The 144,179-nt window shown below is 36.4% G+C and overlaps 1 long non-coding RNA gene across 3 annotated transcripts, besides 2 other annotated features; it reads right to left on the reverse strand.

Moving 5' to 3' along the window:
• Nucleotides 1–34,030: 34,030 nt before the first annotated feature.
• On the reverse strand, nucleotides 34,031–85,290 carry LOC105370767 (uncharacterized). Of its 3 annotated transcripts, none has more exons than XR_932108.3 (2): nucleotides 85,016–85,290; nucleotides 34,031–38,240 (listed from the first exon to the last, which is right to left on the reverse strand). It is a non-coding gene; the product is annotated as an uncharacterized LOC105370767 (long non-coding RNA). The 3 variants fall into 3 exon arrangements; XR_932109.2 differs by lacking the exon at nucleotides 85,016–85,290 and adding an exon at nucleotides 83,323–83,623; XR_932106.1 differs by lacking the exon at nucleotides 85,016–85,290 and adding an exon at nucleotides 50,910–50,976.
• Nucleotides 94,308–94,477: an enhancer, noted in NCBI's record as "experimental_39355 CRE fragment used in MPRA reporter constructs". NCBI's record gives its function as "activates a minimal promoter by MPRAs in K562 erythroleukemia cells, with activity observed for the non-introgressed 15:36662818 variant allele {active_cell/tissue: K562}" and the evidence as "EXISTENCE:reporter gene assay evidence [ECO:0000049][PMID:34662402]".
• Nucleotides 141,402–141,599: a silencer, noted in NCBI's record as "fragment chr15:36709827-36710024 (GRCh37/hg19 assembly coordinates)". NCBI's record gives its function as "represses an EF-1alpha promoter that drives an FKBP-Casp9 reporter gene in an ReSE screen in HepG2 liver carcinoma cells {active_cell/tissue: HepG2}" and the evidence as "EXISTENCE:reporter gene assay evidence [ECO:0000049][PMID:32094911]".

Genomic DNA, 144,179 nt, shown 5'->3' on the forward strand with positions numbered 1-144,179 from the left:
TGGGTGGAGTAGTCTGTAGATGTCTATTATGTCCAATTAGCTAAGTGTCAAATTTAAGACCAGAATTTCTTAGTTTTCTGCCTCAATGATCTAACACTGTCAGTGGGGTGTTGAAGTCCTCCCCTATTATTGTGTGGCTTTCTAAGTCTTTTCTTAGGTCTATAACTACTTGTTTTATGAATCTGGGTGCTCCAATGTTGGGTGCATATATATTTAGGATAATTATGTCTTCTTGTTGAATTGAGCCTTTTATCATTATTATCCTTTTTTACTGTGAGTTTAAAGTCTGTTTTATCTGATATAAGGATAGTGACCCCTGCTCTTTTTTCTTGTCTGTTTGTGTGATATATCTTTCTTCAACACTTTGATTTGAATCTGTGTGTGTTTTTATGTGTGAGATGGGTCTTTTGAAGACAGCAGATGGATGGATCTTGTGTTTTTATCCAACTTGCCACTCTGTGCCTTTTAAGTAGGGTATGTAAGTCATTCACATTCAAGGCTAATATTGATATATGAGGTTTTGATCCTATTGTGAAGTTGTTAGCTCATTTCTTTGTAGTTTTTAATTGTGTGGTTGTTTTATTGGGTCGGTGGGCTATATAATTAAGTGTGTTTTTGTGGTAGCAGATATTCTTTCAATTTCATGTATAGAACTCCTTTAAGGATCTCTTCTAAGGTTGGTCTAGTAACAGATTCTCTTAGAACATGCTTGTCTGGTAAATATTTCTCCTTCACTTATGAGGTTAGTTTTGCAGGATATAAAATAATAAGTTAGAATTTCTTTTCTCTAAAACTGCCAAAAACAGGCCCCCAATCTCTCCTGGCATATAAGGTTTCTGCTGTGAAGTCCACTGTTAGCTTGATGGGGTTCCCTTTGTATGTAATCTAACTTTTTCTCTGGCTGCCTTTAAGATTTTTTCCACAGTATTGCCCTTGGATAGTCTGGTGACTATGTGCCTTGGTGAGGTTCATTTTGTAAAGTATCTCACATGTGTGCTCTAGATTTTTTTGATCTGAATGTCTACCTCTCTAGCAAGATTTAGAAAATTTTCCTGAATTATTTCCTCAAATATGTTTTACAGGTTTTTCATTTTTGTCCTTCTTTCTCAGGAATGCCAATAATTTATAGGTTTGGTCACTTTATATAATCCCATATTTCTCAAAGACTTTGTTCATTTTTTTAATATTCTCCTTATTTTTGTCTGACTGGGTTAGTTTGAAAGACTCATCATAAAGCTCTGAAATTATTTATTCTGTTTGGTCCAGGCTATTGATAAAGCTTTCAATTGTATTTTGAAACTCCTTAAGCAAATTTTTTCAATTCCAGAGGATTTTGTTGATTTCTTTTTAAGATGTTTATCTCTTCCTTCATTTCATGGATTGTCTTGAATTTCATGGAGCTCCCTTGCAATCCATGCTTTGAATTATTTATGTCATTTCTGAGTTTCCATTTTGGTTAGGGACCATTGCTGGAGAGCTAGTGTGATCCTTTGGTGGTGTCACCACATTCAGATTTTTCATGGTGCCAGAATTCTTGCATTGGTTCCTTCTTCTCTTGAGATGCAGACACTTCTTTTCTTTTAATTATTTTCATGCAATTAGAATTTTTGTCTCTTTCTTTCCCTACTACGTATATATTCTCATATATGTAATATATATATGTTATGTGTAATATGTATATATGTAATATATATGACAGTTATATCACATATATCATATATATATCAATCACATATATATCATATAATACATATCATATATAATATCATATATATCATATATATGATCTATATCATATATATCATATATATGATCTATATCATATATATCATATATATGATCTATATCATATATATCATATCATATATATCATATATATCATATATATCATATATATGATCTAGATCATATATAGATCTATATATGATCTAGATCATATATATATGAGATCTATATCATACATATATATTCTTTCCCATGTTCCCCACCACCTCCACCCAGGTAGTGTGACTGTAGAAAATGTGGATAGGGTGTTTTGGCTTTCTTTCTATAGCCCTATGCACTTCTGTTGGCAGGCTTTATATTGGGCCATGCAGTTTGACCTACAAGACAGTAGATGGCACTTACAGGTAAGAGTTGAATGCAGCCAACATGGCTGGGTATATATTTTATCTTTGTTTACGGGAGAAGCTATCAGTTGCCTCAGGCAATGGGCTGATTCATGGAGTGCACAGTGGTATGAGCCCCCTGCTCCCTCTGTGGGAAGAGGGTCACTATGGGAGGGGCTTTATGAGGCAGGTCTGCCTACAGGATCCCCTGATGGCAAGCACAAGCACCAGCACCTAGGAAGAACATGGCAAATGGCCTAGTGCTCAGAAATGTGCCCAAGTGTGGAGCTGGAAAACCTCCTTGGCCCACATTCTCTGAACAGAGATGAGAGGTGGCCTAAACTCTCAATCCAAAATAGTGGGTACTCGGAATGCCTGGAGATGTGCCTGGCCATGGAATGGAGAGGGACTTGCTGCACCATGATCTATGTCCAGCAAAGGTAGGGCAGTTCTGGCTGTTGATCCAAATAAATGAGTCCTCTGAATGCCTGGAGATCTGCCTGAGCATGAAGCAGAAAGGGCCTCCCCATATCTGGATCTCTGAACAGAAAGAATGGGGCAGGTCAGGCTGCTGATCCAAGTGAATAGGTGCTCCAAATACTTGGAGATCTTCCTGAGCGTGAAGCAGAGAGGTCCCTCCTACACCAAGATCTCTGCACAAGAAGGGTGGGGTGACTTAAGTGAGCTGGTTTTCTGAATGCTTAGAGATTTGCCGGGGCATGGAGCCAAGAGGGCATTGCTGTACCACAATCTATATCCAAGAAGAGTGGGGCAGTTCGGGCTGCTGAACCAAATAAGCGGTGCTCCAAATGTCTGGACATCTGCCTGGAGCCCCCCTGCACCAGGATCTCTGCACAGGAAGGATGGGGCAGCTCAGGCTACTGATCCAGCCAAGCTGTTGCTCCAAGTACCTGGAGATCTGCCTGGGTATGGAATGGAGAGGGCCCCTCTGCACCAAGATCTCTGCACAAGAAGTTTGGGGTGACTCAGGCTGCTGATGCATGCAAGCAAGTGCTCTAAATGTCTGGAGATCTGCCTTGGCATGAAACAAAGAGGGTCCTGCTGCATCACGTTTTATGTCTAGGAAGGGTGGGGTGGTTCAGGCTGTTGACAGGTGAATGGGTGCTCCAGATGCCTGGATTTCTGCCTGGGGGTGGAACAGAGAGGGACCCACTTCACCACAATCTATGTCCATCAAGGGTGGGGCAGCTCAGGTTCCCAGTCCAGGCAAGTGGGTGCTCCAAATGCCTGAATTACTACTTGGGGATGGAGCAGAGAAGGCCCCACTGCACCATAGCCTCAGAGAAGTAGGGTGGGACACCCAAGAATAGTATATGCAGACTGATTCCAGGTCACCAAGCTGCCCCTGTCTGCAAGTCTCACTGCTCAGGGGTTATAGATGTTTAACTTGTTGAATTGTTTAAGTTCATCATAGATTCTGGATATCAGACCTTCTTTCATTGGATTCATAGCTTGCAAATATTTTCTCTTATTCTGTAGGTTGTCTGTTTACTCTGTTGATAGTTTTGTTTGCTGTGCAGGAGCTCTTTGGTTTAATTAGGTCCCAGTTGTCAATTTTTGTTTCTGTTGCAATTGCTCTTGAGGACCTTACATTCTCTGTGAAAGTCAATGTCTGAAAAGTCCATATTTTCTAGGTTTCTTTCTAGGGTTCTTATATTAATAGTTTGAGGTCTTACCTTTAAATATTTAATTCATCTTGAGTTAATTTTTGTGTGTGGTAATGGTAGAGTCCAGTTTCATTCTTCTACATATGGCTAGCCAGTTATCCTAGCACCGTGTATTAAATAGAGTATCCTTTCTCTACTGCTTATTTTTGCCAACTTTGTCAAAAATCAGATGGTTGTAGTTGTGTGGCTTTAGGAAATGTATCATTGAATGGATTTACTTCCCTGTTTGCTATTGGCTTGAAAGAGTCCCAGGATATTCATTTCTGGATAGTTTTACACCATAAAGAAACAAAATAGAGTATCTTAATTTCAAGTTGACCCAAGAGAGAAAGAAAATATGAACTCCAAGGAATTGCCATTTAGGCATTTATGACCAGATCAATGTAAATTTTACATGACCACCTGTTTTTCTCTTTACGTCAGCATCTTGAAAGTGGCAAAGTTTTGCTGCTCAATGAACACCTTGGAAATATGTGCCTTAAATTAACCAGAAAACTCATATGAATGAGAGAGTTGGGACAGCATCTCCTCCGAACCTCTTTGTCAACGTTTTTTTTATTTTTGTAGCGGTAAATACTCTGTTTTCTGTGATTTCCCACAAACTGGCTACCCTCTTCCTTTCCTAAATTTTATATTTGACACCTCCATTGACAAAGGACTGCCTCTTTTCTTCTGTCAGATAAGCTACAAACTTGCCATTTTATTTTTTATTTATTTGAGACAGGGTCTCACTCTGTTGCCCAGGTTGAAGTGCAGTGGCACGATAGCCTGCCACAGCCTCAAACTCCCGGACTCAATAAATCCTCCCACCTCAGCCTCCCTAGTAGCTAGGACTACAGGTGTGCATCACCAAGCCCAGCTATTTTTTTTTTTTGTATTTTTTGTAGAGTCAGGGTTTCACCATGATGCCAAGGCTGGTCTTGAACTCTTGGACTCAAGCAATCCATCTACCTCAGTCTCCTAAAGTGATAGGATTACAGGCATGAGCCACCACACCTGACTGAACTTGCCCTTTTAAATCCCAATTCCTAAGGCTTTCTTGCTCCAGTTCACAAGACCTAATTACCTCCACCTATTTACTAAGTGTTTTCCCTCAAATCAGTCCAGAAAAAATGGAATTCATGAGAACGTTCTTGGACTTTATGCCATTTTGGTATGAATCCCAGTAAGATGGTACTTTGAAAATATGGGATATCTACTTATTATCAACTACTATTATATTTTCTTTATACACTCAGTGACCCACTGCAGGCATGTTTTTAAATGTCCTCATGATTATTTTTAATTCCAAAAAGAATTCAACTTGTCTGGTGTGCTTAGAAAAGTGCCTTGCTTTCCTCCAAAAACTTTACCAGTGAGGTTCATTGATGTTAGCATTATGCACCTAGAAAAGATATAGCTAGAAGGAAGTAGCTTTTAAATAAAAAAGAATTCTTTTCTCTTTTTTTTTAATTTTATTGAGACGGAGTCTTGCTCTGTCACCCAGGCTGGAGTGCAGTGGTGTGATCTTGGCTCACTGCAGCCTCAGCCTCCCGGGTTCAAGCGATTCTCCTACCTCAGGCTCCTGAGTAGCCGGGAGTACAGATGTGTGCTACCATGCCTGGCTAATTCTTTGTATTTTTAGTAGAGATGGGGTTTCACGGTCTTAGCCAAGATGGTATCAATCTCCTGACCTTGTGATCCGCCCCCTCGGCCTTCCAAAGTGCTGGGATTGCAGGTGTGAACCACTGTGCCCAGCCCCTTTTTTTCTTTTTAAAAATTATGATAGGCATTTTCAGGAGCATGACTTTAAATATTAACTTAGCCCTTCTTTCTGAATTAGTTAATACTGCAAGGAAAAAGAATTGGCCTCTCATGGGGGGAAAAAGTTTGAATTCAGTGAGAATAGAGCAGGGATTTTTTGAAACAGTAACTCTAGTTCTAGTAGAATTTTATTACAAGAATTTGAACACTTGAGAGATTAAGACTAGATACCCCTATCCACAAAGAGGAGCTGCCAATTTTCTGGCCAAGTTGAGCAATTAGTTATGTTTTGAATTTAACCAATTTAAAAAAATAATAATTCTAGCTTCAAACTCCTACCTTCTCCTCAATAGTGGATTACTTTCGTTAGAGACATCTGGTTAATTAATTCAGTTTTGCACTTCATTTTGCCTGTGTGGACAGAGGTTGAATGCCATGTCTGATTCAATCCCAGAGGCAAGGAAGCATTGGGAGGACATCATCTACATCAGTCTCTTAGAACGAAATTATAGTCCAGAGAATGAATACAGAATGTTCGAACTTGCAAATTCAAACAATTTTTGATTATTTAGGAAAATAAAGGTAAAGCCTGGCATGGATTACCTTAAGCCATAGACATTTGACAGAGAATCACATTAGGCACCAAATCAACTGTTATGAAAATTTCCATTTAAAAGGAGAATTGTGTTGAATATATTTGTGCATCAGCTCTGACATTTCTGTATATGATTTTAACATCTTGAAGCCCAGATGAAAGTATTATCATTGCTGAGAAATAGAAATATAATCAGCAAACATAAGATCTTTTTATTATTCTTAGTAGTAGAAAAATAGATCCAAACATTTCAAAGTGTTGGCAAGACTGTAAATCAACATGTGAAAGCAATAACTACAAATTCCTCTCTTCTTGCCTTTGCTCAGCCGAGATGTAAATTCAAATCATAAAATAGTAAAATAGTTAAAGAAATATTAACAAAGTTGAAAGGCAAAGGACTGAGTCAAGGAATAAACTAGATAATATATTTCTGAAAAAAAAATAGAAATTCTTCAAGAAGTTTTTAGGAAAAACCATAATATACAAGAAGAAAAACATACCAAAGTCTTTAAATAGCCATTTTTTTTACAACAACCTATCCTATAATTTTCCCTTAAATTCATTAAAGGACAGAAAGCCCTTGAAAACCTTTAGTAATTCTATAAATGTAGGATTAAGTCATAAAGCAGTGGAATTCCTTTTCAAGGCTAGCCACTTATACCAACAAAAACCACAAAAGAGAGTGTAGTTTTTGTTTCTTCTTCAACGACCTTGCTGTATTTGGGTTACAATGTATAGACAGCCATAAAGATATTTTGGGATGTGGATATTAGAATGGAGAGTTGGCTTACCTGAGGCTAAATCACTCTTTGAAACAACAGCCCAAGTAATATTCAAATTTCCAACTTAGAAAATGAAAATTATAAATTGCCATAGATCTTTAGTGTGGAAACTGCTACAGAACTAGCTAGTAAAGAAAAAGGCACATACCACTCAACAATAAAGTTAATCTCACCTCAAACCAGCCAAGTTACATTAAATAAATGCCTTCTAGACTGCACATTTAGCTGGAGACTATGAACATCAAGTTATTTTCCAGCATAAAACTTGAACAGTGTATCCTAACACCCCACCACATCTCCGCATTACTATAAAAAATATCAAAGAGATTATACACAGTCTGTTGGTTGGCAAGACCTGGCAAATTCTCTCCACTTTTAAGTATATGCAAACAAACAAAATACATGGATAATACATTTTACAAAAACCTGTAACATAAAGGAAAAATTGGTCTAATGAGGTGGAGGGACTCAAACCTAAAAAAGTGATTTTAAAATAAAACACATAAGAAAAACTAATAATACATTTATTTCAGAATGCATCTACTTTGTGTTCTTAAGAAGATAATACAATCAAGATAAAGTGAAAGAGAGCTTTATTAAAAGAAAAATGTCATGAGAACCAGCCACATTAGGAAAGAACATGGTGCCATTTCCGTTTTTCTTTTCATCTATCACTCACTTTAAAAAAATAAATAAAAAGATGAAAACAATAATCTCCATTATTATGAAACCAGGAGACAGTCACAACCCTAGGCTTCAAGTTATAAAAAAAATAGCTGCCAAGCACATTGAATTTAGGATGAAATTGGAGAAGAACCGTGAGAAAACACACAAAAGTCTACAGTTCTCTTACAAGATGCAGTTTCTTAAAGGTTCTAGATGCTAAGCGCAGAACACCTGACCAGCCGTCCTTTAGTTAGAACAGTTAGTCTGATGTTGTGGACAATATGTAAGTTGGTCATAATGATGATTTTTCACACTATAGAGCATGAAGTGGGGTCAAGGGGAAAAGGCCTTCAGATGAGCCATGTTTGGAGGAAGCCGGTGGAGAGAATGTCAGGGTGAAGGAGCAATCGACTTGGAGGCAGCTGATGAAAACTAAAGAAATATATGCTAATTTTTGATATGAAGCACACTTATAAATCACATAGGTTCATTATGAATCACATTTACCTTCTTCTTACTCCAAAGAGGAGTAGAAACATGTCATATAGCACAGGGGTGATGCACAAGTTATTTAAACAGTAGAGTTTATGTATCAACCAATCAGAACAAACACTGGCCAATAAGAAGGAAAGGAAATACAGGAGATAAACATATTGGAAAGTGAGGGCAAAAGTATTCTTATATGCCAATGGTATGAATCCATACTTAGAAACCCCAAGAGAATCAACTGAAAAAACAAGTAGAGCATTACAGTAATTCAGCAAGGTGGTATATACAAAAATCAAAAGCTTACCCATATGCAAATAAGTTCGAAGAGATAAGAAAATTTGATATTTTAAGAAGTAACAAAACCAAAGTAGGTATATCAAGAAATATGTAGATTTACTTAAAGAATAATTTAAAATATTAAGGAACCTAATAAGAGAATATGTTAATAGAGACCATAGTTTATTATTTCCTCAAACTTGAGATTCCAGTCATTCTAAAACATATCATTATTTTCAAATTCACTATTAAAAAACTGCTGCCAATTAAAATATTACATAATCCTTTCTAATCATTGATTGCGATGTGTATCCCAATTTAAGAGATAATAAAATGAAAAATGTTCATCTTATAATTGAAATACTGTATATAAGAAATAGCTAATACCTAGAAATATCCTGGCAACATTATTGAATTTCAAGAGTAAACACAAAATTCTTTCAGGAACTAGGCAATAAAAAAAATTACAAAGAAATTAGATCAGCCTTAGCTTTTCTTAGAATGTTGAGTGCCAGAAGACACTAGACTCATCTTTGGATTTCTGAATAGAAAAGGATGAGATCCAAGAATTCTGTGGTCTGCCAAGACTTTTTTATGTACAAAGGCAATTAAAAAATATTCTCAGATAGAAGGCTCAGAAAATATATTACTATGTTCTAGAAAAATTTACTCAATAATCATGCATCTGATAGTCATGCAGTGAATTAAAGGAGAAACACAAATTATAGTATAAAGCACTGAAGTGATTATTAATTTTATAAAATCAGAATTAGATTTATAAATACATTAGGCTAAATTAAACATAAATTATAGTGAAATATTTCATATATAATATTAGAAATATTAATTTAAAAATAAGACCATAATAATCTTAACCTCTTCCGAGTATATATATCAGCCCCATAGAGAAGAGTTGGAGAGGCAGAAAGAACAAGTCACATTCACTATTTTATGTTAGTAAAATTGTCTAATTCACTTTTTTCACATTCTTTAAAATTAGTTTTTATGCCTAAGATTATAAAGTAGAAAATCTGACCCACAATGTCATCTCATAATATATATCTGTTAATATTTAAAATATTTTAAAATAAATGAATAAAATATTACCTGCTTAAGGTTTAAATTTTTCGATAGTACAGACAGGTATAAAATGCAAAGTAAAGCTAATTTAATGTTCTAGGCCTTCTTTCCATTGGTAACAATTGCTAAACAGTTTCTCATATACAGAAATGTCAGAGCTGATGCACCTGCTAAACAGGTGCTCAGTGGGGGTGTTTTTGAGCCAGGATGAGCCAGGAAAAGGACTTTCACAAGGTAATGTCATCACTTAAGGCAAGGACCGGCCATTTACACTTCTTTTGTGGTGGAATGTCATCAGTTAAGGTGGGGCAGGGCCTTTTCACTTCTTTTGTGATTCTTCAGTTACTTCAGGCCATCTGAGCCTTATATGTGCAAGTCACAGGGGATGCAATGGCTTGGCTTGGGCTCAGAGGCCTGACATTCCTGCCTTCTCATATTAATAAGAAAAATAAAACAAAATAGTGTTGAAGTGTTGGGGCGGCGAAAATTTTTGGGGGGTGGTATGGAGAGAGAATGGGCGATGTTTCTCAGGGCTGCTTCAAGCAGGATTAGGGGTGGCGTGGGAACCTAGAGTGGGAGAGATTAAGCTGAAGGGAGATCTTGTGGTAAGGGGTGATATTGTGGGGTTGTTAGAAGAAACATTTGTCGCATAGAATGATTGGTGATGGCCTGGATACGGTTTTGTATGAATTGAAAAACTAAATGGAATAACAGAAGGAGAAAAACAGGTATAAAAGGTCTAAGAATTGGGATGACTCAGGATATCTGATTAGAGAGTGCCTAAGGAGATTCAGCATAGTCCTGCCAGCAAAGATTATTTATTTACTTCAAGAGTTAAGAGTGGCAGTTTGGGGATAGCATGAGGAGATATCAGCTGTGATGGCTTGGAAAAACAGTGTAAACCGGCAGTGTAAACAAGAGCAGGGCATGTATGAGTAGTTGAGAACGGTGAATAGGAGTATGACTAGACAGAAGATAGTAGGGATGACAAGTTTTTTTGGGGCACAGTCTAAGTTGGTCTGGTGTCTGGAATGAGACTGGGGCCTAATAAAAAGGAGCGTCTATACAGGAGCTCAAATGGGCTGTACTCTGTAGCATTCCGAGGACAGGCCTGAATTCTGAGAAGGGAAAGTGGTAAAAGTATTGTCCAGTCCTTTTTAAGTTGGTGGCTGAGCTTGGTGAGATGTGTTTTTAAAAGACCTTTAGTCCATTCTACTTTTCTTGAAGACGGAGGACTGTAAGGGATATAAAGGTTTCACTGAATACTAAGAGCCTGAAAAACTGCTTGGCTGATTTGACTAATAAAGGCTCGTCTGTTATCAGACTGTATTGAGGTGGGAAGGCTAAACTGAAGAATTATGTCTGACAGAACGGAAGAAATGACTGCAGTGGCCTTCTCAGACCCTGTAGGAAAGGCCTTTACTTATTCAGTGAAAGTGTCTATTTAGACTAAGAGGTATTTTAGTTATCTGACTTGGGGCATGTTGAGTAAAGCTAATTTGCCAGTCCTGGGTGGGGGCAAATCCTCGAGCTTGATGTGTAGGGAAGGGAGGGGGCCTGAATAATCCCTGAGGAGCAGTAGAATAGCAGATGGAACACTGAGAATTTATTTCCTTGAGGATAGATTTCCACAATGGAAAGGAAATGAGAGGTTCTAAGAGGCGGGCTAGTGGCTTGTGCTATAGCATAGCCTGCCTTTGCTGGTGTGTGGCGATTAGGCCTGGTGGAACTGCCATCAATAAATCAAGTGTGATCAGGGTGAGGAACAGGAAAGAAGGAAATATGGGGAAATGGGGTGAATGTCAGGTGGACCAGAGAGATACAGTCATGGGGGTCAGGTGTGGTATCAGGAATAATGTAGGAGGCCGGATTGAAGTCCGTGCCAGGAACAATGGTAATTGTGGGAGACTTAACAAAGAGTGAGTACAGCTGAAGGAACCGGGGAGCAGAAAGTATATGCGTCAGGTATAAGGAAGAAAATAGATTTCAGAAGTTATGAGAAATGTAGAGAGTGAGTTGAGCATAGTTTGTGATTTTTAGGGACTCTAAAATATTAGGGCGGCAGCAGCCGCTGCACGGAGACATGAGGGCTAGGCTAAAACAGTAAGGTCAAGTTGTTTGCACAGAAAGGCTATAGGGTGCGGTCCTGGCTCTTGTGTAAGAATTCTGACTGCACTAACCATGCCTAGGAAGGAAAGGAGTTGTTGTTTTGTAAGGGATTGAGGTTTGGGAGATTAATCGGACACGATCAGCAGGGAAAGCACGTATGTTTTTATGAGAATTATGCCGAGATAGGTAACAGATGAGGAAGAAATTTGGGCTTGATTGAAGTAATGGGGGCTGTCTGTGAAGCTTTGCGGCAGTACAGCCTAGGTAATTTGCTGAGCTTGATGGGTGTCAGGGTCAGTCCAAGTGAAAGCGAAGAGAGGCTGGGATTAAGGGTGCAAAGGAATAGTAAAGAAAGCACGTTTGAGATCCAGAACAGAATAATGGATTGTGGAGGGAGGTATTGAGGATAGGAGAGTATATGGGTTTGGCACCATGGGGTGGATAGGCAAAACAATTTGGTTGATGAGGTGCAGATCCTGAACTAACTTGTAAGGCTTGTCTGGTTTTAGGACAGGTAAAATGGAGGAACTGTAGGGAGAGTTTATAGGCTTTAAAAGGACATGCTGTAGCAGGCGAGTGATAACAGGCTTTAATCTTTTTAAAGCGTGCTGCGGGATGGGATATTGGCATTGAGTGGGGTAAGGGTGATTAGGTTTTAATGAGATGGTAAGGGGTGCATGATCGGTCGCCAAGGAGGGAGTAGAGGTATCTTATACTTGTGGGTTAAGGTAGGGGGATACAAGAGGAGGATGCAAAGGAGGCTTTGGATTGGGAAGAAGGGCAGCAATGAGATATAGCTGTAGTCCAGGAATAGTCAGGAAAGCAGATAGTTTAGTTAAAGTGTCTCAGCCTAATAAGGGAACTGGGCAGGTGGGGATAACTAAAAAGGAGTGCTTAAAAGAGTATTGTCTAAGTTGGCACCAGAGTTGGGGAGTTTTAAGAGGTTTAGAAACCTGGCCGTCAATACCCACAACAGTTATGGAGGCAAGGGAAACAGGCCTTTGGAAAGAAGGTAATGTGGAGTGGGTAGCCTCCGTATTGATTAAGAAGGGGACGGGCTTACCTTCCACTGTGAGAGTTACCCGAAGCTCGGCGTCCGTGATGGTCTAGGGGGCTTCCGAGGCGATCGGGCAGTGTCAGTCTTCAGCCTCTAAGCCGAGAAGATCTGGGAAGGAGTCAATCAGAGAGCCTTGGGCCAGAGTTCCAGGGGCTCTGGGAGTGGCTGCCAGGTGAGTTGAACAGTTCAATTTTCAGTGGGGTCCCGCACAGATGGGACGCGGCTTAGGAGGAATCCTGGGCTGCGGGCATTCCTTGGCCTGGTGGTCAGATTTCCGGCACGTGTAGCAAGCTCCTGGGGGAGGAGTTTCTGGAGGAACACCTGGCTGCTGCGGTTCAGGTGTTTGGAAGTTCTTGTGTGCTGGAGATGTGGCTGGGGTTTGTCTCACAGTGGAGGCAAGGAATTGCAACTTTTTTCTGTTATTGTACACCTTGAAGGTGAGGTTAATTAAGTCCTGTTGTGGGGTTTGAGGGCCAGATTCCAATTTTTGGAGTTTTATTTAATGTCAGGAGCAGATTGGGTAATAGAATGTATATTGAGAATAAGACGGCCTTTTGACCTTTTAGGGTCTAGGGCTGTAAAGTGTCTCAGGGCTGCTGCCAAACGAGCCATGAACTGGGCTGGGTTTTTATATTTGATGAAAAAGAGCCTAAACGCTTCTGACTTGGGATAAAGAAAAAGGAGCATTAACCTTGACTATGCCTTTGGCTCCAGCCACCTTTTTAAGAGTAAATTGCTGGGCAGGTGAGGGAGGGCTAGTCACGGAACGAAATTGTAAGCTGGAGCAGGTGTGAGGAGGGGAGGTGATAAAAAGATTATAGGGTGGAGGAGCAGAGGCTGAGGAAGAATTGGGACCTAGCTTGGCCTGGCTAGGAGCAGCCTGGGGAGGAAGGGAGAGGTCAGATGGGTCTGTAGAAAAGGAAGATTAGAAAGACTCAGCGACGCTTGGGGTTGGTACTGAGGGGACAGGCGGTAGGGAAAGAAGGAAGATTTGGGACAAGTTGCACTGGGCACAGAGACTAGGAAGGGACTGATGTGTAAAAGAATGCCTGGACGTCAGGCACCTCAGACCATTTGCCTATTTTACGACAAGAATTATTTAGATTTTGCAGGATGGAAAAATTCAAAGTGCCATTTTTCTGGCTATTTGGAACTACTGTCAAGTTTCTATTGGGGTCAAGCGGCATTGCAGAAGAAAATAAGGCATTTAGGTTTTAGGTCAGGTGTGAGTTGAAGAGGTTTTAAGTTTTTGAGAACACAGGCCAAGGGAGTAGAAGGAAGAATGGAGGGTGGAAGGTTGCCCATAGTGAAGAAAGCAAGCCTAGAGAAAAGAGAGAGTAGAGAAATGGAGGGAAGGGGTTTGGGGGTTCTTACCTTCCAGAAAAGTGGGAAAAGGGGTTGGGGCACAGAGATAAGAGGTTGTGGTGCGGAAATAAGGGATTGGGGCACAGAGATATAAGAGGTCGGGGCGTGGAAATAAGGGATTGGAGCACAGAGATATGAGGTTGGGCGTGGCAATAAGGGATTGGGGTGCAGAGATATAAGAGGTTGGGGCACAGAAATAAGGGACTGGGGCACAGAGATAAGAGGTCGGGGTGTGGAAATAAGGGATTGGGGCACAGAGATAAGAGGTCGGGGTGCGGAAATAAGGGATTGGGGCACAGAGATAAGAGGTTGGGGCATGGAAATAAGGGATTGGGGGTTCTTGCCCCGTAGAAAAGCGGCACTTGCTGCTAAGGGTGAAGTAGAAGGGGTTGAGGGGTACTTGCTCCTCTCCCAGAAAAGCAGAGAAGGGGTAGAGACAAGGAGAGAAGGGGTTGGGGTACTTGCCCTTTCCCCGGAAAAGCAGAGAAGGGGTAGAGACAAGGAGAGAAGGGATTGGGGTACTTGCCCTTGCCCCAGAAAAGCAGAGAAAGGGTAGAGACAAGGAGAGAAGGGGTTGGGGTACTTGCCCCTTCCCCAGAAAAGCGGGACTTGCCGCTAAGGGTGAAGGACGAAGGCAGGCGTCCCTGCGTGGTCTGACACCCTTGAAACGTGGGTGAATAATCAGAGAGGGATTATTCACAGCTGGAGGATCTTAATACAGCTTCCCTTACATTTTCCTTTTCTGTCGGGAGGGGAGGTGGGGGGTCTTTGTCTCATTTATTTTAGCTCCTGGCCGCAGTTCCACTGTGTCTCTTTTGGTGGAGGAGGAAGATAAACTCCTATGAAATTATAAGTATTTTACCTTAATGCTTCATTTCTTCCTGATCAAGAAGAATCAATGGGAAATCCTAAATATTGCCTTCCTTTGCTAAGATTTTTGCTGATATGTAATAGTTTCTATGTGTGACTATCCACTCACTTCTCAGAACCCTTTCTCAAAGTCAGGACATTATCAGTGAGATTTCTCTGGATTTTAAACATTTATCTTGTTTTCCTAGTACTAAAGAGGAAAATGGACAGTGGTTTAGAAATAAACTGAACCCCACCAAATCTTTTTTTTCCTTAGTCCCCATGTTTTGAAGATTATGACAAGATATAGTGTCCCTTTCCTTATTTGATTGCTACCAGTTCTTTTTTTTTTTTTCTCCTCTTTCTTACAAATTGTTTTGGTTATTTTATTTGGAACCACAGAGGCAAATTTAGACTTGATGCCACTCAATCTATTCAGATTGTATTCAGAGTCATTTTATTACTTTTTTATTGATTGATAGCTCGTTTAGGAGAGTGTTAAAGATATGGCTTCTGGGACCAGGACATTCATGTTTAGATGTAAGCAGGGCAACTTGCTAGCTGTGTGACCTGTAAAAGTGACTTATCCTTTCTGTGCCATCTGAATAATAGAATAATAACAGGGATTAACTTACAGGGTTGTGAGGATACATTAAGTAATATTTACAAAGCAATTGAAAAATTTCCTGGCACTTGGTCAGCTATGTGTTTGTTAAATAAATAAAATTAAAGAGCTTGCTTCAAGTTATTTTTTATTGTGACGCTTAAAGCTAACTACCAATAGAATTATCTGAATATATAGCTCCCCATCACTGGAACATTTACAAATTGACGTGGATAGACACAAAGAAAACTTTAATAAATTAGAACCGTCAGAATATATATATATATATATATATATATATAGGTCATAACCACTTATTTAAACAGAAAATATTTAACATTTAGATATTTAAAAGCACATCCCAATATAACAAATCAAAGAGGATAAAATAATTTACAGATGATTATTAAATAATCAAAATGGTCATATACTAAAACTTGTAATGTGGACAAACGCAATATAAATTTTAGCCTTGAAGACTCTCATTTATGCTGCTGGTGGCCTACCCAAAAACCCCTTCTTTCTTTCTAAGAGAACCCCAAATTTGTCCATCAATGTAGCCCTTCATGACTGAGATGAAGGTCACCCCGTTGCCAGCTGTGGGCATAGATCCTGACAGACTAATTGAATTAGTTATAACATTCCTTGCAAAATGCTGTTGAAATAGGGATGCTTCCATGACTTGTGCTGGTCTGATCAGATGAAAGAAAAGGATCTGGAAGAGAAGCTTTCTGTCTTCCTCTGAAAATGAACAAGAAAGTATGTAACCTGGCTACCACATGGCCACCTTGTGACCATGATGTTAACCTGTCTGAAATGGGACCTGATGTTAAGGAAGACAGAGAAGAGAGATGAAAAGTAACAGAGTCCTTAATAAAATCTTCAAGTACTGATCCATAGCACCTACCCTACCTCTAGACTTACAGGGATACGAGATTAATATATATTTTTATTGTTAGACTCCTTGGAGTCAACATTTATACCACCTGTAGTCAAAAAGAACGTAACTGGTAGAATTTCAAAAAAATGAATAAATTTAAAATACAACTAAAAATTAAATAACAATGAGAATAAAACAAACCACAAGTAAAGATAATAAAACTGAAAGCAGAAGTGCATGAATTAGAAAGCAAACACTGAACCACAAAATGAACTAAGAAATTGTAGAGGTAGTTTCTTTCAAGCCTAATTATTAAATTAAGAAATTCAAAAAGGGTTCATCACCAAAAGATACAACAGAATTTAAGATGTATTGATTATGAGGAAATATATTGCAGAAATTTATTATAATCTGAAAATACTCAGGACACAGAAACATTTTGGAAAACAAAATATCCAAATTGAAAAGGAAGAATTTAAAACATTGAAGAGTAATAAAATGTTGAAGATGGTATAAAATTAACTAAATGATTATTTTTAATAAACCCCCCAGGGCAAATTTGTATCAGTTCTGCGACATTCCTTTCCCACAGAACAATGTGAAGGTATTCAGGTGACACCTGGACAAGCGGGTTGAATTACAGGAGAGGAACCTGAGTTTAAGGAGCCCTAACCTTTTCTCATGGGCGCTAAGATCCTCTTTCCTATGCTTCCAATGGGGACACGATGTCTATTTTCCAGGGCTGTTTGCTGGACAAACATCCTTGAAAAGATAGTCCTAAAACAAAAAGCTGTTAGCGTCTCTGTTCACAAGATGTGCAGAAACAAAAAGATCCATGCAGAATTGTCTCCCAACATTCATAACTCCTCTACACCAGGAACAATTAAATACATAGGTCAATAAAACTTGGAATATAATATTTTCAATAACTGTGGTGCACAAAGTGCTGATAGATATCCTTGTTATGTAAAGAATTCTTAGAAATCAATATCAGAAGCACAAACAATTGAAAGAAAAAAGTGGCAAAGGGTATGACGAAGGGAGAACAATTCTCAGAAGAAATAGTAAAAGTGTGAAACAACGAATGTTTAAGTACAAAACTGTGCTAGTTTATTCAGAACTCAATAGAAACAAAAAATAAAATAGCATTTATCAGCAAGTAACTTGTCTAACTTAAATTGGACAATAGTTCTAAACGTTTCTGAAAATGTGGGAAATAGACATTCTCATATACTGTTGGGGATGTAAACTTGAACAACTTCTCAAAGAAATATTTAGCTCTGTATCAAGAACTTTAAAAATATTCACACGCTGTGACCTAGTAAATTCCATGTGTAGTAATAAATTCTAAGGAAATAATTACAGATAAAATACTTTTACATTAAAGGAGACTCGAAGAATTCTTATTAACAAAACTAAAATCAAAAGAGCCTTACTTTCCAATAATAAGAGAATGGTTAATTTTTTTCTTAAATCCAATTTAAATTTCTTACATTTAAATTCTTTAAATTCTTAAATTTAAAAATTTCTTAAATTTTCTTAAATGAGAAGGAATGTCATGTAGCTAATTAAAAATACGCTGTCAAAGACTTTTATAACATGAAAAAATATGTAATGCTATCTCTATTACATGATCTCCATTATTAAACCATGTTAAAGCCTGGAAGGAATTTAAACTAAATATCAAGCACAGTTACTCCTTAGTTTTATGCTTACTAATTTTTTTATTGTATTCCTTTTTACTTTACTATATTTCTCAAATTTTCTACACTTTATAACAAAAATATTCAAAACATAAACGAATACCAGCTATTTTTTAGTTCCTTCTGGTTTAAAAAGTTATCATTACTTAACTGATGGACTCTGCATAATTCTGAGGAAATAAGTGAAATAAGATAATCAGTTGATCTGTGGATAGACTGTGTTATTTTTAGTGCCCAAAGGGCTTTCCCATGCTCAGTTTACACTTGTGTTATGGGGAAAGGGGAGGGAAAGAAAACGCAGCATGAAAGCAGTGTGAGGCATGTTCAAATCCATTGCTCACAGCAGGGAAAAACAATTGCTTCCTCCCCTGCTTCCAGTGACCTTGTGGTGAGGATCACAGTGCTGGAAAAAGAATCCAAAATTGGCTTCAGTGTGGCTTCCTTCTGTTATTATTATGTTAGCAAATGCCTACTCCAAGGGACCCTCTGAGAAACCTAAAGGCCTTGTACTAGCCTGGTCCTCTTGGTCTAGAAAGTTTTCAAATAGACACCTGCTTGTTTTATGAGATGGACGGGCTCAGGAGAACAGTCAAGGACCTCCATGACAACCTAACCCCCAAGAATGATTGAATCATTAATTTCTAAGGATATTACCACACTCTAAAATAATTCTCTGTGATTTTAAACCCCTGTGGATCGGGAGAACTCTTCAGTGAATACATATCCCTTCTTTGCAAAGAAAAAAATTTGCATATTATTCTTGCCCAATCACTTGTTTATTACTTCTATCAACTTCAATCATGAAAGCTTTCAGCATAGGTGCTGAGGACAAAGATGAAAATACGTGACTTTAAATGTTTGTTTATAAAAATGTTTGAAGGGATTAATTTTTATCTGCCTATTCAAATAGGATTAAAGGGACTAACTTGAATAATAAAGGCGCATTATAAATACCTATGTTGTTTCTAATTAATAGGTTCAGATATGAATATAAGATATGTCAAATTATTACAGAATCACCTGTAATTATGTTATTTTTAAATAATGGAAAGGAAACTCATGAGTCATTATTAGCAAAGAGATGACTTTGGAATAAGGCAAGCTCATTCAGCTAATATAATGCTTTGCAAGACACATTTCCTATTTATATGTACAGTTAATAACATTTATTATGTAGTCTTAGTCCTAGAAGCCTGTGTTTGTTGCGAGAAATACTTTAAAGCAGAAGCTTAATTACATAGTGCTCAAGTTTCTCTGGCAACATCAAAGTGAGAAAGTCATTTGTGCTTTAATGCACATTTTGAAAGAGAAAAATAAGTTTTCAAGTTGAGAACCCCACAAGTTTGAGACAAGGAGAATGGAGGAGGAATAAAATGTTAGATTAGAATTTATTTTTCCAGTATATGACAACAAAAACAGTAAGAGGGAAAAACTGTTTTTCTTCTTCATCATCTTATTATTATTATTAATCATAATAAAAGACTATAACCTTTTGATATTTGCTCCAAGGTTTTGTTCTCTGAGAATTACTCAGGCGCATTAGAATTGGAAATATTCCTTTTCATTTGAATATACCAAAAGGGTTCCTTCAGTTCTCTTTATCCAGATTTCTCTCTAAACACTACAATAGCCACATTTTAAAGAAAATTACTAAAGAAACTTAGTGTCCTATTGCAAGGAGCCTGCAGGTGACAATAGTTTTTGCAAAATGGTTTTAACCTAACTCAGAATTGTGACCCAAAAATTCACAAATTCATATTATAAAATGTTTATCAATTTGTACATGCAGACAATAGGAAGTATAATCCTAGGGCTGTCCAATTTAATTTGGAGTTCATAGAACTGAATGGATACGTTTTTGCATTTTATAAGGCAGAGAAATTTTAGATACCATTAACTGTCCCTCATTTAATAAAATAATTGGAAAGATGCTGACAGCTCTTAAGTGACAGCTAATCTCCTGCCTCTGGTTCCATGGGTGTTCCACTTACCAGTATTTTATCAAACAAAGAAACTCAACTAAATTTTGAAAGGAGTAGTATTTATCTTCAGTACTATTTGATAGAACTTACGAGAACTGTGTTCAAGGCCAGCATTAGACAAATCCAAGAACAAAATCAAAATTGGACTTTGGCGTCTGTTTCCTCCTCTTTTGTGTCTCTCTTCCCCCTTGTATTGTCCCTTGTCTCAATGAGAACCCCCTATCTCGAGCCACAGGATTCTCTTGCCTCACCCACACCCATCATGTACACTATCATTGCAAAGTAAATTAATTTGCACAATACTGATTATATTCAATTCATTTTATCTTATTAAAGAGTATTCTCTTTTTAAACTTGGTATCTTGAAAGCACAATATTGTGCCTCAAAGGAATGAATTCTTCCTTTTGTCCTTCCATCTTTTCTCTCTTTCCTTTCTGTTTTCAACCAGGGAAGAAACCAAATAAATTGAAATAGTCAATTAACTTCTGTTGCATATCAGAAATTTCTATTATAAAAACATCATGAGTGCAAAAAAGCCAGATAACTATTTGCTTCTTAAGTTTAATGTAGAATAATCGTCAACTACCAACAGCATCATCTGTTACTTTAATGCAATTACACTTGTGAGAATTTTCTACAAACCACCTATCAATACCCACCTGAAATCTCCAGGATGCTGAAATCACCAGTAACTTTTTGACTATGTCTAAAGTATCGTAATGCCATAAATAAAATGAGAACAACATTTCAACATTTTGCCTAATTCTTGCACCCTTTAGTGTGTGGTGATTTATCTATTTCCTCTAAAGTGATGACACCTCTGCCCTCCCAGGACATGGCTTTTAAAGTCATTGATTAAAATAAAATACTAGATGAAATGAAACATGAATGTCACAGTCATCCTTGTCTGGATTCCTAGTACTGTTTTCATACATGATGCTACACTTGAAGACCCCAAATATACCTCAGTTGTTGGAGCAGAAATCAAAAACTAGATCATCATTTAACTCTATGGCATTTGATTTTGAATTTCACATCTTGGGCTCTCATGGTTGCCTTATTTAAAGCCCTTCTTTTTGCCATCACTTCTTTTGAACTCTGAGAAATACATCCATCATGGTATGAAATTGGATCTGTAGCTAAAGGAAGTGGGATAATAATCAGAGGTATATATATAAACCAAAAGCCTCTGTATTTCCCCAAATCATCCTCTGTTGTAGGAATACTAAAGTAATGCTAATGCAAGAAAAGATATTCCAGTGTCATTTTAGATTTCAGACACTGCACATTTTTACCCATGATTATGTCAAAATATACACATAGGCATCATTTGAGAGAGAATTTATTATAAAAGAAAATATTTTTAAAAAACCAAAGCTAGCCTGACCTTGCTTTATTTATTTTTTTTAAATTGTACTTGAACTGGGGTTGAATAAATTTGTCCAGCTTAACATGAAATTGTATTCATCTGAAAATAAAAAATAAAACTGGTAAACCTATTCATGTGGAGTGAAAAGAAGAGAACATAAAAGAAACATAAAACATCTCCCTTCTGGCATAAAAAATTCATTTTTTTAAATCAAAAGAAACCTACTTTTATATAAAAAAATAAAGAATTGAAAGTCTCAGAAGCAAGGACATTCACATTAAATGCCGGGGATATCTGCCTAGGGGAAGAAAAGGGGAAAGCATAAAAATGATGATATTTGTAGGTTTGAATTTTCTTATTTTTTTAGGTCTGAGGGTCAGACACATCCAGACATGAATGCAAGAGACAGGAATTAATGAATGTTTATCCTTTCAGGTTTTCATACTCTTGTGAAGTAAATAACTTCTCTTATACCTGGACTTGTATACCTAGAAAAAATAAAATGACTTTTTTGGGGAGATTCATCAAATCATTTATCCTAAACCAAGTAGAGTTCAATTGATTCAAATTTGGCTTCCTGGACCCCAAGGATCAATAGGACTAAGGTAACACTTCTACTTAGCCTGTTCTTTGCCTTTGAAATGCAGTGTTCTATGAATTCAGCATTCCCAGTTTCCCTCAACCAAAACTAAAAGAGATAGGCAAAAATTGCTTCTCCTTTGCTATTTTCTGTTACTTTTTAAACCTATTGCTTGCCATCATTAACAGATGCTCTTTGGATCAGACTGCTAGAGGTGTGGCATAAATCTATGTGGGTTAGGGAAGCTCAGAAATAGCTAAATAATTAGCTACAAAAATGCACTAATTTTGAGAAGGGATTTCTAGTTATTTTATTCATCATTTTTCCTTAGAGCATAGTTGGTGAAATATTATAGTAAAGACAAGACTCTTACAAACTCCAAACCTCATTTATTTCTAAATAGTCCTTTAAGGCATATATCTAACATTTAAAAGCTCAAAGTCTGTAAACTCAAAGTTCATTAGACACAATAGAGTTGAAACTAAAGGAAAATCCTCAGTCTAATTTTTCCCACATCAGGACCCTTTTAAGCTCAGCTGAACTTATCCTTCCTTTACAGAAGAGGAAAAAAATCCAACATGTAAAAAGATCAGATTGCAGTTTTTCAAGTTTCAGCCTAGAAGGAATTTTTAGCCTTTAGTTATAAATTCCAGAAAATAGGAGTTTATAAGGGAAACAGTGACAGAATCTTAATTACGGCAAAGAAAAGAGCAATGCTACAATAAAAAGGAACTACTCCTGAGATGAAATGCTTCATGTTTGAGTGAGATGTGGCATAATAACTTAAAAGGAGAGTGGTGCGATGATTCAGGTCCTCACCTGTAGCAGGCTGTTGTGTACCCTTCATGAAACTGACTGTCACCTTCACCTTCTTCCTTACAGACTAAACCTCACTTCACTCTGGACAAAGTCGGGAAAAATGTCATAAAGAACCAATTGTGGCAAGTTGCTTTTTGACAAAAGCTGTTTTCCAAAACATGTATCAGAGAATCAGTGACAGTGGGAAGGACAAGAAGGGCCCTCTGGTCCAAACTCCCTGTCTACAGCAGATAAAAGCTAAATCATCTGACAGAGCGGGAGGTGGGCCAACGTTCACGTTTTCAAGTGAAGGAAAGTTCACATGCTCCCTTAAAAACTCTGTGCTGGCTCTAAAGTCAAGAAGTTTGTTATGAGAAGCTCAATTCTTAGTTGCCCCAGTTTTACCCACTTAGCCTCATGCTATTCTCTGTCATCATGAAGTGCCTTCTGTAAATATACCTCGACCACTTGGAAAAATTTTTGAAACCCATCCTTAGCTCTCTCTATTTGTCAAATAACTTCAAATTCCTTAATATTTATTGGTACAGACAAAGGTCAATGTCCTAATTTTTTGTATTAGTTTAGCTTTGTTTTCCCCTGGAATCTTCTTGGCATGTCCATATTTCTCTTCCCATTACAATTCATCACTGTAACCCAAACATCTGATACCATGTCTAGCTCACAGTAGGCATCCAGTAATCATTTCTGAGAGAAAGAATAAATGTAAGGGACTACACAGTAGACACTTAAGTACACGTTAAACAACAAACCAATTTAAAAAAAAAGTATTTTCGTATTCCCAATAGTCATTTCCCAAGCTTCGGTTTTCTTGATTTAAATCGTATCTAAAATACAATGAATTCACTGTCTTTGTTGGTTTCAAAGTTACACTAATAATATGCAAAACATGGCATCTGTCTGGCAGCAGTATTATAACCCAGAGAAACCACATTTTATACCCAACAAACCAATGTTTTTAGAAAGCATATAAATTAGCAATGGTCATTGTTTGACCCATAGGAAAGCAAAGCGAACAGATGCAAAACAGTGCATTCGTTGGTAGGGATGGTATCTATGGTATCCCATTCTCACATAAATCAAAGTTCTAAAATTCTGAATATTTGCAGCAGGACTCCAAAGGCATGACTGAAATAGTTCTGGCTGCTCAGCTCCGGACACATACTGATCCCAAAATCTTACTAAAGAAATCTTGGAAGGACAAAGCCATAACCCACCATGTTTCAAATTCATACCTAGAAAATGAAATGATAAGAGAAAGCAGGAAATAGAGAAGCATCCAGGACACCATAGAAATGAAGACTTGCCCCTGATGGTTATTTCCCCCAAATAAAAGGAGACAACTCCTACACTTGTGATGTCTTGCAAAGGAAAGCTTCCGTCTGAGCCCACGGAGAGCTTTCTAACTAAGCACCAAAACTGAGCAACTCTCAAGAGTTTCTCCAGAAAAAAAATCTACTAGTGCTCTCCCAAGGGACAGATGTCTTCAGGCTAGCATTTGGGGAAACAAAAAGATATAAAGGTCACCTACAGTGTATCACCTATGGGTGCAACTCAGAAATGAAAGACACTGAATTCCCTTCCTATCTGAATCTGAGACAGTGAATAATTCTGGAAAGGAAAACACCACAAGGGTAATCTTGAGTTAGTTGACTACATGACTGCACACATCAACATGGCATTTTGCCTGATTCTACAGTTAGGAGCATTTGTTTTTATGTTCATGTCTCTCATATAGGATTTTACTTGGATATACTTTTATGTGATAGCTTTCAAATTTCCATTTGCATACTTTTTTGGAAACAGTGAAAGAAAGGGTAGTTTATTTCCAATTCTAGCCAAGCACTGACGCTTGGAAGAAAAGAGAGAAGAAGGGAAGGAAAAAGAAAGGAAGGAAGGGAGGGATAGAGAAAAGAAGGGAAGAAGGAAGGAAGAAAGGGAGGGAGGGAGGGAGGAAGCTTTTAATTTTTAACAAAATGTCATAGACAAACTATAAGTAGTCTTCCACTTGATTCTTTTATAGGGTAAAATGATTCTGACTGGAACAAGTTAACAGATGTTTGACATGTTCAAATGAAGACAGATGAAAAAAATTCAGACTTTCCATAATTGTTGTAAGCTAAAAGCCAGGATAAAATATGCCCAACTATTACTAAGGTAATCAACTTTCCAAGTTAGGTATAAAGATAGCGACAGACATGGAAACACACACACATATACATATATATGTATATACATAGAAATATCCATCTGTGTTTATGTATGAAACGTTTTCAGCAGGTGTACATTAAACAAGGCTTGCACCCAAAATACTGGATTCATGTCTGGTTAAAAAAAATTCAAATTTTGTGGGTTTTTTTAATATGCTTTGTACATTAAACTTACGATTTCCTGTAATAGACTTATTGTGCTATATAACACTGTATTTCAAAGTACAGCATGAAATCTTTCCATTTTGACCCAAAAGATATCAGCATTATATGGCCATTGATAAGAATAGAGACTTTGTGAAAGAGAACCTCAATGATTATTCTCTCTTTTTTTTTTAACAAGAATATTAATGACCATTTGGAGACAACAGCTATGGTCACAAATAATACTATGCTAGAGCAGCTATGTGGCTTAACTGAAAGCATACATAGTACTAAAAGCCTTGCTTTAAATAAAAATAAAGCATTGACCATATTATCTGACTTGATTAGAGCAATGATAGAATCCTCAGGATGAAACATGAAATCTGAGTGGGGTGTTGATAACATCATGTCCAAAAGCTTGAACCTGGATGAGATTCTGTAGACCAGCCACCTGCCATTCATGCTTCCCAACACCACTGTTCAAACTTGCTCAAAAGACTCTCATAGGCTTTAATCCTCAAAATCTTGAAAAGTAATCAGTGTGCCACAGGCATTAAAGCTATAAACTTCTTTTAACCTTTCCATTAAATACCAGGAACCTTAGTTTGATTCTGGCAGGTGACCTGGGTGAAGATTTTCATGTTCATTTGATGCACACACATTTTTGCATTCCACTGCTCGTGCTTGTTCACTGTTGGTAAATGCCAAACGCATCTGGGGAGAAGAGTTTTGAAAACAATTAGACAGCCTGAAAAGTCCCAACAATAAAACAGAACTCTTTACATTGCAAAGCCAAACAAATGACTCGGGCAAGTATAATTGAATAAATCCTGGGCTTCAGTGCAGATGGCTGTTTTTACTGTCTGTCTATGTCAGGATCTGCTGAAGGTTCTTTAGTTCGTGTGTGTGTGCACGTGTGTGTGTGTGTGTGTGTGTGTGTGTAGAAGGCTTTTTTATATGAGATTTGGCATATTGCATGTGGCAGGCTGTTGAAAAATGAATAAAGACAGGGGAAAAAAGGCAATGCACATCTCATTGGTAATGAAAGAAAGCAGGTTGCTGACTGCCCATGTGCCAGTTCTCCAGGTTTGCCCAGGGGCTCCCAAGATCATTTCTTTGCCCCCAGATTTTCATGTTGAATTACCACTCACAGTTTCTAAATGAACATGCTTCTTATTTTATTTAAGACACAGTGGGCACTTGTATTTGACTTCCTGCTAGGCAATACAATATTTAGCATTTGCTGCATACACAAATGGCAAAAGATAAAAAATGGCCTTATAAGCATAATTTCAAATTTGTTTCGTTTTTTTTCAAAGAGATATCTTTGCTCCAAGCTTTCAAGAGGCAGACATCAAGTGAAAAGCATTTGTTTTGTGCAGGTTTTGCCTGAGAAACTCTGACCAGAGAAGTCTATGAGGATTCATCAGGAGCTTTAGGCTATGGCCTCATGGCTTTGGCCTGAGGCAAAGCTGGGGGCTAAGGCCTTTTCATGTGGGGGGTAAAGAGTAAAGAAGGAACACATCATGTCTCGACTCTTACTGCTGTTCTAACTGGTACCCACAAGCCTCTCCTTCTAAAATGCAGCTCGCTGTTACCATGCTGCTGTTAAAATAGAAAGGAGCAGCATCATAACTTATTTGTGACCTACTTAGAAAAAATTCAAATTAGTCTACGATGGTCAAAAGGAATACACATTGAAAAGAACAAAAATGCTTTCCCTCAAAACGATAGCTAAAAGGACAGTAGAGAGTGAGATAAAGAAAAACGTTTTACTCTGAATACGTGAATGTCACACTTGGCATTGACCACCCATCTTTTTATGTGATTGTCTTTTTTCCTACCATTCATTTTAAATGTTTGGTCGAGAGGCAAGGCTTTGTATAATATAGTAATCATTTTTTTGAATAAAAGATTGTCATATCTAGATAATAAAATCCTATCTTTTTTTTTTATATTTCTTTTGTTCCAACAAGAACTGCAAAAATAATCTGCAAGCCTGCTTATTTGTTAAGTGCTTCTTAACTCATCTCTGACCCAAAGGATGCTCTTGTCAAAATCCAGGCCTATCAATAATTAATGATGTTTTTAACTTTTGATCTCCAGCCACAACTTTTTTTATTTTATTTTTTTTAGGGCCCAATTATGATTCTAACCACCTGCAAAACAGAGGGAGGGGACGCCTGACAAGTTTTCAGAGAAGGCTGTGACCTGTGAAAGCAGTAACAGCGTTCCCGGAATGTTTTTGTCTTTTTGTGTTTTTGCCCCTTTCTGACTGTCTTTGCCTCCATCCCCCAAGAGAAGAGTGGCTTTAATAACAACGGGGTGAGAGAATGAAAGCATTTAACACAATAACCACTCTAATATGATATTTTCAAGAAACTATGTGCTTCATTTTAAAGCCCACTCTTTGGGGAGGGAAAGATAAATTCCTAGAAAGCAATTGCTGAGAAATAGCCCATTGCCACTGTAAATGTACTCAGCCAAAGATAGTGGTGAGGGTGGGTTAGGAAGCTCTCTCTCAGCAACCCTGAATCTGAATCTTAAGACATATGGTATCCCATACAACTTTATTACTTAAAATGTTTTTTTCTAGTAAGAAAACTTCAGGTGTTCTGTGCGATTATCTTAAGTGCTTCTAGATTTGTGGTAAATTAAGTATATAAACTTTAAACAGTGCAGTTGTCTAAAGCAGCAGTAATCAGCCTTTTTGGTACCAGGGACAGGTTTCGTGGAAGACAACTTTTCCATGGACTGAGTGGAGAGGGGTGCGGGGATTGTTCCCAGATGAAACTGTTCCTTGTTCCACCTCAGATCATGAGGAATCAGTTAGGATTCTCATAAGGAGCGCTCAACGTAGATCCCTCACATGCGCAGTTCACAATAGGGTTCGTGCTCCTATGAGAAACTAATGCCGCCGCTGATCTGACAGGAGGCAGAGCCCAGGTGGGTGATGTGCATTCACCTCCTGCTGTGTGGCCCAGCTTCTAACGGGCCATGAACCTGTGCTGGTCAGCGGCCCGAGTGTTGGGTACCCCTGCTCTACAGCAATCACCTCCAGCAGGCAGGGAGATAATACAATAAAAAAGGGTGAAGGTAGAGGCACAATAGTGACCTGTTAACTATAGATTCAAACCTGAAGAGGCCACTGCTTTAAATGCTGCTAATATGGAACAATTAATATGTTTAATCTTAGGATTTTAGGTCTATAGCTCTAAATACTACAGGCAAGTTAGGCTAATTTTTAGTCTGCACACATATTCAGCTCAAATGCAATGAGGCCACTTTACCATTAGCAATTCCCCATGTTAAAAACAGTACTCTGGGCATGCCAATCATGGAATGGGGGAGTCATTTACATGTATCACTAAAGTAATTATTAACCACTCTTATGAGAGGTTATTTTTACTTACAATTCAAACATTGGTATACAGTTATGAAGTAGGATAGGAAGTAGGGTTGGAACTGAAGAGAAGACTGCATTTAGGATCCTCCAATCATCTGTAATTTTTCCAAAAATTTACTTGTAAAAATTGCCAAAAATACAGAAAAGTTGAAAGAACTATATAGTGTTCACCCAATTCATTGCCAAGATTCTACAATTAACATTTTGCTGTTTTTGATGTATTACATATCTACCCATTCATCTATCCTTCTATTTATGTATCAATCTCCCATATGTATTGATGTAATTTAGTTAGTTGCGGACATTAGTATATATCACCCCTAAACACTTCAGCATGCATATCATTAGCAGAGTTTAGTATAAGTTTAAGTTTCTTCTTTATTTCTAGGTAAAATTTATCTACTGTAAATAGCACAAATTTTAAATGTGTAATTCTGTTTTGAAAATTTATATATCTGGATAATCCAAACTGCTGTCAAGATATAGAAAATTAATATCACTCTAGAAATTTCTCTCATGTTCCTTCCCAATCTCCACTGCCAGCACCTCCAGAGGCAACAACTATGCTGATTGTTTTCATCATACATTTGTTTTGCCCATTCTAAAAGTGCACATAGATGAATTACTCAATAGGTACTCTGTGTAGAAAACTTCCTTTACTCAGCACAATGTTTTCAAGAATTTACCCATGTTGGCACTTACATCAGTTGTCTGTTCCTTACATTGTTGATTAGCATCCCAATTGTTTGAATATGCCACCATTTTGTTTCTGTCCTCTTGATGAATACTGGACTGTTTCCATTTTTTTACTATTATGAATAAAGCTTTAATGAACTTTGTTATAAAAACTCATTGATGTATACTTTAACATTTCTTAGATTGATTACCAGTAGTGGAGTTTCTGGGTCATAGGGTAAATGTATGTATAGTTTTATAATAAGTTGCTAGAAGTTTTCCCAAAGTGCTGTACCATTTTAAACTCCCACCAACAAGTATATGATGGGATCTCTAACCATTCCTTTATTAAGATTTTCAACCATTCCTGTGGGGGGAATATAATGAGATCTCATGGTGATTTTTATGTGTACTTTCCTGATGTCTAATGCTACTGAGCTCTTTTTCATGTGCTTATTGTTCCTTTGAGGAGGGTCTATTCTAATCTTGTGCCTGTTTTTAACCAGGTTGTTTGCATTTTTATTATTGAGTTGTAGGAGTTCTGTATATATTCTGAACAGAAATTGTTCATCAGAAATATGTTTTGCAAATATTTTTCCCCAGTCTTTGACTTGCCTATTTGTTTTCTCAATGATTACTTTTGATGAGTAGAAGATTTTAATTTTGATGAAGTCTAAATATGTTGTTTATTACCATTGCTTTTTGTGCCTGAAGATATTTGCCTATAAGCAAGATGCAAAGATTTTCATTTAATGGTTTTTTTATTTGTTTGTTGTTGAGACAGATTCTTCCTCTGTTGCCCAGGTTGGAGTGCAGTGGAACAATCTCAGCTCACTGCAACCTCCGCCTCCCAGGTTCAAGGGATTCTCCAGGTTCAAGTGATTCTCCTGCCTCAGCCTCCCAAGTAGCTGGGATTACAGGCACATGCCACCACACCCAGCTGATTTTGTATTTTTAGTAGAGACAGGGTTTCACCATGTTGGCCAGGCGGGTCTCAAACTCCAGACCTCAAGTGATCCTCCCACTTTGGCCTCCCAAAGTGCTGGGATTACAGGCATGAGCCACCACACCCAGCCTAATTTAATGGTTTGTTTGTTTTTTTTTTTAAAGAAACTTTATTATTTGAGCTTTTATGCCTAGGTCAGTGATCCAAATGATTAATTATTGTGTGTGATGAGAGATAAGGACAGAAGTTAGTCTCTCTATCTCTCTCCAAAACCATTTGTTGAAAAGGCAATCATTTCTCCACATACTGTCTTAGCCCCTTTGTGAAAATCTGTTGACCAGCTGACCATATATATGTGAGTTTTTTCCTGGACTTCATATTTTGTTTCACTGATATGAATGAATATATATATATATATACATATATATATATATATGTATATATATATATATGTATATATATATATACAGAGAGAAAGAGAGAGATGTGGAAAATATATATATATAAAACAAATGTATATATATATCCTTATATATATCCTTCAACACCACACTGTCTTGATTACTATAACTTTATAGGTATTCTTGAAATTAGATAGGATAAATCTTCCAACTTGCTCTTTTTAAAAATGGCTTTGCTTATTATAAGGTTTTTAGTTGAATTCTCATACATTTTAGAATTAGCTTGCCAATTTCCACAGGAATTTTGATTGAAATTGTTTTGAAACTTTAGGTCAATTTGGAAATAATTGATAACAATAGTAAGTCTTCCAATCCATGAATATATTATTTCTTTACATTTCTTTAGGCCTTTTATTTATCTTAGCAATGATGTATAACTTTCAATAAAGAGGATTTGCACATTTTGCTAAATTATTTCTAAGTATTTTATGTTTTGTCTACACTATCTTAATAGAAACTTTTAAAAAATTTCACCTTCTGATTGCTACTGGTATATGAAAATACTAATGATAATTGTATGTTGACATTGTATCCTATAATCTTGCTACATTTACTTTTAGTTCTAATACTTGTTTTGTACATACCTCGAATTTTTCTTAAGTAAATAGTAAGGGCATCTGTAAATGCATATATTTTTTACCTTTTTTCAAATAATTATGTCCTTTATTTTATTTTCTTGCCATGTCACACTGGTGAGAACTTCATGCAGTTTTCAATGGGAAGGTTGAGGGTGAAAATATTTATTTTGTTTCTAAACTTAGGTGCAAGCTATTTGGTTTAATGGTCTATAAATATCAAGTAGGTCAAGGAAGTGGCTAGTGTTTATATTATCTATGACCTTGCTGATTTTTTACCAATTGTTCTATCAATTGTTGAGAGAGGAGCATTAAAATCTTCAACAATTATTGTGGAATTATCTGTATCTTCCTTTAATTCTGTAAACTTTTGCTCATTGTACTTTGAAACTCTTATTAGACACATACACACTTATAACTATTATATATTTCTATGAATTAACTTTTTATCACTATGAAATATTTGTTCTTATTGCTGGCCTGATAGCTTTTGATATGTTAACTTGATTAGGCTTAGCTACAGTCATAAGACTTCTCTTTCCAGTAGATTTCCAGTTGGAAGTGTGGACTACAAGGATATTTCTTGGCTAGAGTTGGAGACTACAAGGGAGGAAGAATATATTTTAAAGCATATATACATCTTCGACTTTTTCAGTCAGACAGTGATGTAGGTGCTACTATGAAGGGATTTTACAGATGGAACTAAAATGTCTACTTAGCTAATCTTAAATTAATCAAAATGGAGAGTATTCATTTGAGGTGGGCCTGACTTAATCAGTTGGAAGGCTTTTAACAGAGAACTTAGGTCTTCCCTAAGGGGGAAATTTCAGACAGCCACTGGGTCTGCAGTTATTATTGTTTCCCATGGATATTTTCTTCTAGATTAGCTATGGACAACAAGCCTTATTCCATGCTGGTAAGATTTGAACTTGTTCATTATCTTCCCTTCCTGACTGCAACCTCTACAGACTTTGCATTTGATTAACCTGCTCCCAAAATTGAATAAGCCAATTTCTCATAATAAATATAAACATAAATATAATTATATAAATAAATACACATACAGGTCCTACTGGTAAAACTCTTTTCTTGAATTCTACTTTAGCATTGTTAACCTATCTGTACCACTATATTAAAAATTTATCTATTATAAATAACATATAGTCTCCTTTTTATTTGGAGGATTAAGTCCATTTATATTAAATATAAATATTGATAGTAGATCTATATATATATATAATTTTACCATTTGTTCCATTTTTTGTTGTTCCTCTGTTTATTCTTCTTCAGTTTTGCTTATCTATCACAAGCATATTTTCCTTTGTATTCTTGAGCATGGCTTTCATAGCTACTTCAAAATCTTGTTTGCTAATTTCAACACCCAGGTAATTTGTGTCAGTCTTTACTGTTTGTTGTCTTGAGTATAGGTCATGTTTCCTGCTTTTTTATATGTATAGGAGTGTGGGATTTTGCATAATATCTTGTAGAGACTCTGGATTCTGTGATATTCCTCCAAAGATTGTTGAATATTTTATTTGTTTGTTTTAGTGGGCAGTTAACTTCTCTGAATTCAAAGTCTAAATGTTATCGTCCCTGTGCTGGGCAACAGCTGAGATTTCTGTTCTGTTATTTTAGTCTTAGATGGGCTCCGTAGAACCTGCCTATGCATTCGCAGTTTAAAGGGTTAGCCAGAAATTTGGGCAACGTTTACACAGAGTGTTTAATTCTCCACCTCTTTGGTTCCTTCATTGTCAAGATTACTTCCTTCACTTTCCACCTACTATGCTAGCTCTGAACCCTGTCCTCTGGGACTTCAAGTCTATAAAACTACAGCATTCTGAGTCTTAGCCAGCATGCTCTTTCTGTGATTGAAGCCATCCACCCAGCAAACAGTGGTAAAATAAGAAATATTTAGTGTTATTTCCTTCTTTCAGAGGTCCACTTTTCTTCCATTTCTACCTATATTTGGTTGCTCTCTAGTACCTTTAAGTAGTTTTTTTTTTAATATCTTCTTCAGACTTTAACATTATTCTCTGCAGGAGGTTAACTAAGGTATTTCACCATCGCTTGTTGATTGTTCTTAATTCTGCCCATACCTTTGTAAGTCCTTCTGTCTTTAAATATTTGATGTAATTCTTTACCTACTATCTTTAAGTGTGCCTTGAGAGATACACCAACTTTATATTTTTGCATATGCTGTATCTTTTACTAAAATGCTTCTCCCCTGAAACTTACAAGACTAGTTCCATTTTATCTTTCAGTTTCCACCTAAATATCTCTTCCTTGGAGGTGACCATGCTCTTGAATAGGTTCAACTCCTCTCACACTTTACCACATGCTCACTTCTCTGCCTCAACATTTTGTTTAATTCCTTTATAACTCATCAGAATTTTTTTTTTTTTTTTTGAAACAGGATCTTGCTCTGTCACCCAGGCTGAAGTGCAGAGCACAATCCCAGCTCATTGCAACGTCCACCTCCCAGGCTCGAGTGATCCTCCCACCTCAGCCACCCTAGTAGCTAGGACTGTAGAAGCATGCCACCATGCCTGGCTAATCTTGGGGGCTTCTTTGGTGGGGGATGGGTTTGTTTGTTTGCTTTTTGTTTGCAATAAGGTTTTGCCATGTTGCCCAGGCTGGTCTTGGACTCCTAGGCTCAAGCAATCTGCCTGCAGCAGCCTCCCAAAGTACTGGGATTACAGGCACGAGGCACCATGCCCGACTGGAATTTCTTATTTATTTATCTGTTTATGTGTTTGTTATCAGTCTTATGAGCTAGATGGTGGATTTCATGAGTGCATGAATTATGTCTGTTTCATTCAACATTATATAATTGGTGAGTTTCAGAATGTTTAGCACATATAAGCCAATCAATAAGTTTTCATTCATTTATTGCAAGGTATTGTCAGTACCTTTCATGAGAATTTTGGAAGATTTCATGCTGTTAGGTTTCATTGAATTGCTATAGTATTAACTAAAGTCATCACTTTCAACAATGTAGAAGGTGGAAAAATATACATCGATTATCTTACTTCAAGGGACAACAGATTAATAAGGGAGATAGAATGTATCATGTAATAAAGGATACAAAATCCTTTCAAAAATCTTCAGATCATAAAAAATGCAGCCCTGTAAAGTAAAATGTTACAGTATGGTGCCACTAAACAAAAACTCCAGCAAGTGAATAACTTTTAAAAATAAAGGTGGATTAAAAATCTATATACACTAACCAGTTATTTTTTTCCCACTTTGCAATTTATTTTCCCATATTTAGAAAGAATAATTCTTCCTAAGTGATTTTGAGTGTTTAGAAAAATGCTTAGAATTCCTTAGGGAATTTAGGAAGCAACTAGGATGCCTTTTGAAGCTGTTATTATACCCTCAAAAAGAGACTGAGACTGCACTTCTAATCTCAGGCCTTTGAAGAGAAGCTGCCCTTTTTAAGACCTCCCCTCTGGACTTTAATCATCTCCTAATAGGTCTTCTTACCTCTAGTTTTTCTTTTTCAAATTTTACTAATTATGCACTCCACTGCTTAATTCTTAAAATGTGAATATTCTTATGATATTTTCCTGTGAAAGAATCTGTCATTGTTTCTACTGTGTCTCAGATCAATTCTGATATCCAAAAATATTCATAAGATATTTAGTCTTCAACCAACTGATAAAATCAGCTTCATCACTACTCCATCATGTCCAAGATCAAATAAGTCAGTCATCTGCCATGCACCATGTACATTTTACACATTGCTGCCATTGTCCTTTTTAACACAGCATTCCATCACACTCTACCATACCCTTCCCTACTAGAATGCCCTTTTCTTTTCTTTTCTGCTTTTCTTTTCAGCTTACTGAATTCTTATAATTCTTTCCAGATCATAACTCATAATTCATGAAGTCTTTTTTCAATTACTAAAAATACAATGATCTTCAAATTACTTCAGTTTCCTGTAATAATTATCAATAAATTTGTACTGAGTGTCTATCATAAGCTGGGCCCTGGATATACAAACAGGTGGAAGATTCAGTGCCCAAACTCAGAGTTTCACGTTCATCTAACAAGATAAATAATAACGCAGAGGCAAAAAAAGGGCCTCATAGTTTACTACCCCACCATGCAATTCCTTAAAATCTGTCTTAAAATTGTTCTCAAGTATTTTTGTATTATCTGTCTTCCCAAATTAAACTCTCAAAAGGTTAGATTTCATATCATTTTTATTTTATATATCTATCTTAAAGTTTGTTGAATTAAATAACAGCTAATGCTTACTGAGTGTTTACTATGTGATGGGTGCTATTTTTAATACTATAAATATATTAACTCATTTAATCTCCAGGAAAACCCTATGAAGAAGGATATTGTTACCATTTGATAGATAGGAAGACTGAGGCAAAGGAAGATTAAGCAACTTGCTCAGGATCACATAGCTACATTAGTGACAGAGCTACAATTTGGATGTAGGTATTCTACCTCTAGATGCTGTACTTTTTAATGTGGTGCCTTACTGCCATGTAGACTGCATGTCTATAGCACGCGTGCATCCATCAGACCATACTGCTAAAATAAAGAAGGATCTACTATGAAAGCAGAAAATCTACCTGGGGACAACAGAGAAGCTGTCGAAACCTGAGAGAAGCAGAGCTGAACTTGAAGGTCAGGAGTTCTCCAGCCCCAGTCAGGTATTCTAAGGTTTGGAAATCATGTGGTTGCCACTTTCCTTACCACTGCTTTTCTGATAATGCTGCAGGGAGTTCTAATATGTCATGGTCATGTTCCTAGAGTCTTCCCCTCAAGGAGAAGCCTAGCAAGGAAACCCATTCCATTGACTATGCCAATCAACATAGGCCATCTCCTCCTTTTTCCTTGCTAAATGAACTCCGATTCTGTTTAGGAAAGCAATGTTCTCAACTAAAAGACAATCAGGTTTCCTAGGTTTTTGAGAAACAATGGATAGCTATGAGTCATGGATCCAGCCAAAAATATATGAACAGAAGTATGTTGGATATATATGTTGGGTATATATTATACTCTAGAAAAAGACATTGCCTTCCATTTTTGCCTACAAAAAATAGACTGATTCAGATGGTACAGGCATTTTGGCTCTCTGCTCTTCCCTTTCTACCTGCCTGGAAATGCAGACATAGTGCACATTGGTACAGCAGCCAACCTCCAACCAAGATGCCAGATATCACACACTCAGATCAATGAAATTGGAGGGAGAAAAAAAAAAAAAAAAAACCACCTCCTTGAGTTCTCCAGTCTCCCTCTTAGGTACAAAAAATTAACCCCTAATTTGACTAAGCTACTGTGTTTAGGATTCTGTTTACATGCAGCTTAATGCAATCCTAAATGATAACACTTATTATCAGGGGTTGATTCATAGGAACAAGTTCATTCAATTTTTGGGAAACTGGTGTTAATAAAACCCTCTACTATACTCAATCACTGTGTGTGGACTTTTGTATATTTTTGGAAAAAACCAATAAAACTTCCATTTGATTTTTTTTCAAGAGGAATAAGTATTTTGTTACCATTATCATCAGGGTAAAATAAAATGGAAGACAATTAAATAGAGCCTTTCACCATATCTGAGCCAATATTTTGAAGCTCAATACACTTTTACTTCAGGAAGGAAAGTTCACATCAGTAATAGGGTGATTCATCCTTCCTTAATCAATGAACAATTAATCTTCATTAGTATACCCAGGTAGTTTAAATGTGCAATGTGATGCTGGATCTTAGCAAGGAAGCCTCGAATACAATGGAAGTCATTAAAATTACATTACATTTAGCATTCTTGATGAGGCCAAGCTGGCACCAATTCCACAGTAATCATAAGCACTGAGGCTCATGGCTGAGTCATTCATAGACTATGGACAAATGTGTTCATTTAAGTATCATTACCTGCTCCCAAGGCCAAAGTATAAACTTCCTGTGACTCTAAGGGTCTAAGGATGGTTCCCTTAGTGATCCTTACACAGGTCACATTTTTGCCTCACTCACCTTTGTTCATACTTCAGGGCCCAGAACCACTGGGTTCTGATCCCATTAACCCTAAGGTGCCTTGCTCAACCACTCCAGCTTGTAGAGATATCCCTAATAGTCCAATTATTTTCTATCTGTCACTTAGGGGCATCATTATATCATTATTAGCATTATCATCACTGTTCTTATGTGTTGAATGCTTATTATATACAAGGCCGTCTCATAGGAAATGTATCTTTGCCATTTCAGCCATAAGTTGATCGTCTTATTTTCACCTTACAGATACGAAAACTCAAGTTCTCATTAAAAAGTTTGCCCAAAATCAGGCTTCTCTGCTTCCAAAATGACACATTGGTCTTTCAGTCAGTTATAAGTTACATTCTCTTTTGTTGTTTTTGCCTCTTGCTAGCATACAATGCTGTCAGCTCCCTGAGGGCAGTGATCATGCCATATGTTTCTAGATATCCTTAGACTTCAACACATAAAGGACACAGTAGGGTCTGGTAAAGCCTTGATAAGTGCAGTGGGTTTGACTCTAGTCCAATCCTACTAATTCTTGGTGCCTCATATCAACTTATTTGATACAAGAATTATCTGTAAACCCAGAAGTAATTTTTAAGACTGCATGGTTGGATTTGGTAGATAGCAAGCTCTTATAGGCTGTTTATCCTTCTAATCGTACACATAAATAGAAGAGAAGCCAGAGTAAAGCCTTGAAAAGACCAAGTTGACTCATCAAGTATATGTCTCTATCAGTCTTGTGAAATAGACCGTCTTTTTGTTAAGACTTCAATTTAATTAGGATTCCTTCTTCCATTGAGATAACATCTTCAACTGGTTTAGTCCTTTCTTGTGCCTTCTTGCATCCTGAGAGGTGGTAATGGTTTTCATTTTACTTTCTGGTCTTAAAGCATGATAAACAGCTAGTGTCAGTTTTACTTCCCCTGACCAGGGCCTGCAGCAGTGGCAGTAGGGGAAGGTCAGGGAGCTGGCCTCCAGTCATCTGCAATGTTCCTCATCCTCACTCTCCACAGCTTCATCCCTTCTTTCCTGTGGTCTTGATCCATCCTTTTACTCTCAAAGATTGTATGATCTGTGCCTAGAATTATAAAATAATTTCACATTTTACAGATGTATTTTATTAAAGACATTTATGAAATATCAAGCCTCTCCTTAAAATGCAGTTCAATCGCTTTTTACATGTCTTTGGTGTACCTCTGTTTTGTTTACTATGAAAAATAGCTGGAAAACAAAGTTGGTATTATAATTTTTCTCCTTAATTACAGTTATTAATGAAGACTCTAAGGTTTTAAAAAATAAATATGATAAGGCCAATAAACCAAGACTGCAGATTTTTTAACATCAATATATTCAATATTGAATTTCAACAGAGTAACACAAGTCCTATGATTACAGTCAATAAATGACCCATATACACATCAGCATGTCATGAATTTTTTGGAGGGCTGAGTCTCTTGATTGGGGATGCATTTGGCAGAGCCAAACACATGAAGAGTCAATGCCTGTAAATGATCCTTCAAATTTTACTTCCATTTTATCTAATGTGGTCACCTAATTCCAACTAGTTCTAAGCTTTTCCCATCTGAGTCTGTTTGCAAGAAAGAAGATTTTCATTGGGATAATCTGGGGATATTTTTATCCAGGCATTCTTTATACCAGGAGGATTTTTGTTTTCCTTTTGAATAAAAATAAACTAGCCAGTTCCATTTTTCTTATATATTAATTTTTAAAATAATTTGCGACTGCGCACGTGGCTCACGCCTGTAATCCCAGTACTTTGGAAGGCCAAGGTGGGCAGATCACCTGAGGTCAGGGGATTGAGACCAGCCTGGCCAACATGGTGAAACCCCGTCTTTAGTAAAAATACAAAAAATAGCCAGGCATGGTGCCACGCGCCTGTAGTGCCAGCTATTCAAGAGGCCGAGGCAGGGGAATCACTTAAACCCAGGAGGCAGAGGTTTCAGTGAGCTGAGATCGTGCCACTGCAATCCAGCCTGGGTGACAGAACGAGACTCCATCTCAAGAAAATAAAATAATAAAATAAAATAAAGTAAAAAATTTGCTAGCAAAGAATAAAATATGGCACACCAAAGTGCATCATTTTATTAATTTATTTATTTTAAGAGAAAAGAGGCAAATACACTCTCACTGACCTGTATAAAAACAAACCACTGACATCCGAATTCTTGCCTCTACTTATTTCTTTAATTAATCAAGTTGCCAAATACATTTTAATACACAACTCTATATTTAATACTTCTGTAATTTATAACATTTTAATATTCTGTTACATAAAATAAAAACAGACAAATTATATATTACTAATAAGCTACTTTATCTAAATAATTACTCTGTTCACTTGTATCTAAAACAGAGGACACAGGTTTTTGATTTAGAAATCTTAGGTCCAAATTTTCAAGTTTTGTGTACTTACATCATTTAATCTCCCTGAGCCTCAGTTTAACTATCTGTAAAATGGGGACAGTGATATCTACACCAAAAAAATTATTCTGGATGTCCAATAAGATTAGATAACATGCTGAGAGGTGGTCCAGGTCGGTAAAGAGTATGGAACCTGAGCCGGGCAACTTGATTCACTTCTTTGTTTTTCAGTCTCTTTATCTGTACAATGAAAATGATGGTTATGGGGTCAGGTGTTAATATATGGAAAGTGTTTCAAATAATGTGAATTTCAGTAAGTCTGCTTACGTATGGGTATTATTATTATTTCATGTGAAAGTACTTAGCAAACACCCTGGAACATAGTTCTACTTTCCTCTTGTCTTGTTATTAGCAAATCGGTTCCCCATTTAACTATTATCATTTGACAATGGCGGCTACAGAATTTCTTTATGAGGGTGTCTGGGGGTGGGAGAAACCTTGTAGAAAAAAGAGTTGGTAGAAAAAAAGAAATTTGTCTTGAAACTATGTTTGCACACTCGTTTAAATATGATCAAGAAAATGTTATTTTCCAGAGGAAACTACTGAGAAAGGTAACTGCGGAAGGTAACCTACTGAACACTCTGGATCATGCAAATATTTCCAAGTAGCAGAATAGTGATCAAAATAATGAATTCTCAATCAATCAATCCAGTATTTTCCGTATTTTTTCCATTGCTTAGCACAAAACAATAATGGGAACTTAAAATACATGAACTGATTGGTGTTTGGCCCATTAAGTGATCCAGAGAAATTCGTTCTACCCAAGACATTCTACCTAAGAGACATATAAAAATGGCACCCTCTTCATTTATTATTGATGTCAAAATTAAAAGCATTACAATTCATATAAAAAATTGTACCCCAATCTAAAATATCATGATTTACTTTTATATATGGGATTAATATGTTAGGTAACAAACTTTGATATCCTGAAAATGAATTGGTAAAAGTCAATGACATATTTATTTTATTTATAACACATACACACACACACAGCACACACAAAGCAACACCCACACACACACACACACATTTTCTACACAGCAAATGTCTATGATAAGATCAACCCACCAGCAATGAGCACCCCAATACTCAGATTTTCCCTCCCATTACCATATTCTATAAGAAGGAAAAAATAATATTTTAAGTGGTTGCTAATTCCAGATGTGAGACAAGAAATATACAAGATTATCCCAGCACAAGCAAGAAAGCTATCAAGGATACTCAGCAACCAACTTGAATAAACCCATTTTAATCCAAGATAGAACAACTGAGCATCAATAAAGATATATCTGCAAAGCACTGTGAAGCATTAAGTATGTTAAACCCAGGCACCTTTGATAATTCTTAGATAAAAATTAGTCAACTCTGGAAGATGCTAGGGTTCCACCTCTTCATTTAAACAATTGATAAACTAGCGGGGAAATAAACAATTGATTCTGTCTTTCCTACATGAGCTATACCACAGAGTAACTACATATGAGATAAGGGGAAAATTCAATTTTGATGTTTTAGGATAGCAAATTAAGACGAAATAATCAATTGAAGTAAAGTCAAAGTTTAGAGTTATATCAACAATAGTTGATGTAAGTGGATAATTGTTAAAACTGAAAGGTGGGTTCATGAGTGTTACATTATTATGCTATTCAGTATCTTTTATATATGTTGATGTTTTCATAATATGCAATTAAAGAGAAATAATAATATCCTGGTTACAAGTAGCTTGGTAGTAAGTCTTTAAGAAATGTAGCATGAATTCTCTAAACGTACTCTTTTTCAGGATTATATTGACTATTATTTTTTGTTTCCATATATATTTAGAATTAACTAAGCTATTTCTACAACACAGATCATTTTTATATCATTGAATCTGTAGATCATTTGAGCAGAACTCACATTTTAACATGCTTGAGTCTTCCAATCCATGAACAGCTCTTCATTTATTAAGTCTTCCATGATTTTTTTAATATGGTTTATACTTTTTGGTGCTGCATTCTTGCACATACTTTGTTATACTTATCCATGAAGTTTGTCTTGTTTTTACTATTTAAATTGTATTTGAAATTTTAAATTTAATTTTTAATTTAATTTAATTTGTTTTCATCAAATATATAAAACTACAACTAATATTTATTTGTATTTTGAGTTTGTATCCTGCAAATTTGACTTATCAGATTTGTACTTGCCATGGCTAGTAATTGCCTTGTAGATTCCTTAGCGTTTTTATGTGTCATAGAAATATCATATGTGCACACTTTCACACAGTGTGCAAATACAGACGGTTTTGCTTTTCCTTTCTAATTTTTATTGCTTTGATTGCTTTATATTGCCTTATTGCAAGTGCAATATTAAATAGAAGCGGTGGATGCAGGCAATTTTGCCTTTCTCCAATCTTGGGAAAATGTTCAATATTTCACCACTAAAACTGATGTTAGCTATAGAGCATAGCTATACATAAATGCTGTTTATCAGATTGAAGGAATTTTCTTTTATGCCTAGCTTCCTAGGGGTTTTAAAAAAATGTTTGCTGTTGTTGTTGTTATTTTTTAATTGCGGAGAAGAGGACAATGTTTTTGTCAGATTTTGGTATCCAGGTTATGTTAGCCTCATAAAATGAATTGGAAAGTGTTCCTTCCTCTATCTTCTGAAAGAATTTGTGTAATGCTGGCTTTTTTCTTTACTAAATATTTCATAAATTTCAACATGAAAATTATCTGAGCCTGAGATTTTCTTTATGGAAAAGTTGTTTTAATTATAAATTTAATTCATTTAATATATGCATTATATATTTATTTAATAAATGTAGTTCTATTTTAATTCTATATTTCCTTTTATGCCAATGTTGGTAAATTATTTTTTAAGGAATTTGTCTCTTTCATATAAATTGTTGACAGTATTGAAATAAGTTATTCATCATATTATCTTACTATCCTTTTAATATCTAGATCATATATAATGATGTTCCTTCTTTCAGTCATATTTATTTCTCTAGTGTTTTTCCTTAAACAGTCTTGCTAGAAGTTTATTAGCTTTATTAATATTTTCAAAGAATTCACATTTTGCTTTATTCATTTCTCTGTTGTTCATTTAATTTTTATTTCACTTGTTCTGCTTCTATCTTTGTTATTTCTTTCCTTCTACTTAACTTGGCATTTAATGTACTCTTTATCTAGTTTAAGAAGGCAGCTTAGGTCATTTATTTAAAATGTACTATCTTTTCTAATAAAAAACTATAAATTTTTCTCCAAGCACTGTCTTAGCTGCATCACGTAAGTGTTTGGATGATAAATTGTAACTATTATTGCTCAAAATATCTTCTAATTTCCCTTGCAATTTATTCTGTAACCCATTGGTTACACAGAAAATATTCTTTACTTTCCAAATACCTAAAGTATTTCTAGATTTGTTATTGCTATTGATTTCTAATTTAATTCTAGAGGACATTATCTATAAAATTTAATCTTTTAAAATGAGTTGAAACTTACTTTTATCCCATTTATATGGTGTATCTCTTTAAATAATCAATGATTATTTGAGAAGAATGTGTAATCCTGTAGTTATTAAACTAGTGTTCTATAAATTGTTAGGTCAACTTGGTTGCTAGTGTTACTGAAATCTATTGTCTCAATAATTTTTTTGCCTACTTTTTCTGCCAATTACTGAAAAAAGGTTAATACCTCCCATTATTATCGTAAATTTATCTGTTTCTTCTTTCTATTATGTAAATTTTGCCTACACATTTTGAGAATCTATTATTTGATGCATATGCATTTATGATTGTTGTGTCTTCCTAATTAATTGCACCCTTCCTCATTACGAAATATCCCCTCTTTTTCTCTTGTAAACCTCCTTGCCTCTGACAATCCTTATGCCTTAAAAGACTACTTAATCTAGCCGGGTGCGGTGGCTCACGCCCATAATCTCAACACTTTGGGAGACTGAGGCTGGCGGATCACCTGAGATCAGGAGTTCGAGACCAGCCTGGCCAACATGGTGAAACCCTGTCTCTACTAAAAATTAAAAAATTAGCCTGGCATGGTGGTGCATGCCTGTGGTCCCAGCTACTTGGGAGGCTGAGGCAGGAGAATCACTTGAACCCTGGAGAAGGGGGTTGCAGTGAGCCAAGTTCATGCCACTGCACTCCAGCCTGGGTGACAGAACAAGACTCTGTTTCAAAAAAAAAAAAAAAAAAGAAAAGAAAAGAAAAAGAAAAGACTACTTAATCTCATATCGACATAGCCACACCAGCTTCCTTGTACTTACTCTTTGCATAATATATTTTCCATACATTAACTTTCAATTTCTAATGCTTTGATATTAAGATATAGCTCTCTAAATGTGATTAAATCTTGTTTTTATCCAGTCAGAAAGTCTCTGAATTTTCATATTATTTAGTATATTTCCATTAATATAGTTACGATATGAGTGAGTTTAAATGTACCATCTTGTTTCTTGTTTTCTATTTAGCCCATCGGATATTTGTTCCTCTTTTCTTTACTTCTTTGGTGTCAATATAATATTTTTCAGTTTGCCATTCTATTTCCTTCTTAGACTTTTCTGTATACCTCTGTGTATTACTGTTTTAGTACTACTAGTCTAGTTATCGAAATGCATAACTTATCAAAGTCCACTTTGAACTAATATTGTATCACTTCACATAAAATACAGGAATCTTATAACATTATAAATAATATAATGTCCATATAGTCATCCCTCATCATGAGTATTCTTGTTGCTTATATTTTACTTCTAAATGTGTTTAAAATGTACAATAAAATGTTATTACTGTTGCATTAAACAGACCATAGTCTTTCAAAATTTCTAAGGGAAGTAGAAAGTTTCACACTTATCCACATATTTATCATTTCTAGTTCTTTTCATTTCTTGCTGTACCTCTGATTTTCCATTCAGTATCATTTCTAAAGAACTTTCTTTAGCATATCTTATAGTCCCAGTCTTCTGGCAAAGAATTCTCTCAGATTTTTTTTTACCCAAACTGCCTTTAATTTGCCTTCTTTTTTTATTTTTAATTTTTGTAAGTATATAGTAGATATATACATTTATGGGGTACATGAGATATTTTGATACAGGCATGTAATGCATAATAATCACATCAGGATAAATGGGGTATCTATCACCTCAAGCATTTATTACTTCTTTGTGTTATAAATAATCCAATTATTATATTTTAGTTATTTTTAAATGTACAATAAATTATTCTTGACTGTAGTAATTCTGTTGTGCTATCAAATAAGGGATCTTATTCATTCTAGCTAACTAAACTTTTGTGCCCATTAACCATCATCCTCTTTCTCCTTCCCCCCAACCCCCACTACCCTTCCCAGCCTCTGGTAACCATCATTCTACTCTCTATCTCCCTGAGTTCAATTGCTTTAATTTTTTTAGCTCCCACAAATAAGTGAGAATATGCAAGCTTTGTTTTTCTGTACCTTAATTTGCCTTCATTTTTGAAGAATGTTTTCTGGATGTTAAACTCTGGACTGAGTGTTTTATTTTCTTTTGGCACATTATAAGTATTTTTCAATTGTCTTGTAAGCTTCCTGGTTTCTGATGAAAGGTCAGCCATAATTTGTATATTGTCATTTCCTTGTATGCAATGCTCTTTTTTCTATTATTAAGATAGCTTTTAATTTTTATTATTAAACACTTCGACTGTAATGTACCTAGGTTTTTTTTGTATATGTTTTTCCTGGGGATTACTGATCTTCTTAAAACTGTACTTTGATTATTTCACCAAAGTGTGAAATTCTCAGCCATTATTTCTTCAAATATTTTTGTTCTATTTTCCTTTTCCTCTTATAAACTCCAATTACAAATAACTGAGACCACTTGATATTGTCCCACAAGTCACTGAGCCTCTGATCATTTATTTTCAGTCTATTTTTACTCTGTTCTTCATATTTGATTATTACAAATGATCTCTCTTCAGGTTTGCTAGCGATTTTTCCTATAATATACAATATACTGGTAATGTGAATTTCTCATTTCAGATATTGTCTTTCTGAGTTCTAGGATTTCCATGTGGTTTTTTTTTTATAGATTACCTTTTTCTGCTTAGATTCCCCATCTATTCACTCATTCTGTCTTCTTTTCCTTCAAATCTTTGAACATACTTATAATGGTTGCTTTAAAGGCAATGTTTGCTAATTCCAACATCTGGGTCATTCCAGTCTCTGCTCCTAGTGACTAATTTTTGTTACTTGATCATCAGTCATATTTTCCTGCTTGTTTGCATGTCTGGTAATTTTTAAATTTACGTTGTAGAGAGCATAGATTATGTTTTCTGCTGTATTTATTTTCAGCAAGGCAATTAAATTACTGGAAGATCTTCTTAACCTTATTAAACTGTTTATGCTTAGTGAGGACTACTCTGTTTTAGATTTTGCTTTAGTCCTAGAATATGGTTCTTTCTCTAGTGCACGCTATTTATGGCTTAGGCATGGCCTTTCTCATGCCTCCATGTAATGCCAGAGGTACCCAGAAAGGTCTTTTCACTTTTGGTGGGCCAGAAACCCACCATGTTTCAGCCTTGCATGACCTCTGATAGCTTTGCTCACCTCTCAGCCCCAGAGCAAGCCATCTTCTCTAGACTTCAGAAAGTCTTGCCCTATGTATACACACCCTGGCACTTGGGAAACAACTCAAAGTAATTTCCCAAGCTGACTTATGGGCCCTCCCTTTACACAGGGCTCTCCTCTCAAATACCTTTTGCTTTAAAATCTAGTCACTTCAGCGTCTCTAAATTTTGATCTCTGCCTTTTCATCAGCTAAACTGTGCTTGGACTCTACCTCCCACCATTGGGAAAGATGTTCTTAGCAGGAAGGTGAGGTAAATGCGGTTTGCCTTATGAATGTCCCTTCTTTCAAGGACCGTGGTTCTATGCAGCCTGTTGTTAGATGCTTGAGAACAGTTACCTCATATGCTTTTTGCCCAGGCCTACTGTTCTTTAGAAGAGACATGGTAAGTCTAATATCAGTTACTTTACCATGTCCAGAAGCAGAAGTTCTCATTTTATATTTTTAAAGGGAAGAGCCATCTAATCACTTTGCTCCTTTTGTATTTTAATCTGGCGCTGTTAGAGAGGTTGGATATGAAAAAGCAGGAAGACCTTTAAGAAGAATATTGCAGTAGTCCAGATGTCAGATAAGGATCGTGGTAGTAGAGATAGAGGAGAGACAAATCTGAGAAACACTTAGAATGTAAAACCAGCAGGAGATTAAGAAAATATAAGGGCTAGATTTGTAAGGTCAAACCTGGTGATGTCTTAAATGCTATGGCCTACCCCTTCAGTCTAAGTGTTTGTTTCCCAAGGCATTGTCTTTTAAGTAACATAAAATACTTTCTTTGGTTTAAATATAATATCAACAAACTTACCAATAATTGGTTTGCACAGTTCAATCCAAACCAGTTTGCATGTGTTTATAGCCCTCCTGTTCTTAGCCAGCATCCCAAAATTCAGAATGTCAGCATGACAATCTCAGACCTTAGAGTTTATCTTTTCATTCAAAAAGTTGATTGAGGTTTGTGTGAATAGTGAAAACCATTAATTTATTATTCTCATGTCCTATTTCAGGCTTATCTCAGGGAAGTACTACTATGAACATCCTGTGCAATGATGGGAGTGGGATAATTGTAAAACACAACATTCACTGAACACTTCTATGTGAACTGTGTTAAATGCTTTATTTAAATCATTTCATTTTACCCTTATAATAACTTGTGAAATGGGATCTATTATTATATTCCTTTTAAAGAGGAAAAGTCCTGTGGCATAGTAAGTAATTGGCATACCTGAAATACAAATTGTGGTCAGTTTGACTCCTAATATAGTTCCACAGCATCTCATTCAACCACTGTGCTAGAAATAAGAGGTTTTGGTCAGGAGAGAAACATGGGCAGAAATCCAAAACTGGTTTCTTGATTCAAAAGTTGGGTACTTTACTCATGAAAATGTCAGGCAGCATAAAATGTAAGTGGAGTAGACGCAATGAGTCAACATGGGCAGATCTGAGATGAAAGGCATTAGATTTGGCACACAGATGCTAGCACAAGGAGGACAGACACTTGTCCACATAGCCATTTTCTATCATTTTCTTCCCAGCAGGGTGGCAGTTTTGTATGGCCGTTCTTCCCAGCAGCCACGTGCTGGGGAAAGGACCTCTCTCAGTTCCAAAAAATAAATTTTGGATAGCCCAAGTCAGTCACAGTCATTCTGCCCTCCTTGCCAGTAATTAGCCATGAGTATGTGATGCAATTCTCTCTAGTGAAAAGTGAAGGAAAAAAAAACAAGTTTCCTCCAGGGTCAATGTGGAGGTATAAGAAAACCATCCTTCCTTGATAAGGAGTGACCTGTGAAGGAAGGGCCCCATTCCTCTGCCTGTGATGAGGTACATGAGCGTGTGATGCCTGGGAAGGTAAGAGCCAGCCTAGGACCATGAATAGATGAGCCAACCTGCCAATGTGGCAGAGAAGAAAGGCTGAATGGACCTGGGTCTTTGATCATTTCTTTGAGGCATGTAATGAAGAAACCTTACACTTACTTTTCATGCTATAATACCTTTCTTCATTATTTAACCACTATTAGTTAAACATTCTGTTACTTAATACTGAAAGCACCTTAACAGATACTGCAAGTTTCCTGTTGGCTCAGACCAGAGGTTGACAAATGTACTCCGTAAAATGGTCAGATAATTAAGTATTTTCTGCTTTTTATGCCATACAGATTCTGTCACAAATACCTAACTCTACCATTATAGCATGAGAGCTGCAAAAAAAAATTATGTAAATGAATGTGTATGGCCGTATTCCAATAAAACTTTATTTATAAAAACAGGAGGCTAGATTTGGCCCATGGGCTATAGACGGCCAACCCTTACTTAATAAATTCATATGAACCTAACTTAGTAAATTTAGACACAATCTCTTTGGTCAGCCCTAGGCTGAATAGACTTGGGGGTACACCTAACAGTCTCTATCACAGTACTTTTATCGAACAAATTAACCCATGAATGTCACAGAGCATTCAGGACCAACATTATTCCATATACTTACTCTGACAATAGGGTTCAGTCTTCTACTTAGTACTTCCTATTTAACAAGCATGAAGTTGTCTACATATTTTTGAAATAGTCATGGAACAATTGCCTTCCCTATATTTTTTCCAAGAGATTAGAGAGTAATCTGACACAGAAGGGATGTTAAATAAATATTTCATACATATGTAAATAATGAAGAAGTAGAGAAATAGACAAATGGGTGAATGAACAAAAAAAGTGAGGAAAGATTGAACTGATAAAAACCTTAAGATAAAGTTCTATGACTAAGCAAAAGGAAGATAATTTGTGGGGATGGAAGAGCAGAATATATTAATGAGTTAGGCAGAATAATAGCTCCCCAAATATGTTCATGTCCTAATTTTCAGAAACCATGATTTGGTTCCCTTCCATGAAAAAAGGGACTTTGCAGAAGTGATTAAGATTACAGATTTTGAGCTAGGGAGATTATCCTGGATTATTCAGGCATGCCCAAAGTAATCAAATGAGCCATTAAGCATAGAATTTCTCCCAGTTGTGGTCAAAGAGCATGATGATGAAAGAAGAGTCAAAGAGGTGGGATGTTGCTGGCTTTGAAGATGAAGGGGTCATGAGTCGAAGAAAGTGGGCAGCCTCTAGAAGCTGGAAACAGCAAGGAAAGGAACTCTGCCCTCGTGCCTCCTGAAACAAACATAGCTCTGCCAACATGTTGATTATAGCCCAGTGAGACCTGTATTGGATCTCTGACCCATAAAAATGTAAGATAATAAATTTTTGTTGTTTTAAGTCAACAAGTGTGAAGCAATTTGTTAAAGCAGCAATTGAAAACTTATACAACTAATAGACCATATCATATCTCTAATTAACAGTTTCTTAGAGATCCGCTATGTTGATTGCCATTATTCCTCCTTATTCTCTTACTACTCTTTTGCCTACCCTATTCTTCACACACATCCTGTAGCTCTATATTTCAACAATATTGTTGTCTGCTTAATAACACCAAGACTAAATTTTTTTAATCTGAACAATATAATGGTTTAATTCATAAAAACTCAATAGATAGACCAGGCATGATTTCCAAATGGTCACCATAAAGAGACCAAGGGAGAAGGTTGCTATCCTTGATCCAGTGTAATTGGTCTGCCTAGGTCTCACTTGCTCTACTAGGAAGACAACAGGTTTGGTAGCTCTGCTACTCAGAGACATTGTGGGGAGCTTTCATAAATAGTTTTCTGCCTGTGCTTCATTTCCCTGTTTAAAACTGTAAGTGAAACGAATAACTTTCATTCATCTCATCCCATCTCTCAAAGGTATTATATATCATTTAACAACTTGTAAGTATGCCACAGACAGGAATTGACAGGACAATGTCGATTTACAATAATAATATTAATAAACTTGTGAAACTGTATAGACTTAATAAACTTGTGAATCTGTGTAGATCTCAGGTTGATTCTTCCGCACTGCTGTTCTCTCTCTTCAGCTAGAATAAGCAGTCTGACATATAATGCCAAATTCATTTTCACCGAGGGCTCACTCTCCACAAGGACTTGGTCAGTTCAGAGTGACCAACTCAAAGACAGTGGGTCCCTGCCCTCCACTTTCATGCCTGTCTGCTCTGGGTGGCCAGGCTAGAACAGGATGAGCATTTCTACACATATAATGAAGGTATGGCCTTCATAGTGTTCCTCATCTTAGCCATCTGTGCCACATCCACTGCTGCATGTATTTGAGTATTCTCCCACATCATTCCCCATTACATGAAGCTGGCTTCACTCAGTGCTGTGCAGAAGATAGGTCGTTAGCCTCAGCTAAGTCCCCACTTCTCCAAAGCAGTGGAATTCCCAAATAACCTCACTTCATATGCTGCTTGTTCAACTCTCTTATCCTTCCACCATGTTATTTTGCTGTAAGATGCCTGACAATCCAAAGAAAAATAAAATAATTTTTATTGATGTATAACATACATCAGGCCCATATTCATGACATGTGGAATGAGCTAGTGGCTAACTTGCACTGCTTATACTAAACACTCTCTAAGGTAACATTTGAACTCTGGTCTTTTCCCAAGCGTTTGTCAAATAATAAATAAAATATAAATTCATGATATTACCAAATATTAACCCATAATTCTCCAGCTTCCAGGGGATCCCCAGGCTTCAATCACCTATTTCAGTACCAATTTCCAGACTATTCCCAAAATACAAAAACAGCAATACAAAAACACTATTCAAATATTTTAAGAAGTCACCTTAAGGAAAATAACAGGTTCCTGGCTCGTCCAGGAAAGATGGTACTTGACATTTGTTAGTTTTCTGGACTAAGCTTTGGTTTTAGGTTGGGGGATTCTAGGGAGGCCTAGACAATAGGTTCTAGAGCCTGGTTCTAGAGCCTCCAGTCTGCAGGTTCTCACAGATTGGTCAGGGAAAGCTCCAGAAGTTCCTTTCTTGTGGACTATCATCAAGGTCACCTAAATGAAAAGGGAGATATTTTTTCACAGATTGCGCAGGCTAATTCCACATAGAAGATGGAGACTCAGAGCACTGTTATGCTCATATAAGGTTAAAGGAAACAAGGAGAGTCATAGACTAGATTCTACTTACTGAATTGTTGCAAAGTTGAAATTCTGTGGCTCACGATGTCCCTCTTATTTATTTATTTATATTTTTTGAGACAGGGCCTCACTCTGTCACCCAGGCTGGAGTGCAGTGACACAATCATGGCTCACTGAAGCCTTGACCTCCCAGGCTCAAGCCATCCTCTTGCCTCAGCCCCCCAAGTAGTTGGGACCACAGGCACATGCCACCACGCCCATCTAATTTTTATTTCTTTTTTGTAGAGACAGAGTCTCACTATGTTGCCCTGGCTGGTTTCAAATTCCTGGGCTCAAGCAGGCCAGCCAGGATACCTCTTTTGATGCATGAATTAAAAACAAAAGCAAAACGTGTTCTCAATACCAATATCTTATAGAAAAATGTCATGAAAAAGATGCAAGCTGCCATGTTAATACAGAAAACTAAATCACCCTTACCCTCATGTAATGCTTGGCTGCCTAAATCCTAATTTTAAAAAACTGACTAAAATAACAGCAACATCAGTTACATGCTATGAAATGAACATTCTAGTCAATTCACAAATGTTAATGTGTACATTGGCAGTGATTTTGATTCACCCAAAGAACAGTTTCAAAGGAGCCTATGTCTCAAAGACTGAGTTTGACGTTCAATAAACTTTCCTATCTCAGTTTTCCTAACAATGAAAATCTAGGTTTAAATCATATAGAATTCCATAAAATGGCCTAGACTATTTTGGAGGCAGGTATGGTTAAAATGTATTATATTTGTGCTGAATTTATCAAACTCTCTTCAAATGTTCTTTTTCCTTGGTAGTGGGCTAATCCTATATTTCCCTCTACAATTAATGATAGTTTCGATTGCTAGTGTTACAGGATTTTTTTGGTGCCAGTTTGCCAGCAAGAAATCTTTGCGCCTGCCATATCCTCTGCCTAAGGCCTTGCTCGGGCCTGCTACGCTTGCTCTGCCCACTCGGCCCAGCAGGCTGCACTCAGCCCGTGTCCCAGCCCAGATCCCGCGGCAGAAAAGGGACTCTGCTTAGCCCACAGATGGACCAGGTGTGTCACGAGTAAATTTTGTGTTGGGCACCAGTGTCTAGACAAGGGGAACGTGGTGGCGCTTGAAACCTCAGAGATGGCGGCAACCGCAGAGCCCCAAGGGGTGTCACAGCTCTCACCCAGGGAGTGGTGAGGTCTCAGCCCCCAAGAAATGTTGCAGTTTTTGTAGTTCTGCAAGACAGCCAGGAGGGAATGGCGCCCAGTGGCTTCACTTCTTCACACCCACAGCTAGGCCAACAGGGGCGTGTTATAGCTTTCTTCGCTCCCACCGCCCGTACCGTGGTAAACTGGGGGCCTGTTACAGCTCCCTTCGCACCTGCTGCCCACAGCTCAGAAAAAGGGGGCGTGTTACAGCTCGTTTGTTCTCACCACCCACAGCTCAGCGAGTTCCAGGTTCTTGTACCACGACCAAGAGGAATAAAGTACATAGACACTGGAGAGTAAGGCAGAGAAGAATTTTACTGAGTGACAGAAGGAAAGCTCTCAATAGTGAGAGGGGACCCTGAAAGCGGGTTGCCCTCAGCTGTGAGAAGCGGCCTGAAGGCAGGTAGGCCTCTGTGAGGCTGAGTCCAGAGTTTCTGTTGGCTCAGAATGGGGGAGTGCGTGCTGATTGGTCCATGGGTAGGCTTTGGAAAAAGCACCATTCAATTGGTTAAAAGCCATCATCCAGAAGGAACCAACTGAGAGAGAGAGAGAGAGGGTAAGTCTCACTCCAGCTGTGGGCTCTATCCAGAACCACAGCTCAGTTTTCAGGCTTTAAACTATCTTTGGGTTGAAGGTTGGATTTCACTGGGGACCCATCCCTGTCTGCCTAGAGATATGTCTGCCTCTCGTAGCTAAAACTGGCACAGTCAAATTTAACCTGGTTTTAAAAAATTAATATATGCTCTGACATAAGACTAACCCTGAATATAAGATCATCCTTGATATTTCTGATAAAAATCCTGAAGTCATTTTTGGACAAATTGAATATATATAAAGATCTTAGGAGTGTAGATAAAATTGTCAAATGTCTACTTACAGTGTTTTGTTGATTTAGTTATACTTTCATATTAAAGTTGACTATATTAAATATATTACTGGGGAATATTGCTGTATCCACTCACATATTTTACAAAATAATTTCATTCATACTTTTCACATACGTGTTTAACATCATTATATTGATTTTCACCAAGGCCACTGAGTCATCTGACACAGCTTTCCAGGGTGCTCTCTCCATTCGCATCTGCCTGAGTTCTTTGAGATACTGCCCTATGTCAACCCACATATAATGCTGACACTTGCTATTTTATCTCAAGCACCGATTCACACAACGTTAAAGCTGATAATTTTTTTTTATGTAGTTGTATACTCTTGATTCTTGATTTCTACAACTGAAGTGCTGTGCTACGATTTTTGTGTTTTGTTTTTTTGAGTCTCGCTTTGTCACCCAGGCTGGAGTGCAGTGGCGTGTTCTCGGCTCACTGCAACCTCCGCCTCCTGGGTTCAAGCAATTCTCCTGCCTCAGTCTCCTGACTAGCTGGGATTACAGGCGTGCGCCACCACGCCTGGCTAATTTTTGTATTTTTAGTGGAGACAGGGTTTCACCATGTTGGTCAGGCTGGTCTGGATCTACTGACCTCGTGATCCACCTGCCTGGGCCTCCCAAAGTGCTGGGATTACAGGCGTGAGCCACCGCGCCCGGCCAGTGCTGTGTTTATTTAATGACATCAAACACTTGCAATTTTAAAGTCACGTTTCATGAAACCATTACTAAATCCGTGTTAAATTTCTTTGTCTCATTTTGGAACAATTGACTAAGGCACTCTCGGGCTAATGTGTCTTATGCTAATAACCATTCGTATAAAAAAAAATAACAGAAAACACCACAGAAGATGAGATACTTTGCAAGGAATTGATTATAAAGAGTGTGTGTGTGTGTGTGTGTGTGTGTGTGTGTTTAAAAATCTCACCCTTATCTGTGTATATAGTAACATCATTTTTTCAAAACTAAGTTATAGTTCTTTAGTATATTCAGTTTTTCTTATATCCTGCTTATTAGTATGGCATAAATAGCAAACCAGAATTTTTATCAGTGACTAAATACAGGTGAATAAAAAAAATACTGCATTCAGCTCTGGATTCAGCTTGTTAACCAGTGAAGAGGGCTAATGAAAACCACAGGTAATCCTCAAACCTCATTTCGGCCATTAGTTTCAATCTTGTCCCCTGCTCCTTCTTTTACCAGAATTGCTGACAAGGAGTAAAGTGGGGCTGACTAGGATTTCTCATCCCACACACCTCTGGCAGAGGTGCTAATGAACAGCAGAATGGCCACAAGGCAGCATACCCAACGTAGCGAAGAGGCAAGGGAGTGAGGTAATCCTCCAGCTGAATATAAACCACTGATAATGCCAGCTTAATCTCCACTTCTGTCACCTATCCAGAGGCAGCAGTCTTACCCTTTTACTCAAAAATACTAAATAATTAGAAAGACTTGGCATAAATGATACAATTCAGCCATTTTGTACTCAATAATAATTATTTACCTTAAAAGATTTCATTTAAAATGAGTGTTTTAACAGAACATATAGCAAGGTGCAGAGTGATTTCTCATTCATATTACCAATTAATAACAGAAGAATTCTCTGAAAACCGAAAACATTTTGTTCCTGCTAAAATCGTCTGTTGGTTTAACCAAGCTGGCACAGACTGAGCTCGCATTATGCTTATTAGAAGGATATGTTGCAGCCAAGCTGTGTTTATTAAATATATACAGTGCCTACATTACCGGGATTTATAACACACATCAACAGTTAAAAATTAAAGACTGTAACATATCCATTTATATTATAGTGCTTCAACAAAAGTCAGCATAATTGTGAAATTTATTAAGCATCTGCAAAAATATCGATGGACTATAAAGCTTGACTTTTCTTATTTCAGGATAAACCCAAGCTCCATAAAATTCCATTCGTTTTCCTATTTAAGTATTTTTAACCCCAAAGTTAAGTGTCCTCTGACAAAGTATCCAAGCCGTTACAAACCCTCATATGCCCTGAAATGTTTTCTTTCCATGACCGTAAGCTTGTTGAGAATATAGACAAAAATGCCAGGACCATGTAAGCCCCCAAAACAACATCATTCAGTGAGCTCATGGAAAATCAAAAGTGAAACTCATTAGAGACAGGCAAAGTATAAAAGAAACGAACCAAATTTAGCTTCATTACTCAAGCTGAGTGAAATGCAAAACACAAACAATGTAAGGAGGTACAGGTCCTTTGTATTTTAGCAATTCTTAAATTTTTTATGATTCTGGGTTTTTGTGGTTGCTTGGGAAAAATGTTTTAATGTAAGATTCATCTTGACAAGAAGGCCTATAACAATGGTACTGCTTAGAATAGCCCAATTAAAATGTTCACATTTGGTAACTTTGCATTATATAAAAAGTACACAATGGAATATGGATCATTATCACTTTTCTTTCCTGGAATCAAAATACTGAATGTTGCATGGCACCAAAATTGCCCCTCCCACCCCTGAAAAAGCCCCAAACCAAGTCTGAATATCAACCAAGTTAATTAAGTCCATATGGGGAGACAGGCGTCCTGGGGACTTTTTACTTCTTAAGAGAAAATACATTGATTGTAACCCACATATGTCAGCTTCTCTTATCTGTATCTTTGCCCAACTATTTTTAACTATATAATTATTTATTTTTATTGTCATCCCTCCCTCAAGATCGTACGTAGCATAAGTGTAAGGACTACATCTGGTTGTCATTTTTTAAAACTATTATAGGTCCAAATGCCTAGGGCAAAAATAAGGCAAAAAAATAGACTAGACATTGCTGAACTAGTTCTGGTTTATCTAAAAACTTGCATCAGTTCCTCACATCTCTTGGCCACTAAGGAACCAGCTGGTAGGCTGATTCTCAGCCTCCTCTTCCCCAGCAATGACATCACTTGTGAAATTCCATTTAGGCTCCAGCACTTCCTTCTCTTACCATATACCCCTGAATTCCTAGATTCTAGACTAAACCGAGAGGTTTTCAGCGTGAAAGTGAGACCTGATGAGTAGAAGGCTATTTAAAAGAGTCAGCATTTTCTCATGTAAGTCATGCAAAGTGTCAGATTTCAAGGATGGAGGTGGCTTCTGAGGTAGCTGCCCTCCTAAATTGGTCATTGGGCATCATTTTACCATGGCCACTGGTTTCCTACCATTAACCTTCCTGTTACCACATAAGAAATCATTGTGGGGTAAATCAATTTCACTGTCTCATTGCACAAATAAGTAACTCAAGTCAGTGAGAAATCTATAGGACTTTCTTCACAACACTAAAGACCACCCTTGACATTCATGACCCATGAGCATCTGGTTACCATTTAAATCACAGAGAACAACCCTAGAAAATCTGAGCCATTGCTCTTACTCCTGCATACAAATATCCTCCAACTCAGGGGTCCTCAACCTCCAGGCCATGGACCAGTATCAGTTGTGGGCTGTTAGTAACTGGGCTGCATGGCTGGAGGTGAACGGCAGGAAAGTAAGCCAAGTTTCATCTATATTTACAGCCACTCCCCATTGCTTGTATTACCACCTGAGCTCTGCCTCCTGTCAGATTAATGGCAGCATTAGATTGTCATAGGAACCCAAACCCTATTATGAACTGTGTTTGGGACCTAGGTTGTGCGCTCCTTATGAGAATCTAATTTGTGTCTGGAAGACAGTGATGATTTGTCACTGTCTCCCATCACCCCAAGATGGGACTGTCTAGCTGCAGGAAAACAAACTCAGGGCTCCCACTGATTCTACATTATGGTGAGTTGTATAATTATTTCATTGTATATTACAATGTAATAATGGAAATAAAATACATGATAAATGTAATGCATTTGAATCATCCTGAAACGATCCCCCCACACTGGTCTACAGAAAAATATTCTTGCACAAAACCGGTCCCTGGTGCCAAAAAGGTTGGGGACCGCTGTTCCAACTCAAGGAACCCACAAAACTTCATGGAGATGCCAAAGATACAGGGCAATAGTTAAAAAAAAAAAGTTATTTTGATCTGTTTTGAACAGAAAATTGTACTTAACAGGGGGTTATGATTGTGAAGAATGCTGTATGCCTGACAGCTCCTAGCATATTGTGGGAACGGAGTAAAGTCTTCAACCATGACTTCTGTTCCTTTGTAGTCCCCAGAACCTATCGCAAATCCAGACACAACTCTGATTGGTGATAAACAGGATTCCAAGAAAGAACAAAAGTTGAAATGAAATGTCTTTGGAAACTGCATCTAAATCTTTTCTCAATTTTCTGACTAAATTTGCATATTTTTATCAGATAGATGTGAATAATGCAACAAACATATTGTAATTATGATTTTTAAAAATGTCTTGTATGTCATCTTAAAACTCACAGAGTTCAAGGCTTACCAACCTAAAAATGTTGTCTGGGGAAAAAAAACTAAATGATATGGGTAAAAGTCCTCTCAAAATTTGATTTTGTTACCCTTTAAAACTCTCTCACATCCTCTTAAAAAATATTAACTAATACTTGAAACCACGGATGTGTGCTCTAACTGCCACCCTATAGGCTGCCTTCAAGTTAGATAGCATGCTTTAAGGATGATGCAACCATTGGATTTTGACTCCACTTAAGGGGTCAGTCTCAGACTGGAAACTGTTTTCCCTTTGGGAGAGAGGCTCCAACATGCCTCTTGCTTTGTACAGACTTCATTGTAATCTGCTTCAAGGAGCCACATCGTCTGGCAAAAGTTGAAGGAAATGTCTGTGTCTGACTTGACTTATTATCATCATGCCTCCGGTAGGAGTGTTAAAAAAGTACACTCCCTGAAATTTGGGTTGTGGTTATACTTGGGTCACTGCCTGCTGATAAAATGCCATCAGTGTTTGTTTCCTCCTTAGTTCTAACCTGAAAGGGTGTCATCTAAGATGGTTTGGGGTGGGGGTGGGGGTGAAATAACATACACGAAGGGAAAACTGCTGCATAAAACCAATTCTGGCCCTGCAGGAACACATTGAACTGAATATCAAATTACATGGTTGGAGGCACTGGGGACTAACCCTCTTTGAGGTCCTCAGCTTCCAATCAATTAGAATAAAAGGTGCCAAATTAACACAAGTCAGACCAAAGCAGATTGCAAGATAAGCATGGAAGTTTGGGGGGATATAAATAGGATGTATGTATATTGTTAATTTTAATGGTAAAAGAAGAGAGGGGAAAATAAACATTGATATCAAACGAAGCTTTTACCTTTGAGAGATACTTATTTGCCAGTTTGCCAAGATATTTGAAGAAGTATCTATATATTTGTTAAATAAAACATTCATAAATTTAAAACATGGGATTTCCTTGTTGTTTATTCAAAGGAATGGCTTGAATCTGCCAGGCCTGCCATAACAATACACCACAGACCAGGTGGCTTAAATTAAAGAAATTTATTTTCCCACAGTGCTGGAGGCTGGAAGTCTAAGATAAAGGTGTTAGCAGGTTTGGTTTCTTCTGTAGCTTCTCTCTTTGGCCTTGTCACTGTATCCTCACATCCCCTTTCTCTGTGTCCCTGGTGTCTCTTCTTCTTCTTATAAGGATTTAGTCATACTGAGTTAGGGCTGCATTTTAATGGCTTCATTTTAACTTAATCACCTCTAAAGATATTATCTTCAAGTGCATTGTGAGGTACTGGGAGTTGGACCTTCATCATATGAATTTGGGAATGGAGACACAATTTAGTCCATAACACTAATGATTGGGATAAAGTATAAATTCCAACTTTAAAGTGAGATCCTCTGCCATAGTTACCTAGGAAACTAAATGGATCCGTTTTTAACAGTCACTCAGCAAATACTTATTAAGCACTTACTGTTCAAAAGTCATCCCTTTGTGGTTCTATGCTAGATATAAAATGAGTAACAAACAGTCCCTGTCATCTAAGTGTAGCTAAGAGACACCTATCCAAACACATGTAATTCTTTGACTAGTTTAGTGGGCCTCTCTAGGTCATAAATGCTGCCCATTCATTAAGAAGAACGAAGAGCTTTTCCAAGTAAAAACTTTGTACTTTGTAATTAACAAAGGAAAAAACACTCTTTTAGGGAACTTTGCCTTATTTCACCATTTTGCTGAGATTTGAGCATTCATTTCTTCATGTATGTGTTCTTTCTGTTCAACATTCAGGACATAAATGCTATTTTCCAGACACTAGACTTCTTAATGATGCCAATGTCATATATAATAATCAGAAAATATCAAACCAGTTGTAAAAAAGATAATGTTGATAGTCACTGTTTTTATATGTCCTGGTAATGTTACTCATTTGTTACAATGGATGAACCAACAATGACACATCATCACACAAGTCCATAGTTTACATTATTAGGTTTCGCTCTTGATATTGTACAATGTATGTATTTTTGCAAATGTATAATGACAGGTATCCACCATTATAGTATCATACAAACTAATGTTATGTCCTAAAAATCCTCTATGCTCTGCTCATTCATTTTTCCATCCCCTCCTAAACTGTAGCAAACACTGATCCTTTCTTATTGTCTCCTCTCAGATTTACCTTTTCCCGAGTGTCATATAGTTGAAATTTTGCAGCACGTGGCCTTTTTAGATCGGCTTTTTTCACTGAGTAATGTGCATTTAAGGTTCTTCCATGTATCTTTATGGCTTGATAGATCATTTCTTTTTAGTGCTGAATAATATTCCACTCTGGATGTACCACAGTTCATTTATCCATTCACTTTCTGAAGAACATCTTGGTTGCTTCCAAATTTTAGCCAATACGAACAAAATTGCTATAAATGTTTGAGTGCAGATTTTTGTATGGACATGAGTATTCAACTCATTTGGGAACATTCCAAGGAGTGTGATTGCTGTATTGTATGGTAAGAGTATGTTTAATTTTATAAGAAACTGCTTAACTGCCTTTTAAGGTGGCTGTACATTTTGCATTCCCACCAGCATTGAAGAAGAGTTCCCATCACTCTACGTCCTCACCAACATTTGCTGTTGTTAGTGTGAACAACAATATTAGAATATATGGCCATTCTAATAAATGTGAATCTCATTGTTGAAATATCTCAACAATGTCCATTCTGATAAGTGGTATCTCATTGTGGTTTTAATTTGTAATTCCCCGATGATGTGTGAAGTTGAACACTTTTTCATATGCTTATTTGCCATTAATATACCTTCTTTGGTGAGTGTGATGGTTAATATTTAGTGTCAACTTCATTGGATTGAAGGATGCAAAGTATTGATCCTGGGTATGTCTGTGAGGGTGTTGCCAAAGGAGATTAATATTTGAGTCAGTGGGCGAATAAAGGCAGACCCACCCTTAATCTGGGTGGGTACCATCTAATCAGCTGCTAGCATGGCTAGAATATAAAGCAGGCAGAAAAACATGAAAAGCCTAGACTGGCCTAGCCTGCCAGCCTACCTCTTTCTCCCCTGCTGGGTGCTTCCTGCCCTCAAACATCAGACTCCAAATTCTTCAGTTTGGGAACTTGAACTGGCTGTCCTTGCTCCTCAGCTTGCAGACGGCCTATTGTGGGACCTTGTGATCCTATGAGTTAATACTCAGACAGGTGACTGTCTGTTAAGGTCTTTGGCTTTTTTGTTTTTTTTGAGACAGAGTTTCGCTCTGTCCCCCAGGCTGGAGTGCAGTGGCATGATCTTGGCTCACTGCAACTTCCACCTCCCAGGTTCAAGTGATTCTCCTGCCTCAGCCTCCCTAGTAACTGGGACTACAGGCACGTACTGCCACAGCTGGGTAATTTTTTATATTTTTAGTAGGGACAGGGTTTTGCCATGTTAGCCAGGCTGGTCTCAAACTCCTGACTTCAGGTGATCTGCCCACCTTGGCCTCCCAAAGTGCTGGGATTACAGGTGTGAGCCACCGCACCCAGGCTTTGGCCCATTTTTAAAATCAGGTTGTTTACTTGTTGTTGAGTTTTGAGAGTTCTTTGTATATTTTGTATAAGAGTCCTTTATCAAATGTGTGTTTTGCAAATAATGTTTCCCAGTCTGTGGCTTTTCTTCTTAATCCTCTTGATACTGTCTTTCACAGAACAGATTTTTTTTTATTTTAATGAGTCCAGCTTATCAATTATTACTTTCATAGATCATCCTTTTGGTGATCTATCTAAAAAGTCATCAGTATACCCAAAGTTATCTAGGTTTTTTCTTCTGAGTTGTCTTCTAGGAGTTTTATAGTTTTGCATTTTACATTTATATCCATGATCCATTCTGAGTTAATTTTTGTGGGATATAACGTCTTTGTCTAGAATTATTTATTTATTTATTTATTTATTTATTTATTTATTTATTTATTTTTGCATGTGAAAGTCCTGTTGTTCCAGCACCATTTTTTGAAAAAGCTATCTTTTCTCTGTTAAACTGCCTTTGCTCTGTCAAAGAACTGTCAAAGATTAGTTGACTATATTTGTGTGGGCCTATTTCTGGGTTCTTTATTCTCTTCCACTGATAAATGTGTCTTCTCTTTTATCAAAACCATATTCCTTTGATTATCATAGCTTTATGGTACATCTTGAGGTCCTGCTAAGTCGATCTTCCAACTTTGTTCTTCCTCTTTAGTATTATGTTGACTATTCTCCATCTTTTGCCTTTCCATGTAAACTTTAGAATCACCTCATTAATATCCACGAAATATCTTGCTGCAATTTATACTGGGATTGCATTAAGTCTATAAATCAAGTTAGAAAGAACTGGCATATTGATAATATTGTGTCTTCCTAATCATGAACATGGAATATTTCTCCATTTATATAGTTCTTCTCTTGTTTATCAGAGTGTTGTAGCTTTCCTCATATAGATCTTGTACATATTTTGTTAGATTTATACCTAAGCATTTTATTTTTTTGGATGCTAATGTAAATGATATTGTGTTTTTAATTTCACATTCCACTTGCTGATATGTGGGAAAGTGACTGACTTTTGTATATTGACCTTGAATCCTGCAACCTTGCTATAATTGCTTATTAATCCCAGGTGGGGTTTTTTAAATCAGTTCTTCCAGATTTTCTACATAGATTATCACGTCATCTTCAAACAAAGACAGCTTTATTTCTTCCTTCGTAATTTGTATACCTTTCATTTCTTTTTCTCATCTTATTGCACTAGCTAGAATTTCTAGTATAATGTTGAAAAGGAATGATGAGAGGAGACATCCTTGACTTATATCTGATCTTAGTGGGAAATCTTCCAGTTTCTCACTAATGAAATATAATGTTAGCTTTCTTTGGATATTCCTTATCAAGTTGAGGAAGTTTTCCCTTATTCCTAGTTTGCTGATGATTTTTATTATGAATGAATTTTGGAACCTATCAAATGCTTTTTCTGCATCTATTGATACAATCATGTTATCTTTGTTTTTTAGCCTTTCATTTTTAGCCTGTTGATTTGATTGACTACATTAAGTGATTTCAAAATTCTGAACCAGCCTTGCATACTTGGGATAAATCCCACTTGGTTACAGTGTATAATTATTTTTATATATTGTTTGATTTAATTTATTAATATTTTAGGATTTTTGCATTTATATTCATGAGAGATATAAGTCTGTAGTTTTCTTTTCTTGTGATATCTTTTCCTGGTTTTGGTATCAGGGTAATTCAGACCTCATAGAATGAGTTAGGAAGTATTCGCTCTGCAACTATATTCTATCAAAGAGATGTAGAGAATTGGTATAAGTTTTTCTTTAAATGTTTCATAGAACTTATTAATAAATCCATCTGGGTCTGGTGTTTTCTGTTTTCAAAGGTTACTATTGTTGATTCAGTTTCCTTAACAGATATAGGTAGTCCTATTCAAACTGTTTATTTCTTCTTGTATTTTGGCAGAGTGTATCTTTCAAGAAATTGGTTTTCTTTATCTAGGTTACTGAATTTGTAAACATAGAGTTGTTTATATTTCAATATGATTCTTTAAAGTTCCATGGGATCTGTAGTGATGTTTCTTCTTTCATTTCTGATACTAGAAATCTATGTCTTCTTTCTTTTATCTTTAGTAAGTCTGGCTAGAGGCTTATCAATTTTGTTGATGTTTTCAAAGAACCAGGTTTGGTTTTGTTGATTTTCTTCATTGAGAGAATCAATAATTTCTATTTTCAATTTCTTTTATTTTTTTTGCTCTTATTTTTATTATTTCTTTTTTTCTGCTTACTTTGGATTTAATTTGATTTTCTAGTATTTTAAGGTGAAAGTTTAGATTATTGATTTCATATCTTTCTTCTAATATATTCATTCAATACTATACATTTTTCTGTAAGCACTGCTTTCATTGCACGCCACAAATTTTTATAAGCTGTATTTTATTTTCATTTATTTTAAAATATTTTATCTTGAGATTTCTTCTTAGAACCATGTGTCATTTAGAAGTGTGCTGTTTAATATACAAATGTTTTGGAACTTGCCAGATATCTTTCTATTATTGATTTCTAGTTTAATTCCATTATGGTCGGAGAGCAGACATTTTATAATTTCTACTTTTTTAAGTTTGGTAAGTTGTGTTTTGTGGCTCAGAATATGCTCTATCTTATCAAATGTTCCACGTGAGCTTGAGAAGAATGTGCATTCTGATGTTGTTAGATGAAGTAGTTTATAGATGTCAATTATTTCTAGTTGATTGATTGTGCTGTTGAGTTTAATTTTGCCCTTACTGATTTTTCTCCTTGCTAGACCTGTCCATTTCTGTTACAGAGTTGTTGAAGTCTCCAACTTTAATAGTGCATTCATCTATTCCTTCTTGTAGTTCTATCTGTTTTTGCCTCATGTATATTGATGCTCTGTTGTTAGGTACATACGCCTTAAAGAATGTTATGTCTCTCTGGAGAATTTGCTCTTTTATGATTACATAATGCCCTTCCTTATCCCTGCTAACTTTATATGTTCTGTCTGAAGTTAATATAGCTACTTCTGCTTTATTTTTTTAGTTGTTAGCATGGTATTTCTTTCTCTATTTCTTTACTTCTAAGTTATATGTGTCTTTATACTTACAGTTGGTTTCCTTTAGATAATATATAGTTGTGTCATGTTTTGTCAGCCACTCTGGTAATCTCTTTTATAATATTTAGACCACTGATGTTGAGTAATTTGATAAATTTGGATTCATATTTACCATATATGTTACTGTTTTCTATTTATTGCTCTTGTTCTTTGTTCCTATTTTTTCTTCTACTTTCTTTCCACCCTTTGTGGTTTTAATTGAGCATTTTATATGATTCAATTTTTTTTCATTTCTTAGCTTACTAGTTATACTTCCTTTTTATTTTTTCTTAGTGGTAGTCCTAGAGTTTGCAATATGCAATTACAGCTAAAGCAAGTTCATTTTTAAATAACTCTATACCACTTCACTGATAGTGCAAGTATCTTACAATCACAAAATATTCCTAATTCTTTTTTATTCCTTCTATCACTTAGCTTTCATTTCTTCCTTATACAAATATACATAGCATTGGTATATCTACAAAGCATACATAATCTAATATTGTGTTGCCATTATTATTTTGAACAAACTGTATCCTGTTAGGTCAATTAAGAAGAAAAAAATTATAGTATATATTTTAACTTCACTCATTCTTACTCTGATGCTCTTCCTTTCTTTATGTAGATCTGAATTTCTGACCTATAACATTTTTCTTCCCTCTGAAGAACTTCTTTTAACATTTCTTACAAAGCACGTCCACTAGCAACAAATTTCCTCAGTTTTCATTTGTCCCAGAAAGTCTTTACTTTTCTTTCACTTTTGAAGGATAACTTTGCAGCGTACAGAATTTAAGGCTTACATTGCCCATCTGTTCTTGCATACTGTCTACTTTATCCCTTAGAGCCTCTAGCATATTAATCAGGGCTGTTTTAAATTTCTAATCTAATAATTTCAACACTTCTACCATATCTGAGTCTGGGTCTGATGATTTCTCTGTCTCCTCAAACTGTGTTTTTTGCCTTTTAGTATGTCTTGAAATTTTTCTTTCGAAAGCTAGACATGATGTACTAGGCAAAAGGAACTATCGCATTGAAATGCCAGCTGGCCCAAACAATAACAATAATAATAACAACAACAACAACAGCCAGCTCTCTCTATTTAAAGGACCAGGAAAGAGGCAGCCTAGCAAGATGTAAGGCTTTTAGACAAATATATACTCCAGGCAAATACCACAGAAAAAACTTATTCTTACCCATATCTATACCAGCAAAAGCTGATTGGAAGTCTATTCTTCCACCCTTGCCAGCCTGCCAGGATGGTGTCAGAAAGGCCATGTAGAAAGCAGAGTTTCATCCCCACTGAGTGGTGAGAAGATTTTCTCAATGGATATCATATGAAGAGTCAGAACTTCACCATGTCACCCCTCAATTTGGCAGTAAAGAAGTACCTGTCCCCTCTCAGCAGGGTAGTGTCAGAAGAAGCCTACTGGAGAGTCAGGACTTTCACCACCACTCAATTGCCACAGGCCACCCCCATGGTGTCAATAGAGGATGAGTGGGGAGCTGGAAACCCCGCTTCCACCCGGCAATAATGAGGTTCCCTCCCCTCCCCGACTTGAGTGTCAACAGATGCTGAGGGGGAACTGAAAGAAAAAAATAGATTAACCCACAATTATAGTTAGAAACTTCTCTACTCTTTTCTCAACAACTGATAGAGCAACTAGACAGAAAATCAGCAAAGATATAAAAGAACTCAATGAAAGCATCAATCAAAAGGATTTAATTGACTTTAATAGAACATGCTACCTAATAACAGCAAGATGTACATTATTTTTATACATATCCAAGATAGACTATATGCTGGGCCATAAAACCTCAACAAATTTAAAATAATCGAAGTCATGCAAAGTGTATTCTGCTTCCACCCACCAAGTCTTACATTAGCCCATTTGCACACTGCTATAAAGAATTACCTGAGACTGGGTAATTTATAAAGAAAACAGGTTTAATTGATTTACAGTTCCACATGGCTTGGAAGGCCTCAGGAAACTTACAATCATGGCAGAAGGCAAAGGGAAAGCAAGGCACGTTTTACATGGCAGCAGGAGACAATGAAAGGGAAGAGCCATGCACTTATCAAAAAACCAGATCTTGTGAGAATTCTGTCATGAGAACAGCAAGGCAGAAGTCCGTCCCCATGATTCAATCACCTCCCACAAGGCCACTCTGCCAACACATGGGGATTACAATTTGAGATGGGATGTGGGTGGGGACACAGAACCAAACTATGTCAAGTCTTTTCCATAGGCCTTCACCAAGTGTCCCCAGAAATACTGGAAGCAAGGCAGGAGAGCTGCAAATGGTCCCTCATATACACATACACACAGAGCCAGGCACAGGCATTGAATGCCTGGTAGTCTGAGGATGGAGAGGAGAAGGGAAGAAACTCTTCTGGCACTCTGTCTTACAGTGAGTGCAACCAGTGGGCTCCTATTGTTGGAAGTAGGTAAAAGAGCTCAAGGAGTTTCCCCATATTAAGTATAGGTGTGTGGGACCTGCTGAGTGAAGAATGAAGGCAATGCAAGAGAACTGAGAAAATGACTCCAGACACACAACTCCAAAGCCCTCGGAAAGGGAATGCATTAAACCTACCCTTAATCATTTGAAGACTCTGCTGAATTAAATCTTGCTAGAGTAACAATATGGCCCAAACCTGGCTCAATTCAAAATAGTTTGACTCAGTGCCCACACTAGCAGTGTGACAGAAGAAGGGAAAAACACTCCTCTTGGCACAAATATTATTTATGTAGGTCTCTACATTTATCTTACACAGAATATACAGCATTCCGTCAAAACTATACGACATGCAAAGAAACAAGACCCATCATTTAAAAAAAGAAAGAGTCAAAAGAACCAGATTCACATATGATCCAAATGTCAGAATAATCAGAAAATTTTTTAAAAAGAATAGTCACAATAAGACATTAAAGGATCTAGCAGTGAAAGATACAGATGAGCAAATGGAAAATGTCATTAGTGCAATGGAAACTGTATAAAAGATCCAAGTGGAAATTCTAGAACTAAAACAGATAATAACAAAGTCCATCAGAATTCTTTCCATACACTTATCAGCAGACCAGACACAGAGGAAGAAAACACCAGTGAACTTAAAGACATGCCAATAAAATTATCCAAACTGTAATGCAAAGAGAAAAAATCTGTGAAAAAATACAGCATCTAAAAATCTGAGGAGCAATATCAAATGGTTTAACAAAAACATAATTGGAGTTCCAAATAAATAAGAGAGAAAATGGAGCAAAAAAATTGATGAATAATGATTGAGAATTTTGCTAAATTGATAAACACATTTATCTGCAGTTCCAAGAAGCTCATTAAGCCCCAAGCAGGATAAATACAAAGAAAACCACACCAATATGCATCATAGTCAAAGTGCTAAAAGTCAAATATAATCTTGAAAGCAGCCTGAAGAAAAAAGTCACACTTTATACTCAAGTGAACAACAATCAGAATGAAGTAAGACTATTCATCAGAAACAGTGGAGAACAGAAGAAAATGAACTAACATTTTCAAATTCTAATAGAAAAAACTGTCAACCTAGATACTAAATCCAGTGAAAATATTCTTTATGAAGGAAGAAAAAATAAAGAAATTGTCAGACGACGAAGGCTGAAAAAATGTGTCTCTATCTGACCTGTACCACAAGAAATGCTAAATGAAGTTATTTAGTCTGAAAGGAAATACCAAAGTAAAATTTGTTTTGCAGGAGGGAACGAAGAACATCAAGCGAGAAATATATGTTGACAAATATAAAGGATTTTTCAAAAATTATTCTGATGTTATGTATATATGTATAATTTACACATACAAATATACACATAGAAAATTTTTAAATGTTTTAAATCCTATAAAATTATTTTAATTACATATAAAATGTATTTTATATCTCAAATATAGCTATACCTATACCTTTTTAAAAAGAGATAGATACATAGGCATAGATATATGTAAAACTTTTAAAGAGCCATTATTGATTGATTAAAGTCTAAATTATATTATGGGGCTTATAGCCTGGGTCAAAATAGAATGTTTAACAACAAAAGCATGATGGGCAGACATGGCTAATAATTGGAAGTATAATGGTTTAAGATTCTTGCACTAATTATAAAGTAGTAGATTTTAAGTAGGCTATAAAAAGTTAAAGATGAATATTTTAATAACTAGACCAACCACTAAAAAATAATACCAAGAGGCATAATCTTAGAGTAGAAGAGATTTAACAGAATATTAAAATATACTCATTTCACCCAAGAAGGCAAGAAAGGAAAAGTAGATAAACAAAAAGCATATGGGACAAAAAGAAAACACACACCAAGATAGTAAGCTTAAATCCAAACATATCAAGAATTAAATTGAATGTAAATGAACTAATGCTGTGTTGTGGGGCTTAAAAGACTGCTCTGCAAGTCACAAGCCATAAATCTTGGCAGTGTCTGCATGGTGCTAGTTCTGCAGGCTCACTGAGTGCACAAGACGTGGAGGCATGCTTTCCTCCAACTAGATTTCAATGTTTTGGACAGCCTCAGGGCCCAGTCAGAGACTTGCTCCAGGTGCAGAGCCACTGCAGAAAGCCTGCACTAGGGCAATGCTTAGTTGAGCCATGGGAGCAGGGCCATCCCCTCGATGTCAGGCACCAGTATGCAATGTCAGCATGGAAAAGCTGCAGACACAAGACCCCAACTCATCAGATTGTGTGTGCTGTGCCCAGCAAATCCACAGGTGTCAGGCTTCCCAGAGCTGTGGGGACAAAGGCCCCACCCCAGTGTGTCCAGAAGATGAGACATTGACTCAAAGAAGATTATTTTCAAGATTTAAGATTTAATGTTGTTTGCCCCATTGGGTTTTGGATTTACTAGTGAATTGTTACCTCTTTCTTCTTGCCTGTTTATCCCTTTTAGAATAGAAATGTATGTCTGTGCCTGTCCCAACATTGTATTTTGGAAGCATATACCTTGTGTTATTCCATAGGCTCACAGCTGGAGGAAAATTTGCCTCAGCATGAGTCATTCTTTGAGTCTCATCAATATCTAATTTAGGTGAGACTTTGGACTTTAGACTTCTGAGTTGACACTGAAACAAGTTAAGATGTTTGGAGCCATTGGCATTGAATGAATGTATTTTGTATATGAGAAGAACATGAATTTTGGAGAGGCAGAAACAGAATGCTATGGTTTGAATGTGTCCCCTTCAAAATTCAGGTGTTGCCAATGTGGTAGTATTAAGAGATGGGGCCTTTGACGGGTGATTAGACAGATCATGAGGACTTCTCCCATGTGAATGGGATTAATGCCCTTATAAAATAAACTTCACATAGTGTTAGGCTATCTTGTCCTTCCATGTTCCATAATGTAAGGATGCTACAAGAAGGCCCTCACCAGATGCTGGCACCTTGATCTTGGACTTCCCAGCCAACAGAACTGTGAGATGTAAATTTCTGTTCTTTATAAATTACCCAATCTCAAGTATTCTGTTATAGTAGCACAAAACAAACTAATATATGCCCCAGTTAAAAGGCAAAAAAATGTCAGACTGGGGGAAGAAAATAAGAAAAAAAAGAAAATAAAAATGAGTCCTAACTACATATATGCTGCTTACCAGAACATGCTGAAAAGATTAAGACATAGACAGGCTAAAAGTAAAAAGATAGAAAAAGTAAATTATACAAACACTAAGTATAAGAATGCAGATGTGGTATGTTAGTGTCAGAAAGACTTATAAAAAGTATTGGCAGATAAAAAAAGGAGATTTCATAATGATAACATCAACTTATCAGTAAGTCATAATAATCTTAAATGCATATGAAACTAATAACAAAGTCCCCAAATATATAAATAAAAATTTTACAGACATAAATGAAGAAATGGACAAGTCCACAGTTGGAGATATAACATCCCTCTCTCAGTAACTGATGGAACAAGTATAAATTTGTAAGACTATAGAAGATTTGAACAATATCAACAATGTGGCCTAAAATATTTTTAGAGAACACTATGCACAACAACAGCAAACTACACATTCTTTCCAAGTGCAAATGGGTCATTCACCAAGATAGATCATAAGTCATTTAGCAAGTCTTAGTGAACTGCAAAGGATCAAAATGATAGAGTATGTTCTATGATCAGAACAGTATTAAGTTAGAATTAAATAACAATAAGATATCTAGAAAACCTCCAAATATTTCAAAATGAAATAACAGACTTCTAAATAACTCAAGGGTCCAAGAAGAAATCTCAAAGGAAATTAGAAGCCCATTAAGCCTCAACAGACTTTACATCTAAGTGGGAATGAGATTATCAGATCATTTCAGAGAGCAGGTTTTAATTAGTGGAACATAAAGAAGGACTTGGAGGAGCTGTGCATGAGAGAAAAAGCACTAAACAGTTAGAGGACCTGATGCTGTTACATACAAGCCATGAGACATTTTAAAAACATCCTAGAGAATGTATTTCTCCATCTGAAAATAGGAATGAAAACACTTGCAACTTCATAACTTTGTGAAGTTTAAATACAATGCCTGCAAAAGCACCTTTCAAGCCCAGGGCTTGGCCCATTGCAGTAGATGTTCAACAAACATGAGTTGGATGAAAAAAAGTAGCTGGGAGCTCTCAAAAGCAAGCCTTATAATTTTGCCTAGAGCTCAATCAAGCAAAAAAGAGAAATAAGTATATTAGTTACATGCGAGGATTTCAAGTCATAGCTAACTAGTCCATAAAAAATTATTTAAGGATAGCTTAGGGAAAAAAAAAATCTTTGGAGGGAGCTAGGGGTTGAGAAAAGAGATGCTGTGTTCATATTCTTTTATGCTTTCTCTTAACTGAACCAATGCATTCCAGCTCCTTAAACAAATAGTATTTCCACTTTGCTGCTATTTACAGCCATAGCCTAAAGCACAAAGATCAGACTCAGCATCTGATTAAACTAAGTTTTATAAAGAATGACAAAATAATTGGTAAAAACATTTCAGCTTGGGTATGTAAAATAGAAAAAACAAAGTAGCAAATGTTCAAAGCACAATGGATTTTAGGGAACAACACTGTCTCTTCTCTTTGGCATTTCTCTAGGATTCATATCTTGGCTGGGTGACAAAAAGCTGTCCATCAGCTGCAAGCCTGAGCCTATCAGCCTTACAAATCAGAGTTAATAAAAGTCAATCAGTGATGGTTTAACTTGCTTGCTACTGCCTGAAGCAGGATTCAGCCCCAGTGTCTGTCATCCACTTAGAAAACACTTTCTATGGCCATCTATAATTCTAAAAATTTACTCATCTGAATTTCTATAGCTGGGAAAATGTTGTTTATATAAAGATATACATGGTCAACACAGATGCATATAAACCCCCTACAGGTAAATGCACAGATATAAACTTAACCCTCTACAGTTATAGATGCCTAGAAAGATGCAGGTTTTTTAAACCAATTCTTAAAAATCAGCCTCTTTACTTCAGAGTTTTTTCCTACACATACATGTTTCTCACTATGAATGGCACTTAATGTCATAATTTCCTTTACATGTATGTTGGCTTGTGACATTTCCAATAAATTAAGTAAGTGTTGCTGTATTCGTTGCCCAAATCCTGATGACAATGTCCACCAAGATTATGACAGTGGATCTAAAATTCGCAAACTACTAGAGCTGTTGTTCAGTCTTGTCAGATCCAAGTCTATGTACACAGGCAACAGCAGAACTTTCTACCTCAACCAGAGCAAATCACATGTGTATTCAATGCTCAAAAGGGCCAGATAGGAGAGATCAGGAGTAAATAAGCATCTGGGAGAGGCTGCAAGGACAGATATCAATCAGAGAAAAGTTCTCTTCTAACCACAAATCCCACAGTTTTCAAGACAAATTTAAAATCGGGAGGTCATGTCAAACAGAATCAAGGCAAAAAAATTTGTTCACTCACTCACTCAACAAACATTTACTGGGTGATGGCTATGTGTCTTTTATGTCTGTGCTTTTAACATTTATATTATGTGAGCCACATATGCATTTTAAATATATATAAAACAAATTAAATGTACGTATAATTTAAGTAGTATGAGAAGTTAAAAAAGTGCAATTAATTTTTGTGATATATTTTAACCCAATATATCCAGATATAATCATTTTGACATGTCATGAAAATATTTTTTAACTGAGATAGTTTACATCACGATTGCAACCAGCCACATTTCAAGTGCTCAGAGCCGCATGTGACTAGTGGCTACCACATTGAATGGTGCAGTTCTAGATTCTAAGGTAAAGCAGTGAACAAAACAAAATAATTGCCCTGGTGGAGATTAATCTTTGTGGAGAAGACAGATAGTAAACAGATCAATGTAAGATGTCAGATTATTAACATGGTCTAAAAGCCCATATGCAATCGGACCACATTCACCTCTCCAAACTCTTCATCATCATTATCGCCCACTGCTCCCCTGCACTCAACCAGGCTCCAGACACACAGCCCATCCTGCCCTTCCCAGAGCAAGCCTGCCAAACACATGACATCTCACGGTATTTCCATCCACCTGGAACATTCTTCCCCAAGTTTCTTTAAAAACTTTAAAGAACAATGTACATAATCCTAAACAGGCCCGGCACAGTGGTCACGTCTGTAATCCCAGCACTTTAGGAGGCTGAGGTGTGCATGGCTTGAAACCAGGAGTTCAAGACCAGCCTGGGCAACATAGTGAGACCCTGTCTCTACAAAAAATACAAAAATTAGCAGGACATGGTGGCACATGCCTGTAGTCCCAGCTACTTAGGAGCCTGAGGTGGGACAACCACTTGAGCCCAGGAAATCAAGGCTGCAGTGAGCCGAGATTGTGCCACTGCACTCCATCCTGGTCAAGAGAGTGAGACCCTGGCTCAAATAATAATAATAAATAATAATAATAATATGGCTATAGAGTGCTTACTATGCACACTACACTACATACATTTTCCTCAAACTCCACAACAAAATATCAAAATAGGTACTATTAATATGTACATTCTTTCAATAAGAAAACTGCACTTTACATAGGTTATACTTATTTATTTAACCAATCCCTCAATTGTTAGATTTTTTTCGCCTTTTTTTTTTTTTTTTTCCTAGACGGAGTCTCGCTCTGTGGCCCAGGCTGGAGCGCAGTGGCGCGATCTCGGCTCACTGCAAGCTCCACCTCCCGGGTTCACGCCATTCTCCTGCCTCAGCCTCCCAAGTAGCTGGGACTACAGGCGCCCGCCACCTTGTCCGGCTATTTTTTCGCATTTTAAGTAGAGACGGGTTTCACTATGTTAGCCAGGATGGTCTCTATCTCCTGACCTCGTGATCCACCTGCCTTGGCTTCCCAAAGTGCTAGGATTACAGGCATGAGCCACCGTGCCCGGCCTTCACATTTTTAAACTTCATGCTAGGTTACTTTTGCCTTAGAATTGAGGTGGAGTTGCTGGATCAAAAACTAGAGCCACTTTGAGGCTTTAAGGATAGATTGTTAAATTATTCCCTAATAAATTTATACCAATAAAAGACTTGCCCAGTGATACTAGCAACAACCCATGTCTCTTTCAATTCAGTACATTTTTATTTTATTTTATTTTTGAGGGGGAGTCTCACTCTCTCACCCAGGCTGGAGTGCAGTGGCACGATCTTGGCTCACTGCAGCCTCTGCCTCCCGGGTTCAAGCAATTCTCCTGCCTCAGCCTCCCAAGTAGCTGGGATTACAAGTGTGTGCCACCACACCCAGCTAATTTTTGTATTTTTAGTAGAGATGAGGTTTCACCATGTTGGCCAGGTTGGTCTCAAACTCCTGGCCTCTAGCGATCTGCCCACCTTGGCCTCCCAAAGAGCTGGGATTACAGGCGTGAGCCACTGCACCCAGCCATTTTAATTATTTTTAATCTTTAGTAGTTTGATATAAGAAAGATAGCTTTTCAAAAAATGTTTTGAATTTTTTCATTTATTTGATTCTGTGTGAGAATAACGTTTTTCATGTTTATTGAAAAAATTGTATCTCTCCCTTTTAACATCCTTATACCTCCTGTTATTTTTTTCATTTATGTTTATCATTTTCTCATTGTTAACAACAGCAATGCTAGAAAAGAGATATTAACACTTTGCTTATGTTTTTATGTTGCAAATATCTCTTCCTACTTTGTCCTTTTGTCTTTTAATTTTGTTTATGCTTTAAGTTTGTTCATGATTTTATGATTTTTCTCTTTGGTGGTATGCCTTCAAATCCTTTCCCAAAAATTTTAGAAATTCTTCTTTATCCTGTTCTCTCCAGCTGCCCTGCTGAGAAGCCTGGGGCAATTGTGGAAAAATTGTCTTCTTAGGTTTGAGACACTGTTCACTTCCAGCGTACTGCAGAGGAAGGGCTTACCTGCTGATGTGCTTAATTCTCCCCTTTCTTCAACTCTTCCTTCCTGCCTGCCCACAACACCCATGGAGCGTTTGTGACAGAGCAACCCCGTCGTCTGTCACTTGAGGATTTAGCTTCCCTCACCTTCCAGCAGTGCATTAGTCTCACACACTCACCTTAGGTCATTGAACATTTGCTAACTATCTGACAGATTTTTTGAGAAGTAATAGAGATGGAAACAGGCTTAGTATAGGACAGAGAGCATTAAATTGGAAGTCAAATCCCCACCTGCTAATTCAGCTTCTGCTGTTAACTACCTGGGTCCTGACCCTTAAGTTCTCTGGACCCATCATTTCTTATAAGATGAAAGGTTGGCACAATGACCTCAGCTGTATTCAAAGGCTAACATTTCTCACTTATTGCTATGATATTAGTCTTCTTTTTCATCTGACTTTGCAAGAAACATATTCCAAAGTACAGAAAGGACAATCTAATAAAATGACCCACATTATGGGAGTTTCTGGCATAAATAATCCAGAATGAGACTCAGTGGTCTAACTTTCTGCTTTTTAAGGTTATTTGTTGTATAATAATTCTAGGAAAATCAACTTCTCAACAGGCCAAAAAATACTTATCAGTGAGGAAAAATAATCAAGCCTTGAAATTTCTATATATGGTGATCAATTCAAACAGGAAATTACTTCTAATTCAGAAATATTACAAGTAATAGAGAGTTGACTTTTTACCTGAATTAGAAATAACAAAATTTACTGGGCTTGGAATCATCAGTAAAATATTAAGCTTCTCTTTCATATCCTACCCGATGAATAATGAACTGCTTCACTGGACTTGAACTTATTTTGGACGTGAATTTATTGAACCATTTTCTGAGGGTAGAATTCCAGGGCAGAATTATATGTTAGTAGCTGAATACAAGAGTTGGCCTTCTTTGTCTAGTGTAGAAACGGCCACCTCTTCTAAAATACAGAACAGATTTTCCAGTTCGTTTTGCAGAAATGGCTTTCATGGGATTTGACAACACAAGAGTCATTCATTAATCTAATTGTTTTCTGCCATGAAATTATGCTTAATGTTAGTAATGTGGAGACAGTAATATTATAAAATATGAACTGCTAAAAAGTAGCCAGGCATACCCTGGCAATGTCCAACCACTTGATAGATTAATGTCAAATTTTGGTAAATTTTAGATATAGATTGATGGGGCCATTTAACAGCAAATGTAATTAGTTTTAAACTTTATTTACCATTAAGTTCCAGTTTATCCCCTAAATATTAATATAATAATATCTAAGAATGAGAAATTATCATCAAAAATAACCATCTTTGAAATAAAGAGTCTTTGAAAAAGATTGAGCTGTTTAGACATCATTTATCTTAGCCTATAAAATTTTAAAGTCTGTGTGTTTGAAGTATCAGACACTTCCAACAAAGGTCTCAGCCCGCAAAATGCTAGGATGTCCATAATTGATACTTGTGGTTTTTTTCCCCTACTCTTTCGCTTTTTCAGAAGTGACCCAACAGAATATCTTGACATCAGCAGTACCAAAAACTAGTCGTAAATGAAAGAGAAATTCTTGTTTCTGTGGGCGTAAGTGAACAGAATTTGTCCTGGGTTTATTGTTCCCATAGATCCTTCTAGTGGATGAGAGTGCCAGACGTTTTAGGATGATTCCACCAGCAGCATCTTCCCTGGCCCTTCAGCCCCTGAATATTCCCTCTAGTCAGAAACAAACCACAAAGTCAACGAGTATGAGCTGGAAAGGCTTTGCTAGGACAGAATTTTTATTATCTTCTCTCCTTCCCTGAAAGTTATTTTACTTACAAATTGATTTACTGGGGAAAATGACACCTAGCTGTTAGATGTCGTGGGACTCAGGGCAACTGAAATCACTATACCCCAGTGTATCTTTCAAATCCTGCCATCACCTTATCTTAAATGAATGCTGCATATAATATGTCATGCAAAGGTCCTCCCAGTCTAGCATAGACTAAATATAGCAAAGCCCGCCTGGTGGAGTAAGATTTTCCAAGATAGACAAACGCACGGAGGCAATAATGAGCGAGGTTCTAGAGTTCCCCTTGGATGCAGGGTGTTCTTAAGGAAGAAGCGGGCTCACTGCGCAGAGCCCCACAGCTTGTTATTTTGTCACTTTCACCCTATCCTCGCCACCTGAAGAGTAACTAAACATAATAATAATGGCCATAATATATCATTGGGGCTCACGTTTATTTAGCGCTGAGTTAAGTGACTTACATGAGTTTTCTGATTATTCCTCACTACATCCCTACAAAGCTACCAATGAGAAAACTAGTTTTATCTAAGGTGATGCTATTAGTAAGAGATGAAACCAGAATTCAAACCAGGATTACCTGGCCCCAGGGTCCCAAGTGGAAAACACAAGAGGAAAAAAAAATGAATCTTTCAAAACTATTATCCTACCCACAGGTGTTTACAATGAAGTTGGCAAAGATAATCTCTCAACTGCACCCTGGAAAAATTTTCCCACTTACTTTGAAAACTACAAGTCATAATTTAATTTCTGAGAAGATGCAGTAAATGGAAGTAAAAAAACATGAGTGATACTAATTAGTCAAATTTGTTGTGCGCCTATTATATATTACACACTATGCTACATGCTTTCCGTTTATTCACTTATATCTTCTTTTTCGGCAGCCCTTCAGGTAGGTACTGCTATTATCTCCATTTCGTGGGTGAAGAAACTGAGGCTTGAATATGTTTCTGAGTAAACTCACACATATTAAAGGTATTTATAATTTGATATCTGAGAATAAAACTTTTACCTTTTATTTATCTTTATTAAAAATAATAAAAGGGGCCAGGCGCTATTATTATTACAGGCTCATGCCTGTAATCCCAGCACTTTGGGAGGCCAAGGCGGGTGGATCACCTGACGTCAGGAGTTCGAGACAAGCCTGGCCAACATGATGAAACCCCGTCTCTACTAAAAATACAAAAAATTAGCTGGGCATGGTGGCAGGCACCTGTAATCCCAGATATCCAGGAGGCTGAGGTGGGAGAATCTCTTGAACCCGGGAGGCGGAGATTGCAGTGAGCCCAGATCGCGCCACTGCACTCCAGCCTGGACAACAAGAGCGAAACTCCATCTCAAATAATAATAATAATAATAATAAAAGGTACAATTATTTAAGACCTAACTTCTTCCAGTGATCTTGTATTTTACCAATCCAGAATTCATGTTCCCACCGTGAATTTGGGAAATGTTTTAAATAATTTGTTCCTTGGTGAGTGTTCTAAGGAAGCAAGCGGGGAAGGAATAAAGACCCTACCTATCTCTCCACCCTCCAGTCTCTTATGGGTGCTTCTTACTCGCAAAACCCAACCAGAAGCCAGAGGACAGAAGAAGACTTTGGGTGCTACATTCCAGAGCAGCAAAAGTAGGTGGGGAATGAATTGAGCAAATTGAGAATAGTGAACACAGCCACTCTCTCCCTGAAATAGAAATAGGATCCACTATAACACATTTGATTTGCCGGGTGCGGTGGCTCACGCCTGTAATCCCAGCACTTTGGGAGGCCGAGGCCGGGGGATCACGAGGTCAGGAAATCAAGACCATCCTCGCTAACACGGTGAAACCCCGTCTCTACTAAAAATACAAAAAAAGTAGCTGGGCGTGGTGGTGGGCGCCTGTAGTCCCAGCTACTCGGGAGGCTGAAGCAGGAGAATGGCGTGAACCCGGGAGGCGGAGCTTGCAGTGAGCCGAGATGGCGCCAGTGCACTCCAGCCTGGGCGACAGAGCAAGACTCGGTCTCAAAAAAAAAAAACAAAACACACATTTGATTTGATGCCTAACGTCCACCTAGAAATAGCAAAAGTGACATGGGAAAATTTCCAGTCCCTGATCTGCAAAAGAGTAAAGTAAAATAATCATGTCAATACATAATTTTTAGACTGTTCTATACAATATGCATACTTACATATAACTAAATATACAAAATGTAGAATGGATTCTGATGCCAGGCCCTATTCCCTCTTGCTTGGGGAGTAACCTTGATTCAGTCTGGCTGAAGACATAGTTCTGAATCCTCTTCTGTGTCTCTCAGATGGAGTTCGTGTCACCTTGTTTGGGAAGACCAGCATTTTGAAGTTGGGCTTAACCACAGTTGGTGGTATCGTTTCCTATGCATGTTTAGGTTTGATCCTACTAATTTCAGTTAATATTGGTTTTACTTTTTCTATTATAAATTCTTAGATGCAGTGTCTCGTGTTAACCTAAGTACAAGATAATAGTGGTCACCACGCTCAATATTCTCTTAAGTACCAAATAAATGCTATTTAATTTTTATGACTCAAGAGACTTAAAAATTTTTTTTTTGCAGTAGTTTGGTCATATCTACGCAAATTGAGATTGAAGAGATTAAGATTTCAGCCCTGTGTTTGTTGTGAACAGTTTGAGAAAGTGTTGCTTGGGGCCTGAAGTATCTGGGAAATTGTCAGATGTCTCCACCCCAGCTGACTAGGAAGAGCTAGCCAAATTTTTCAAACCATAGCCTAACCTTTTCTATTATTTTGACGACAGGTATCTCTTTAGCCAGATCTACAAAGTCAAGGTTAACAGAGCTAAGAGATAATTATCTAGGCAGTTTCCACCTCCATTAGAATGATGATGGCTACAATTTTCCACTTTATTTTCAGTATGTAGACTGAGCACATGGAAGCCAGAGAAGAGATGCTTAAGTCAAATTTCCAAAAAGAAAATTATTCTTAATCATTCTAGTACAGAAGGTTTGGAGAAATTAGGATTCACATTTACTAGTGGTGGGAGTATAAATTGGCAATTTGGCAATGTCTAGTAAAGTTGAAGATGTGCATTTCTGATGACCCAAAAATCTACACACCCCCTTTTTTTGTTTTTTTGGTATGTGCCCTAGGAGAAAAAAGCACATACCTGTGCACAAAGACACATCGCTAAGATTTACATATACTTATACAATTAAATACTGTGTTCCAGTTAAAATGACTGTGGCTTAGATCTACCTGTGTTACCACTGGTAAATCCCAAACATATAATGTATATGAAACAAACAAGATACAAAAGAATGCATAGGGTGTAATATCATTTTCAAAAGGTTAAAAAAACCTGTAAAATAGCATATATGTTGTTCATAGTCATAAAAGTATGTAGTCAAAAACAATCAGAAAACATTTATATGCATGAACTCATGATAACCATTTCCTTTGAGGAGACAGAGAACAAATAAGGATAGAAAAGGAATACATAGTAATCCTCAACTATATCTATGAGATTTATTTTCTTAAAGCACACATACACACACACACACACACACACACACACACACAGACCCCTAAAGTGCAATGTTAAGATTTGATAAAATTGTGTTATGGGTCCATGGATTTTTATTATATTATTCTCTATAGTTGTCTACATGTTTGAAATATTTCATTATAAAATATATATTTTTAAATCATCCAAGCGCAAGAATATTTATCAGAGGAATCACCAAAGCAAGGAAAAATAAAACATCCCACTCAACTTCTTTTCCCCATAAGAAACCATGAATTATGGAGCAAAGAATGCCTTGTATTTATGAGAGAGATTCTTCTAAAGGATGCCTCACATTTATAAGTGAATATCCCTGTAAAGATCACGGCTTATTCATCCTAAATTCCAGACAAGAATATCCTACATTGGATTTGGTACAAGTTTATGATCCCAAAAGCATTAAGGTTAGCTCTGCTTAACATTTTATTTCTTAGCAGAACACTTTAGGAATTCCGAGAGAGGATCGCCCAGCTCGATCAGGGTGTTACACTGCCCTTGGAGCATTGGGAAGATAAGATAACTGTGGAAATAAATGATAGAATGGACTGAGCCCTTAGTGTTGCTGTGTTGTTTATCATACTTGTAAGACTGCAGCAATCAGAACATATGTATGCATTTTTCCCTTGAAACATCTTTTGAGTGGTAGTTGTGTGAAACAATGATCTGTTGAATTTAATTCACAGATCAAAGAGGAAGGAAATTAACCAACACAGTAAATTGATTATTTCATGGGTGACATAACCAAGGCAATGATTTATCTTAATAAAGGGCAACTTCCCTCTAGTTCTTAACTGAATTCCAGCCAACGCAATAATACTCGGCTGTTAATGACTTTGATGTTGATGTGGAAAAGTGAATGACTGCATAATCACTGAAATGGGACCTCATCACAGTTGGAAACGTTTAAGCCAAATCATTTTGGACTGTGAAAAGAGCCCTGAGTGGTGGATATTGGCTGGGTACCAGATCTTCAGTCTTAACTAAACAGGGCCTGAAAACTTTATCATATTGCACTGCTCTGGCTGGACCATAACTCTGACAGCTCACAGAGACTGGAGTTTAATATATATGTCTGTGGCCTCACAGAGGGAAGAAAGAATTCCAGGGCTTACAGCACCGATAATAAATACATGTCTATCAGCATTCAGCTGAAAGTGTAATTAGTTAAATCCGTCTTTGGGAGAGGGAACAGAAGAAAGGAAACAGAAGTCAACTTAAAAAAAATTGAACCAAAAGCTTATTTTTATACTCCACGTTACTAAATATGGCTTAAGAGCTTGCGAGACAGCGTTAGTCATAGATGGCAGCCTCCACCTCCTCCCCTCCTCCACTCTCCATCTCTAAATAATAAAATGAACTAAAATTAGAGCTGCATTCAAGTATGTTTGCTTGATTATTATTATTTGAGTTTGAGCTGAGAAGTCTATGAGGAGAGGTAGCACCCTTGGGAATATAAGGGACTCCCTGGTGTCCACATTTTTTACTTCTAAATGGAGAAAAGGAAACCAGCTTTGGTCACAGCCCAATTGTCATCACCCAACCCAGTAGATTTCCTCTTGGGCTAATCAGATGCTGGATAACATCAACTTCCTAGAGTTAAATTATTACATCCACGTATTATAATGCTAGTCTTCAGCAAGTGTCTCCAACCCACCCCATTCTCCCCTAGTCTCCACCCTATTCACCCTCTTCACAACCTCCCACTGTCCCCAGATGCTCCTAAACATAAGTTTCAGGGACTTGTCCAAGTGAGCCTATACCAAGCTCTGCAGCCACAGCTTGGTGACCAGGACTTATAAGAACACAGCCATAGGCACAGCTTGAGGGGCACCAGACACTTGCCTGTTTAAATACCACAGAGCCCCCAGGCTCAAGAAACTCAAGATGTCTGATTCTGATCATTTATTTTAAAAAAAATCTGTCTTTAGGGGCAAGGATTGTTAAACTGCTCATCCAGGCCTGCAGCTGAGGTTGACTCAGAGCTCAAAGCTGGAAAATGCCCATGTGGCAAGATTAGAAACTCATTTGTGTGGTTTCTGTGGCCTTGCCGGGAGCCTCCTTCTTTTCTCTCCTCTCTCTTTAAATCCAAGCCTTCATCAGTTTATTATTTTAAAGGCACCCTTTTCCTGCTGAGTAAGTGACATGGCTGCATCCAGGCAGCTTTTCCCCAATGCATTAATGACCCTCGAAGATTTTATTCCTGTTCAGCAACCTACTTAGATGAGGTCATCTGGGAAACTTTCAAATAGTCTATACCTTTTCTTTTTTTTTTCTGCTCTTCTCAAACTGTTCTCCTCCATGTGCAAGAAATTCTTTTCTTTTATTCCCTCTCCTCAAATTCAATCTGAATCCAAGTGCTTTTAATTTTTAGCTGCATTTTGCAAGCCTGGACTTTCAGGAATATATGTTATGAAAGCACTGAAAGAAAAGACTTTCTTGTCATCAAAACCATAATAATTATGTGTCAAAGATAATTACTGCTTGGTGTGTAATACATCTAATACCAAGTGACAGAGAAAGTAGTCTACCGGCAGACAAGAGTAACTGCCGGCTGGCTGAAATCTGATATAAAATTAACCACCAGGCTCAAGCTCTCTGCCCACTGGAATTTCACCAGATAAAGGCCACCTCCACCCCCCAAAATAATTCTTAGCAATGGTTAGTTTATTTGTGTTCTTTGTTGGGAACTTTTTAAAGAAATGCTTATATTGGTATATGTGTAAAAATTAGTTGTGTCTCTCATAAAGATATAAGACTGTATTCCAAATGCCCATGTTGCATATGCCATAGGGAGATTATCTGGAGAGTTGAATTGTTAATACAACAGCTAAGAACACAACGAAACTCTGGGAAGTAAGAATGAGAAGCTTTCAGAGATTGCTAGTAGTTTGGCTCCATAACACCTGAATTTAGAATCTAATACTTATATAGAAAACCAATGCATTGAAAGCAAAGCATTTAAGGATGTGAAGATGGACCACAACACTGCTGGAACAAAGGGAGGTAAAGAGAATCCTAGGGATGCTACCAAAGTAAAACGTGATGGTCCTTGGGAAATTTCCCTGAGTTGGGCTGGGAAACAACTATTAAAAAAAAAAAATCAAGCATGAGAATTCTGCTCAAAGGTTCCTTTTGGGCAACTTTATAGCCGAAGATAAGGGCCAACTTCCTTTTTTGATCAGTGATGCCCCTGGCACATTTCACCACGAGCAAAATCAGCTATGCCAAAGAAAAGCTGGCTTGAGCCCAGCAAAGGCAAATGGTGGTTAACAGCAGTCAGGGTTGCATGGTTTACGCATCATTTAGGATAGACCTAAATCTCACCTACCTCATCACAGCAAAAACTGTCTCCACAACAGCAGAAGGAGAGGCCAGAAACTTAGAAGAAGAACTGAGTTTTTGTGAACTGTTCCCTGATTAGCCGAAATAGCAAACAGGCCTGCAGACTCTCATCAGCTGGCAATGAATGGACTTGGGTGCACTTGGTACACAGAGGCAAAAATACAGACATTGATAGAAGACTTTAGTGACCCTCTGAGGTTCCTCTTTGTGAAGACTAAGACTAATCCAGCACAGCATTATCTCTAAGCCTTCAAATGAATCCTGTGAGTGCTTATCTAGTTCAAACTCATCTCCACCAAAAACCCTCCTAGTGCTTAATTGAAATAGTTCATTTTGATTTAGTGCTCAACAGCTTCTGTACCATTATAGCTGTTCTGCACCAGATAGGAATTCCTTTTTAACTTCAGGAGTTATGTTCTTTGAAAGTACTGAAATTGGAAAAACTACATTTGGCAAGGCTAAGAATCAGAAAATAATTAAACTGGTGTTAACTAGATATACCTAATAATAATGAATAAAGTTTCTAGAAGGCACCTGGATGCAGGAAATTAAATTAATTAGCATTAGAAATCTCCTGTTGATAACCATTTATTTGTTTATGAAATATAGCTTCATCATCCTGCCTAGCCGAGGCAGAGTGGCAAATTTTATGCAAGACACACTGTACCAACTCAAAAAAATTTTTAACCACTTCTCAATGGATAAAAATTCGATGCTCTTTGCACTTAGGCCCTCATTTTTAGTTTCACTGTTTCTGTGAAATTCTCATGTAACAGTCTATCCTTTTCCTAAGCATCAGCCTGCTTAAGGGCATATGTTACTGGTGGTCCCTCTCCACGATTTGAGAGGGTAGAGCATAAATAATTTCCCTCTGTGCCATTCTATAGACCCTAACACATGATCTGCTGGGGGGAATGGAGGGAGAGAGATGAACTGATTCGAACTGAACCTCGGGAGAAATATCGTTTTATATATATTTGGTATACAAATATAAAACTGTGCTGATCTCAAATCTAAAATTGGTAAAGGAGTACAAATTTACCTTTCCTCTTCATCTCTAAGATTTTGAGATAGAAACTAATGTTGTCTTCCAATTTGGCTGTTAGCAAGAGCAATTGAGGATGGTGAAAAATAAAATGATGAGACATAAAAAGAATGACATGAAGTGTTCTCAGAAAATAAGAAAAATATTCATATTATTACTTCCATGCTAATGTGTTTAGGAATTTCTTCACAAAACGTAACAAGGTGTATTCCACTATACTGTCTCAATACAAACTACAGTTCTGAACTCACACTGCTTTTCTGCAGAATATTTATGAAATAGTTTGGATTGTTTTAAATATCTGACCAAAAAGTGTTATTTTTAACAAAAGAAAAAAATAAAATAGGCTTTTGAATATATGTATTGCATATATTTGTGAAAATATTAATATTATATAGACATTTTAAATATCACATCATCCAATAGCATTCTTAGTAAGCCATAATGTAACACAGAATTTTCGGTAGTGCTTAAAATGAAAGGTAATGGAGAAAATACACTATATAATTCAGAAACATAAACACACACAAGTAGAACAAAAATAATAAAATGACATTAACTAAAATAAATTCTTGACTTTTTATCACATGGATTATTTAAAATCTTAACAAATAAAGAATAACCACCAGCATACCTTATTAATTTTGTTGTATAAGGTATCCATATAGAGTCACCATGGTTAAGCTTCTCTAAACTACATCACTATGAGCCACTAATAGTAGATTTCTCTCTGGCAGTTAAAATAGCATTTAAATATTTTTCCCAGACATACATTTTTGTATAGTCTAATTCTCAATATACCAAGTTATTAGATGCCAATTCTCAATTTGTCAAGCATAAGGTATTATCTCTGTTGGGAGGCCGTGGCACGCTTTAGTGTTCTAGCACTCTTCCACCTACCTCGAGTGTGGATCCCCCAACAGGCTTCAGTGATTCATCATTCCTGGCATCCACTTCCTTGAGACATCTGATTGGATTGAAATGATGTAAAGAGAAAGAGAAAATATACAAACTGGAGAAATTCACAAAAAATATACAACTGGGTTTCTCTTGTTCTCGATGTTACTAAAGAAGAGTTTTCAAATGAAACATATTTATCTTCAGCCACACACAAAAATAAATAACCTTGGAAAATTGTTAAAGAAAAGAAAAGCTGGCAAACAATGCAAAAATGACAAATGGTTAAGATACTTGTTTTTACAAATCGGTGTCACAACACAGTGCAATATCATGGCTAGCATGTTTTGTGAATCTATGCCTGTCAATACATCATTCAATAAAGAGCAGCAGGGTTTTGGTTAGTGTCTTTGTTTTATTTCCAAGAAAGCAACAGCAATAGTCCTTGGAAGAAAAGTGAGAAAGTGACCAAGGCTGATGGGTATTGATTTGTCCCCTGCATTGAATGTCTAGGGAAGAAATGTGGGTGGTCCTGAAGCGTGACCTGGGCCACTCATTACTAAAGTGTCCTTTTAATGCTTTTCGTCTCTGATGTGAACTTTCAACTATCTGGTTTACCTACATTTAACTATCTCATGAGTTATAGGTAACCCTAGCATCTTCCTAAATTCCTTTAATTATTTTCAAGGATAAGAGGCTATACAGCTTGTGAAATATAAAAACTCCCTAAAGGTCAAAAAGGAGCTTTAAGTGTTAATAAAATCTTATGGGTTTTTAGTAGGAAAGGGTAGCACAGAGTACCTACTTAAACGGTCTATTTTTACTACCACTTTTCATCTTCACTTGGAAATGCTTTTGTTTAGAGTGATGTGAAATATCATCTAACCAGACAGCGACAGGAGCATTGATCTGCTTATCCTTGCAGTGAAATGAACATAGTTCCTCCATTCTCACACCCAAAACCTGAGCCAAATGGGTGAATGGCTCTGACAGGGAAAAGTGGGAGCTTCCCTGACTAATAGCTGAGATGCAAAGTATTTGAAAAAGAAATTAGAAGAATGCATTATCTAGAGACATTTCCTGCCACCAAAACACTCCCTCTTAGGCCGATGACTGAGGAATCCCAGAAGGCATTCTCCCCTGGATGTGGCCTACATCAATGGCACATTTCTGAATTGTCAGGCTGAAAGCCCATCAATAGTCGTAAGGAAAAGGATGTGTCCTCATTGGGGGTGTGTTGATGGATCTGATCCAGAACATGAGAGGTGATTCCTGGGTTACTTGGATGCTGGACGTATTTGGGTCTGGTGACGGTGCTTATGATTCTAAATCAAAACCATTCTCCCTGCTTCATTCAGCGCATTACATAATACGAGTCGGGCTGTCTACATGCATAATTATCACTGCTCATGAGAAACAGGCCCAAAAGAATTCTCTGACCTTGTGCTGATAAATTGTGCTGAAGGAACGAGGGGCTCAGAACTGCCAGTGTCAGTTACAGTCTCTGAAAAATTAAGTTGGACTGAAGGAAAATCAAGCTTCTGCATGGCACATTTCTCAGTAGACTGATACTCTAATCTATTGAAGTCTATTTCTCAGGACCCCAGTTCAAGCCCCACCTCTGCTCATCAGTCAGCACATCATTCCCAGCACTAAACAACATGCTTGTAATTTCCAACCTGGCTGGAATTAGCTCCTGAGAGGAGCAAGGAGGAGGAGTTGAGAGGGAAGACAGAAAGAAATGGTTCAAAAAAGTACTCTTTCTAAACCAGAAACATCTGCTACAGTCATAAATGGCTTTAAGTAGAAATCTGCGACAAGGGGTCCTCATAAAAGTAGAAAGAAATGAAGCCACCCCTCACTCAAAGTTCCCAGGTAACTGGAACAAGCGATATCACTATATATTAGAGCAAACCTTTGAACCTGTTTGGTGGCTGACACTTGGCATTTTGTATTTGGCTCCTATTACAAAGAGCCATGTAGTACTAAGGACCTTTGTGTGTAGTCCTGAATGCCTGAAATGCTGGGGTGTGACTTGGCAACTTTACACATACTTGTCGTCATCCATTCGTCTCAGTGAAGATCCCTCTTACTGTAATTCCTCAGAGAGCTTTTCTAGAAGAAGCAAGGAATGAACAGGATGCTCCTCTCCCTCAGCTCTGATAAATTCTCACTCTAACTTAGAAGATGTTCATAAACATACAAAAAATTCGGAATGGACTATTACCAATATGAAAGAAATACCAGCTTTCTACCTCTTTGGTGTCTGTGTGTGTCTCTGTGTAGTTTAGAAAAGTCCTAACATGGACATTCTAGAAAGAAACTGTAAGATGCTCAGCCTTACTTGTCTTCTGCACACAGTCCTCCCAAACCTGCCTTGAGAAACCAAATAAAAAACTTTTTAATTAAAAAAAGCATCATGAATTCTAAACTAGTTTTGCTACCAGCACAGAAATGCTTTAGTGATATTTTTAATAAATTCAATCTTCAGACACACACATACAGACACACACACACACACACACACAAACTCTCTTCCTGATTCACGTTTTGATTGAAATTTAGAGATGAATAGGGTTTAACTAACACTGAACCAAACATATTATATGTATTTGCCTGAATGAACGTGCTCAAAGAAATAACGAAGGACCTCAAAAGCAGTTGGAAGTTTAGTAGTAAAAATAGACATGACTTTGCCACAATTTTTATTACTGTAACAAATGTGGAATTACTAGGGACTAAAGAATAGGAAGAACAGAAAAATAAACCAAGCTTCATTCAATCCAACCCTGGAAGTCTGAATAAGGTGAGTATTGCTTTGCTGTAAAATAGCTAGAGGAAAGGAAAGAGGGTAATATAGTGAAATAAAGAGTTTCTTTAAAAGCAAACATCAAATTGCAACCACATCAATCATTCCTTGATCTTAAAAAAATAAATGAGTGCTTTTCTCCACAGTTGGAAATTTCATTACTTCTGTATGTTCTCTTCTTTGTTCATAAGCTGACTAAGAACTCCTGGAAGTTTTGCTTTCGTTTGGGAAGAGGGGTCAGATTTTTGATGGCCCCAAATGTACCCCAGGGATTCTGCCTCACGACTAAAGTTTTACTTATTTTTCCTTCTCTTCTTGGCTTTTTCTTGTGGGGGAACAATAAATATATCTTTCAAATATACCATTATAAAACAGGCTCCCTGCCGTGCTATAGTATCCAAAGAGTTACTCACATTATGGGGTCCTACTGAAATACAGATCTTTCAAACTCACATCTAAAATGTCATTTGCACATGACTATTTTATTGCATAAGATGCAGTGGTGAGGCAAGCAAATGAGTTATTGTACTGAATTAAAAGACAGAAAAAAAAGATGATAATCTTTTTTATATTTTGCCAAAAAAAAATACAAATTAACTATTGGCTGTTTCCCTTAAATATGCAGTCTCAGAAGCCAGAGGGAAGATTCAGAGAACAAAAATGATTAATGAAAATGGTGCTAGGATTCCATAAAAAAAAGATGAAAATTCTGGAACTAATTAGCTCTGAAAGGAATACAGTAAGAGAAGCATCACTTGGAAATGACTTTATAGCAAAAGTTCTTTCTAGAGAGCCCAGAGTGGAGGCAGAGAAAGAAAAAGGATAATAAATGATTCAGGTGAATGCAAGTCAGGTGTCTTTTCAGTGGTAACAAAACACATGTGGTAAAATTCGTGGGCTCTGAAACTCTTACTTTAGATACAGATGGGGTACCAGGAGACCTAAAATCAAGGTCCCTTCACATGAAATAACCTGCATGTACTGTATTTCTCTAAGACTATTTATGGTTGATGTTGACCTCTGAAATACTGTTCTACCGGGTTGTAGCACTCAATTCAGGAATACCTTCAAATAAAGCAAGTAAACTATTTTAGATAAAGTAAAAGGCATACATGCCCTAAACTGAATTAGGCTCTCAACGAAACTCTACGTAAGTTAAGTATGCTCTAATTGTGTCTTGCTACACTGTGTGATTTGATTACAGAGGTAACTTGGAAAAAAAACACAGTAATTTCACTACTAAGGGATTTCTTGTTCACTTTTCCATTTCTGGGAATTTGATATGAAGATAGTAGTTCAGTAGAAGAGGAAGGGCAAATCACTTTCATTCTCCTGACACCTCTCACTCCGAACTCATGTTCTGAGTTTGATCCTCTAGAATTTTGCCGGTCATCTATTCCCTGGAGTTGTTCTCCTTCCTTACTGTGGTCTGCAGAAAGCATGAAGTTCTGTTTTCATGGAGTAAAATTTCATTAAGTTTTGCACAAAATGGAGAAGTACAATGCAGAATATAAGCAAGTTAAATTTTTTCTGCCAACCTTCCTCATGGAATTTGTCACTGGCCAACTTTCTCCTTAAGCCCATTGCTGTCTGTGTCTCTAGAACCCTTTCCCATGTCATTCTTTCAGAGCCTACAGCCTTCAATTTTTTTGGTGGTCTTGTTATTTTTGTAATGTGTCAGATACTTTTGAAATACCTCCAAAACTTTCCCCTACATTTAGGCCATTCTTTCCTGTTTTTTTCTATCCCTGCCCATGAATAATACTTAGCAACAAGACTGAAGTTAGGAAAGAAGAGACTCGGATATAAGAGAAGTCACAGCTATGAGGTAAGAGGAAGTATTAAAAATAAAAGTCTTGCTTCATCCAGCCCCGGAGGGCTGTGAGAAGAAAAAGTGGGAGGGAGCAAGAGAAGCTGGGGGTGAGAAAAGTGAGATCTCAACCTGGAAAGAAGATGGTATATTTGAGAGCTTGATGAGAATATACAGCCCAAAGGACTCTGGGAGGAAACTGGTGCACAGATCCCACTGCCCCAAGCACACAATGGGGTGGTCATACAAAGTTAACCTGACAGCGATTGCACAGTAATTAGGCAATGGGGTTGCAGACTTTAACTTTACTGAGCCATTTCTGTTTCCTATATACTGTGGATGAAACATAGAAAGCTTTAGGACAGGGGTCTCAGACAACAGCTGAGATGACAGCCAGCCAGATTCTCCGTGAGGTTCATCATGGCAGTTGGCTACAGCAGAATGAGGCCAGGCAGAGACTCAGAGGGTTCTGTGGTGTCAATAGAAACTACATTGAAGCTGCAATGAGGCCACATCAACCAGAAAGTCTCACTGGGTCCTGAACAACAGACCCCCAGACCCGCAGACCTGTGGAATGCCACTTTAGCCAAGAAAGCCAACTGGGCAAGCAGCCACCAGAGAAATGAACATTTTCAGAGACAGAGGAGCTGGAGGACATCATGGGTCCAAGGACCCCTTTCCCTCAAGAATATGTTAGTGAGGCCACTCATACATTCAGACGCCATCTTGGGAAAGCGGAGGAAAGAGATGTGAAGGATCGAAGATGTATCCAAATGAAATGAAGAGATTGGACCGAATTTAGTCCCCTCCCCTTCTCATCCATTCACCTGTTTACCTAGCTGTGTGGAGGACAGGCAAAATAGATCAGCTAGCAATAAAATAAAGAATCTATGCTTCTCTCCATAGCTGTGTCTAGTATAAATAAGTTTTTCATATCTTACCATTTGTTATACGTAGAGTTTTGCATTCCCTACTTCCTTTTTTTTTTTTTTTTTAACAAATGTCCCCTTAAGAATTTTCTTAAACTAAACTGAAAACCTTTGAGGTTAGTGATGTCCCTTCCCCTCCCAATAACAGGGAAGCAAGATAGATATTTGTTACCTTTCTTTTCCTCCCTCTCCCCTTCCCTCTTTCCCTTCCTCCCTTCATTTCTCTTTCTTTCCCCTTTTCTCACTGTGCTTTTTTTTCTTAAGCTATTTTTTTACTTGTATGTAGGATAGTCTTATCATAAAGGAAGTATTTCAGTATTTTCTGGTATGGATCAGCCTTACAAAGAGGATCCAGGGCAAAGCTAGCAAATATATTGAATTTCCTTGTTCATCACACAGCATACTTGCTTATTCATTTTTTAGTAGTGGCAAATACATTTTTGTAGCTATTTCATTTTTGTTATTTTAATACACAATAGGCATTTCAAAGACCAACATTAAATTAGTAACTAAGGAGACCCTTGAACTCTGTTCAGTTTATTAAAGCTATTCTATAAGCTTTCTCTATTCTATATCATTAATATACAAACATCCTATCGGACCCTAAAAGGATAAAAGGATACAATGACCTATTTCTAGGAACTCTGATTTTAGAGAACCAATGGGAGAATCTAAAACCCATATATTGATTTTCCTATATATACAATTTTAAGATTTAATAATAAGATAATCAAACTTAAATATCATCAGAGTACCTCTGGCTGTCTTTCCTTTCTCTCCCCCACATTTTTACTTCTGCCCATATAGGACTGAAAGGCTTCAATGCTTCCTTTTCACTGTTTCATTAGGAAAGAACTCACCTGCTCTTGCTGCCTGTGACACAATAAAACTTTTGTTTCCAAATATTGGCAACTTAGCTAGACAAAGCCAGCATTATGTTCGCTAAATATCAATGCTTTTTGAAGGAAATTAGCTTCTGGGTTTTTATTTTGTTTTGTTTTGTTTTTACAACTACCTTATATTTACATCACACATTTCCCTGAATGCCACGAAGTGATTTACAGGTGTTAACTGATTCATACTTACAAAGAAGTTGGTGGAAGACACAATATTTTGGTCCCAATGTTAGAAATAAAATTACAGAGAGGTCATCAGTTGCATGAAGTCAGAAAAGTGGCAGAAATAAAAATCTGAGGCTTGCATCACAATTTGTCTTCATTCACTCACTCTCCAGAATGGCATGATATAGAAAAAGTAAGAGACCAAATTGTCAGATTTGGCACTAACTAACTTAGCCTTACTGGACCCCCGTTTCCTATTTCTGAGAAATTTTTCTGAAATTTTAAGTGCTGGAGTATTGAGTTTGGAAGCCCACTAAATTCAAAAGTGGCCATTATGTTTATTCAGCTAAGCATATATTTACATACATATATACATATACATATACATATACACATACACACACATTTATTTAATTCCATTAAGGTGAAATTCTACTTTCTCTTTCTCTTTTAAAAACAAAGGCTATTTGGTTGTATTAAGAATCAGCACAGGCCGGGCGCGGTGGCTCACGCCTGTAATCTCAGCACTTTGGGAGGCCAAGGCGGGCGGATCACGAGGTCAGGAGATCGAGACCATCCTCGCTAAGGCGGTGAAACCCCGTCTCTACTAAAAATACAAAAAATTAGCCGGGCGCGGTGGCGGGCGCCTGTAGTCCCAGCTACTCGGGAGGCTGAGGCAGGAGAATAGCGTGAACCCGGGAGGCGGAGCTTGCAGTGAGCCCAGATTGCACCACTGCACTCCAGGCTGAGCGACAGAGCGAGACTCCGTCTCACCAAAAAAAAAAAAAAAAAAAAAGAATCAGCACAAAAACATCACTTTATTTATTTCCTGAAAGAAATATGGCAAGGAGGCAATTACCTATACTACTTACAAGCTCAGTTTCTTCCATATATCTTTCTGTTCCACCCTTGCTCCCCCGAAATTGCAAACATTAGCAATATTGATGTCCTGCCAGCATTGATGTAAAAAGCAAAATATTTTGCAATTATGGTAGTTGTTAATATATATTTTTCCATACCTGGGATTTTGAGCACTTATAATTTTTAATATGCTCTCTCATATGTTCATTCTTTATTCAGGAAAAATGTGAAATTTGAGAATTTTCATGGCAGAATTTGTTGGTTTTACTTTTTACTGCTTTTTTGTTACTTTAGGTGATTCCTGTGTGTGTCTGTGAGTATGTGTGATTACAGAACCTGTGCTATTTCCTCTTCCCTCCCAGCCTTTCTCACTTGGTTCTGTAATAAGTGAACTTGTGCCTACAATTAACATCAAAACTACACAATGCACTGCTCTACTATTCCACAGTGATCACTCCCCTTCCCACCCTGCACAACAACACTATCATTGAGACATGAAATAATCAATTAATGAGGGAAAACAACAAAAGACTTTGTTTCTTCTTACAAGACAGAGAAAGCTGAAGGAATATTATCCTTCCTAGGGCCATATTGAAAATGATGAAAATGTGTTGTGTTTGGTGTAGATGTCAAATGTTTAGGAAGACACAGAACTAATTCAACTGTATACCTCCCACACACTTACACAAACTGTTTATATTAGCATGAATGGTTTGTTACATGCCCAAGAACGTTTGGGGCACCATTTACAATCAGGGATGAAACTAATCAGAGTAACGTACCACCTGGAGTTGCTTTTAGCAACGGTGTGGTAACTGAGACCAGAAATAATGAACAAATTTTTTTTTGTTTTTTTTAATTGACGGTTTTAGTTTTGTGTATTTCTCTTTTCCCTTCCAGCAGCCTTATATTATACCAAAATGAGAACACAATCCTGTTCAACTTATGACTTATGAAGAATACTGAGAAAATCTAAATATAGTGAAAAACAAATGACTGTCACTGATAGTCAGGATAAAATATTTCAGCCTTGTTTTTTAGAGGATGAGGTTATTTTACATATCCCAAATTAACCTCAACAGGAAAACTGCCTTTTTTTGGGGTAATTCAGGAAAACAGAATGAAATTTATGAATAGCAAGAATATGCAGTCATTTAAGACAATGGACATTCTTTTTGAAAATTTTTTTAAACATCAACTTGAATCGATTAATGAGAAACAGAGGTAGACAAAGCCCAACGGGATCTGTCTTTCCCAGGCATATGTATTCTTCCTGTTAGTAGGGTCAACATGGGGAGAATAAATAGCAGTGAGCAAATACTTCTTTTTAAAATGATACTGTGCATTACAATTTATTACTAGAAGATAATTTGTCAAATGGAACTCCATTAGTAATTTTTCCTTTCCAGAATGATATAACTTTGAAAAATGAATATTATTAAATACAGGAAGTAACCTAATTCACAATGAATTCATCTTCATCATTACTGATAATGATAATCACTCACAAGACATATCCTGATGTCCTTTGCCTATTCATTCATTAACCAAACTGGTAAATCATCACTTAAATACATGGATTACCCATGAATATCAGTCATATGTCCCTGTAAGCTATCCAGCTATGTTCCACATTTTATCTAACGGGTAGGACATTGGTTGAGATTTTTGATATATTTGTAATTTGGGGGACAAAGCTTAAAGAATCATTATAACTTCTAAGCACTTAATTCTAAGTAATTCAGACTGAATTTCTCATAATGTTTGTCAGGCAAAAAAGAAAAAGCAACTTTGATATTTGGGAATTTCACAATTCTGAAATATGTGACACACAGTTCTTAAAGCAATGATTCATCCTCTAACAAATAATACAAATGAGTTTATCTATTATTTTGAGTCAACACATTCCTCCTGACATATATTTCTTCTCAAATAGCCTAAAGTTCCTTTCCAATATGTTAAACAACCATTATCCTCCAGATCTGAACTAAAAAAAACAAGGAACACATCATTGAAAGGTCTTGCCATGAGTCATTTGACAATTATCTCAGAATAATTATCCTTGGAATCCTGACTCACAAATAATATAGCCATTCAACCCACCTTCTTTGTGCAAAAGCTTAATGTGAAATGGGAACCAAGGAAATAAACGTCTGTCTCCAATATTCAGAACATCTGCATGAGTAAAAATTATTCAAAAAGGTACCATGAATTTTTAAAATGAAATGCAGCATGTAAAAATTAAGCACCTGGTCTTTTTCTTTATATTTCATTTAAAAATTCTAAATAGACTGTCACCAGCTGTACATTTTACTGCATTTTATATTATGGCAGGCAGTCAAGGTAATACTGCATCCTTTCTCATCTGAAAACCACATAAAAATTAATTTAAAAAAGAAAGAAGAAAAGGGTGGATCATCCCTTTTGTCAGGTGCAACAAGGAATTTAAGGATGCCACACAAACTGAGGAGGCCATAAAAATGGTGCAAAAAGAAATTAAGAAATTTTATTTCAAATGAAGTCCTTGAGATAAAGGAAAAGAATATTGTTTCATTTATTGTTAATTCAAACTTCCTAAAAGAGTCATAGGAATTAGATAAGAAATTTCATTTAGCTTTGGAGAAATGATGTACTTAATTTATAAGTAAAATCTGGGAAAATACATGAAGATGTCATCTTATTGGCTATTTTTACTCATATAACCTAATGAATCATCAACCAACCAAAAAGAATGTACATGCTATAGCCAGGAAGCAACACTTTGTAAACTTGATCATTGATTGGCACATACTGTAGTACTGATACCAATCCAGTTTCCAGATTTTTAAGAGAAACAAGGGATAACTGGCAGAAAAAAAAATCCTAAGATAAGCAAAAATCATTAAGTCTCAAATTGGCAGATAAACTTAGATTGCAAGTGGCATTTCTAATTGTTTTGCACAAACCTTATTTAGAAAGATTTTTAAAGTTTGCCTCTTTAAAAATATTTTTTCTGTAACATTTTAAATATTTACTGATAAAATGCTTACTTTATAAAAACGCAGAAACAATGTTTTTTTAATTTCTATTTGATCAGTTTTTTCTATGTCTATAATCATGTGATATGAACATCAGTCTCTTTGATATGACTGTTTAAAGATATAGAAATTCCTATATCTTTATAGTCTCTATCCTGGAATCACGTAACTCCAGTTTAAATCCAACTTTGTCATCCATGCCTCAGAATTTTTTTTTAATCACCAAGTATGTACCGAGCACTAATGAGTGCCAAGTACTGCTCTTGGTGACAAGGATAAAAAGTGAGCAAAACAAATATGGCTCACACCCTCTGCTTCATCTCTAAAATGAAAAATAGCCTTGAGAATAGCATCTTAATAAATGTTAGTCCCTATTCTAGTGTCTCTGCATCTGTTGTTAATGGAAAGTTGCAAGCTCATGCAGAATCAATACCAGATAGATAAGGTCCTTTAGGTGAGTGACAATATGCATGCGTTGTTTGGATTTTGGAAAATATTCATTGCCTCTAACAACAATTTTTTCTGTAGTCCTAGTAGTCCTAGTTACATAATAAGATATGAAAATAAGATATTACTGTATTTCCAGTTTTGAAAGAAAAGTTGAGTCTTTTTATTTTTTTATGGTGCTTGTTCTTTATGAGAAAGCTAGTTTATTATGGTAATTTTAGCCATTGCTTTAACCACAAAAAGATATATAAAACTTTTGTTCAAGAACACTCCTACATGATTTTAGCTCATATACCCATCATCTGAAAAAACTGAAATTCCTTTTCTACTAAACAACTCAATTATCATTTAGAAGCTTTGAGACATGCAATAAATTATTGGCTAGAGGAAAAATGTTTATTGTTTAGAAATGCTATGAAATACTAAATATCACCAAGGTATGAGTTCAAGCATACTGTGTATATTCCTTTAAGACACAATACTATGCTATATTTCATGAAAATAACTTGAAAAGTCTATAATATTTGCCTTTTAAACCATAACCCGAGAGGGGGAGAAATGAGAAATTAGATAGGGACTTACTTCTTTGATATTAGGCTATAGCTGATACCAAATTTGCAAAGGCAAGTAAAATCATGATGTTAATATTATAGAACTTAACCAAAAAACTAGAAAAATATAACTCCACATTGCATCCTATTGCCTATAAAATCCTCAGAAAGCAGAATATGATTGTCAGCATTATTGCTAGGAAAAATATAATAGTAATAGATAGTAGTCTCATTATTTCTTTTATTTACTACAAAAAAAGGATTGAGTGTGATACCTTTTTAACAGCACATTATCTCACCTTAGAATATGGCTGCATAAAAACTTATAAAATTGTGTGGGTTTTAAATTTCATTTAAGTTAGAATTTTTCCATGTGTTCGATTTTTTGAAATTTCTAACATTTGATATTTGTATGAGTGATCAATAGTTTGTTTTCCTTCTTTGTTGTTCTTTTTATGACTCTTCCTCAACTTCTATTATATACAGCTTGAAAAAAATTCTTAATATTTAATAAATGTTAGGGTCCTTAAGAATAAATTTAGTTTTAATGAAAAGAGAATTTTAACATCCTATTTAATTTGTACTATAACTTCTCATTACTCTCCCCACTCCCAAAGAAGGGCAAAAACGTTTTCACAAAAAAAAAAAAAAAAGCTATTTTAGTGACCTTTTGTCCCACCCTAAGAGGAAGAGATCTGACAGGTAGATATATGGAGAGTTTGTTATTGTAAATTCCAGATCTTGTGATTATCTCTGACTCAACTTCTGGGGTTTTATCTGGAATTCCTGTGAAGGGTCAACAAGTGTATTACTGCCTGTCTTCACCTTCTTGTGACCCTAATTTTAAGACGGCACCTTATAGGATTCAGAAAGTAGATTATAGTGCTGCATTTCCGCAGACTAATTTTAGAATGGGATGTGTCCAAAAATATATCATTAGCTCAAGCAACCAGAAATATACAACTTTTGATGTATTTATGTCTATCTACTTTAGTTTACATTTAATCGTGGAACTTAAAGGAAAAAACCTAGTAACTTTTTGACTTAATAATTCTCCAGAGTCAAATGTTCCATTGCACTATTTCTTTTTGGGTAAAACCTGTTTTTGTAGTATTGCTGTAGTTAAATAATCTCAAGTATGAATAAGTAGATGTAGATGTGTCTATAGTTATATAAATACACCTTAATAGATAAAAGCATAGCAGAGATTCATATTAAAATTTTGGGAAAATAAACAAATATGTATTCAGCAACACATTCTTACAATATAACTCATCCATGTATGTTAGAAAAATAAAAAGAGCAATTTCTGAATAAATTTTAAGTATAAATTTAATAAGATCAATGGCCCCTAACCTCTAATTATTGCTCCATAATCCTTAAACACTGGTTAAGAATAACAGGAGTATTATTGTCATAGGATGGTGGAAATTGGTTTGATAAAAAGAACACTTGTTAAATGGATAACAAATGTACAAGAAAAGAAATTTAAGAAGAATATTTAGAAAATATTCTGGAAGGAGGGACTACAGTGTAATGCTTACAGAAGGATGTGATTTCGATGTTCTATAACATGTTTCAGACAACTTACTAAATGTGTGGTCTTGCATTATTTAACCTCTGTCACCCCATTTTTTTCCATCAGTAAAAAGAGTATAAAATTGTGCCTATCTCATAGGTCTGATGTGAGAATTGAAAGTTAAATGCTTGACATAATAGCTGGCATAGCAGAGATTGTTGTGGTTGTTGTTGTTGTTGTGTTCTGAAAATATCCATTGTATATTTAACAAACACAATAATTGAATGATAACAAATGTAAAAATTAGATGATAGGAAAATATAATAATTGGATGATAAAACTTTCCAAATAATATAGATTATTGAAAATGTTACTATAGCCTAAAATATTGAGACCCAATTAATGTCAAATGCAGTGTGGCATAAAATTAAATTCTTATTATGAGAAAAGGAAAAAAAATTTCAATAAAGAACCCAGCCATGAATTTGGTTCATTGTCTGAAGCAGAATAATACATGGAAATTCATAAGCTGTGGGTGCAACCGTCTTTTGTGTCATACTTTATTCCTTTGACATTGTTGAAGACTTATGACAAACCGAAAGTGGAGAACATTTGAAAATTAAAAGCACACACACACACAAAAATGCCTCTAAGAGTAATGATTATGTGAGATAAAGAAATCTAACATATTTATATTTTTGCCAACAATTTCACCAACAATTTTCACTGTTCCTCTTAATTTCAGAAAAATTTCTGCCATGTTAAATATATTTTTGCAAACAAATAGAATCCTCATAGTCATTTAAAGACATAGAAGACTGAGACATAAAAATCTATGAGACAATTTCCAGTCATTATCACATCTGATGGAAGCTTTTCCTTTATATCAAGTGTTGATGGCAACTTTTGTCAAGCTTCAACTAAATATCCCATCATAATTCTAATTGTGCCTTCACACATACCTTTCCATTCATTTTGGTAAAAATGCTTGTTAATGCCCTTGTAGTTTAAAAAAGATCAATGTAATCAGTAGCTTTATGATTAAAAAGACTCATAAAGAGCTGACGTTTACATACATTTGACAGAGCAAGTTTGTCACTTGGTCAGTTCTGCTTGGTCTGAAATTATTATTTTTTTTTTACCTATTTTTGTGATCTCTCTTACATTGTTGCCTAAAACTATTTATTATCTTAACATTGATATTTTATATGTTTAATTCACCTTTCAAATATTTATCACCAGACCTTTTGCAGGTATCTTGATGAAGTAACCTAATTATCTACTTATCAGACAAAATCATGAGTAATCAGAAATATTTACATGAGATCTTTGATTCATTATGTACTGATATTAAATATACTGCCCTATCAACATAAAAGAGAATCTTGATTATCACTTAATTAAGGCATTTTTCTATGTCAACTAGGCCTCAACTAAGCTTAATATCTTCATTTTCTTTGTCTGTTCCTGTTTCATTGATTATTTCTTTTTTTCTTTTTTTTTTTTTTGATACGAAGTCTCGCTCTGTCGCCCAGGCGGGAGTGCAGTGGCGCAATCTCGGCTCACTGCAAGCTCCGCCTCCCGGGTTCACGCCATTCTCCTGCCTCAGCCTCCCGAGTAGCTGGGACTACAGGCGCCCACCACCACGCCCGGCTAATTTTTTTTTTGTATTTTTAGTAGAGACAGGGTTTCACCGTGTTAGCCAGGATGGTCTCGATCTCCTGACCTCGTGATCCGCCCGCCTCGGCCTCCCAAAGTGCTGGGATTACAAGCGTGAGCCACCGCGCCCGGCCTGATTATTTCTTTTAATGCACCTTAATGTTTAACAAGAACATTGTTAAAGGCCAGACATGGTGGCTCATGCTTGTAATCCCAGCACTTTGGGAAGCTGAGGCAGGAGGATCACTTGATCGCAGGAGTTCAAAACCAGCCTGGGCTACATAGTGAAACCTCATCTCTACTAAAACACTTTAAAATGAGCTGGGTGTGGTGGTCCCAACTACTCAGGAGGCTAAACTGGGAAGACCGCTTGAGCCCTGGAGGGTCAAGGCTGCAGTGAGCCATGACTGTGCTACTGCACTCCAGCCAGGGGGACAGAGAAAGGCTTTATCTCAAAAAAAAAAAAAAAAAAAAGAACATTGTACATAGATCTCAAAACATTGTATAGATTACAATTTATATATTTCTTTTTTATGTTAACCAAATTTTGTTATTACCTATTCATAAAGAAGAATATATGCAACATGCATGAAGAGTTTATAAAATAATAATAAAATGAATATCAGTGTTCTCACCACTCAACTTATGTAACTGGAACCTTATGAATATCTCTGAAACTTCCCATTTGTCATCCTTGCTTGGAAGTCCTATCTTCCTACCAGACATACCAATAAATTTTATATTATTCATTCTTTTCTTTATGAGTTTTGCTGTTCATAACTGTTCATAACTTTTTCACACCTTTTTCTCTGGCTTGTTGGGTTATTTGTCTATTTAATTTTGATTCACAGAAATATACTATATGTGACATGTTATATATGATACTAATAATACATATGACTAATATTTTATGATATAAATTGATTCTATTTTAATTATATTATAGTTATATTATCTTATATAATGTATTATATATAGCATAATTATATAATATGTAATATATAATTATATATAAACTATATGACACTAATCCTGTTTTTTGTCTTCTCACTTTTTTAATAAATAGAAGTTAATTTTAATGTAGGTTTTTGATATTAAATAATCACCTACTCCAATTTCATGAAGATTTTTTTAATTTTTAATTTTTATAGGTACATAGTAGGTGTATATATATATGGGGTACATGAAATATTTTGACACGGACATGCAATACATGATAATCACATCAGGGTAAATGGGGTATCCATCACCTCAAGCATTTATCCTTTCTTCGTGCTACAAACAATCCAGTTCTACTCTTTTAGTTATTTTTAAATATACAATAAATTATTGCCGACTCTAGTCACCCTGCTGTGATATCAAATACTAAGTCTTATCCATTTTTATCTAGCTATATTTTTGAAGCTATTAACCATTCCCACTTCACCTATGCACTCCACTACCCTTCCCAGCTTATGGTAACCACCTTTCTACTCTCTATCTCCATGAGCTCAATTGTTTTAATTTTTAGCTCCCACAAATAAGTGAGAATTTGTGAAGTTTGTCTTTCTGTGCCTGGCTTATGCCACTTAATGTCCTCCACTTCAGTGTTATTGTAAATGACAGGATTTCATTCTCCTTTATGGCTGAAGAGTATTCCATTCTGTATATGTGCCACACTTTCTTTATCTATTCGTCTGCTAATGGACACTTAGGTTACTTCCAAATCTTGACTATTGTGAACAGTGCTACAATTATCACAAGAGTGCAGATATCTCTTCAATATACTAATTTCCTTTCTTTGGGGTATAAACCTAGCAGTGGGATTGCTGGGTCACATTGTAGCTGTATTTTTAGTTTCTTGAGAAACCTCTAAACTGCTCTCCATAGTGGTTGTACTAATTTATATTCCCACCAACAGTGTATGAGGGTTCCCTTTTCTCTACATCCTCACCAGCATTTGCCATTGCTTGACTTTTGGATAAAGCCATTTTAACTGGGGTGAGATGATATCTCATTGCAGTTTTGATTTGCATTTATCTGATGATCAATGATGTTGAGTACTTATTCATATACCCATTTACCATTTGGATGCCTTCTTTTGAGAAATGTCTATTCAGATTTTTTTTACCATTTTTCAATTAGATTAGATTTTTTCCCTATAGAGTTGTTTGATCCCTTTATATATTCTGATTATTAATCCTTTGTCAGATGGATGGTTTGCAAATATTTTCTCCTATTCTGTGGCTTGTCTCTTCATTTTGTTGACTGTTTCTTTTGCTGTGCAGAAGCTTTTTAATGTGATCCCTTTTGTCCTTTTTTGCTTTGATTGCCTGTGCTTGTGGAGTGTTACTCAATAAATCTTTGCCCAATGTCCTGGAAATGTTTCCAATGTCCTGGAAAGTTTCCTTGAATGTTTTCTTGTGGTAGTTTTATAGTTTGAAGTCTTAGAGTTAAGTCTTTAATCCATTTTGATTTGATTTTTGTATATGGCAAGAGATAGGGGTCTAGTTTCATTCTTCTACATATGGATATCCAGTTTTCCAAGTACCATTTATTAAAAAGACTGTCCTTTCTCCAATGTATGTTCTTGGCTCATTTGTCAAAAATGAATTTACTATATGACATGATTTGGCTGTGTCCTCACCCAAATCTCATCTTGAATTGTAGTTCCCAAAATCCCCATGTGTCATGGGAGGGACCCTATGGGAGGTAATTGAATCATGGGGACAGTTACCCCCATGCTGCTATTCTCTTGAGAGTGAGTGAGTTCTCATGAGATCTGATGGTTTTATAAGGGGCTTTGCTCGGCACTTCTCCTTGCTGCCACCATGTGAAGAAGAATGTGTTTCCTCTTCTGCCATGGTTGTAAGCTTCCTGAGGCCTCCTCAGCTATGCTGAACTGTGAGTCAATTAAACTTGTTTCCTTTATAAATTGCTTAGTGTTGAATATGTCTTCATTAGCAGTGTGAGAACAAACTAATACACTATAGATGTATGGATTTGTTTCCGAGTTCTCTATTCAGCTCCATTGGTCCATGTGTTTGTTTTTATACCAGTACCATGCCCTTTTGGATACTATAGCTCTGTAGGATAATTTAAGTCAGGAAATGTGATTCCTCCAGTTTTGCTTTTCCTTTCTTTCTTTTTTTTTTTTTCTGGCTCAGCATAGCTTTGGCTCTTCTGGGTCTTTTGTGGTTCCATATACATTTTAGAATTGTTTTTTTCTATTTCTGTGAAGAATGTCCTTGATATATTTATTGGGATTACATTTGAATCTATTAATTGCTTTGGATAGTATGAACATTTTAATGATATTGATTCTTCCAGTCCATGAACATGGAATATCTTTCCATTTTTTTGCATCCTCTTTAATTTCTTTCATCAATGTTTTATGGTTTTCATTGTAAAGATCTTTCACTTCTTGGTTAATTCCCAGGTATTTTAAATTTTATGTGTAGCTATTGTAAATGGGATTACTTTCTTGATTTCTTTTTCAGATTGTTTGCTGATGGCATATAGAAATGCTACTAATTTTTATACATTGATTTTATATCCTAAAACTCTTCTGAATTTATTCATTTTAATAGTTTTTTGGTGGAGTCTTTAGGTTTTTTCAAATATAAGATCAGAGATCAGATCATCTGCAAACAAAGATAATTTTACTTCTTCCTTTTCAATTTGGATGATCTTTGTTTCTTTCTCTTGTCTGATGAGCCAGAACTTCCTGCATAAAGATATTTTCTAATAATCTGTGCTAAAATTTTGAAGTGCTGGTTTTCAAAGCTAAGTTTTCATGCACCTAGAATTGATTTTTGTGGATAATGAGATGTGGATTTAATGATCTTTTACTTACTAAGCCATCATTTTGCCATTATCAACTTTAATCTGTATCAGATCTCAATATCCACACAGATCTGTTTCTGGGATCTCTATTCTAATTCACCAGTATGCACCATCCCTGCATACTACCAAGCTATCTTATTATAGATTTATGTTAAATATTAATATGTAGTAGAGCTTAGGTTTTAAAAAGCCTGATACATTGCTCAGATTTGGGAGGCAAAATGCTATCTTTTTTATTTCTGGTGAAGTTTTTACTTTACCTTCTATTTTATTCTCTTTCAATATAGCTATAGACATATTTCATTTAGAATGTGACTTGTAGCTTTCTTTTTAACCTTTTACTTTGCATCTTTCTTTGTCTTTATATTTTAAAATGTACCTGAATTTCTTTTCATTTTCATTTGAAAAATATGTATATTTTGCTGAAGAATTTAGTCTATTTACAGTTATTGTGATGTCATTATAATATATTTGAAATTATTTTTATCAAATTTTTTCTATTTTTATTACAATTCTCCCTGCGAGTTTTTGAGCTATATTTCATATTTATTCATTTAGTGGTTACTCACCATATTTAATTTATATTTATTAAAAGGTTTAAGGTTAACAATATTATTAACTGGAAAAATAATAGCATATAAGTTGGGAGGGAACTGTTTAGAATACCACAAGTTTATGTCCTTGTATTCTATGAAGAGAAGGTAATATCTAGCAAACTCTACACAAGAAATACTTTATATTTATTTTTTTAATTTTGTGGAATCACATAGGTAAGATGACGTGGGGCCTCAAACTGGCAGGAGAAAAGCCTTGTTGTTAGGAATCCTTACAGGAAACTTTTTCCATCCACTCAAAAGTGAATTATCTAAACAACCCTCCTCTGCAGAGGATTATTGATATTGTTTATTTTTCATTGTCTACTTTTTGTTGTTTTTGCTATGGTTCATCCACTAAACATTTCACCTTTGCAAGAATATCAGGCATGAGCTTCCAATTTTTGTAAAACCAACATTTTGTCTCCTCCTTGAGCAGTACATCTAGCCTGTCATACCTAAGCTCTTCTCAAATTACCTGAGATGAAGGATAAGGGTTTAGTTGTTATTAATTTCCAAACCTTTGTACACCAATACTTTGGTAAAATACATTAAAAATAGTAAACCTATGTCAAAGTATATGTTTATAAACATGTAATCTCTTTCAAAGGTACTATTCCAAACCAAAAGATATTCTGTACAAATGAAATTTTTTAGACTTTTGTGTCTCATATTGCCAAAAATGGAAGGTTTGCATTTTTTTCTACTCTGGAAAATGTATTTTAGATAACTGTGCTAGGTTCTAAAGTTAACCTTAGAAATTACTTATTTCCTGAAAATATTGTACTGCTGATACCTGAATTTATTTTCATAACACCTTTATGTTATTTCCTAGTAAAGTAAATAGTAACTCTAAATTATACTCTTTACAAAGATTAAAATGTTTTTTAACCAATGTACATGATAGTCAGAGGTAAAACTTTTATTTTTAAGGGCAATACTTTTCAATGTTATAACTATGTGAAAATATTGTATATTCACATGCAAACACAGAAATACAGGTTTATAAATTCAATTTGTCGAAAAATTATGTTAACTACTTAGTGAGTTAATTGTCCCTAAATTTGCTTCAATTTAATGTAAAGTCTTCTCTTATGTGCCATTTACTGTAAAATTTGTTTTTCATATATAATTAAATGGAAGGGGAAAAATATAACATAGAACACAAGATTCATGATAAAAGAAAACCAGGCACAATGAACCCTGCATTCTAATTTATATGCACTCAGTAAGTGTTATATACAAAGTGTGATGCCAGTTAGATTATATCTTAGACTTTACTATATTTGGCATGTCGTTATAAAACACAAATCCAGACAAGAAATAATTTCCTACTGGCAATGTGCTTCACTGAAGAAATTAGAGAGCGATAATGTCATGCCTGCTGACAGAAGTGCAAAAATTCAATAGAAAAATTAACCTGTGAGACATGTTATCTGACAGTTAATACTGAACCTGTACTATGAAAGGTTAAAGATTTTTAAGGTTATTGCTGATAATGGAAGAAAACAAAACAGAGTTCATGAGTGATAATTTTCAAATATATGATGTGAAAATAGATCTCTGATTTGAAAGAATAATTTGCTAACCCATTTCCATCCTGTAAAGAATATTCAAACTTCTCAATCATTTTTCAATATGTTTTGTTTCTTTTCTCTATTGATGTTCTGGCTATTTTGAAATTGTATAATCATTATTTCACAGAGCAATGAAAATGAGCAATGTTGAAGGCCTCCTGTGATAGAATTCACATTGACAATGTAGGAGCAGCTGGAGCAAATTTTTTCTGCCAAACGTAATATTTAACCCAATGTTTTGGAAATCACTTGTAAGATTGACTAAAAAAAATTTACCCGCTAATGATGCATTTCCTCACCACCCTCTTCATGAGTGTTGTCAATTACAAATTTATTATTAGGTTGGAGAAATGAATACATTCCTACCAAAACATTTATATGTGGTCATTTTTGTTACATTCCCAAGATCATCATGATAAAACTTTAATGCATTTTAATAAGTAAAGGAGAATGAAAATTCATTACCTCCTACAAACTATATTTTATTTAATTACTAAACGAACATAGTTTTAAATACACAATTTGAAATTGCTAATATCTGTTGAAACAGAATTTATAGGTGAGCAACTGTACCCTAAACCACTTATATTTTTGTTCAATAGCAGATGAGAAACAGCATTGAAACATTTCTATGACTATTGATACCTTGTAGTAATCTTGAAATAAGTAATGAAGATATCTCAGCTCCTTTCCCAGAAACGCTTTTTTTTTTTTAGACAAAGTCTCGCTCTTTCACCCAGGCTGGAGGGCAGTGGCATGATCTTGGCTCACTGCAACCTCCCAGGTTCAAGCGATTCTCCTGCCTCCTGAGTAGCTGGGATTACAGGCACGTGCCACCACGACCAGCTAATTTTGTTATTTTTAGTAGAGACAGGGTTTTACCATTTTGGTGAGGCTGGTCTCGAACTCCTGACCTCGTGATCTGCGTGCCTCGGCCTCCCAAAGTGCTGGAATTACAGACGTGAGCCACCGCGCCTGGCCTCCTCAAACACTTTTATAATGATACGCTATTCCGTTAAAAAATGTTTGTGTATTCATTCACATAAACTTCTAATAATATATTTGGTAAAATGTGCTTAGTTTACATATCAAATATTCTTCTATAAAATTTCATTCATCATCAAATATACAACTTCTACATTTTCTCTCTACATATGTTATGAAGGTAGTATTCCTTAATAGTACATTCTGTTATGAACTACATAAGAACTATACTGGTTAAAATTTGTTAATGTTTCAAAGGCTATTCCTGAAAGTAATAACTAAAAATGTTATATTCAAAAATTATTACAGTTAGAAACTTTACTACTCAATTATATTATGCTAAAATTTTTGTGTGTATACTAATCCAGTATAGAATATATATAAAGTATTAAATATCAATCAAAAGTCATTTGTATTAATTATACGCAAACAATAAATTATGCAAAATGTCGTCTGTTTAGATTGAGCTGCACCTAAATTTTAAACAAGAAGCTTTCAGAAAGTTGTTAAAGGCATTTATTAAAAAGAGAGAAATTATTAAAGTTGACTTTAATAGAATGTTTTTATTTTATTTTATTTTATTTATTTATTTATTTATTTGAGACAGAGTCTCACTCATGCCAGGCTGGAATGCAGTGGCATGATCTCGGCTCACTGCAACCTCTGACTCCCTGGTTCAAGCGATTCTCCTGCCTCAGCCTCTGGAGTAGCTGGGATTACAGGCAGGCACACACCACCACGCCCAGCTAATTTTTGTATTTTTAGTAGAGACAAGGTTTTACCATGTTGGCCAGGCTGGTCTCGAACTTCTGACCTCAGGTGATACACCTGCCCCAGTCATAAGCTATAAGTTATCATAAGTTAATGTTTTCAGCTTTTTCTGCATCTTAGAATGCACACAGTGGTTCTCACCTGTAATCCCAGCACTTTGGGAGCCAGGCCTAAGAATATGTATTTATATAAAGCAATTATTTATTGAACACTTTCAATGTGTTCAGTAGCTTAAATTCTATATTCGTTTTAACACACTTTACCTTACCTTCTCTAATTCCCCAGTGACAATTATATCTTCTCACTGGAATAATACCCTAAGTGCCATCCCCCCAAAAGATAAGTAGAGAATATGGTAAAATAGTATCTTTCCCAAGTATGAAGTACATCATGTAGGTAACATTGCATGAATTTCTCTCTGTATAATGCATTTTTGCATTCATAATTGCAGTTCAAGTTCCAAAGGAAAATTTCTCTTTTTAAAAAGAGAAATAATGATAAATACCTGTTGAGTAGGAAAAAAGTAACTGCATAAAATTTCTTAGTTGTGTCTTCATAGATATTTTGGCTTTGCAGAAAGTTAGCAAAATCTTTCATGCTGCTGAAGTCTCTCGTTATTTTCTCGCTATCTTGGTGTCACAACATATTATGGAATCCAAGTGGTAATATCAGAAAAACTAAACTAAGTTTATTTGGGCATACTGGATTCAGGCATACACTAGCAACGTAGCAGCCTGATGTTTGAAAGAGGACAATTCATGTGTGCATATCTCATGCCTGTCTGCTTTCCACATACTTCACAACATGATGATCGCTCCCAGCTATGTTGATATACGTCTATCCGCTTGGCTGGCTGTAGATAGGAGACAAATGATCTACCTCTTAACAGGTGATCTTCTTTGTAGGTGTCTCATTTAATCAGAGCAGGATATTGGCAAACATAAACAGGTGTGCTACTGTTTCTAGTCCCACTATTACCTGCACTGCTTTCACTTGCCTTATATAAAAGATCATTGAAAATACCACCGTAAAGTGGCCCAGGGAATGAGTCAACAAGTTAGGGTCAACAGCTTGAAGGGTCAGCAAGTTACCTGTGGCAATGAAGAACAGGAAAACCCCTCTGGGAAGTATACTGCATGTCTTCATGGATAATCCAACTATAATGTTGCTTTAATTTCCTTCAGGAAAGGGAATATTTTTCATTACATACTAGATTAAATTATATGAAATTGCCAATATGGAAATATTTTTGCTCCCTATTAATGCTGATTTTTTAAATGGTTCAACCTAGTATATCTTAGGATCTAGTATAAAATTTAGAAAGCAACTGACATCTCCATTTTTCTTTCAGATTTATTTTTTATTAAAAAATATAGATTTCGGCCAGGTGCGGTGGCTCACACCTGTAATCCCCGCACCTTGGGAGGCCGAGGCGGGCGGATCACCTGAGGTCAGGAGTTGGAGACCAGACTGGCCAACATGGCGAAACCCCATCTCTACTAAAAATACAAAAATCAGCCCAGCGTGGTGGCAGTCGCCTATAATCCCAGCTACTTGGGAGGCTGAGGCGGGAGAATCGCTGAACCTGGGAGGCAGAGGTTGCAGTGAGCTGAGATCAAGCCACTGCACTCCATCCTGGGCAACAGAGTGAGACTCCGTCTCGAAAATATATGTGTATTTCTCTCTCCACCTGAATTTCCAGAAACATTTTAAAAATGATCGATGTTGCCAGGCATGGTGGCTCACGCCTGTAATCCTAGCACTTTGGGAGGCCAAGGTGGGCGGATTGCCTGAGCTCAGGAGTTCGAGACCAGCCTGGGCAGCACAGTGAAACCCCGTCTCCACTACAATATAAAAAATTAGCTGGGCATGGTGGCTGGCGCCTGTAGTCCCAGCTCTCGAGAGGCTGAGGCAGAATTGCTTGAACCCTGGAGGCAGAGGTTGCAGTGAGCCGAGATCATGCCACTGCACTCCAGCCTTGGTGACAGAGCGAGACTCCGTCTCAAAAATATAGATATAGATATAGATATATATGATCAATGTTTCAGAACTCTTATAGCATTTTCTATTAATTCCAGTGGTTTTTCCAAAGCGTAACATATGTCTTACATGGTAGGTAAGGTGACTTTGTTATTACACTGATGAACATGAGAGCTATTAGAAAATATTTTACTAGCATTTCAAACTAGTATGCATTTTTCTTTAACATTCCTTAAAAGAGTTAAATTTCCCAAAGTTTTTTAAAAGTGGCTCATTGAAAAAATAATTAAGTAGATAAAAGTATCACATTCTGAGCCCTCATACAGATGTTCAGAGTATGAAAGCATTGGGCTACATAACTGCAACTTACCATGCATTACCATGTACTATACTGCATACGTTCCCAAGTTACTTCAGGGAAGACAAGAGAACTTATGTTTAGTTGGCCCATATGAAATTGTCATTTTTGTTAATGAAAAACAGACAAATATTGGTAATATCATATGGTTTGGTCTTAATGTATCTCTGTGACCACACAGCATATAATGTATAAAAGGGATTAGTGAAAATTAAATTTTGATTGAGTGAAAAGATTCAACACAAAATTTCTAGGTCTCTGTCACCCAGGCTGGAGTGCAGTGGTGTGATCTTGGCTCACCACAACCTCCGCCTCCTGGGTTCAAGCGATTCTCCCGCCTCAGCCTCCCGAGTAGCTGGGACTACAGGAACGTGCCACTTTGCCCAGCTAATTTTTGTATTTTTAGTAAAGACGGGATTTCAGTATGTTGGCCAGGCTGGTCTCGAACTCCTCACCTCATGATCCACCCTCCTTGGCCTCCCAAAGTGCTGGGATTACAGGCGTGAGCCACCACACCCAGCCCACAATTTCAAGTTTTTCATAAGCAGGCCTCAATGTGCAGGCTATCAACAAGTTTAAGAGCTATATCAACAAGTTTAAGAAAACTTGCCTATAAACAAATGCCAACTGAAACATAAAGATACAAGTCAACATGCTTAACTCATGAGTAAATATTAGAGAAACATGAATTTTTTACACAACACTCTTCCCTGGATAGTATACAAAAATAAATGATTATCACTCCTAGGAACTTACACCTTCGTTGACTGCGGTTCAAATTGGATCATGATCAAAGATGAATTAGCTTAAGATATGGAGTCTAGTGAATTAAGAAAAAATGCCAAGGTAAGAATCTTTTTAAAAAAGAATGAAAAAGAAAAACTCAGAAAACCTGTGTATCTTTTCCTCTAGAAAAACATGTAGTTAGAAACAAACTATTGAAATCCAACAATTTAAGAGGACTGAATCAAGCATTTTTTTGTTTTTTTAAAATGCCTCACTTTAGACAACTAAGCAAAAATAATGTAATGTCACAAAGTTTAACAAATTGACTTTTAAAAATAGCTTACTAAAACTTCATCAGAGCCTAAATATCCCAGCTTTTTTTCAGCAGATCTTTTATTCATTCTTTTTTAAAATATAGAAAGACTGTGTATTAGCAATATCTTCAATAAGCAGTAAGAAATCCACAACTTTTTGGGCATCGTTTGCCATGCTGTGACTAGGAGTGAGGATGAGGAGCAGGAGGATAATATTTATGGGTGACCAAAGTAAGAAACATACATTGCTTTAACACACTTTCACCATCATCTGATTTGTCCTTTTGTTCGCCCCACTCAATCCATACCCTATTAGCATACAAGTTCTAGCTATGATACCAAGGACACAGGAAGGAACTTAGGGAAAAGGCACGTTTATTTAGAAACTTATGTAGCCCAACAATATAAAAAGCACACTCTCTCCACATAAATAGATGTAAATATTCTTGTAAATTCTATATAACAAATGACTGTATACTTTAGAAAAACAGTACAAGTTTCAGTTTAACTGCAAGGAAGGATATCTGCTTTTTTATGCCTTTGAAGATATTATATTTCAAACCCAATGTCTGAATTTACTAGCCAGTATTCGTGCAACAAAGTTCAGAAGGTTTTAAATAATTTGGGTTGCCAGATAAAAAGTAGAATCGCCAGTTAAATTTTAATTTCTAATAAAAAAATAAATAACCTGGATGGACGTGGTGGCTCACGCCTGTAATCCTAGCACTTTGGGAGGCCGAGATAGGCAGACTGCCTGAACTCAAGAGTTTGAGACGAGCCTGGGCAATATGGTGAAACCCTGTCTCTACTAAAATACAAAAAAAAAAAGTCAGCCAGGCCGGGTGGCGGGCACCTGCAATCCCAGCTACTCAGGAGGCTGAGGCAAGAGAATTGCTTGAATCCAGGAGGCAGAGGTTGCAGTGAGCTGAGATCATACCACTGCACTCCAGCCTGGGCAACAAAGCGAAATTCTATCTCAAAATAAATAAATAACTTTAAAGTATAAATATACACAAAATATTGCATGGGAACACTGAACGGCAAAACATTCATAGTTTATCTGAAATTTACATTTAACTGGGCATCCTATGTTTTTATTTCCTAAATATAGTAACCGTAAAAACAATTCATGTGAAAAAAGAAAACTAGTCTTTTCATTAAACAATTCAAAGAACAAAGAGCATTCCTGGGTTGGTAGAGATGGTCAAAGAGTGGAAACTTTTAATTGTTCCCAAAGCTAAAAAAGACCTCCAAAGCTTCCAACATCTCCACTAAGTCCACCACGTCTAGAAGTTCTTCGGTATCTCGTCTCTTCTAGTGTGCTTTCTTTGGTAGTGACTATAGATTTCACTGGTTCTTTCTCAGAAGTAAAAAAAAAAAAAACATTATGAGTTTGCTTTCCAATATTTAGATATAAAATTATGTATAGATTTTTATATTAAATGAAGGCAATGAAGACCAATATTTAAAAATACTACAGCTAAACAAACTAATTAATTATAAGGTTAGAAGATAATATAATTTTGTTAATTACTCACAGCTTGGTGCCCATTTTTTTCACTGCAGCCAACAACTGCATGCTTTTAATCTCTGTAATAATAATGGCATACATCATTAACCTTATTTTATTCTTTTTTAATTTTTTACAATGCCAACAACAAAGATCATTAACCTATGTTCTGTTTAACATCTAATCAGCCATTTTAGTTAAATAAATATCATAGAAAACATTAAACATCACTTTGCTATGCTACAGTGGCCCTCAGGAGGGGAATTCTTCCTAATGCATTATATTAACATTAGTTTACTCCACAAGTGTCAAATCATGAGTGGCAACAAGGAAATAGATAAAGAATAATTGATGGTATTAATCAAATTAGTTCAAAAGTGTCTTTTTCCAACTAGTTCTAAATCTTACTGGTATTATTGCATTTTGTTTGTGATGTTATTTTCTGAAGCTCTTAAAAGAACACAGATAGTCTGCTACTGAGATATCATCAGATAATTGTACATGAGAATGACAAGCTGGTGAAATCCAGTATGTTTATGAAGGGAATTTCTGGGAATAACTGCTCTCTGAAGCATGGGAACCCTGTGTGGGATTGCTGATGTTGGTAACAGTTACTTTGAATCAAGATTCTCATTAAAGGCATGTGTCTGCTGGCTATAGCATGTCTATAAGTTTAGCAGCTGAACCACCATTTCATGCCATCAATGATGTCAAAAGAACTACAATAGTAAACAAGACTCATATCTAAAATATTTAGTAAAGCCCTGTCCTAGATTCCAAATAAATTGTTATTTCTCTGCACATGAGTTCTCATTACCACCCTGCCTCTAATGGGAATAAGCATATAGCTCAGGCAGTCCCATGCTACACAATCTACCTCCCCTATGAGGCTTGGTTAAGGAGACTGATGAAAGGAAGATGGATCAGAACCACAGATAAGGAGAAGGGGGTTGTGATAACATTATTAAAAATGTATACGTATTATTGACAGAGATACCAATTAGCAAAGAGGGCAGGGCAAACTCATGCTTACATCCTGATAAATAGTAGTATTTATAAAGTACTTCTATGCTTCTCCCAAATTTCTGGTCCCAAGATTACAAATTGGTACATTTTATTGAAAAGCAAGCAAAGACTTTATGTCATACTAATTTGACAGCCAGAAGAAAAAAAAAATACTGTCCTCTCCCAAGATACATTCTTGCACCTTATCTAACTTTCTAATATGAGCGCATCTCAGAAACTGATGTAGATAGTTTTTCTAATCAAACACATTACATTATATATTTCGCAAACGAACATCGATTCCAACTATGATGCACTTGTCCAACGTATCTCTTAGTCAGGGAGAGGACAATAGCTAAGGAAGAAAAGAAAGAGGCTTCTATAGGGCAGGAAATGAAAGGTGGCCTATTCCCAGCTTCCTATGACATCCTGCTTGCATCACGGTCTGTACATATAACTATACATAGTAATACGGCTCTACCAACCCTCCATCTATTGACTCAGCATTAGTTAACACACTCTTTTCAAATACTGTCTTTGAGTTTTGGGTGCCACAGACACAATATAAAAAACACAGATGTCAGAAAACAGAGATTCAGAAATGATTTGACCAGGAACAGCCTAAGAGGAAAAGCTAAAAGAGCTGGGGTTAGTTCTTACCAAAAAGAGTAAGCTAAAAGAAAACACAGCTATTATTTATGCTCTTTTGTCTGAGCACATTTAGGCTCTTCTATTGCTTCCCAAAGAAAAAGACACATGGCTTCATAATTAGAGTCTGGCTTCTTGTCTTTGACTTATGATTCTTGACAAATTCTCAGAGCCCATTCCACAGCCAGCATCCGATGTTTCATTCCTTTTTTCCCCAGATGTACCAGACAGGTGGCCTGAGGCAATAGGATGCACACTGTGTAGGATGGTAAGTGGGACACAGGATTAGGAAACACCAGGCTGTAGCAGACACTGCCACCGTTTTTCTATCACTTTTTTGTATTCCATTTATTGCTGCCTTAATGTCAGTAACTGAATGGCTATTATTCTTCCTGAACCTGACCTCTCTACTGAAAATTATATTCTGTATGATATTACTTCCATTCCTACTGCCCTATATTTAGTTAGAAGTTCCTCTACTTTATGGGCATTCTTTAAAAACTGGTGGTAGGATGCTTCCAACATTCTTTGATAAGGTACTCAATAAATGCAGGTCTTATCTTAACTAGCCATGGACCCAGATACCTACAAAATTGAGTGATGATGGCAAAAGAACTTCGAATTTTCTATACAATGATGTCAGAAAAAAAGGGACAAAGCCAAAAAAGGTCTTTCTGTATTTTCATATATCTTATTTTGGCTAAAAATCCTGGTTTCCTTGCTCCCAGTGCAAAATACTGTTGATTTAAGACACTAAATGAGGTATACTGTCTTATAAGATTTGTTGACACTTCACACTGTCTTTAGAATAATTTATAACTAGCACACAGTTCAAGGAAAGAAATAATGATTAAAATTTAGATTCCTATAAATTAAAAAGTGACTGCTTTCTAATGTACGAGTACATTAGAAATATGAGAACACAGTAACGATTTGTTTGTATTTTATAATATGAAGCACCGATGGTGAGCAATATCTTTCTGTAACTCCTGGGTATGATAGGATGGGCTTTGGTTTAAAAAGAAATACATTGTAGGTAAAAAGTGTCAACACATGGATGTATATTTATATCGCTATTATATATCACAATAAGCATTTTGAATAGACAAACATATAGCTTCTAATTCAAAGAAAAGCATTATTGCTATACTGGTACCATTTTAGTGAGTTCTATTAACACTATTTAGCAATAATAAAAATAAACAATTTTAAGATTTGTATTATCAACCCTGTCCCTAATATCTGGTAAGTATTTTGATTTCAAAAAAATTAAAAGCAGTTATCTCAAGTGAAACGTTATCTACTATAGCTAGACTTAAAAGGTGAGAACTGATAAACTTTATCGTAAACTTCTAGAACATCTTGAATCTTCCACCATTAGTCAGGACTCAATCCACAAACCAAGCTTTTTCAGAAAGCCCTTCCAATATGGCAAAACTATTTTTCTTAAAGTATAACCTAAATTCTTCCTTAAACAAAGTAAAGTTCTCCTTAATAAGGATTTCTTTAAAGAATACAAATGGTTTTGCTCTGCTATCCTTAATATTAGGAAAAACTGTATAAAATTTTATTTTTAAAGGTCAAAAGAGTAGTCAGATATTACTAATTTTATGTAGTTCAACCTAATGTTATTCTAGACAGGTTTAATGTTCCTTATAAAAGTCATTTGTGAGACAAATATGTTGAAGTCAAAATCTCCTGGATTCTTTCATCAAGCTTAAAACAGAAAATACTCCTTCAATAACAAATGAAAGACAAAGATTTGGTGTTAGGCTATTTTCTAAATGTGGAAGTTATATATTCCATGCTATAAAATGTTCTGAGACTATATTTGATGTCTAAGCATTTTACTAAACATATTCCTCTGGAAGCAGTTATAAAGAATCTTTAAAAATTTTTGCGAAACTATAAAAACAATAAGACTATCCTAATTTTTTTGTTTTTGGGAAACATTTATTTTGGAATATTTAGTTATTTGGGAAAATATTTATGTTAACTAAAATCAGTTTGTTAGTATTATTTTAAAATGAATTAATTAATAAATATTTTTAATTTCACAGTTTTAATATTTAGTGCAGTAAATATCAATAGATATAACCCACATAAGTTAAAGCTCTGTGGGGTTTTCAATAATTTTCAAGAGCATAAAATGTCTCTGGGACCAAAAAGTTAGAGAATCATTGGATTAATTAAAGAGATAAATCAGAAAAAGAGAAGGGAGGTAACACACATAAGACATTTTGTAAATCATACTATTTATTTCATCCTAAAGGAAACTAGCCTGGACCTCATCTCATTACTCACTTGGGGCGGGATGAGTACAGAGATTTCCACAGACATATTCCTAAGCCTGCTTCCATGTACTTTTTTACTGCTCACAAGTGCGACAGAAGAATTTCTGGGTGGGAACAACTCTACACATTAATATAGAGCAGCAACAGGTATTGTCTTACATGACTCATTGATTTTAGATATAATTTCAAGGGTCATCAGACTCTTTTTTTTATCATAACAATCTTGAGAGATTAAGAAAAACAGAGGTGTTTTGTTCTCAGTTTACAGATAGGAAAACAAAGACAGACGGTTTCAGGGTTTCACCCTAAGGCACACGGATTGTGTTGGGGCAGGTTGTGGAATTTAAGGCACCTGCTTTCATGCACAATACTTTATCCACTAGGTCAATGTCTTTAAAACTGCTTTTCAGCACTGGGAATTTTTCTCTCATGAAATCTTGCTCAGAAGACCCTCATAATGCACAAGAAAGAGAGCTGCTCCAGCTGGAGAGGGGCCAGCAATTGAGATCCACTCCCACCACTCCAGCCACCCCGCCAGCTTGGGACACCAGTCTGCCCAAGACCCTCACTTGTTTATTTGCCTCTTTATGTTCAGCTCCTGCTTCTACTACCCTGCCTTCCTATGCACCCACTTAAACATGTTTACTATATTTCCTTAAATATGCACCTAGCCTTGTAAAATACATAGTACAGTTTTTTGTGCTTATATGTTTACATGACACAAAAGCTATTATGCTATAAATTGCGTTCCACTTTTTACTTTTGTCCTATTAACACTGTTCTTAAAAATCTACCCAAATTTTTATTTCTACATCCAGCTGGTTGCTTTTTGTGCACATATTGCTTTATAACATATATTAATAGACCATATCTTACTTTTCCATTTCTCTGTTGATGAACCCAATTCCCCATCAACAAAGACGGAAGAATTGTTTTGACATATCACTCTGCAGTGAAAGGGAAGAATTTCTCCAGGATACTCACTGATTGTTGGGCAGAGGTAGACATAATCTTAACAAATGGTACCAAACTTCCCTATGAAAATTCCTCACTACTCACTAAAACTTGCCACTTTACTTTTCTGATATTCCATTTGTCCTTATGGAATGCATGTTGTTGGGTGTTAAGTCCATCTCATTATTTGTTGTTGTTGTTGTTGTTTTTGAGACAGAGTCTCACTGTCTCCCAGGCTGGAGTACAGTGGCGCGATCTCGGCTCACTGCAAACTCCGCCTCCCGGGTTCATGCCATTTTCCTGCCTCAGCCTCCCGAGTAGCTGGGACTACAGCCGCCCACCACCACGCCAGGCTAATTTTTTGTATTTTTAGTAGAGATGGGGTTTCACCATGTTGGCCAGGATGGTCTCGATCTCCTGACCTCGTGATCCGCCCGCCTTGGCCTCCCAAAGTGCTGGGATTACAGGCGTGAGCCACCGCACCCGGCCAAGTCCATCTCATTATTGTCCTAATTAACATTTCTCTGATAACTATTGCTATTAATCATTTCTTCAAACATCTATTCGATTTCGAGTTTTTCTGTGAAATTGTGTATAACTTTTGTACACTTTCCTTCCGTATTTTATGCTTTTTTCTTGGGAATTTTCAGTTTTCTTTTCTATTCTAGATACGAATTCCTTGTAAGTTTTAGACGTTTCAAATATCTCTTCTCAGTATGTGACTATGGTGCTTTTTTTCATCCAGTAGGAATCCTTTATTTTGATATTGTCATATTTTTCTCTCTGTTTTAACCTATGGCTTCTTATTTTTGAATCTTGCATGAGAAGTTGTTTTTGTTAATCTCTAGATCACTAAGATAGTCTCCTACATTTTATTCTTTGTGTTATGGTTGTACCATTCACATTTAGGTCTTTAATTCATTTGGTATCTACCGGCACACATGGCATAAGATATGAATCCAGCTTTAAACTTCTGCACACACCTGGACAGCCTAGAACAAGGTTTTAGAGCCTAAGCAAGGGGGAGATTCTCAAGGAAGGCAGCCTGGCATGGAGCGTGAGAGTATACCCTGACAAAGGGCAGCTTGTTTGTGGCTATTTCATTATTGCTATAGATTTCATATCCAACACAAATATTATTTAAGGGTGTTTAAGTTATATTTTTCTTCGTAGAGGGTATGCTTTGTGACGAAATTAGATTTTTGTCCTTGAAAGGATGAATATCAGTAACAGTTACGTACAGCTCTATTAACATCAGCTGTCTCTCTCTTTGTGATGCCAATTGAATTTCTTTCTATGTTTGATTAGTGAATTGTGTCCATTTTCTGTTAAATCTTTCCTCATCTTTTTAATTATTATTTATTTATTTTTCTTCTTTTCCCTTTTCTCTTGATTAGTATGAATTTTCTTCTAACCTTAAAATCATGCATTCACTTTTTATTCTTCTGGTCATTACTCATTCACATTATGTTTATCTTTCTCTAATAATTTCTTAACTGTATCTGTATCCTTACCTCTCCTCAGTAAAGCAGGACGTGTACTTCAGCTCTTCCTTTAGCCCCACCCAGGTCATCATGTCTGAATTTTTAATTTTGTATTGTCCAGTTCTTATTTTTGCTTGTTTTATTTTTCATGCCTTTTTAAAAAATACAACTAACACTTAGTAAGTTACACCCTCACTTTCCATTTACTTTATTACTACCTTCTCTATGTATTTCTCTTATTTTTGGAGTACAACCTCTAATACATTCAGCTCTTTAAAGATTGTCTTAGTGTGATATATTTTCTGATGCTTTGTATTATTTATGACACCCCCACATTTAAATGAGAGCTTAACGAGATTTTTTTAAATCTAGTCTTAAAATCATTTAACTTCAATACTTTGGAGAAAAAAAAAGGGATCCTTGCTTTTATGCCTTCTTTTCTGCTTTTTTCTATTACTTGCCACCAAAGTTCTATCTGACCCATAGACATACAGGAGAAAACAAAGGATAGGGAAGATTGAGATTAAAAGAGAAATTACATTTAGTGAAAGGAACACAGACTTCAGAGTTACAGAGATATGAATTTGAACATGACAGAGCATACCCAGAAGAGAGGAAAAAAAAACCACAAACTAGGGCAGTGACCTGTGTTTGTTAACTCAGGAAAAAATAAATCCCCCAGTATTTCAATATGTTATGTATTCATGAGTTGTAACCAAGAACCCACTTAAATTTCAGGAGCTGAAGGCCAGATTCAGGTATTTCACATGACTTATTATACCTATGTATTTTTTGGCAAAAAGAAGTTGGAAAAATATATACATACATATATAAGATTCTTCTATGGGTTCATTATTTTGTCAACCAATATAAATGTTAGTGTTTGATCGTATGGTACATAAATATGGATATCAGATTCACACTGAAGATTGCACCATTGTCATTATAAGATGCTTTGCATTTGATTCCATGTTGTCTGATGTTACTAAACCACCTTCTGGTTTTTGTTTGCATTTGCTTGTTATATCTTTGCTTATCCTTTTCCTTTCGACCTTTCTCAATCACATGGTTACAGATGTGTCTCACATATCCATACGTCAAGAAACAGGTTGGAATCTGTGAATACAATCATGAGCCCATTGACACACCGCCCACCCTCATGGCACCTGTGTTCTTTCAGGGCAACAGACAAAAAAGCAGGCACTATGTTTGTTTTACTTGCTACTTCATAGAACTAAGCACAGGCCCTGACATATACGAGGATAAGCATAAATATATATTGAGTAAATAAGCTTATTTTGTAAAAGCAATTACTTAATCAAAATGCTATTGAAGTCTTTAGAGTAAAATTGCGCAGAGCTAGAGGAACATTTGAAAGAGAGACCTGACCTAGGGATGGGAAAGCTCCCCTAAGAAGTGACTTTTCAGCTCAAAGAGGCAGGACAATGAAGAATGGGAAAAGTATTCCAGAAAAGGAAACATAATTTTCTTCCAATTTTCATTTAGCTGTATTTTCTAGTTTTGTACAGAAAGTAACATTTATAAAGTAAGTAAATATCTTGAACAGAGCAAGCACTAAAGAGAGCAATTTCTGGCCACTATCAGGGCTTATGATAAACAGGATAAGGCAAGGGAATCAGGGAAAGACTCCCCCAGAATTGCCAGTTGATGATTTGTTTATCTAAATATTAAATTGATAAATAAAACTTTATCAGTAAAGATATCTTTTCATCATCTCTAAAATAAGATTTCTGTCTTCAGAGTTGCTATGAAAATTAAAGAATAGTTAAAATAAGCCATCTTAAATCCAGTTTCAAACAAGGCAATACATAATCATGTAAAAATAAGTGAGGCTCCTAGTGCAATGCCTACTACCTACAGTCATGCATCACTTAATGACAGGGATACCTTCTAGGGAATGTGTTATTAAGCGATTTCATCACTGTGCAAACCTCATGAGTGTATTTACACAATCCTAGATGGTGTAGCCTACTACACACCTAGGCTATCTGGTATAACCTATTGCTCCTAGGCTACAAATGTTTATAGTATGTTACTGTACTGAATACTGTAGGTGACTGTAATACAATGGTAAGTATCTAAACATACTTAAACACAGAAAAGGGACAATAAAAATACAGTGTTATAATCTTCTGGAACCATCATAGTGTGTACAGTTCATTATTGACTGAAATGTAATTTTGTGGTTCATGACTGTATTAGGCATTCAATAAATGATTGTTATTGTTGTTATTATAAGTAGACAAGTAAAATATAGTTTTTTCTTCTGTAAAATATATGTAATACTACTTATTTTATAGAATTATTTTGAAGATTAAATTAAACTTAGAAATGTATGTACAGTATATATTACTGTGTTTAGAATTTAGGAGGTATTGGCCAGGCACGGTAGCTCGTGCCTGTAATCCCAGCACTTTGGGAGGCAGAGACAGGTGGATCATCTGAGGTCAGGCATTTGAGACCAGCCAGGCCAACATAGTGAAACCCCATCTCCACTAAAAAAAAAAATACAAAAAATTAACTGGCTGTGGTGGCATGTGCCTGTAATCCCAGCTACTCGGGAGACTGAAGCAGGAGAATCACTTGAACCTGGGAGGTGGAGGTTGCAGTGAGCCGAGATTATGCCACTGCACTCCAGCCTGGGCAACAAGAGTGAAACTCCATCTCAAGAAAAAAAAAAAAAAAAAATTTAAGAGGTATCAAAATTACCAAGTTTAGATAAAGATACATGAATAGATAGGTAGATACCTAGACAGTCAAAGATATTGGTAGCATAACAAAATTTAATGTGATGAAGAAAATAATTCATAAGCATTTGGAAAAGGAAGATGTGTATGGCAAAGTTTCTAGAAGAAAGGAGGAGCTATGAAATGAGAAGAAATTGAATAAACAAGTAAAGATGACTTGACTTTCCAGGGGAGGTTGCCATTCTGATGGAGCCACAGAGCTTCTTACCACTCAAAAATAAAAAAAAAAAAGAGAGAGATACTGTAATTCTATATTGAAGCCAGAGAATTAGCAGAAATAAAGAAAAATTTAATGACCTATAATTTTATCCTTCTCGAGAAGGAACTCAAATTCATGAATAGAGCCAACTGGCCGATTTATGTAGCAACTGAAAACCCTGATTATATCTAGATTTAATCAAGAGGTAATCAATTTGATCAAGATTTAATAAATATAATTAAATAATATATTTAATCAATATAATCAAGATTTAATCAAGATATAATCAATCAGGTTTGGCTGTGTCCCCACCCAAGTCTCATCTTGAATTGTACTTCTCATAATCCCCACATGTCATGGAGGGACCCAGTGAGAGATAATTGAATCATGGGGGCAGTTTCCCCTTTGCCATTCTAGTGATAGTAAGTTCTCACGGATCTGTTGGTTTTATAAGGGGCTTCTTCCTTTGCTTGGTTCTCATTCTTTTTGCTGTCACCATGTGAAGAAGGACATGCTTGCTTCCTCTTCTACCATGATTTTAAGTTTCCTGAGGCCTCCCCAGTCATGCTGGACTGTGAATCAATTAAACCTCTTTCCTTTATAAATTACCCAGTCTCGGGCATGTCTTTATTAGCAGCGTGAGAATAGACTAATACATGTCTCCAGCCACAATTCATAAAAAAAGCTCTAAGTGTCATTTTTCCAGTTTACACTGGAAAAATAAAGCAAAATCTCCATACCTTCTAAGGTTAGCCATTATTATCAAGACAAATAAAGAGTGTTTACAGCTCAAAAATGATGCCTTTAAAAGTTTACAGTTAAAGGTAATGTATGGAGTCATCAAAGAAGAGAAAAATGAAATAATTAAGCTCCTGGCCTGAATTTCTTCTTAGTATTTTTATGAGGGTAAAGAGATTAGAAAAAAACCAGGGAAGAATAACCTACAACTGAAAGCCCTTGTTAGATTTACTGGTGGGATAGGGAAAGGGTGATCCTAGAAAAAAGGAAAAAAAAAACAACAACAGCATGTCTCAATAGAAGAGGTAGTGATCACCTCAGCTAAATGTTTCTGTAATCATTTCTTATTAAAAAGGTAAATCAGTGACTCCAGATGTGGCTTGAATGATTGCCATGTTAAGTTAATGCAAAAGATCAGAGCAGTGCTACATTCGCGCAGGCAGTTTCTCTCCGGGCAGTAGTTTGCACTGATGATCACCTTTCACAGCATTTTCCCCAACCAGCACTTCACTTAGTCTTCTCTACACCCAGCACCTCCCCCTGGCACCCCCTGCAAGGCCACTATCACTTCCGACTTCCAACGTGGCATCCGTGAGATCTGTCCACATTAGGCAAAGCAGGAGAGCACCGAGAGTAGCAGGCTAGGTTTGGAAAGAGCGTGCCTCTGGAAACACAGCTTCCTGGGAATTGACATTAGGCCAGTCCTACAGATACCAAGATGCAGCCCAGGATTTCTTCACTTTCTAATAGATGTGGGAGTGCTCCATTTTCCCCAACAGCGAATTTCCCCTGAGAAACGATGCTAGACCCTGGGTTTGCCCACCTTGTAACTCTTCATTATCTCCTCCTTTTCATCCCTAATTCTTCCTCCCCGTGGCGTGGAATTGATGCCCGTGCAGTACAATTGCCAAGTGGCACCTTCTTTCAATTTATGTTTTATTTTGCTATGGTGGTGATTCTTTATTTGCTGGTTGCCTTTTCTCACACATCTTTCTCTCTCTCTCTCTTTCCTTCTGCTTTTTGTTTTTCTGCCCAGAAAAACCTGACTTCGATACCAAAAAAGATGAAACCACAGAAACTCAAATTTAAAAAAAAACTTTAAAAAAAACAAAAAAAAACTCAACAATTCTTTCAGCTTTATTAACATTTTCCATTGTTTCTTGTGACTTGTGTCTCGTTCTCTGTAGTATTGATGATGAACATTTGGTAATGAACGTTCTTGTATATTCAGATAAAGAAAAAAAAAACAAAAAAGCAGTCTGAATTTAATAGTGTTTATAATAAACATTTTAAAAAATGACCCTCATAGCACGCAAAACAGGATGGGGAATTTCACCTCTTCTTTCTGTGACAAAGTGCATCATTCCTGCATTAGTTTTTAACACCAAACTACCTACATTCATCATTTCCCTCATTTGTCTTTTATTTTCTTGCATTTGTGAATTAGTTCAAGAATGCTAGAAAAGTGTCGAGTTGTGCACATCCATTTCTTGTTTCACAATGTTTAAAAGTGACAGTAATTCATTTTGTAAACTAAAAAAAAAAAGGTTGGAATAGAGAGCATAATAGGTACAACCTAACACATTATTATGTTTATTAACTTTGAGACCCAGAAATAAATTCTTTCCTTTTCTTTATTCTTGCTCTTAAAAATACAAAAAAAAAAAAAGTTTTGTTTTGTGTTATTTTTGGTTTGTTTATTGGGGGGGCTTTTTTTAATTGTCAGGATTATGATCTTGCTGTATTTCTTCAATACGTATACAAGGTGATGTGAAAAGATGACATGGGCAGAATAGTAAGAACAAGTAGGCTTGTTCTACTTTGCTTCAGAATTCTGTTAATGCCAAAAGCAAAGATCAAGCCCATGTTGATGTCTCGTTGCTCACCTGCATTTCCAGAGAGTGTGGCACTCATGCAGTCCCTGAGAAAAATAAAATCAGGGACATGCTTCTCCTTTTAGCCTTTTAAAAATTCAAAACATTTAGTCCAAGGGAACTTTTTATGCTATCAGGAAAGGTTTTTTGCCATTTTTGATTGATTGTCAAACAGCTAAGTACTTTGTTTTCTTTCTCCCTAATTAATAACTACATTCCATGAGGCCTCTTCCAACTAGAGAGGCCTTTTCTTCCAGAAGAGTCCCGCAGAATATGCTGGTATGATGGGCACCACTGGCTAAGTAAACTAGATGCAGGAAGCAGTCCTTGGGGCCAGTCTGCCAGCTGAGTCCTGGTTTTGGATGAAGAGTTGATGAGATATTGGGCCAGGCTCAATGCTGTAGTTTTAATGCTAAGAGGTTAAGTTTACTTCACAGAGTACACCTCTTAGTAACCTCTTACTTAGGCAGTTGCTTAAAGCAAATTGCAAAACTGGCTTGATTTGGAATGTTTTTATTAGAGGAAAAAAGAAAGCCATATTATCTGGAAAAAACTTCATTTTAAATATCCATTATTCAACAAATTATGTTCAGAAAGTGGTCAGAACTTAAGCAAGAAAAGTGAAGAAAGAATGCAGAATTGTGGAGCAACAATTCAGGAAATATTTCTACCCGAACACTTGTACTCTTGAAGTCATAACAAAATAACGATGAGCTTTTCACATCACCTTTATGGTTTCAATCCCTAGCTCAAAACTTTCTGGAATCTTTTATTTTTTGTAAACTTTTTTTCTTCTGTTAAAATAAATAAAACATTCAATGTTTAAAAAAATAAAAAATGAAAATAAAAAGGTAAATCAGATGGGCTTACTGAAGTAAGCAATACATTTTCCCAAATGCACAAATATCATGGAATTATGAATAAAAATCTGAGTAGGAGTGTCTATTTTTGTTACAATATCTCTATGGGAGAACCCGAGACAGAAAGTGAAACTGGTTGTACCCCATAAGCCTCTTAAAACATGGACTTAGGGTTTGCTACATACATCCAGTGTGGAAATAAAATGCTTCTCGGATTTTACTGATTCCATCAATCTAGGATCATAAGTATGTAATCAGGTATGTTTCAGGATATTACATTTTAAAATAGCATTCTTATTTTATTTGTGTAATCTCTTGTTGTCTTCCAAATCGGTTATTTGGGCACTTGACTTGGGCAATAAATAATCTCATGTTTTCTTCTTGAGTTCTGTAAACAGCATAAAAAAGGAGGCAATTTGGTATCATCATCTAAATGATGATGCATTTCAAAAGTAAAGAGTTTTGTTCAATGCTCTCCAGATTATCTGACACAATCCCTCCCTGGATGCAGCATGTATTTTTAAAGCAAAAAAAAAAAAAAAAAAAATATATATATATATATATATATAAAATTCAAAATAAGTTATATTAGACTGCTAAAACAATCATCAAGATCATTCAGGGATAAATCCCACTTTCACACAAGCCTCAGCGTAATGCTCAGATGCAAGAACTTACTGAACCTGAATCGAGCACCACATCATCCCGATTCTCCATTTTACCCCAAGCACCAAAAACTTGGTAGGAAATGGATGATAAAAATGAAAGTATATGTTTATATTGCCATCTGATCTTGTGATGTGAAAGAGAGCTTCATGAACTTGATTACAGGTCTGGATTAAAAGAAAAATTGGTCACAAATCCCCAGCATTTACTTATGTTGCCTTTCATGATAATATTACTTACACTTGCCTTGTATAAAAAATTACATGTATTTAACAAGCATTTTCAGAAGTGCCTCTTACTCCATGCTGGAGACTGTGATCCAAGCATTATAATAATAATACTAAGTAAAAATTTTGTTTCTAGGTTTTACAAATATGTTACTTAGGAATTGCATACAGTTACTCATAACCGGTATACATACACAGGTGAGCAGCCCCAGGCTGGTATGGTGGCTTTTGAAGCCACCAAGGACCCAGACTTCTTTGATCTTTTTCCCTTCATGATCTTTAATCCTCAAGGTCACAATCTGGCTGCTGGAGCTCTAGCAAGAAGGGGATTTTGGCAGAAAGAACACCCTTCCCCACCCCACATTCAGGGAACTTTCTTCTCCACCTCCCACAACTAAAAAGAACACTGGAGAGAACTTAGAAACAGGGCCACACCTAATCACAAGGAAACCCGAGGATTTTTCATTAAAAAGGGGAAGATGAATAAGAGTTTCTGCCATAACTAGTGTAAAAATAATTAACAATACAATGTGATGAGTATGTTATGCTGGATTTTCAGGATAAGTTGTATTAGTGGTTGGCTGAGTACAGGAATCCTAGGCAAAATAATTAACGTATGCCTAAAGTATCAAGGAGCCAATTACATTTAGGGAATGGGAGGAATATTCATGTGGATGAAGGGTAGCATGCTCAGGGGTCTGGTAGATGAGGTTAAGGTTAGGTATCTTTTTATAGCATATATAGAGGTTAAAGCTCAGACTCTGGATTCAAACTGACTGGATGACCTTGAGAAAGTTAGTTAACTACCTTGTGTCTCATATGTAAAATGGGGACAACAATTGCGCCTACTCCATTGGGTTGTTATGAGTATTAACTGAGATAAATTCAGAAGCACCTAGAAAACTTACTAAAATATAATTGTCCAATAAACAGTATCTATTGCTGGTTGTCTATGAATGGCCTGCATGTGTTTGCATAAGGGACACAACAACGTCATTAACGAGGGATTGGGGGCCCACCAGGGAGCCTGGCATAATCAGGTTTATTTCCTGGGAAGAATTCTCTCTGGTGTGGTAAGATTTAAGCTGTTGTCAAGGAGATTAATTAGGAGGACGTTTCAACTGAGATGATGAGGTTCTGAACTAAATCAAGAAAATTGGCTACATTTTAGACTCTTGAAAATATTGTCAAATTTCTTGCTGGAATTCTAACAATTTCGACTACCACTGAGAGTACGAGTGATACCTCACAAAAACCTAACACACATGTTCATCTTTTTAAAATACTGCAAATTTGTTAAGTGAAAATGATGTTTTATTATTTCTTTAACTTGTAATTCTTTTTTAAGGTTGATTTTTTTTAGTTTATTAGTTTGTATTTCCTACTCATGTTTATATGTTTATATCCTTCTCCAGTTGTATTTTAGAAACAATGCTTTCCCTACTGTTTCTATGAACTGTTCATATATAAGTGATCTTGGCCATTTGCATGCCCTATTAGTTTCCATGATTAAAGGCTGCATGGAAAAAGGGTCAAAGGAGGACCTCCCTGATTTAATTATAGATTACCAAAAAAAGAGGCAGACAAGGGGAGACAATACTGAGGGAATGTTCTTGCGGAAAAAGCCGTGTAAACCTTCCAGCCAAAAGTCAATGACATCTTTAGTAAATGCTACAGAGTTTCTGAATACTTTGAGGAGTATATTTCCTATGAAGAGAATATGAATACCCACTGAGTCCTGCTTTGAAGTCAGAATCAGTGGGAAGTAAAAACAGAATTTGCTCAAAGGGTAAACCAACCACGAGTTACTCTTGTTAAGATTATTCTCATGTATTTTATATAATCGATGTCATTATAAATTGAAAGATTTTTTTTTCCATTATGATTTCTAAGTGGTTGTTTCTGGCATATAAGAAAGCAATTTCATATCATTTGAAGGAGTTCTTAGAAATCCTGACCTTTTCAGTTGATTGTCTTGAGTATCGATGATTTTAGTGATTATAATCCTTGATTATGCTAAATTAATAAGAGCGAGGTATTGTTTAACTGTATAAGAATCAAGGACAGAATAGCATTTTATCAGGAAATTAATAAAGTAGTATATCATACATTAAATATGTTTTTCTTCTTGAAATATTAATATGTCAACATCTTCATAACATTTTACTCACAATTTTTATTAAATTCATTAAGTATACAAAATATGTACAGATTGAAAAATCTTGTGCGATGAGGCTAAGAAAGGAGATCAAAAACATAACTAAAACTTAAAGATAATAAATTGAACCTTAATCAATATGCCCTGCCCCGTTCTCGTCCAATTGAATCTCACCTCCAGAAATAAATGGAAATGAAAATGGAAAACAGCAAAATTTAACAGAAATATGATTTAGCCAAAAAGAATAAGAATATGACATGCTATTACTTTTTAAAGTTAAACCATTTGAAAGAACTGTCTACATTTGTTGTTTAAAAGGAGGTTTCTCATTATATATGGTTGTGTGAAAAAAAACAAGAACCAAAAAAAGGTAACTAAACAGCATGTGTAATTCTAACCGTGTGTTTGTATGTTAACAGGAATTAACCTTTAGAAAAGAGAGTCAGACGTAATGGCCTTTTTTTCTTTTAGTTTAAACTTTTGACAATAAATATCTATACTTTTGACATCAGAAAAATATTGTTAAAAGAAAACCTAAACACAATGCCTCTTTCTAGTTTCTTTAATAATTCCATATTTCAGAAAGTTTTTAGTAGATTTAAGATGAAGATAAGTTAAAATACCTACATGAGAATTTCTGATCAGAGAAGCACCACACATTTTGATAAAACATGAACATTATTATTATTTCACAAATATTAAAAAGTAAACCAAAAATTTTGAGAAAACAGATTTCTCATCAGAGCATCTTCATGTTCTTTATTGTCTTGACTCATACAAAATGTTCACCAGAGTTGTGTTTTTGAATTTTCTGGACAACTTATTGATAATTCAAGATGGGGCCAAGAAAAATGAAGTCAAATATAGAGAATAACAGAAATTGTGTTTGTGTTCAAAAATTCTGGACAGAGATTGTTTGGGTAAAAGACATGGTTCATCTCTTGCTTCATTTTAAATTTCTTTCTTTTCTGAAATCAGATTTCTTCCTGGGATTTTCAAATATCTTATCTCCATGTTTTTGTCTTTATGTCCAGCCTGAAGATTTATTTCAATTTCTCCATTTTCCTAGCAGGAAAATGCTACATGTACTTCAGTAAGTATAAAACTTTACTGATTGATATTCAGCTGTAGAAAAACGTCTGCTGTTATATCCAGAGTTTTGTGAACCTGAGGTTCAACTTTGGAAACATCCTTATTCTAGTCTCTCTTTTTCTTCTAAATATAGAGCTTCAAGTAATATGGATAATTGAACTAAACACAGAATAATTAAGTAAAAAAGGAAACCTCACTCACTGCATAACTATTTTGTTTCTCTGACTTCTTCCTTTGAATATATCCTGGATTCAGACACAGAAAGTCAACGATTTCTAGCATTCATTTTAGAATGTTGGTTTGTCCTTGCTGGGAATATCTGTATACCCAACACTTCTGGTGGGAAGTTCGTTTTATATTCTGTCACTGCGTTTAACAGAAAGTGACTAAGCATTCAAGTCAAGATTTCTGAAAAATAAGACCATAGCATAACTGAAAAATGAACATTTGCTTCACAGGTAATAGTGCACTTGAACCACCCATATTAGCTACAGTGTAAGTTAATATGGCACTTTTAATAAAAGTGAACTTTAAAGTACCGTAAAACAATGACACATTTTATTTTGGGTGACTGCAATGGTCAAAACTTCTTGGCTCTACAGGACATTTTAAATATTTTCTTTTCTTTCTCTCCACAAACATTCAATTCTCTGGAAAAGTTTGTCTGAATTGCTGGAGAATATGTTTTTGGTCCCTTCACTTCCTATGAGCACTGCATATTGAAGCCCTCTAGCTGGCATTTCAGAGTCACAAATATAATGTGACTGTATTGACAATTATTCAATCCTGAGAGAGACAAAGACCCAGTGTTCTATCTTTATTATTCAAACGTACTGCCCCTGTTTGGTGAACAGGGATTCATTTGCTCCAAATACAAAAGGTCCCTGAACTCAGTTAGAACGCAAAAACAAATTATAATCACCTCAAGTCAATGGAATTCTGAGTTATCATAAGCTAATGTTTTGAGCTTTTTCTGCATCTTAGAACGCACACATCCTTGTTTAAGATTCAAACCTCTGGACACAATTATGGTTGACCAGTAGGCTTTTTAGCTGACAAATGACTGGCTGACTTGGAAACCAGTTCTTAAAGCCTCCAGAGAACAACATGCTGATACTCCTGAGCTCTCAGCTCTTAGATTTTTCACATCGTTTTTACAAAAGAAACACCCCAGGTGTACCAAAGCTTTGTGTAATGAAATCTTTCAGAGCAGCCAGAAAAATATAACTCTTCCCCACCTGGATTCAGTTGTGGGTTAGAGCACATTTAATTTCAAGTCAATAGGTTCCCTGCACATCAGCACTTAAGGGATTAAAGACAAGTCTAGTTTTGTTGCCCTAAATGTACTGTTATTGTTATCAATTCGTGCAGCCTTGCAATAAGTTTTCAATAAATCTAAGATTAACTATTATTTTCTTGCCTATAAATAAAATATAATCATCTTAAAAATCAATGAAGGGAAAACCATCATATCCATTAACCTGGCTCAGAATCCCTCCAGGCTCTTGCTATGAAACACGGTGCTGTGGATCTTTCATTTTATTGAGCTATATCTCTTTGTATGGCAACCAGCAGGCAAAAGAAAAAAAATATCTAATCTAAAAACCAAAGACTAGGGGTTTTTTTGTTGTTGTTGTTCTAAAACCACTGAGGTAAGGGCTGAATATTCTTTTCTGCCTGGGGTTAATTTTTTTCCCTCTTTAATTTGCAATCATGCAATAAAAAAAAAAAAGGAGGGACATTGCCTCAAGTAGCTAGTGGCTTTATTACCATCTCTCCTGCCAGTCTCCACTTTTTATCACTTCCAAATCCTTTGTTTTTAAAGTCACCTGCACAACCCTGCAATGTTAGAAACACCTTCAGTTGTCTTCACCAACTGTCATTTCGTACCATCTGCTGTTAGAATCTCAAAAGCAGTAACGCATGGGGGTCAAGGCCACTTTCTCTCAGGAAACTAAAAAACAACAGAGCCACGTCATTTAGTCTGGTTTTTTTTTCCCCCTGTCAGCTTTACTACACCCTGGAGTGGACATTTTCCTTGCCTTTCAGTTGCAAATGTTCCTCAAAAGACATGAACTTCACAATAAGGTAACCACACAAAAACAAGGTTTTATAGACAACCCATTATCTACTAGCAGAAGGGGGTGATTAGTCATCTGCTTCACTTGAAATAGATCCAAAGAATTCAAGCCAGCACTGCAAAGAGAAAAATGCGTTTATGTCAGGATTCCAGAAAGGGAGCCATCCTGCCTTAATGTCAGGGGCATCAGCACAGCCTTTCAAAAGGCTGTAAGGAATCTCAGAAGTCAAGCAGCAAGGAGTTGACCCAAGATTCAGTATTATTTTTTTCACTCCCATACCACTCCAACCTGGATGATCCACTCTTCTGATCTTTCTTCGGACTAGAGACAAAAAGGGACCACCTTTTGTTTCTGCTTTTGTCAGCTACTAAAAATGGTCAGTTCGGCCAGGCGCAGTGGCTCACGCCTGTAATCCTAGCACTTTGGGAGGCTGAGGCCCGCAGATCACCTGAGGTCAGGAGCTCGAGACCAGCCTGGCTAACATGGTGAAACCCTGTCTCTATTAAAAGTACAAAATTAGCTGGGCGTGGTGGCGGAAACTTGTAATCTCAGCTACTCGGGAAGCTGAGGCAGGAGAATCACTTGAACCTGTGAGATGGAGGCTGCAGTGAGCTGAGATTACGCCATTGCACTCCAACCTGGGTGACAGAGCGAGACTCCATCTCAAATAAAAAAAAATAATAATAATAACAAATAAATAAATTAATTAAATTAAATAAAAATCGTCAGTTCAATTAAACTAATTCAACCCCATATACCAGATAGGCTCTCTAAAGACATAATCCTTTCTTAAAATGAAACTGTTACTTATCATCATATTCCCCTTTCTATATTTTCTACAAATCATTACAAATTCACATAAAATTCTTCAACCTGAAAGATGCCTAGTTTACTCTCAAGGCGGTTCACATACAAGTCTAAGTTTTTTGCCCCATAAATAAAATATAATCATCCTAAAAATCAATAGGAGAAAACAATCAGAACCGTTAACCTATCTCAAAATCCTTTCATCCACTTGGATTAACCACACAGTGCTGAGTCTTTCATTTTATTGAGCTGTATAATTCTTTGTATGGCAAATGGCAAGGGGAAAAAAAATCAAAGACTCAGGTGTCGTGTTCCGAAAATCAGAGTGAAGTGGGAATGAGACAATAGATTTTGACCCTTTTTGATTATAGAAATAAACAGATTAAGCAAACCCCAGAAACAATGGTTTTAAGCAACTGGAAAGAGGTTAGCTTGGTTTAGCTTCTCCCTTTGAAAATGCTTCCTCATGAGCAATTTATAAACCTTTATAAAATTTATAAATTTTATAAAAATTTTGAACATTGTCAGAAATTTTTCTTTAAGATTTAAGGGGAAAAAAAAGAAGAGGTAGAGGAAAAAAGATTGATTTTAAAAGTGGAAGTGTGAGTCAAATGCACTAAAAAGACAAGGCTGATTTAGGATAGGCCCTGCATGGTTGTGCACACCTGTAGTCCCAGCTATTCTGGAGGCTGAGGCAGGAGAATCGCTTGTGCCCAGGAGTTTGAAACCAGCCTAGGCAACATAGCAAGACCCTGTCTCAAAAAAAGAAAAGAAAAAAAAAAAGAAAGACTGATTTAGTCTTAAGTCTCAAGCTGTAATATATGAACCGAAATGAAGATACTCACATGAAGCTGGTTGCTATTTACCACTGCTCAATGGTCACTTCTTAATTCTCTTCTTTTCCACAGAAATTTGTTTTGTACAGTTCAATAATAAGAAAATTTACAAACTATAACTGGACTTTTAAAATATAATTTCAACTCTTATTTTAGATTCGGGGGTACATGTGCAAGTTCATTACCTGGGTATTTTGCGGGATGCTAAGGTTTCGGGTATAATGATCCCAGTACCTAAGTCCTGAGCATAGTACCCCTAGTTGGCTTTTTAACCCTTGCTCTCCTTGCTCCCTACCCACTCTAGTAATCCCCAGAGTCTATTGCTGCCATCGTTATGCCCGTGAGTACCCATTGGTTAACTCCCACTTATAAGTGAGAACGTGCAGTATTTGATTTTCTGTTCCTGCATTAATTCGCTTAGGATAATGGTCTCCAATTGCATCCACGTTGCTGCAAAGGACATGATTTCATTCTTTTTCATTGCTGCATAGTGTTCCATGCACCAAATTTTCTTTACCCATTCACCATTGATGGGCACCTAGGTTGATTCCATGTCTTTGCTATCGTGAATAACACTGCAATGAATGTAAGAGAACATGTGTCTTTTTGGCAGAATGATTATGACTGGACTTTGAACATCTAACTTCATTAATGTAAATAAAGTCTTATAATACATTATATCTCAGATACATTCTTTAAAAAAATAGCCTTCCTCTTCTTCCTTATACTCCCATGCCCCTTTTTTAAAAAATGGAATACCTCTTCACTCCATACAAGGATAAAGTAAATAATTTTCCAGTGGTTTATCTAATGAGCCCTGAGCATGTTAAAAATATAAATAAGGACATCATTATAAGAGCCATACAGGCTGGGCGTGGTGGCTCACGCCTGTAATCCCAGCACTTTGGGAGGCCGAGGCGGGCGGATCACAGGGTCAGGAGATCGAGACCATCCTGGCTAACACGGTGAAACCCCGTCTCTACTAAAAATACAAAAAAATTAGCCGGGTGCGGTGGCGGGCGCCTGTAGTCCCAGCTACTCGGGAGGCTGAGGCAGGAGAATGGCGTGAACCTGGGAGGCGGAGCTTGCAGTGAGCCGAGATTGTGCCACTGCAGTCCGGCCTGGGCTAAAGAGCGGGACTCCGTCTCAAAAAAAAAAAAAAAAAAAAAAAGACCCATACAAAAGCAGTCCACTCTGCATGGGATGAGAAAAGGAGCAGCTTGGTAATTAGTCACTATAAAATTGAAAGAGAGTTTTTGGTAGGATTTTGACAAAAAAAAAAATCTCACATTTTTAATATCTGGGTAACACTAAGTTTAAATGGTCATTTTGCTATATATCTCTAACACCCAGTTTAATAACTAAACATTTGGAGAAAGAGAACTATATATGGCTTCCTCAGTAAGAAGATATTAAAGAAATAACAGAATCTAAAGTAATAACAGAATCTAAAATCCAAATGCTATTTTCCGTAACTAAATACAAAAAAATAACATGTTTTGATCACTTCTAATTTTAAAGTTTTAAATTACATCCTATGCCAAACAATTAAAAGTACTAAGCAAAAGAGAAGGAGAGATATTCTTTACTAGCACTTAGCATATGGCCAGATATTTAGCCCATTTGCATTTATTGGAATGATGGATTTTTTTTCTTTTAATCTCATTTTATGTTTAATGTTTATTATAAGTTATTGTTTTTCTTCTATTCCATTTTCATAAATTTTGCTGGCTTAAGTTTCTGTTTATCTTCCCCCTTTCCCTCCCTCCCCAGGTAATCTGGAAATTAAATTGTGCTTATTTATTTCACTAGTGATTCCTAATAATGATAATTTTAAAATATACTTGATTAGTATATCAACATTAGTTAATAACTGTCATGCTTGCTTGTTCACTGCTTCCTTACCTTTTATCTCAGCCACTAAAAGAGACTATTAGAGTCTCTTATTCCCCAACTCTCCATTTCCCCCCACTGAGAAGGGGCTTTTATAATGCTTCTTCTTGCCACGGAATTTTACTTAGGTAGGCTATAAGTTTTAATTTTAAGTTATTATTATGTTATCCCTTCTGGAGTTTCTCTATTGTTGAATTAATTCTTACTTTATGTAATAAATTCCCAGTTAATTTTTAACCACCTACTAAGTCTTAATTATTGCAAGATTTGTTACCACTTTTCCTCTTTTCTTTATTTCCCATTATCATGAAATAGATAATCTGATTCCATTAACAAAAAGTTGGAAGCCTCCCTCAAAATCTTTACTTAAATAGGTGACTGAGTGGTATATTCTCCAATGCCTTGACTTTCTCTTACCCTGACAGATAAATATCTTAGATAGGTAAAGAATCTCTGTTTCGAAGTTCTTTTTTTTTCTGTTTTCTTTAAAATTTATGATCTTCTCTTTATAAAAAAAAATTAAGAATGTTTATAACAGACTGATTCTCTTTTCTTCACAATTTATTCTTAAAATTTCACAAGGATATATTTAGTTGTAAGTTTGTTTTCATTAATAGTCTTTGGAACTGAATGAATCCTTTCAATTTAAATATTAAAGTTTTTCTTCAGCTCAGGAAATTTTCCTCAATTATTTGTGGAATTATTTTGCATTAGTCGTATTTTTGCTGTAAAGATGCTGCCTAACCTACAAAATCTTACTGACTTACAAGCCTGTTCAAGCCTGTAAGTTGGCTACAGATCAGCTGGTCTTGACCTGTAGTAGGCAGCGCCTTTGGGAAGTAATTAGGTTTAGATGAGGTCATGAGGTTAGAGCCCCCATGATAAGATGGATGACTGCCCTTGTAAGAGAAGAAAGAGACACCAGAACTGCTTCTCTCCACCACGCGAGGATACAGAAAGAAGGTAACTCTCTGTAAACACGGAAGACTGCCTTCACCAAGAACCAAATCTGGTACCTTGATCTTGGACTTCTGAGCCTCCAGATCTGTGAGACATAAGTGTCTATTGTTTAAGCCACCTAGTCATGTATTTTGTCATAGCAGCCAAAGTTGACCATGACAATTCTGAAAAATCCTTTTTCTATTCTAAATGTATCTCCTTGAGAGTCATTACTTTTTTCTTTAATTTCTCTCCATCTTTTTCATTAGTTCTAATTTGGTAGTACTCTTTCTATTCTAGTTTTCAATTTGGTCTTCTCCATCATGTGACTTAGTCTTGAAATATTAGTTATGCTCTGTGTCTATACAGGGCTGTGTCTTCTTTCATTGTTACTATAGGTCAGGCTGTTTGTCTCTCTCACAGAGAATTAATCTGACTAGTTCTAGTAGGAGAGAAGTTTCTGTTTTTGTGGACTAGCAGCATAAACTGGTAAAATATCCTTCTGCTGACACTTGAAAGTGTCCCCTCTACTCTCAGGGGCATCTTCATCGTCTTTTTTTTTTTTTTTTTTTGAGATGGAGTCTCGCTCTGTCGCCCAGGCTGGAGTGCAGTGGCACAATCTTGGCTCACTGCAAGCTCTGCCTCCTGGGTTCAGGCCATTCTCCCGCCTCAGCCTCCTGAGTAGTTGGGACTACAGGCACCCGCCACCACTCCCAGCTAATTTTTTTTTTTTTTTTTTTTTTTTTTGTATTTTTAGTAGAGACGGGATTTCACCATGTTAGCCAGGATGGTCTCAACCTCCTGACCTCGTGATCCACACTCCTCGGCCTCCCAAAGTGCTGGGATTACAGGCGTGAGCCACCGCACACATCATCATCTTCTAGCTGCAAGACCTAGAAATGCTTCAGCACACCGCTGTGGTCCTCTCTCAAAGGTCCAAAGTTAGCAGATCTAGGAGCTCTTCCAGGCTGAGCACAGCAAGCCAGCAGATGTGCCCTTTGCAGAGACACCTTGAAGTCTAGGATCTTTCCCTAAATCCTGAACAAAGGCAAGCCTTCAACTTTTACACTGGTCCATAAGTTTTTTCTTAATGATACCATGAAGCCTCACCGATATGGTAGCCATTCGCTATGTGTGATCATCAAGCACCTGAAATACAGCTAGATTGGCATGAGATGTCTTATAAGCGTAAAATACACACCAAATTTTAAAGGCATAGTACAAAAGAAGTAAACTATCTTCTTCACGTTTTCATATTATGTGCTAAAATATTTTTGACATATTAAGCTAAGTAAACTTTATTTTTAAAATTATTTAAAAATTGAATAAATTACTAAAATTAATGTTCATTCTTTATTTTTACTTTTTTTTTTTTTTTGAGATGGATTCTCATTCTGTCGCCCAGGCTGGAGTGAAGTGGCATGATCTCGGCTCACTGCAACCTCTGCCTCCCGGGTTCAAGCAGTTCTCCTCCCTCAGCCTCCCTAGTAGCTGGGACTACAAGCACACACTGCCACGCCCTGCTAATTTTTTGTGTTTTAGTAGAGATGGGGTTTCACTTGTTGCCCAGGCTGGTCTTGAAGTCCTGAGCTCAGGCAATCCACCCCTTCAGCCTCCCAAAGTGCTAGGATTACAGGCATGAGCCACTGCACCTGGCCTATTTTTACCTGTTTTAATGTGGATGCAGGAAAATTAAAAATTACATATGTAGACTGCAGCACAGCTCACATTATCCTTGTATTGAACAACACTGCCACAGAGATTGAGGCCCTGTCTTGCTCAGCTTCCCCTAAGAGAATAGTCCAGTCTATCCTTCAGGTTTCACCGACATAAGGGGAAAAGGATGGAGAAGAGATTGGGAAGTGTACTTAGACCACCTTCATCCAAATGGCCTTGTCTTAAATGAGAATAAATTTTGTTTTTATTCATGAGCTTTATTCTTACAACCTTTCATGATTTTTATTTTCTCAAATTGGCATTTTGCTTTCAAAACTAGGAATAATTCCCAGGAAAATAATACAAATTGAGAAATTCAGCTTTCAAAAATATGTCTAATTTAAGGATAATTAGTAAAATATATTCAATATTCAAATACACTTGAAATGTTAATAACAAATGGCTTAAAACTTTCAGAACATCCAACTTCTGCTTACACAGACTCGTAAAGGCATTTAACATTTCTGCAACTTTTAGGGTGAAATCTGTGTCCAGTTGTGGTTGCAGGTATACTCTTAATTACTCAAGTGTTTGAGTAGTTCGCACTAGACCAGAGAATTGTCAAATTTTAGAAGACTGAATAATAGGCATCGCAGTTTTGAGGGACTGAAATCATCAATAAAGGAATGTAAAATAACTGAGGGACTTGGTTTTCATTTAGTTTCTCATCACTTCACTCTTCCAAATTTACAGTACTTCTCAAATAAGAAAATTAGAGTTTCACACGAATTATTCATTCGGCTTTGAGCAGTCAGTGTTTACAAAGCTCAATCATCTCTAAGGTTCTAGTGATTACACATCACGGAAAACCCACAACAGTACTTACTGGTTAAGCACACAAACTGCTGAAGCAGAGGAAATGTATTACCGTATTTCCCTGCCACACCCTTTTTGACTAGCACTTGCAGTCTTGGTGATATCTTCCAGCTTTAGGGGTTTCTTCCCCTCTCATTCTTCAAGGGTCCCCCTTAGCGTTACCTGTCCTGAAAGGACACCATCTCCTAAAACTTACCCTTTCTGTCTTCTTCTCTAAAGTTTAGTATGCTTTCCCCCCACAAACTCATTTATGTTGCCTAAGTTAATAGGTTGGGAAATGTCAGAATTCAATGGTGACTCTTCTGTCACTATTGTGAAAATTTAAATATCTATGACTTATGTGACATACTCTATAGGAAACACCTGTAATTTGAGGCAACTATATTATTTTGTAGCATTGTCAAGAGTTAGCCTAGACATGAACTAAAAGTTTAAAGACTTCCTATCTAAACTAATATTTTCATTAAAACATTAAAGCAGTCACTATAAACAATAGTCAACTCAAGGAAAGTTGACTTGGGGAAATTTAAAATAATAAGCACTTTAGACAAACCCATATGTCTAACACTCTGGTAAGCACACTCTCTTTTACTCACTTAGGTACATAGCAGACTGCAAAATCTGAAACTGCAGCTATGTCAGAGAGTCACCAGAGCTCTCTTTAACTCACAACTCAGTTAGATTGAAGGCTGAAGTTTTGCCTCTTAAGCTAACAAGGTCTTGATACGTGGCAGCATCTGTTTCTCTCTAGCCTTCAGTCTCCTTACTGACCATTAACCGGTTGTTCAACCTAGTGACTCCAAGTTCTTCCTATAGTTGAAAATGTGAGGAAGCTTTCAGCATTCTTCTCTTGTTGCTGGATATTCTATTTTACTGAATGCTCCAATTTGGGCTTCAAATCCTAAGTCAGCAATTTGCTAGCTATGTGGCATTGAGCAAGCTACTTACTGTCTCTGTGCTTCAGTTTCCTTATCATCATAGTGAGGATAATAAACCCTATCACAGATTGCTATGAGAACTAAAGGAGTGTGTGAATCATGAAGAACACTGCCTGGCAACCAAATAAGTATGCAGTGAGAGCTAGCTCATGGGATGTCCTGTTTCAGAGATAGCTGCTTCTCACTGTTGGAGGCATATTAGAAGCAAACACTGATGCCCGGGCCCCTACCCAAATTAATAAAATTAGAATATTTGGGTGTGGGTCCCAGGTTTATGTATGGTAAGATTCTAAGACCAGAACATCCTCAAAAATAATAATAATAATAATAATAATAATAATATGTATGTATTTATTTATTTATTGAGTGTTTACTATGAGCCAAACTGTGTCTCTGATGGCTTTCTTTACGTGTTCTCCACTGAGCCAGGCTCTAGAGAGGACAACCACACCCACAAGCCATATTTGAGATGTGAGCCTGAGAGTCCAGTCCGCCTTTGTGGAGCTTTCCCAGCCACCACAAGCCCTGACTGGAAGGTTGAAACTGAGAGTTTGGGAGGAAAGAGGAAGACACTGGTCACTGAATGAGGAAGGACCAGACTCTTCCTTGATTTCTTTTCCTACACTGCCCACACTTACCCCTTTTCCATCCTGGATAAATTTATAACATAAATTATATACTTCAGCTTTGTAAAATATATTTAAAAGCCCAAAAGAGTTACTCCCACTGTTAGTCTTTGCATAGTTATTAGTGTGGATGCTTTAGGAAAGAATATTAATTTTAATATTAACCTTAAGACTCAACTAAAAAATTAATTTTCTGCAAAAAGTTAACATGTTCTATAATATAGTAGAAAATGTAATTGAATAGTCATGATATATTGTCAGTGAAAAAGCAAGATGTAGAACGATGTGAACATTATGATCCTATTTCTGCAAAAAAAATTTTCCTACTAATATTATATACAGATGTAATCATCTGTATTCACTCCAAAATAGTATCAGCCATTCATAAATATTCCAACTATGCCATTAACATTATTTTTAGTTTCTGTACCTAAAATAACTCGAGAATAATTTTTAAGTCTCTAAATAAAGTATGATGCTGAAATGACCTCTTCATGACATAAAAAGTACAAAAACAAGGCTATCATAATGTTTTCAAGAGATTCCCAGACAAAAATGTTCGTGTTATTTTGCAAGCTTCTTTATTTGCATAAAAGCATGCTTGTCACATTTCTATATTTTATTGAACGTCTATTAAGAATATATAATCCAGATGTTCCTTGATTTCAGAAAGCAATTTTTCTTGACTCTGAGCTTGTTTACATTACAAGAGATTCTTTTTTTTTTAATAAAAGAATCAAAGTAATGTTACTTTAAGGCACAAATTCCTCTGTGATTTTATGATTTTATTAAAAATATAAGTTGCAACTTCTCAGGTGTACCCATCATGAAAATATATTAGGTGTCCACATTATTTGCTTGTAAAATATAGTGACTAGATTTATGTTCAAAAATTTGGGAGGCAGTCACACCTTCAGTGTCCCAAGAGTGAGTAGCCTACCTGTACATTTTCTGTTGACCAAGGAAAAGAAATGCTATTCCAAGCAATGCTTCTTCCATCATCCCTCAGACTCTCAAAAGTTGTAGCTTCTTATTCATAGTTTTTAGATGACATCTTTAGCTGTGGATTCAATCTCTGAATATCTCTTTCCTAATGAATTAACATGGGTTTAACTTATGTAAAAATTCTTTATCAAATATGAAAATGGTTGAAATAGAAAATTAAAAGGAATAACATTTTTGTTAATATTTGTGATGTGTTTTGGAAAGCTCACTCCAGTAGACTTTGTTGGTGGCAGGGGCAGTGGGGAGATAATTCAAGAATTTATTAGTCTAGGCCAGACATAAAAGTCTTCAGTCCTGCAACAGCAAAGCAACTTGGAGGGAAAGTGGGGAAATGACAGACAGACATTTTCCCATTCTGCTTCCTTCCCGGAGGAGCCTGTCTCCGCTGTGGAAGCCTAGAAAGCCAGATAGACAAGGAGTCTGAGTGACTGTGAGACCCAGTCCTTACCAATGAACCTGCGGGGAGGCTGCTGATGGTAGTGGGAGGAAGGGTATCCCTAGGAAAGATTTTCCACCCTGATAGGAAGACTGAGGAATTCGAGAAAGAACCCTATCCTTTTGGCTTCTGGATTTTGTTAAGGGAGAAAGTGATGTTTATTGCTACATTGCTATATTGCTGAAGCAGAAGATCAAAGAAGCTGTAGAAAAGCCATCCCAGAGTTCTGATAGTTTCAACTGCTGAACTAACCCTGGAAACAGCCTAAGTCCAGAATCTTTTTTATGCATAATGGCAAGAGTCCTTGATATTTAAACAACTTTTAGTCAGGTTTGCTATTATTTGCCGCAGAAAGTATTGTAACCAAAACACAGTGGATGGATGAAAACACGATACCATTCAGTAGGTAGAATCTATAGTTCTTGATCATTGACAAATTATAGATGTTGAGGAAAAGAAGGAAGTCTAAGATGACTCCCAAGAAACTTAGGTCAAAGGGCTTAGGGTGATATGATTTACTAAATGGAGGAATACAAATACAGAAAAAGTAGAGAAGGCAGGAGAGAGGAGAATGACCAATAAAGTTTGGGATATTATTGGGATATGTCTGTATTTGTGTTTGTCTGGGACTTTCAGTTGACTGTGTAGTAGGTGCTGGGTTATAGTCCTAGAGCTCTGACATTAAATGAATGAAGAGGCCAGCGCGGTGGCTCATACCTGTAATCCCAACACTTTGGGAGGCCCAGGCGGGCGGATCACGAGGTCAGGAGATCGAGACCATCCTGGCTAACATGGTGAAACCTCGTCTCTACTAAAAATATAAAAATTAGCTGGCGTGGTGGCGGGCGCCTGTAGTTCCAGCTATTAAAGAGGCTGAGGCAGGAGAATCACTTGAACCAGAGAGGCAGAGATTGCAGTGAGCCAAAATCACGCCACTGCACTCCAGCCTGGGCGACAGAGCGGGACTCCATCTCAAAAAAAAAGGAATGAAGATACACAGTATGTAAGAAGACAAGCTTTGATATTCAGTTGGCTCCTAGAGTATTTTTGTATCTAAATTTCTAGCATAGACTTCTTGTTTAATCCTGACTCATATCTCTAAAGGCCTATAGTACAGTCTCTCCTTGAAAGTGTCATAGCTACCTTAAATTCAACATGACCACACCTAAGCATCTAACTTCCCCCTCACCTACTGATCTATTTTTATTCCCATATGTAATATATAAGATTATGCCAGTAGTACATATTTTCTGAAAAGGGCAGTGCGCCAGGACAAACCCCTGGGAAACACGGAGTTTTAAGGATAGACAGAGGAAGAGGTTCTCATGAAGAAACCCAGAAGGAATAAGAAAGATCAAAATTGATTCAGAAATGTTTAGTAGAAGCCAACAAATAGAGTTTCCCAGGAGAACTGGTCAAGAGTGTGAAGTGTCATTTAAGAAGTTCAGTGAAATACAAGCTTACAAATCAGATTACAAAAAGGGTCAGCCACTGCCTCAGACAGAGGCACTCAGTCATGAAAGTCATTTTGGAAGAGATAATAGTCACAGAAAACTATTTTCTCATATGAAAAGTATAAATGCGTTATGCAAGCATGTATTTTGTGTTTTGATAATTAACTGAAATTAAAAAGATTTGAGAGGATTTTTGAGGAAAATGAGCAAAGTGAAATCAGAGTGCAGAATGTCTTTTCTCCAATATCCAACAAAGCGACCAATTATACTTTTTAAAGTGAATGGGGCAACCAACAAGAGCAAATAAATGTAAAAGTGTTCAACCCTTTACTGGAAAGATTTAACAGAAAAGGCAGAGCAAAATACCAAAAATTTCCTAGAGGGTTGTTGCCATTCTCAACCCCACTTGTACATCCTGGAGGTAATACCAGAAAAAGAAGGTGAGTCAAGGAAAACCTCACTAACAACTTCAAATTTGAAAAGGAAAAAAAAGTAGCAAAGGAGTAAATAGGCAACTCTGGGAAACATCTGCGGATTCTCAAGATTAGAAGCTACCTCCAAAGATTCCAATATCTCAGCAGACACAGTGACCAGGGTCTTAGTATTTGGGGTCTCTTTATTTTGGTCTGTTCAGTCAGAAATCAAAGCAGATGAGCAGGGAAAGTGATTGTAAGCAAACAAAGCTGTTTACCCCCAGCAGCTAAACAGGGACTTAATAAAACTGATGGCAAAAGAGAAGATACATAAGACAAGATCCTGTGAGGATGAAGGGAGATGGAGGACCAGGGACAGTGGTCGGTGGAGACTCTCCTTAACTATGGAGTATTAACCACAGACCCAAGCCTATGACTGTTGATATATTTTCCTTCTTCTGTCTTGACTGAATGCTAGAACTAGAGTCTCACAAGAGACAGCTATAATTCAGGATTAAATTCAGGCTTCAGAGCTCAATGCCCAATTCCCTTGAACCTGAAGTTCTAGGTGGTCCTATATCCCCTTTTAGTCACCTCCAACCAATACAGATATACATCCACTATGTGGAGAGAATTCTGGTGCAGGTCATTCAACAAGAGAGGCCCAACCTAA

This window comes from Homo sapiens, chromosome 15 (genome assembly GCF_000001405.40).
Source record: "Homo sapiens chromosome 15, GRCh38.p14 Primary Assembly".
Lineage (NCBI taxonomy): Eukaryota > Metazoa > Chordata > Mammalia > Primates > Hominidae > Homo > Homo sapiens.